Source organism: Mustela putorius, unplaced genomic scaffold (assembly GCF_011764305.1).
Source record: "Mustela putorius furo isolate JIRA1106 unplaced genomic scaffold, ASM1176430v1.1 tig00000450_pilon_pilon_pilon, whole genome shotgun sequence".
In the NCBI taxonomy this organism is placed as follows: Eukaryota; Metazoa; Chordata; class Mammalia; order Carnivora; family Mustelidae; genus Mustela; species Mustela putorius.
This window is the reverse complement of record NW_025421385.1, coordinates 17,183,998-17,328,176: the sequence shown is the minus strand read 5'-3', so window position 1 is coordinate 17,328,176 and position 144,179 is coordinate 17,183,998.

Sequence of the window (144,179 nt, the reverse complement as noted above, 5' to 3'; positions counted from 1 at the left end):
CATAAGAAAACATTGTAATGTCAAAGTAGAGCTTCTGGGAGGAATGAAAAAAGACACCATTGGGGCTTGACAGAAATGATCATTTATTTTACAAGTCTCTAGAGGACCCCCCTGGTGAGAACCCATGCCGATATCCTGTATCAGCTCACCTTGTACAAGTGGATATAAACCACACACAAAGCAGAAGCCAATTTTATTGTAAATTTTTTTCATTGCTGAGATTGACTCACAAGAGGCTCATTTTCTTGTGGGTCCCAAAGGATGGCAGTCATGCAGCGTTGTTTAAGCAAACTCATTACTGTGCCAGCAATGCCACATAAACCTTCTACCTGAAACAATAGATTCCACCGAATAAACATGCTTCTTCAAACAAGCACTTTAAACCAAAGAGAAGCTGTAGTTACAACAAGAATCAAGACATTTCTTACACAGGCTATTAACATAGGCACCAAGGCAGATTTCTTGCTAACTACATATTTTTGAGTGCTTACTATGTGCTAAGTAATTTAAATGTGTAATCTCATAATTGGTACCAGAACAGAATCAATGCACAAACCAAGTCTCCATCTCTAAATACGGGGCTTTTGATTAAAGGTACTATAATCTCTTTAGCTCTGAGAGTTTTCAGCCCAATATCAAGATTTTCTGGAGTCTTATTTTCATATTCTCTGGAAGCTAAGCCCCATTCCAAACTCTAGTTTTCTTCTTGCTTCTAGTCACTGGAAATTCAAGAAGTTTAGTAATAATTCATGTTGTCAGTTTTAGAGAGAGATTAAGCCCTGGTGGGCATCAGTGTAAGCATTGATAATACCTGGTTCATGGACATAGTTATCTGGGAACAATCAAAAGACCCTAAAAACTGTCACCTTCATCAAGCAGAAATATGCTCCGACCCTCCTAAATGTAAATCTGTATCAACCTCTATGAACTCCTGCTCAGGTCTCAATAACTGGCAAGAATCTTACCTTCATCATTCACCAGCTATGGGAGTTCCGGTAAACTTTTTAATCATCCTAAACTTCAGCTCCACATCCACGAAATGAAGAGTATGAAAGAAAAGTTACATCAATGTGTTTGTCTATTTATTTATTTATTTATTTTAAAAAGATCTAATTTATTTATTTGACAGACAGAGATCACAAGTAGGCAGAGAGGCAGGCAGAGAGAGAGGAAGGGAAGCAGGCCCCCTGCTGAGCAGAGATCCCGATGCGGGGCTCAATCCTAGGACCCTGAGATCATGAACTGAGCAGAAGGCAGCCGCTTAACCCACTGAGCCACCCAGGACCCACATCAATGTGTTTAAATAGGTGAACACTTTATTCAAGACTGTTCCAATAGGGTCGAAAATATTGCAATAGAAGAAATTGATCATAACTCCTCTGGAACAAAAGGCAGGAGGGTTGTTAAGCTCTGGAGTGAACTGGTAGAAAAGTATTGGAAGACACTGAGAGAGCTGGTTAACATATCAGGCCATCTGTTTTCGTTGTTGTTGTTGCTAGCTTTATTGAGATACAACTCTCATATAACATTGTGCAAGTTGAAGGTGAACAGTGTGATACTTTGATATACTTAAATATTGCAAAATGATTACCACCCTAGTTTTAGTAAATATCTCCCTCACCTCATATAATTACCATCTCTTTTTTTTAAAGAACATTTAAATTCTATCTCTTAGCAACTTTCAAACATATATTATTGTTAACTATAACCACCATATATACATTAGATCTCCACAACTCACTCACCTTATGACTTGAAGTTTGTATCCTTTGACTGACATTTCTCAATTTTCCCTACCCTCAGTTCCTGTCAATCACCATTCTATTTTGTTTATGTGAGTTCAGCTCTTTAAAATTCTACACATAAGTGATATCTTGCACTTATCTTTGTCTGTCTGACTTATTTCACCCCCAGGTTTCATCTATGCCCTCAAGTTTCATCTGTATTGTCATAAATTGCAGGATTAGCACCTGAATAATATTCCATAATATAATAATATATATCATATAATTACATATTTATAAAATATTTTTAGGCATTCATACATAGATAACATTTAGGTTGTTTCCATATCTTGGTCACCATGAATAATGCTACAGTGAACCTGGAAGTGCTGATACCTCTTCAAAATCCCGTTTCCATTTCTTTTGGATATTTATATTCAGGACTGAAATTGCTGAATCATCTGGTAGTCTTATTTTAATTTTTTGAGGAAACCAGATACTGTTTTCCATAATGGTTATGCCAGTTTCATTCCCACCAACACTTTTCAAGGGTTCCCTTTTCTCCACGTCCTTACCAACATTTATTAGCCCTTATCTTTCAGATGACATTCATTCTTTTTTTTTTTTTTGAAGATTTTATTTTATTTATTTGTCAGAGAGCGAGCGAGCGAGAGCGAGCACAGGCAGACAGAGTGGAAGGCAGAGTCAGAGGGAGAAGCAGGCTCCCTGCGGAGCAAGGAACCCGATGTGGGACTCGATCCCAGGACGCTGGGATTATGACCTGAGCCGAAGGCAGCTGCTTAACCAACTGAGCCACCCAGGCGTCCCTGGATGACATTCATTCTAACAGATATGATGTGATATCTTGTTGGTTTTGATTTGTGTTTCCCTGATGAGTTCACAATATCGAGCATCTTACATATTGACCATCTTGGTCCAGAGATAATAATCGTAGCTTCCACAGCAGCTATGAGGATTGACTGATAATGCTTATTAACCTATTGTTGTTGTGATTGGCATAGAGTAAGCATCTGAAATAACATAGTGGTTGTTTGTCATTGGTTATCATATTAATCTGTTTTCTCTCGGTCACTACCAGTACTACTCCCCCTTATTAGCCATCTCAGATTTTGGAACCATCCTATATCCTATCCTCAATGTCTGCAGAGGTAACTTTTCCTCTGTCCTCTGAGTCTCTGCTGAAATCATCTAAGCCAGAGATTTCCAAACTATATATATAGCAAGCATAAAAACAATTAATGCATTAAAAGACACTGCCTTTTGCTGTCACCTTCTGGTTTCAGCATTGACTGAGAACAACCTATTACCCTAAACACCATTCAGGCCCCTGGGAAATACAGCTTACGCTTTGTCTTCAATACCAAAGTCCACATGTCTAAATGCTGTGAAGGCTTGTGTCTCTGCTGCTGGCAGTGTTAGAGAAAACAGACATTGCTTTGGAGAGTGGGGGCCATTAAAAAGCAAAGAGCTTAGGTAAAGAGAAGGAGACCAAATTGAATTGTAAATTCTTTCCTTCCAGATAGCATGATGTAAGATAATCTCTTACATAACAAAAAATCATTTCCCAAAGTGCTGAGCATTCACTTCCTTGCTGAAGACCTGCTTCAATTCATTTCCAAAGATACTCGGAACTAGCATTGTATTCAGGAGTTTCCCCAAGCAGCTGAGGAAAATGAAGCCCTATTAAACAAGTCATATTACTCTTAAACTTGTGTCTAAACAGGCCTAGATGTAACATACTTGGACTGTGAGATAGATTCTTTAAATTGCAAGTAGATCAATTTTGAACATGTGAATTTCTAATGGTTTCTTCTTATAAAAATATTTAATAAGATTTTACAATTTAAAAATATTAACTAAAAAATTTAGCTACATTTAAATAATTTAGCTATATTTAAATAACATTTAGTCATTACAATTGGACTCTGTTTTCATTAAAAATTTTAAATGTTTTAGAAGAAAATTAAATTTTGAATATATATGAAGATAACTTTAAATTATCCTTACTTTCATTTTAATAAAGACATATTTAAAACTTGTTCACTTTGAGCATAATCACTTTTTAATCTTTTAGGTCATAACCACCAACTGAACACAAATTATTTGAAGTCTTTATTTTAAAAATATAATTAATGAGTTGCCGAAATAGAGATATTTTAAAAGTAGTAATAGTTTGTGAATTGTGTTTTTATTTAAATATTTTAACCAAAATTTTCTTACTCATCAATAGAAAAATAAGAGATGCATAAGAAATTCATAGGGGTGCCTGGGTGGCTTAGATGGTTAAGTGTCTGACTCGATCTCAGGCTCAGGTTTTGATCTCAGAGTTGTGAGTTCAAACCCCGTGTTGGGCTCCACACTGGGCATAGAGGCTACTTAAAAAAAAAAAAAAAAAAGAAAGAAAGAAAAGAAAAAGAAATGTACAGTAAAAATTAAATTCAAAGTTTTTTTGTTTTCCCAAGTTTTAGTTACATTAAAAGCATAGTGTTTCTATTTTTTGTTAGTTTCATCATTATGAAGGCATATTTGCCAGAGAAAGGGCAACATTTTATTTGACATATTGTTAGTTCCTTTTTAGCTTTAAATATTTGACATGTAGCATGTAAGTTTTCACATGTACTCTTACCGTGGGCCTCATAATAGAAACCTCGAAAGACCGAACTACAAAAGAAACCACTTTTAAATGAAGGCATAATTTCAGGTAAAAATTAGTGGTATGAAGAAAATTGAAGTCATTCGTGTGAAATGATCTGAAGTCATATGATGTGATATTACATGACACGGTGTGATAAAAAATGACTGTGAGGAAAGGCCACATTTTAGATAGGAAACTAGTTCCTGAAGAAAAATAAAGCTTGGGCAAAACTGAATGACAAAAAGGAGCCACTGGAAAGAAGTTTCAGTTAATGCCAGCCATGCAGCCATGATAACTGGTCTTCATTGGATTTCTATTTTAGAACTTTTCTTTCTTTTTTTTTTTTTTTTTGGAAAAAATAAATAGCACCAGATTTCAAATCATGTGACACAGTAAGAAGTCATCTTTTAGGGTGCCTGGTTGGCTCAGTGGGTTAAGCCTCTGCCTTTGGCTCAGGTCATGATCTCAGGGTCCTGGGATCGAGCCCCACATTGGGCTCTCTGCTCAGCAGGGAGCCTGCTTCCTCCTCTCTCTCTCTGCCTGCCTCTCTGCCTACTTATGATCTCTGACTATCAAGTAAATAAATAAAATCTTTTAAAAAAAGAAGGAAATCTTTTTTTTATCTGTATCTAAGCTTATGTCCTCTCACATGTGATAACAACATAAAAGTATATTATTTGTGCCTGATGTCAGTTGAAGTGAGGATTAAACATAAGAGCACAAATGCATCTCATCATAAATTAAAGTATAGAGAAAGACGTTTAAAATATTAGGAAAATCGGGAAATACCCAAAGTTTTTTTGGGCCCACTTATGATTCCTTTTGTTAAGCAAATATATGACATAGGTGAGAATCCGTACACTGAAAACTTTATATAAAATTTACCTAAATAATTGACTTAGAGAAAATGAAAAGGGGTCATCATTTTATAAAGAATTGGGCAGAAATTATCCATAAATAGTACAGACTTCATGCTGAAAAGTCTGTGGTGGTTACAGCATAAACTCTGGAATCACACAGATGAGGATTCCATCCTGGTTGGATAGATAACTGCAGATGACATTCCTTTAGTCGTAACTTCTCTGTACCCTCTTCTCACTATCTGTAGAACAGGGCTAAAAGACCCACCACCTCCGAGTTTGGTCTAAAAAAGATGGTGTTCAGAAAATTACATTTAGTGGGAATAGTAAGAAATTTGACATTTAGTGGGAATAGTAAGAAATAAGTTGTAATTTTTATTTACTATTTTAAAAGTTAACTTCTAGAAAGAAATTTAGAGAAATAAAAATCAATTTTGATAAGACTGAGTCAGATTTTCTTTCTATTTAAAAAAAAAAAGTTAAATGAGCTCTAAATTGTGTTTCCTAAAAAGCCTTAGTCATTACTGTTTTAATTTATCATCTTTATTAAAAACTTGATGGCAGTGGCTATTAAGTCAATTTTGTTAAATTAATTAAACTAAAAACCATAGCACAAATATGTACCTTAAAACACACTAGAAAATTTCCAATTTCCTGTTTATCAGTTAAAAAAGTCTTTTCCTAATTTGTTTTAGCAAACTAAATATTTCTCTCAGTGAATTAATTATATTGTGTTCATTAATGCATGCTTCAATATGATTAACATCCCATTTAATTAACAGATTCATTATTTTATCTTTTATAAACTTTATGCTTGGAGATCCCTTTGAAATAACCATGTCCCCAAAGAGAAGCTAGCACAGTCTGGATGTCGCTAAAACCAAGGTTGCAGGTGTATTTCGAAGGAACCTTTTGGGTTTTGTTTTTGTTTTGTTTTGTTTTGTTTGAGTCAGTATGATCCTCACAGCTTTTGCCTAAATCTCTAGGAAACATGTTTCTGATTTCATTCTTCACTTTATCTTTAAAAATGAATTTAATACCTTTTAGGAATAAAGTCTAGGTTTTCTTGTAGTGAGAAAAAACTAAAGAATCTATATACAAATGAGATACACCAACTGTCCATTTGCTTGGAAATTCTTCCATATTTTATGAAAATGTTTCTGTGTAAGAAGACAACAACATCCCTGTAGAAAGATAAGGTTATATAACAGATTTCAAAAACAGCCATAATTCTTTCAAATTCTATTAAGCTAATCCCATCAAGAGTTAGACTCTATTTCTCTGCCTCGTGGAGTAGGGGCAGACTTGTGACTTGCATTACCCAGTAAAATATGGTAGAAAGGATATTGCCTGTGTTCAAAACCTGGGTCTCCAGAGGCCTTGCATGCTTCTGCTCCCCTTCTGGGAACTACTATACCAATTTAAAAATACAGAAAGTATGACGAATGATCTAAAGATTAGCCATTTTCCTACCTCTTGAGTAGTAATCCTAACATTTTGTCAGATTTGCCAGTCATTTTTAAAAAACATAAGGCTTACAAATGAAGACAAAATCATCTTTAACCTTCCCACTGTCATATTCCTATTCCCTATCATTAGCCCTCCACCCGCATGGCAAATGTTAATAATTAGTTTTCCAGTAATCTATCTGTCTATCAATCTACCTATCCATTGATCCACCCTCTATGTAGCTATACAAATACACATAGTATACATATATATGTGCACAGATACATATATACATGTATACGGACACACACAAGATATACATATAGCATATGTATATAGTAAATATCATACATACACATGTGTAATCATTAACCAATATATTCTATTTGGAGATAATGGCTTATTTATTATTTACATAAATATGTTTTTTTTCTGTATATATCATTCTGTACCTCTTGATTCTCAACATTATGTTTTTGATGTAAATTCTTGGTAATATCAAGAGAGCTAATTTATAACTTTTTCAACCACATTATAGTATTACATTGTTTGACTTTGTCAACATTTTATTCACTCGTTCTTCTTACTTAGGGACACTGAGAATGCTTCATTTTTGACATTGTAATATGCAGTGATAGATATCATTGCTTATTTTATTTTTGCACCTTTAAAAAAATTTCTGTAGGTGCATATTCAGAAATGGTTTTGCTTATTCAAAGGGGGTGGTGGATCTGTATCCTCCATTATCGTTCAAATGTTTGGAACACTTAATACACATTTCAGTATTCATCCAAATTGTGAACCCTGACTCTAACACGGAATAAGGAGAAAAATCCCCAGCTTCCCTTTCTGATAGGGTGCTTCTTTGGGTATTAGATTCCACCTATCAGACACTGCCTCGAATCCAGAAGACAGCTTTTTATAAAATAGGACAAAAATAAGACATGTACTTTACTGTCATGGGGGCAGTGGTAAAGGCAGTGTGTTTCTGCAGTCAATGGAAGGAAGTCAATGGTCCAAGGAAGTACCCCAATCTGGCAAGAATATTACATCATGGCACAATCCAGTTGTGATAGTGGCTCCTTATTAGGCCAATTCTGCAGTGTTGTTTTGGGCATTGTCTCTGTAACAGCAGCTAGAGTTTATTTCTTCAGCCCTCCCAACATTTCTGTAAGTGCTCCTTAATAGATTTACTTCATTTCTAAACATGGCAGGACTTTGTGTTCAGAAAAACAAACTGGCATACAAATGCTGTGAACATTTTCAGTTTTACCAGATTTTCAGCAAAATGCTTCCCAAAGTTGGAATGTATCAGCAGTTTATGAGAATAATCTTTCCCAGGGCACCTGAGTGGATCAGTCAGTTAAGCATCTGCCTTCTGCTCAAGAGCTCAAGTCATGATCCCAAGATCCTGGGATTTAGCCCCACACTGGACTCCCTGCTCAGGGGGAAGCCGCCTCCTCTCTCTCCTTCTGCTGCTCCCCTTGCTTGTGCTCTTTCTCTCTCTGTCAAATAAATAAAATTTTCAAAAAAGAGAGAGAGAGAATAATCTTTCCCATGACTGTTTTAACATTGTTGATATTTATAATTTATAATTTAAAATTATAACTTTTCCAAAACTGATAAATATCATCTTATTTTTATTTCTATTTTAATATTTTTTAAAGATTTTATTTATTTATTTGACAGACAGAGATCACAAGTAGGCAGAGAGGCAGGCAGAGAGAGAGGAGGAAGCAGGCTCCCTGCTGAGCAGAGAGCCCGATGTGGGACTCGATCCCAGGACCCTGAGATCATGACCTAAGCCGAAGGCAGTGGCTTAACCCACTGAGCCAACCAGGTGCCCCCTATTTTAATATTTCTGACCATCAATGAGGTTGAATATAGTTTCACATGTTTACTGAGAATTCGTATTTTCTTTTCTGGAAAGTGATTGTACACTCTACCACATTTTCTTATTGAGCTGTATAAATATATAAAATCTAGTATATCCATATAAATTTATTAATGATATTTATTTTATATTTTGGATTAATAAATATGTATTACATATATTCTCTCCCTCTGTTGTTTGCATGTTAATTTTGTTAGAGTTGGCAAAAGAAGATTTGTTGCTTAATAAATGCATGTTGTCAAATTTGTTGAGCCTGCACCCATGCAATAGATTGTATTACAAGAAAGGAATCTTATCCATGAGACTGTGGAATCTCTCTCCATTTATTCAGTTCTTTAATTCAGTTCTTGTTTGATTTTATCAGAGTTTTGTAGTTTTCCTCACATAGATTTTGTACACATTTCGTTAGATTTTTTATCTAGTTTTGATGCTAATGTAAATGATACTGTTTTTATTATTTATTTTTTTCCAGTGTTCCAAAATTCATTGTTTATGCACCACACCCAGTGTTCCATGCAATATGTTCCCTCCATAATCCCCACCAGTCTCACCCAACCACCCACCCTCCTCCCCTCCAAAACCCTCAGTTTGTTTCTCAGGGTCCACAGTCTCTGATGGTTTGTCTCCACCTCCTATTTCCATGATACTGTGTTTAATCTGAAGTTCCTCTTGTTCATTATCAGTATGTAGGAAAGAGATGGACTCTCATATATTATCCTTATATCCCCACAACCTTGGCATAATTATCTATTAGTTCCAGGAGGTTTTTTTGTCAATTATTTCAGATTTTCTACACAGTTGATCATATCATCCACAAATAGAGACAGAGTTATGCCTTCCTTCCTAATCTGTACATCTTTTATTTCCTTTTCTTGCCTTATTGCTTTAGCAAGGAATGCAGGTATGATGTTGACAAGGAGTCATGAGAAGAGACATCCTTGCCTTCTGCCTAATCTTAGAGGGAAAGCTTTAAGTTTTTCACCATTAAGTATGATACCAGCTATAGATTTTCTTACCAAGTGGAGAAAGTTTCCTTCTATTCTTTGTTTTACTTGGAGTTTTTATCATGAATAAGATGTTTGATTTTCTCAGGTGCTCTTTCTGCATCTATTGATGTGATATGTGCTTTTTCTTTTTTAATCTGTTGATATAATGAGTAAGACTAATTGGTTTTTTAATCTTTTTTTTTTTTTTTAAGAAAGCCTGAAGGTGGTAAACTTTTTGAGTCTTAGTTAGTATATGTGTTTTACACTCTCAAATAAATAATAGTTTTTTCTGGATAAAGATAAGGAATTCTATAAGTAAAGATATTTTCCCTTTGCACTTGAAAAATATTATTCTCATGCTCTGGCATCCAGTGTTGCTGAAGAGAATTCTATAGACTAGCTTATTTGTATTTCTTTAACTCTAGCAAATAGCTATAATGTGAATGGCACTGCCTTAAATATGATCCTTTTAAGTTCACCACCTAAAAGACTACAAGAAAAACTGTAATATATAAGTAAAAATCAACATGGCCACCAAAGGTTCATAAAAAGGAAGTAGATTCAGATGAAGGGAGCTTTTATGTTCCTCATACTTCCCCATTTTTCCCAACTAGAAGATGTCTACATGATAAGGAAAGAACATCTATGGATGAGAAAGAGAGAGGAAACAAACCAGATCTGGGACTGTGGTATGGCTTGATGGCCCTGGACTACCTAATTTTTCCAGGTAACTCTCTTATGTTTATTTACTTACAGCCAAATTCAGTTTTTAGCCCTGTCTGCTGTACACCCAGCTGCTGTAAGTCCCCAGTTGTGCACTGGGAAAACTGAGCACTACTGAGCTCTGGCTCCAGGGACAAATGACTGGCTAAGAAGGTGTCTGTTGGCACTGAGAAGTGCCACCTAAAGGAAAGAGTGATGCAAGCAAAGTAAAATTATTCCTCTCACCCTCTTCAGTGCCTCTAATCTTATATGTTTTTGCTGCAGTGGTGTCCTGGAATATCTCTATTGGACTCCTGGACTTTAAGAAAGGTTTTTTCCTCAATGGGTGGTTGTCTTAACTGGCACTCCATGGGGGGGAACACAGTGAAAAAACTCATATTCTGCCTTTAATAAACATGTTTATGTGCCTCTTGATCATTTTTTTCTTTTTGTATATACTTTCATTTTATCCCTCTGCCCACGTTTTAAGTCTATTTAGCAGACCAATCTTCAAGATACTGATTGATTCTTTTCTCCCTCCATTCTGTTATTTAGGCTCTATAATAAATTTTAAATCAACTGAAATTTGTATTTCCCAAATCTCTACCAGTTGCTTCTACAATAAAATAATTTCATTTATTTCTCTGAAGATATAAAATTTAAATGTAAAGACTTTCTTCATTATTAGATAAATTTATATCCTCAAGTGTAAATTCTTTAATCTATTATCTCTCAAGATGTTAGCATTACACAGATTTCTGGCAATTTCAATTTCTGATATCATTTGTTTAATATATTAGTGACTATGGTGGAAATACCCTCTACTGGCATAGCCTGCTTCTTATATGAGAGAAATTAGTGCTGAGATTGTTCTATAGTTAAAATGACCAAAGTTATGTCTGGCAGCTGATCTTCTAGGCTTATATACTACATACTTTTCCATTCAATGGCAAGCCATATAGAGACCACCCTTCTGCCTTTTTATTTTAAAAACACTTACTACTTAAACTAGAACAATCTTTTCAATAATTTCTGACCAAAAGAATTAGGATGATGTCTAGAAAATCAATCTCCCTGGTTGATACTGCTTAATTACCTCAGTCAATTGCATTCTTGCTAGATGCTTCTATCACATGGAGCTTCCTCAATACTGCTTTTGTGAAAAATAAATTAAAAGGGTTTTTTGTTTTGTTTTGTTTTGTTTTTAAGAAACCTGGTCTATCTCTGATATTTCTCTCTTCAATCTGATCTTGACCACTTTCATCAGGTATTTTCCACAGTTCCTCATCTTTGAGACTCTCTTGTTAGTGATAGCTCTCACGAAGAAGAAGACAAAAATATGTCTGACCTTCGTTTTTGAAACTATATTGAACAATTATATTATTCAATGTCTCAGTTTTCTCTTCTTTAAATGAGAATAATATTAGTACTTAATACTAACATTATAAAGTAGTTATAAAATTTAAATGAGTAAATACCTGTAAAAATTGTAACATACCTTAACACATAATAAATGTTTATGATAATAGTGGTGATGGTCTTTCAGGAAACAAGGAATTGTGAATGTGAAACTACAATACAATGTAAGATATTGGTTTCCAAACTTCCACGTGAAATACTGGATTTTGGTGGTACTTCAAATTGTATCTTTCAAATTTTATGTAATGTATAAGAATTATTTTTATATTTAGGGAAAAGTAAAAAAAATAACTTTATAAAAGAAAATGTATTTAAGTTATATGTGTTTGAGTTTAAAAGACTTTTACATTCCATTTGCTATGTCAGTTTGCTCTACAGACTTTTTTATTAGAAAGAATAGTTGTGATTTTTCCTCCTTATAATATCCTATGTTTTGTGCAAAATTTCATAAGTATCATTGTTTAAATAAAGAAATTTGCATGAATACCATGGCCATGATAAAATTACAATTCATAGTCTTTTAACCATAACCCTGTTTTTATGTATTCCTCAAAACTCAGCTTAGCCACAACCTACTCTAGGTCTTCTTCATAGACCCTGGATCCTTTCTAACATTTTCTTTAACTGCTTATGACTTAATTTATTCCTGTGACTTTTACCTCCACAAGACCCTGAGTTATTAGAAGACAGGAGGCATCTTACTCACACTGACAACCCCATTTCTTGCACAAGTATGCCAAAACTTTGCTCAAAAACAAATGAAAATATTTCATTTTTTCCCTTCCCTACCCCCCAATCCCCCCACTTTGCCTCTCAAATTTCAAATTCCTGCATCCAGTGGGAGACAAACCATAAGAGACTCTTAATCTCACAAAACAAACTGAGGGCTGTGGGAGGAAAGGGGGAGGCAGAAGGTGGTTCTGTTATGGACATGGACATTGGGGAGGGTTTGTGCTATGGTGAGTGCTGTGAATTGTGTAAGCCTGATGATTCACAGACCTGTACTCCTGGGGGCTAATAATACATTATATGTTAATTTTTTTAAAAGGTTAAAAAAAAACTAAAATGTATGCTATAATGAACTGAACTTAACAAAAGTTCAGTTTTTGTAAACGTTTTTGGTGAACTTTTTAAAGATGACCATTAAATTTGAGTGAAAAAATGTATGTTTAACATAGGTAATTTACCTTCACTTGGTCTAAAAACTGATCAGAGTAATAATTGTATGACCTTCTTTCATGAGAAAGTGACCTCTCACACCTCTTTTTCTCCTATTGCAGAATTTGTAATCATTTTATGTGTTGACCACTATGAATACATGGCATAGAATTTGTTCTCATGTTTCTCTTTGCCAGAAGATAAACTTCTGTTTTCAAATAAATTGCTTGAAAAGGAAACAAACTGAAATAAAAACAATGTGAAAAATCATGATTCCTTATAAATGCATAAATTAATAGAGATAAATGTAAAAATATTTGGGGCATGAGGTAATCTCATCAATTTTATAAGCGAACATTAATTCCCCTGTGGCATCAGCTTCATCTCATAGATATTTATTAATACTTAGGTGATTAGCAATATATATATGGCTAAGCCTTAGGTCCTTCTATATAATCTGGGCTAGTCTTTCAAATGAACAACATAAAAGTACTACCAACAGATCATTTGAGAGGAATACTTTTCCAACCAATCCACAGTGAGAAAAACAGGAAAAGAGGCACCGGAACTGTAATATAATTGCCTTGTTTTGATCATTTCAACAAATCCCAGGTATACAGATTCAGGACCAGAAAGTATACTTCTGAAGGCTAATTGACAGAGAACATTTAAATGGTATCTCTAAATTCTGTTACCCATACTAATGTAATCACATTTGTATTTTCTGTTTGTTGAATTTAATGTGTTTAGCCCTGATTAAGGAGTAAAATTTCACAAGAGGAAAAGCTTGAAGACCACATCCATACAGATAGCTTGAAATCATTAAATATGGGAAGCTAGAATCCACTTTGTCTTGGCCATCAATAAATGTATCTCCTCTATAATGCCCTGGGCAGATGCTCAATCAGCCTTCAAGGGATCAAGTCTTGCTTCTCCTGAAAGCAACCTAATCATTTGTTGAGAATTTTAAATTGCTAAAATCTTCTTCCTTTTATTAAGTAAAAAACTGCCATCTTATAAATTTTATTCACTAGTGTCTGCTTCTGTAGGAACCTCTGAGTCTACTCTTACTTTTACATTAAAACTCCTATTTTTAAAAATAGCTCTTATAGCATTTTCTGTTCTCTCTGTTCAGAGCCATACATTTTTAAACTATGGCTTTTAGACAGTTAATCAATCTGAGTCAACCCATATATCTTGAACACACACACAAACTTTCACACAATTTATCAGTGGCTTAGATGAAATGTAAAACTCTTCAAACCTACAGTTTTTAAAGCATACAAGGAACAACAACAACAACAATCCTTTATTTATGTAAGGTCATGATTATTGGATTTTTTACTATAAAATATTTCATATGAAGGACTTTCCAATTTCACATCTACATCTTTAAAAAGTTGATTTCTTAATATATGGAAAGCTAAAAAGGCTAACTTCAGCTATAACCCAGGGTTTAAAATGTATCACTTTTATAAAATCTTAGAGTACAAATGGTAAATTAAATTATTTATTTCTCCTTTTCTCTCTCCCTCTTGTTCTTTTGGTAAAACTGAAGATTTTGAAGTAGAATCATATGATCTCCCTGATATGAGGAAGTGAAGTGGTGATGAATTTTAATTATTCTTAAGCTAGTTTCTTATGTGTGAAATATGTTGAAAGTAAACCTAAGGTAGTCTTTAAATCACACATGCCACTCTTCCACCTTTGCTAAAAAAAATTTCTTTCTAAAAAAAAAAAAATTCTTTCTAGCTGCTGTAAACAAATAAAGTTAGTTATTAAGAGCAATGTCTTTCAATTATCACATAATTTCACTCAAATGTGGAATTTAAGAAACAAAACAGAGAAGCATAGATAAAAGGAGGGAAAAATAAAACAAGAAATCATCATAAAGGAAGAAAAAAAATTATGAGACTCAACCATAGGAAACAAACTGAGGATTGCTGGAGGAGGGGGGTTGAGGGATGGAGTAACCAGGTGATAGGCATTAAGGAGGACATAAGAAGTAATGAGCATATTATATGCAACTAATGAAGCACTGAACTCTACCTCTGAAATTCATAATACAGTATACATTAATTAATTGAATTTAAATTTAAAAAATTAAAAATTAACCAAAAAAGCTGTAGCTTTGCAGATGTTTTCTCCTCACACCTTTGCTAAGCAGGCACCAGTGTTTGTTTGTTTGTTTTAATTTTTATTATTTTTTTAATTTCTTTTCAGTGTTCCAGAATTCATAGTTTATGTACCACACCCAGTGCTCCATGCAATACGTGCCCTCCATAATAACCACCACCAGGCTCACCCAACCTCCCAGTTTTCACAGGTTCTCTACCCTCTTTCCCCTCAATAAAACTCAGTCTTAACACAAAGCCTCACACTCTGTACTGAGATACATACTGATGATGAGGTTGAGCATGATCCTTCCGGTCACAGGTGTTTTCAACATTAAATATTGAAAAGCATTGCTTTAGACTCCTTTTCCAACAGTTAACTTGCCTTTTTGTTGTCTCTTGTCCTTTCCTTGACAATACTTCTGAGTAAAAATGTCCATGTGTCTCTTATTTAGTAGAAAAATTCTTCTATTATTCTCCACAGACCTCTGTCTAAGTAGATCATTGCTCTCCTACCTTTCTCCATCAGAGGTTTGGATTAAGTTATTCTATAAAGTGTACTCCAATAAAGCTTTAGACTTTGACCTCTTTAATTCTTCTCACCCAAATACAAAAATTAATTACAAAATTTCATGTCATTTTGGAGGCCTTGACCTTTCTTTTACTGTGGTCATTTTATTGTAGCAGACACAACTGATTGTCCAACTAGTATCCTTTTCCTTATCCCTCCTTGATAACAGAAATCTGATTCATAAAGAAGCTCAGCCCCTTTTCAAAGAAAGGTGACCCCATGTCCAAATTTGGCAGTAGATCTTAGTTAATCTAAGCTCTTGTGGTAGTTCTATTCTGTCTCTTCTGGAAGTGTTGGACATATAACCCAATTCTGGCCAAAGAGAAGTTTGTGGATTCAAAAAGCACTTTCCTCACTCATTACAAAGTGTCCCATTGCCTACAGATATTGATGTTTTGTGATTTTAAATATAAAAGTACTATAATCATGTGGAACCAAGGGAAGAGCCAGTGTCCCAAAAACGAAGTTAATGGAGTAAAGCTATAAATGGAGATGGAAAAATCTCAGCTCTTGATGCCAAATTTTCCTCCTCTGAACCATTTCGAAAGTGATTTGAGATCTTATTGGGCCTTATCACACCTTGAACTGTATTATGGTTTTCTCTGTAACTCTTCCTTTATCAGACTGTAAACTATTTGAGGACAGTCTGAATTATATCGACTTCTGCATACCTTTTGGTATACAGCACAATGCAATGTCTTACACGTAGTGGATTTTCAGCACATGCTTGTTTATTAAATAAATAAGTTTTCCTCTGCTACAGAGTGTACCATCTCAGCACACAGCAAAATTATCTGGATTTTTTTTTTTAATTTTAAGATTTAGGTATCTAAATACCAAATAACATGAGGGACTATACATTTGACTATAGCTCTACTTTGAAAAACAACTAGATAAAGCACCCAGTTTTAATACTGAAGAAAAAATAAGCTGAGGTATCACTTTTTTAATTATGAAAGATAACCAAGAAGACATGAAAGTATTATATTTCAGGGCAGGGGAAGGCTGGGGAGGGCTGCTTAAGTACACAGGGAATTTCCCATGGTGAAAAATTTCAAATTTCCAAGTAACACATTCTTGGTACATCTAAAAGATGTAACATTTCATCATGTTTCCATTTTTTCTTTTCTAGGACTAGCCCATGGTTATAGACAACACCAAACCATGAAATCACACATCTAAGAAACAACAGTGAGAAATTTTTTCCTGTTACCCTTGGCAAATTTTATTAATCTACTCAGAGTCATGTGCATATTTGAGATAACATACTTTGCAAGTCCCAATGCTTCAGAAGCATTCATTTTGGTAATTTAGATCTAATTACATAATTATTAAATTTGATGCTGTGTTTGGAAACACTGTCAGGTAACAATAGCTACATTTTCCTAAAGCATTACTTTTGTTCCTTAGGAATGAAAAGTTACTGATAAAAATCTCATCATGCACATTTTCCAGCAAACCATATGAGCATTTGGTTTGATATGAGGAGAGCTGTTTGAGTGTTTTTAAGTCTCTCAATGTTTGGGGCCACCTGTCAGCCAGTCCCAATTAGAAGCAGTGCCTGATTAAACTGCTCTCTCTAGAACCATTCGGACGACTTCATTAGTGCTTCAGTTTATGGTAGCAGAGCAAGCCATGTTGCAAAAAGTCCTGACAGCTTAGAGAGAGCCCATTTGGGCACACAGGACTTAGGACTCAAAATTGTACACAGTCGCAAAGTTTTGATTGCATGAATTATACATGAGGGTGACCAGCCATTTGTGTTCAATGTTGTTAGCCAATCAGCACAGGTGCAGAAAAGAAAGTAAATTGGGGGAGAGGACAGTCATAATACTCAGGAAAGCACTTTTTTTTTTTTTTTGGCTCTACCAACTTAATACATGACATTGTAAATCTTGGCCAAGTACATCACACCACTTCTTAAAATTTCTCAGGTAGACTAGCAATTAGAATAAACAGGTAGAGGAAAAGAAAAAAAGAAAAAAAAAGAAATTTGCAAGGTTCTGCTTGCGAATTACTGTACACATCAAGAACTTCGATATGGTGAACATAGGCAGAGAGCTCCTGAATGCTAACCATGTCACCTCGCTGCAGACAAGCCTCCCCTTTGCACTGATTATTTCTCTGTTCTGTCAGTCATTAACTTTGTTAATGCATGGGGTTCTGCTTTCTTCTTTTTACTTCCACTTTAGTCGACTGTACAGAATGTCAAATGTTTAGGGGAGAAAGAAATAACAAAATTTGTACCTGATCCAGATAGTTTACAGATTATTTTTGGTGATATAAAGAAAATTTTTGGTTAGTATCATTAATAACTCCACCACTTCTACCTCCATTTGGACTCTTAAGTATAAAATTTAATGGGGCTGAGAAATTAATTTTGATAAAATACATAGTATAAGTTGTAAAGAAAAGGAATCACAGCAACAACAAAGGAGAGTTTTTCTTCCGTTCTCCTAGCCTCTGTTTACTTAAGGAAAATGAAATGCTATTTCTCATTCTACCCTTTTATTATTTAACAGTAGCTTTGGTATCAATTCCTATTACTTCCTGGATTAAGAAGCACATTGCATGAGACCGTAAGATAATTGAGATCTACTTTAAAAGCACAAAACACTTTCTTACTAGCTGGGACAGCAGTGAGGTCATTCATAGAGAAGAATGTTTCAGGGTCACTGTCGAGCACAGACGCCAGGCTGTTGGCTTAAGGACAAGAGGAAGCAGAGGAGGCCAGCAGGAGAAAATTGTGTATTTGTCAGGATTGACAGTTTGCTTTATAGTGGACCCACCTCCTCTTTAAAGTAATTCCCATTCAGTTTATGGTAGATTGGTATACAATGAGGTCAGGCACAGCAAATCAATTCTGATATGATTGCATTTTAGCCGTAGTCATATTTCTCCTGGAAATCTTGCCAGAATCAGCTATTCATTCCATAGGAGCATTGATTTCCCTACCCTTACTCTCTTACTCTATTCCATCTTCCATTCAGCAGGGCTTCTCCTTTAAGGAAAATTTTGTATGTCCCAAATAATCTCCCCCGGGGGTGACGACAAGCGCATAGACACAGTAAATCCTTCTCATCGGGTAAAAGCACAGATTAAATTCCATTTCAAGAAATGTTATTTTAAAAATTTCTAATAACATGATTTCTGTATGCCAGTGCATTGCCCATAACAATATTTTATTCCTATGTTTGTAACTATATCAATATCATAAAAAAATATTTTCTAACTCTGCTTAACATTGTTTTCCAAGCCTTCCTCCCATGCCAACCATCACAGCACTGTCTAAATAGCTTTTGAAGGCAGACCACTTCCTGACAATGAAGAAACACATAGAGAATATGAGGCTGAAATGTCTTTTTTTTTTTTTTCAATGCAGAATACTGGCCTTAAGATGTTTTGGATTGCTGATGCCTTCCTCCAATTTCTCTCACTGGATTTGAAATTTTGCCCACTCTCACCTCTGTTACTTATCATTCTGTTAATGTATGGTTTCTGAAATTCTTCATTTAATTACTAATCTTTGTTAAATATGCCAGTCCTAATACCTGCCATGACTCTATATATCTCTTGTGCTTCTCCCATCCATATCTTCAAATGATCAGGAGATTTCAAGAATGGAGAGTCAAATGGAATATATTCCTCAGTTTATACCCTACTAACATCAATCTGTGATGAACTCTTCTTTTATATTCATTTTCCTATGTAGGTCCTATCCCAATCTTCCTGATTGCCTGCAACGTGTGTGGCATACGTTCTTGATTTTGTGTGTATCTTTGTAAAACACACACACACACACACATGAACCTTTATTTAATTGCTCTGACCACTGTATAATGTTATTTTGTGGTTACTTATCCTAAGGGATATAGTTAATTTTGTCCTTATGACATCTTGATGTTACTGCTATGATTAATACTGTGTTTCCCCTTTAATGTGAAGCAATGTGTAAGTAAACAAGAGAAAAATAGTGCCCCTAAAATCCTGCCCTGCCCAGTCTTCCTTTCTGAGGACTCCCCTCCCTTCTACTCTGAGCTGTCTGTTATTCCTTCCTTTCCTTTCCCTTAAACACCAAAATCCATCCACATTCTGGTATTTTTAGAAGATTTTACAGTCTATTTTTAGGTTGAAAAATCCATCAAGTTCACATGGACATCTGTGGGGTCTCAAGGTCAGATTACACAGCCAGATCCAGGAGTTCATGCTTGTTCATCTTCCTGGCAGGACTTGCTCTCACTGTATTTTTCTTACACTTTCCTTTGTATTCGTGGATTGGATTATTTAGCAAATATTCACTCATTCCCTTCACAAATTGGTCTCCATGGGAAGAAAATCCTCCCTGTCCTTCCGATGTTGGATTTGGTCATGTTACTTCCTTTGTGTAATGGCATGTTAAGATACATGACAAGACTTAAAATATGCATGTGCTTTTAGGCAAACATTCTTGGGCTCTGGTATTCTGCCATGGGAAGAACTTCCCCCGGATTGCTTCCCCCTCTTTCAGTCTTAGCTCCAGAATGAACATATTTGACCAGACTCTGGTACAAGAGCAGTCATCCCCATGGTCAAAAGCAAAATGCCCTAGCTGGATAACAGATGTATTAATAAGAAATAAGTGCTTATTTCTGTGCACACCGGAGATTTTATGGTTGTTTGTTATGTAAGAAAGACCAATTAACACAGAATTGGACCTAAAAGTATAGTTCCATCATAATTAAAATACATGAATGGCAGCGACTTTGGGAGCTTGCTGGATGGTAAGGAAATTATCAAATGCAGTTGAGAAAAATGATACAAAAAATGTACTGGTAAAATATTTGCTAAAAATGGCTTCCAGTAGTAATGAAGGATAAAGAAAATGTATGCACTAAAGTGACAGTGTTGGGGCACCTGGGTGGCTCAGTGGGTTAAAGCCTCTGCCTTTGGCTCTGGTAATGATCCTAGGGTCCTGGGATCCAGCCCCACATCAGGCCCTCTGCTCAGCAGGGAGCCTGCTTCCTCTCCTCTCTCTCTGCCTACCTCTCCATCTGCTTGTGATCTCTGTCTGTCAAATAAATAAATAAATAAATAAATCTTTTAAAAAAATAATAAAATGACAGTGTTGATCTAGGCAATGTTGAGGCAGTATCTTAAAAGTATAAACAGGTTATAGTGGGACTTAGGTGGTTCACTGTGCTAAGCCTCTGACTCTTGATTTTGATTCAGGTTGTGGTCTAAGGGATATGGGATTAAACCCTGGATCAGGCTCTACACTCAGCAAGGAATCTGCTTGAGATTCCCTCTTGCCTTCTCCCTCTGTCCCTCCCCACCCACCATGCTTGGGCTCTCTCTCCCTTTCTCTCAAATAAGTAAATAAATCTTAAAAAAAAAATAAAAGTGTAAACTGGTTGTAATTGAGTACATTAGTATGATGGTGAACTTTGTGTCAATTTGACTAGGCTAAGGGATGCCCAGAGAGCTGGTAAAGCACTATTTCTGGATGTGTCTGTGAAGGTGCTTCTGGAGGAGATTAGCATTTGATTAAGCAGACTGACTAAAGAGATCACCATCATCAGTGTGGATGGCATCATCCAATCAGTTCAAAGTCCTGAACAAAACAAAGAAAGTAAAAGAAGGGAGAATTCTCTCTTTTTGAGATGAGATGGCCATTTTTCTCTATTTTGGACATCAGAGCTCCTGGTTCTCACACTTTTGGACTCTGGGACTTACACCCTGGGCTCTCCTGGTCCCCAGATGGGGAGACCCAGACCAAGTTGTGCCACCAGCTTTCTTAGCTGTCCTGCTTGTAGATGGAAGACTGTGGAACTTCTTAGTTTCTTAAACCACACAAAGCAATTTCTGTAATAAATCTCATCTTCTAAAACAAACAAACAAACAAATAAATATGCTCTTCTATATATCTACATATATCCTGTTGAGTCTGTCACTTGGAAAGCTATAAGTAATCAACTGGATAAGGCACTATAAGAAAAAGTTGAGCTCAGGAAGGAGCTTACCTGTTGGCCAGAAGATTTCTGAATAAATACAGACAGCCCAGAATTCATAGCTGGAAACAAAACTGTTTCTAAGTCAAAGATGGAATCAAGAGTGTGTCTGTAATACTTCTTTAAGACCCTGAAAAACTCAAGGTGATCTCAATAGATTCCTTGAACTGGACCAAGAGGCTCTTAGAAAGCTGGGTGTCAGGGTTTAGCAAAATCAAGTGTACCCACACTACAGATAAATAAGTTCAGAAAGAAAAATAAGTCTGGAAAAGAACTATAGGTGTAGCTTTGGGCAAATAAGATTGACTAGAAAAAATTTATAGAACACATACCATATTTTTAAACGATCTATCTACATTGGCAAAAGTACAAGCAGTTCATAATGAAATAAACTGAGACTATATGAAATACAAAGAGAAAACTAGCTCCCAAATGTCTAGGTGTACAAGGAGGCTAAAGCCCTTAATTCACCAGTGAATAGCATATTTTCCAATGTTTTCTTTAGAAATGACTAAGAGCAATGATGAAAAAATGAAGGATTCCCCAGCAAGTGGGTCCAAGAACTACAGAAACGTGTAGAATACAAAAACACTTCCAGGAAGTGGACTGGAGCCTGATCAAGGAGCCTTTCTTAATACTCCAGGAAGAGGAACTGCTGATGTGAAACCAACCAAATTTTAAAAGTATTATAGATCAGTGAATGCTGCGCACTCTCCTTTTTGGATGAGATTGTTAAATGGAATTGTTTGGGGGCCTCTGGGTGGCTTAGTTGGTTAAGCAGTTAAGCCTCCTACTCTCAGTTACTGCTCAGGTGATGATCTTGGGGTTGTGAGATTGAGCCCTGTCCCAGGCTCCACACTGAGCATGGAGTCTGCTTTTCTCCATCTTCTTCTCCCTCTGCCCTTCCCCCTGCTTGCATATGAACACTCTCTCTCTCTCTGAAATAAATAAATCTTAAAAAAAAAAAAATGTAGTTGTCCCTGTTTCATTGTTTTATCCTGGGTATAAAGGGAGCAAATAACTTTTCTTTTTATTTAATTGGTTTCTGGTTAAAGACCAGTAAAATTTGGGCCCAAGGTAAATTACAAGATTCTAGTCTTTGAGTGTGATGCCATGATGGAATGAGACTTTTTAATGGGAAATTTGCCCCGTTCCTAAAAGAAAGATTGAGTAACCTTAAATGAAGAAAGGAAGTAGATACTTGTGAACAAGTGGCCACACTGAAAATTGGATTACTTTCAGCATAAATTAATTCCTACCACGCTCCTTGCCATGAGAAGAGTGCATTTATTTGTCTAATTGATGTTGGTTTAGAGATACATCATTTCTTTGGCCAATTGGATGCTAATGGATATGATGAAAGCAAGGTTTGGCATATGCATTGATGATTACATTCTAGAGATCACTATGGGAAGAGTTTCTTCTGGGTATATGTTCCTTTTTCATCTGGACTCCAGAATAAAGACACTTAGAAGAAAACTGAACCCCATTTGTAACCAAGCTAAACAGGATCCACAGTCTGAAACACTGTTGCCCTGGCTGAACTGTTATCTCCAACTATAAGCAAATCCACACATATGAATAGGAAATAGATGAATTAGGAATAAATGCTCATTGTTGTATGCTACTGAGATTTTGTGGCTACTATGCAGAGAAACCTAAGAGATTTGCCTTGTCTCTCCAGATTCCAGACTTGCCTGGCTTTTTTCTTCCAAATATTTCTTTGGTGATTCCTGTGCTAATGACACAGAGTACTAGCTTGACAATAAAATATATCTGGTTTCTGACTGTTTAATAGTTCCTACCTACTGAAGTACTTTGTTATTTTCACTGTACAAGAGGAGATTAAAAAAATCCATTTACTTGTGGAGCACTTTATATACATTTGACTTAATACAATCATCCTTCAACTTTTTAACCTACTCTGTCTAAAAATAAAAGAAAAAGAAAAACAAGCGCCTAAGATAATCATTAATTTTCTGCATAAAATGTATTTTGATCACATAATATGTGCAATATATATGAAAAAATACCTCCCAACTTCATCCATGGCACATTACATGGAAAATATTAAAAAATAAACTTTATAGAAATTATATAATTTATAAAAATTAATATGTTTGTGTTATGTAACTATAAGCAAATATAAAAGAACATAGGTCATTGTCAGTGAATGTGCACTTTAACATGTTCACAATGTTACCAGTGTCATAGTCATAATCACATACATATACAAAACTCCATGTCAGTTATTTAGAAATATGTTTTAAGAAGAACCATAATTTTGTAGATTATGAGTACATTATCTACATGAAAAAAAAAGCTTTTAGCTCTTAGTAAGAAATATGACCCTTTCATGCAAATTTTTCTGTCTCTATACACACCACAAAGAAACTTGTTCTCTCAAGTTTCTGAATGCCTGACTGAGAAATGTTTACTTTCTCAATTGCATGGATTAGATTCATGTACCTAAAGCCACAGAGATTCATCAGTTACAGGCCTTTCCTCTCAACACTGTGACTGACAGATGGTAAGTTGTGTCTGCTTGCACTTTCACTCAGCGAAGACAGAAACTCTGGGGCTGTTACATTTTAAGACAACAATATTTTTATTGAATTATCTATATGCTATAAACTGAATTGTATGTATCCCCTCCAATATTCATATGTTAAAGTCCTAACCCTCAATGTCATTGTATTTGGATATAGGGCCTTGAGGAGGTAATTATGATTAAACAAGGTCATAAGAGTAGGGTCCTAATCTGATAGGGTTAGTAACATTGTAAGACGAGAAAGTGAAAGAAAGGGGTGTGTGTGTGTGTACACAATAAGGAAAAGCCATATGAGGACACAGTGAGAAAACAACCATCTGTAAGCTAAGAGACCCCAGCCCTGCTGGCACCTTGATCTTCAACTTTCTGATCTTCAGAACTGTGAGAAAATCCATTTCTGTTGTTTTGCCACCCAGTCTATGGTTTTTTATTATGGCAGTTCAAATTGACTAATACACGATACAAGTAAATTAACATACAATACTTTAAAAATAGTTTAAAATACATTTACTTAATATAAATATTTGGTCTAAAAATATAGGAATTCCTTCTAAAAGATATCATTTAAGAAAAAGCCATGTTAAAACTCTAAGTTATTAAAAATGACAGTTCCTTGGATTATTACATAGAATCATTTGCAAACATTCAGAAATGGCAAAGCCAAAGAAAACAAGCTTGAAATATTTGCCTTATAAGAAAGTGTCATTTCTAAAGATTAGAAGTATTGTGACCCAGTATTTTATGTTCATACTACAGGAGGCAGTAGTGTCAATTTTTTTTTTAACCTACAAAATAAGTATTTGAACTAGAATATTAGATGACACATTTTCTGGCCTTTGAGTCTGGTTAAGTCAGTAAGTCAAGAAGTGCTTTGAAGTGTTTACTGTGTGCGGGTATCCCTCCAAGCGCTAGGATTCAGCAGTGACTAAGATAAGCAAGGTCTCTGCTCTCAGGTTATCTCTGCTCTAGTGGGTTGGAGATAAAAATAATCAGTGAGAGTCAGAGTAGACCAAGATGGGAATTGGAGACTCCCGACCTCCCCTTCTTTCAAATACACCAAATACCTAACCACACGTGGAGCAACTGAGAACCAGAAACTAGCTGAGTGACTCCTATGCATCAGGCAAATTAGAAAATACACACATCAAAACAAACAGAAAAATGTGAGACAAATTCTGGTCTTAAACCCCATCCCTGGCACAGTACCATACAATCTCCCAGCTTTTCCCTGAGGAATGAAGGATTCATACATACCACCCTAACTTTTAAGGTGTCCACCAGACAATAGACCTCCAAAACAGCTCTAAATGCCAAACAATTTATTTCCAAAAGACTCACAAGACAATAACAAACAAAAGCAGTTCTTATCAGTCACAGGGCACTCCAGGGTTCAGCACACAGGGAGCAGACAAAAATACCCCTCTTTCAACAGTTCACACAAAAAGGGGGATTCATCTGCATACTTTAAAAGGTTTGCCTGAGGGCCAGACATCTAACTTAGTAGGAACTGGGAAAAGGTTACAATCTTCCCCAGATAGTAGGAAAGCTGTTTTGTTTTGTTTTGTTTTGTTTTAATTTGACACAGAAAAACAAAGGAAATAAAAGCACAAACGAGTAGGACTACAGTAACCTAAAAAGCTTCTGCACAACAAAGAAAATCTTCAGTGAAATGAATATTTTAACCACTAGAGAACACCAATGTCTACACTCTGGAGCAATGATTGTCATGTGAATAATAATAATACTACTGATAATTGCTGTTCTATAGGCTCCATAGGGGACAAAAAGAGAATTCTCAAAATAATTTTGCCAATCAAAAGAAGTCATCCCAATATGAAGTTTGATAATCACTACTTTAGAGTCAAATGATATATAAAATAATGACATTTAACTCAATCCTCCAGGTACAGTTTTTCTGGTATCTCTTGTCACAGTCAACAGCACAGCAAGTTGTATAGGCCAAGAATGCAGATATTTTGCTTGTCACCTCCTCCTTATCTGGCACAGACCATATCTATCTCATCAACAGTACTTGTCAATTTTACCTCCTATAGCCTTGGCATCTGTCCACACCTCTTCAAACCCACTATGTTCCTAGCTTGAGCTCCCATGTGCCCGAACTGTGACAAACTCCTTTCAACTAGTTTCCCATTATTATTACTTTAAAGTATTTGCTTTATTTAAAAATGACATAGACTCATTGTAGACTCACTCATTATAAAGTACAGGAAAGTACAAGAACATAAAACAAGAAGTGGTATCTTAAATATTTATTTGAATACGTCAAACCTTAGCCTATTCTTTATCTTGCCATATACCTGCCTTATTTGTTAAATTTCATTGCAATTATCCCTTGGTTGGCTTCATTTTTTATCAAGTAATACATTTTTCAATAAGAATTCAAGTTTTATGAAAAGCAAAGAATTATGCTTTGAAAGAAAACTAAGCTGAACATTATATTCTTAGGTTGTCCAACATTATCTCCCAGCATCATATGAAATATGAAAAAAAAAATTAAGCATCCTGCCTATTTGTTTTTTATTATTATCATTAACTTTAAGTTCTAATTCTCACAGTGTGTTTCTTGGTATTGCCTTTTCTGAGTCAAATTTTGTAGGATCTGAATGTTATCACCTTTATTATAGAAAAGGCAACTTTATCATCCACTGAAATATCTTCTCCACATGCTACATTTTCTTCTTGGGAACACAAATTATATGTCTGTCGATTTCCTTTGTATATCTTCCAGAAATATTACATCTTCAAATACTATTTATCCTATATTATCCTATTCATTTGTTTTCTTTTTTGTGTGTTTTTTTTTTCTCAGTTCTCTAATTTATGTTGCCTTTAGTCAGGTTCATTCTACTTTTTACTACCTCTAAATTTTCCTGTAACTCTATAATTGTTTTATTTTTCTTCCATTTCTTCCTGAGCTATGTCAGTTCACCCTGGTTCTTTTAACTGGCCTGTTCTCTTCTTTAAACTGTTTTTTTTTTTCCTTTTTTTGAGCTCTGATACAACAAACACAGGCAGGAGTGCCTGGGTGGCTCAGCTGATTTATAGTCTGACCAGATTTTGGCTCAGATCATGATCTCAGGGTGGTGAGAAGGAGCCCTGCCTCACCCAGAGCCTGATTAAGATTCTTTCTCTCCCTCTCTCTCTGCCCCTCTCTTCCTGCATGTGTACTCTCTCTCAAAAAAGATAAATAAATAGATAATTAAGAAGAATAATAAAAGAAAGAAAACACAAGCATACACGTTTTCACAAGTAATACAATAGAGAACTGAATTCCAGATGTCTTCTTCTGATTCAAGAGCTAAAACTTATCAGACATTACTTTTATCTTCCTTTTTTTCTGGGTTTTTTTGTTTGTTTCTTTGTTTGTTTGTTTTGGTTTTTGTGTGTGTGTGTGACTGTCGTGTGTTTACATGCTTATTTTGTTTATTTTCATGGTGCCTCATCTCCGCACACATCTTGCCCTTGTTCCTCTCCGAACTGTGACTTGTGGTACTCACCGCTGTCTGAATGTAAATTTCAGTTCAGACGTACCTCAACGAAACACTCTCCCAAAATCCGATGTGTTCTTTTTCATTCGGTACAGTGCTATGCTCAGATTTTAGAGGTGGAGCCTTAATCTAATCCCATGCCTCTCTCCCGCTAGCCTTTCAAACATCCTTCCCCTGGCAATCTCTCTCCCTCAGAGGGAAGCTTCTTCAGTGGTAACGGGGTGCTCTCCTTTTTCCATTCCTGCCAGTCTCCCTCCAGACGTGGAACTGAGCAGTGTCAGTGACTCCCCCTACTTTTCTTTTGATCCATCCAAACCTTGGGATGTTGTTCTACTAATCAAGGGAACACTGGATTCGCCTTTCAGAGGTATAGCACTTACTTTTAAAGATGTATGTCTTCTAACTGCGGTTTAAAGTATTAGTGTCTTCTCTCAACATGCTCTCTTGTTTGGGGGCATATCTGATTATTATTTAGCAGTTGTTATTCATCATTTGTTGTCATCTCACTACTTGATAATTACACACACACACACGCACACACATACTTTTTTTTTCCCCCTTGCTGTGTGTCTCAAGAAAAATAAATAAAAATACTTTATTCTACCACTTTTAACCCTAGGTCTACACCTTTGGACTTTCTCCTCCAATCTATTATCTTCACATGCCAAAGTAATCTTTGCAAAGTGCAGCTGCAAATCCTTCTTTTTGAAATCCTCCATAGAATTACATTCCTCTTAGACAGGCACTAACATTTATGACAAAGCCTATTTTTCACTGTATGATTCTGTCCTAATTCCCCAGCCTCCCGGGGAAGGTTAGGCACCACTCCGATCCTGCAGCTCTCATCCCTTGGTCCTCTCTCCTGCTCTCATTTGCCTCAAGGACTCTCTGCGTGCTGATGTCTTTAACAGAATGTGGTCTTCACTGCTCACCCACATCTTTACCAAATTAACAGCTCTCCCAATTCAGGATTCAGCCACCGCTAAGTTGCTTTCTCAAGGTAATTATCTGACTTGCCCACACTACCCTTACTATACTCTCAAAATTTGCATCTTTTTTCAAAACACTTAGCAGTTGGACCATTATATACTTATTCATTAAATTACCGGTTGAATGAGAAAAATGAATGACAGAGTAATATCTTAGTAACTATATTTACCATCTAAAATGATTGATAGAAGCATTTTAAGTAAATCATATTAAGCAATATCCACTTGACAATTGTTCAATAATGTGATTTTGATATGATTATTCATTCACTAAGATCTACATTATATGATGTTACTGATTTTGTTTGATTTCTTATGAAAATAATCCTCATATATTCTTCGTTGCTGTACTCATACTTGTAACCCTCTCCCCATCTTCTCTATGTATAGAAAGATACTTATATATACATATATATACATGTATGTTTGTGTGTATAAATCAACTGGTAATTAACTTGATAAAACCCTCATAAGGATATTAGGAGCATAGCAAACATAACAAATTCTTATGATCCCAAACACATATGTGAGTTCACATGCCTTATGAACTTGTGCAAGCATCAGACTAACTTGTTGGTTTCTCAATATGATGGAGTATTTACTCAAACTTGACACTGCATTTTACTGTAAAGCATGTATTATTCATTTCAAGCTATGTGCACCTTGCAACTATTACTTCTATCAACCCAAAACCTAATATCAAGAATATTTTTAAAAGAGATTAAGAGTCTATATAGAAAATGGGCCAAATGCTGATCCATCTTTAGGTCTAATACATGAAAAAAAATCAGCTTTGGCTTGAATGTTAGGATTAGAATACTATGTCTATGTTTGCACTGATTTCTCCCTCATGTTGCTAAGTTGTGAACAATATACATTAAATATCAATGAATAATCAAGCAGAATATTAGTACCAGATTGCATGAGCTCCATCTACTTTCCTACTCATACATCAATAAAGCCCTTAAGAATAGCATTTCTTTTTTTTTAAAGATTTTATTTATTTGTTTGACAGACAGAGATCACAAGTAGGCAGAGAGGCAGGCAGAGAGAGGAAGGGAAGCAGGTTCCCTGCTGAGCAGAGAGCCCGAAGGACCCTTGGGATCATGACCTGAGCCGAAGGCAGAGGCTTAACCCACTGAGCCACCCAGGCACCCCAAGAATGGCATTTCTTAAGCATTAGAAGCTATTTTAGCTTTCCATAGGCCCCCATATTTGCTGCTCACCAAGCTGTTTTGCTTCCTTTGACGTTTATAAGTTTTGACTGTATCACCCTTTGTGATGCAGTTATAAATTTACAAGCTATAAGATTTACCTTTCAAAAATAAAAAGTTCATGAAATATTAGCTTTTAATGTCATTTAAACTAACTTAACTAATTAAAAACATCTGCACTTAATCATTTGTTTAATAATAAACTGCGGTCTTCTTTCCCCCCCATATGGTCTGTAGCACACTAGCCATGCTCTCTGCAGCAAGGGAGCCTGCCTTCAGGAAAAGCTAGAAAGCATCTTGTGGGTCTCTGTCAACATCGCCGCTCTCTAATGCCCACTGCCCTTTAATCCAGCACTCTTTTTCTCTCACCTATTCTACAGAAATAGCTCTCTGCTCTTGCCAGATTTCTAACAAAAATCTCACAACAAGCAATCACCCCAACTCACTGAGAGACATCTGACTTACCAGTCAATTGCTGGGAGGAGAGGTCTCACCTATACCTATTGGAAAACAAGGTGCTGAATGATGGACACAAAGTTATGACAGGATGTGTGTTACATAGGGTTCCTACCATGCATGCTCAAGCCCATTCTGCCGTTCGCTGGCTGTCTCAGCCTGTTCTCTTATCTCTTCCTTTCAAGACTCATCTTTTCCTTTTCCCATTTCTGAATCTCAGCACAATCATGAAATGACTCTGCAAACTTACTTGTCATTCTGGGTCTATTCTACTGTTTTCTTTCTTAAGATATTTCTCAGACCCTTCTGATTCTCTACTTGTTCTCTCCCTTTCTTAGACTCTGTCTCAGATTTCTCACACCCCCTCTCTTGCCTGCCAACAATCATCATCCTTAGGTATACAGTTGACCCTTGACCAACACTGTTTTGAACTGCATGGGTCCATTTATATGTACATATTTTTATAAACAAAGTACAGTACTATAAATGTATTTTCTCTTCCCTATGACTTTTTTTTTTTTTTAATTTTTTTTTTTAAGATTTTATTTATTTATTTGACAGAGAGAGATTACAAGTAGGCAGAGAGGCAGGCAGAGAGATAGAGAGGAGGAAGCAGGTTCCCTGCTGAGCAGAGAGCCCGATGCGGGACTCGATCCCAGGACCCTGAGATCATGACCTGAGCCGAAGGCAGTGGCTTAACCCACTGAGCCACCCAGGCGCCCCCTATGACTTTTTAATAGCATTTTCTTTTCTCCAGCTTCCTTCATTGTCAGAATAAAGTATATAATAAATATGGCACACAAAATCTGTGTTAATTAAGTTTTTATGTTATTGGTAAGGCTCTGGTCAGCAGTAGACTATTAGTAGTAAAGTCAGTGGAGAGTCAAAAGTTATACACAGATTTCCAGCTGCATGAGCTGTCATAGCTCCTAACCCCCATGTTGTTCAAGGGTCAATTATATAATTATTAAATCTCATCCCTCATCAAGCCATTGGGCATATACGAGAAGTATATGTCGTATTTTATTTTTATTTGTCATATAAAAAGTCTTGGGATGCACAGTAAGTTTGGTGGGAAGAAGGAGAATTGAAGTTCCCCTTAATATAGGTTATTGAGCTTTCTGTAAGAGAAATTACTTTTCTTGAAAGTCAAGGAAATATAAAAAAAAAAATTGATGATTTAGCCCAATGGGTATAAGGGTTAATTTCATTGTTCTGTTTATTGAATAGGAATATTTTATTGTTTTTCTTTCCTTTTTAAATAGACTTTATTTTCTAGAGCAGTTTTAGGTTCAGATCAAAACTGAGCAGAAAGAACAAGTTCCCATATGCCCTCTGCCCCCAGTTTCACTGCTCTGACAATCTTTTATGCTCTGCCTGTTCAGACCACCCTCTCCTTAGCAACCACTGATCTTTTTACTGTCACTATAGTTTTGCCTTTTCCAGAATGTCATATAGTTAGAATCATACAGTATGTAACCTCTTAATATTGGCTTTTTTCATTTAATATTATGAATTTAAGGTAACTTCATGTCTTTTCATAGCCTCATAGCACATTTCTTTTTAGTGATATTTGATATTCCGTTATCTGGATATATAACAGTTTATTTCTCTATTCACCCAGAAGGATATCTTGGTTGTTTCCAACTTTTGGCAATTGTGAATAAAGCTGCTATAAATATCTATGTGCAGGTTTTGGGTGGACACATTATCAGCTCCATTGGGTAAATACCAAGGATTGCTGGATCACATGATAAGAACAGTTTAGTTTTGTAAGACACCAAAAGTCTTCCAAAGTGAGTGTACCATTTTGCATTCCCACCAGCAAGCAACAAATGAGAGTTCCTGTCATTCCACATCCTCATCAGGATTTGATGTTGTCAGCATTCTGAATGTGGGCCATTCTGGTGGATGTGTAGAGGTATGTTGCTTTAATTTGCATTTCTCTGATGACATATGATATGAGTTATATTTTCATATAATTTTTTGGCATCTGTGTATTTTCTTTGGTGAGGTGTCCATTATTTAAGGTCTTTTGCCAATTTTTTAATTAGATTGTTGCTTAGTGTTATCTTATTCTTGAGTTTTAAGAGTGCTTTTCCTATTTTTGTAAGTATTATATTATGTTAGTCACCATACAGTATATCATTAGGTTTTGTTTGTTTGTTTGTTTTTTAAAGATTTTATTTATTTATTTGACAGTCAGAGGTCATAATAGGCAGAGAGGCAGGCAGAAAGAGAGAGAGAAGCAGACTCCCTGCCAAGCAGAGAGCCCAATGCGGCGCTCGATCCCAGGACCCTGAGATCATGACCCAAGCCAAAGGCAGAGGCTTAACCCACTGAGCCACCCAGGTGCCCCTACATCATTAGTTTTTGATGTGATGTTCCATGATTCATTATTTGCATATAATAACCAGAGCTCCATGCAATACGTGCCCTCCTTAATACCCAACACCAGGCTAACCCATTCCCACCTCCTCCCCTCTAAAGCCCTCAGTTTGTTTCCCAGATTCCAGAGTCTCTCATGGCTCGTCTCCCCCTCCCCTTCATTTCTCCCTTCCTTCTCCTAATGTCCTCCATGCTATTGCTTATGTTCCACAAATAAGTGAAACCATATGACAGTTGTCTTTCTCTGCTTGAGTTATTTCACTCAGCATAATCTCCCTGGTCCTATCCATGCTGATGCAAAAGTTGGGTATTCATCCTTTCTGATGGAGGTATAATCCTCCATTGTATATATGGACCACATCTTCTTTATCCATTCATCTGTTGAAGGGCATCTCAGCTCTTTCCACAGTTTGGCTATTGTGGACATTGCTGCAATGAATATTGGAGTGAATGTGGCCTTTTTCACTGCATCTGTATCTTCGGGGTAAGTACCCAGTAGTGCAATTGCTGGTTCATAGGGTATCTCTATTTTTAACTTTTTGAGGAAACTCCACACTGTTTTCCAAAGTGGCTGTACCACCTTGCATTCCCACCAACAGTATAAGAGAGTTCCCCTTTCTCCACAACCCCTCCAACATTTGTTGTTTCTTGCCTTGTCAAATTTTGCCATTCTAACTGGTGTAAAGTGGTATCTTAATGGTTTTTTTTAAAGTTAACATTTAATGTATTATTAGCCCCAGGGGTACAGATCTGTGATTAATCAGTCTTACACAATACACAGCACTCACCATATCACATACCCTCTCCAAAGTCCATCACCCAGCCGCCTCATCCTTCCCACCACCCCTCCACTCCAGCAACCCTCAGTTTGTTTAGTTTTAAGAGTTCTTTATGTATTTTGGACAACAGTCCTTTAACAGATGTGTCTTCTACAAACATTCTCTCCCAACCTAGTTGGTCTTCTCATTTTCTCGACATTGCTTCTTCCAGAGCAGAAGTTATTAATTTTAATTAAGTTGAGCTTATCAGTGATTCCTTTCATGGATTGTGCCTTGGTATTATATCCAAATTTCCTCACCATATCCAAGGCCATCTGGGTTTTCTCTTATGTTTATTTCTAGAAGTTTTATACTTTTGCATTTTATGTTTAAATATGTGAACCATTTAAAGTTAGTTTTTGAGAGACTGAAGGTCTGTGTCTAGGTTAATTTTTTGTATGTGGATGTCCAGTTTCCAGCACCATTTTTTGAAACTGACTATCTGTTCCATTGGTCAATTTGTCTATTCTTTGACCAATATCACAGCCTCCTGATTACTGTAAGTTTATTGTACATTTGAAATTGGAGTGTCAGTTCTCTTTGTTCTTCTACTTCAATATTGTTTTGAGTGTTCTGGGTCTTTTACCTTTCTGTATCCCCAAAATAACTTGCTAAGATTTTGACTGGGATTGCACTGATCAACTTCATTTTTACTCACTGGAGGGAGTGTAACTTTTACCTAAAGAAAATCTAATGATGGAAATTCAGATGTATTTAATTAGAGAATAAAAGTGGGATACTATTATTTCGAGGTAAGAGTGACTTCCTGATGCTTTCCAAATTTATCATGTAACTATACACATGATCTAGTCAGTCATAAATTTAATCTTAGGAAGGAAAACCGAAAAATAACTCTACCAAAGAAGTGACACAAAAGTACTGGAACCCTCCTCTTATCCTGGATCCCCTCAATAATTTCAAAAAGAATCTGAATAACAAGGAAGTTTGCTATATTACATAAAGATCACTAGGCAATGTACTTAAAGGACTGTGGATTTCGTCCATAATTGGACTGACAGTCAAATGTGTGTAGCCACATTAGTAATAAGCAGCATATGAATGGAGATACCCTAATGAGGACCAAGAGAAACATTATGGAAATCCAAAGACAAAGTTCCAGAATGGATGAATATTAATGTGAAATTTAAATAATAATGGCCTCATAATGGAACCAACATATAACATTAGTCATATCTGCATCCATGCTAATTTAAATATTGCAAAGGTATTATAATTTTTTTGCAATAAGATATTATACTTTAGGTTTAGCTTTTTTTTAAGTAATTAATCAGCCATCAACAGTGGCCTTGTTAAACAAAGGGTGCTACATAGAGGAAATTATTTTTATTGTTATCCTTTTGTTTCCTTATTAACATATAACTCCCTGTGGGAATAAAGATATTGTTGGGTTCTCTTTAAGATTTATCTCTAAATATCACATTTTAGTATCACAAATCACAGACCAAAGAAATCAGCATCTTTTCTTTGTTTAGTAGAGTGACTGTATTTCATAACAACTGAGCAGTGTGCAATTCACATGCAAAGAAGATAAACACAGTCATGTTTTAGAATTTAGCTTATACAAAAGTTACCTCCTTCCCATTAACTAAGAATCATTTTGAAGTAACATAGGAAAAACTGACTTTCAATTAAGCCTAAAGCATATACAAATCAAGTCTAATTAGTCCAGTCCTCTAAATATGATCTGCAATTATGAGATAAATCTACCCACAGAGATTTATTAAACCTTATCATTTTTAAACTGCAACTTCAATGAGCCTGCCTTTAGCTGCACCCTGCAGTGACTAGCAAGGTTTTCCTAATCCTTCTGGTTCCTCAGGTGCAATTTCCAAACAAAATTCTATGAAAAAATTATTTCAAGTTATTATTGCCACTGGAACTAGATTTTGTGCTAACCTTTTTGTTTTCCTGTCCTCTATTTTTGATCTCCCATTTTCCTAACCAATGACCCCTAGAAATGAACAATGGTGGCTCTATATTTATTTAACAGACAAAGGAGTTTACTGCTTCTGACATTCATTTAATGCTATCAGGAAGGTTGAGTTTGTACACAAGCACAAAATGGTCACACAGGAGACAATAGATGTAGCAAAGGTATGGGTCCGAGGCTACCCACTATGCTGCATTCATGATTACACTGGTCTTTGGATGGACTGAATTGAAAAGAAGCATTAAATTGAAATAATATGCAACCCAGAGAAATATACTTGAGAAACAGAATCTCATGCACACAGCAATAGTTGGTTAGCTCAGCTTTCCCCAAAGAAAAACCTTCTTAAAATATTGTCAAATTCTTGGTTCATAGCTGCTTTTTTCTTTAGTCAGGAAATAAATTTCCTTGATTTTTAACAATGCTACCAAGAAAAAGAATCTTTCTTTGATTAATGCTGGGTTTCTCCTATTAATAAAGTCATTGAGTTGTATCCAGCTAAATATTGCAAATGGCCCTTTTTGTTCTTTAGCAAATAAACATGATCCTACTTGTTCATTTTAACAAGATATATGCTTTTAGTTGTTTTGTTGACTGCTATGATGAGAATGTTCAGACTGTCAACATGCTCACCCTTGCATCCTGTGAAAGGTCTCTCTGCTACTAGAAGTTAAGGGTCAGTGCAAAATTCAATGATCCGTTCACAGATGATGCGGTATCCCCAATTTCATTCAAAATGTAAACTTACAAAGTGACCACACCTAAGCAAATATATCACTAGGTTAAGAACCTGTTGCCAACAAAAGCACTAACTATATAGCTAGTATAGTAAAAATCAGTTTCTAGACTTTTAGCAATGACTCACACCTTTATGTTTATATGTGCAAGCATTTCTGTTAGCACCATTGGGGTAAACGTCTCATCTCTATTATATTTTAAGTTTTATCTGAGTAAGAATCTGACATTTGATTTCTAAGCAAGTAATATAACATTAGTACATAATGCACACAGGGTAGCTAACAACACATCTAATTGATGGTAGTGATGATGTTGAAAAAATATGAAAGCCTTGCAGACTAATATTTTTATTTCTGTATGTCATTAATTGGCTAAATAGTACATCTGAAGTTCCTGCATTTTTTTCAGTACATTTAGATTGTTATAACCTAAAAGACTAGCTATGAATTCTGCTCACATTGTCATCTCCTCTGCTCCAGTGTATTAGTTTAAAAATTGGAACATGTAATAAATGTTATAGGTGCTAAAGGGTTTGATTCTGCTTTACTGGTATACAGGCTCCTCCTTTTCTCTGAAAGTAGAACATTCCTATGAAACTCTTAATAAGCCAAATGACACAAAGCAAAGAGTATCCCTACTTTCCAAAATTTGCCTTAGGCCCCTTCTTTTATAAGAGACCTACATTAGTACCTGTTTTTGTTCATCTGAAGCAATCTGTCTGTAGATTCAATACAATCTCCATCAAAATACTGAGAACAGTTCTCACATGACTGTAGCAGACCATACTAAAATTTGTAAGGAACCACAAACAATCCTGAATAGCCATAGCAATCCTGAGAAAGAAGAACAAAGATGGAGATATCAGAATCCCAGATTTCAAGATATACTACAAAGCTTTGATAATCAAAACAGCATGGTATTGGCATAGAGACATAACCAATGGAACAGAATAGAGAGCCCAAAAATAAACCCACAGTTATATGGTCAGTTAAGTCAAGACAAAGGAGGCAAGAATATGCAATAGAGAAAGGACAGTCTCTTCGATAAATGGGTGCTGGGAAAACTGGACAGCTACATGCAAAATACTGAAACTGAATCACTTTCTTATGCCACACACAAAAATAAACTCAAAATGAACTAAAGACCTGTTAGACCTGAAACCATAAAAATCCTAAAACACAAGCAATAATTTCTCTGACATTGGCCATAGCAATATTTTTCTAGATATGTGTCTTCAGGCAAGGAAGACAAAAGCAAAATGAACTGTTGGACTGCACCAAAATGAAAAGCTTTTGCAGAGCAAAGGAAACCATCAACAAAATGAGAAGTCAACCTACTGAATGAGAGAAGATGTATGCAAATGATACATCCACTAAGGGGTTACTATCCAAAATATATAAAGAACTTATACAACTCAATAGCAAAAAATAAACAATTTAAAAATGGGTAAAGGATTTGAATAGATATTTTTCCAAAAAAGACAACCAAATAGCCAACACATATATGAAAAGATGCTCAAGATCACTTACCATCAGTGAAATGCAAATCAAAACCATAACGAGATATCACTTAACACCTGTTGGAATGACTAAAATGAAAAATACAACAAATAACAAGTTTGGTGAGGATGCACTGTTGGTGGAAATGTAAACTGGTATAGCCACTGTGGAACATGGTATGGAATTTCATTAAAAAATTAAAAATAAGAATGCCATATGTTCCAATGACTCTACTACTGGATTTTTACCCCCAAGAACACTAATTTAAAAAGATATACGCACAAGATTATTGCAGCATTCCTTACAATAGCCAACATATGGAAGCAACCTCCGTGTCCACTGATAGATGAATGGTTATGGGTAAGGAAAATGTCTTCCTCAACGTGAAAGATAGAAGAGGAACCTGAGCGTCACTGCGGTTTTTAGTTAGACCCAATGACTGCAGAGCAGTTTCTCTTCAGATTTCCCAAGGATTGCTGGCAATCACCAAGAGCTACAAAGAGGCAAGGAAGGGTCCTCCCCTAGAGGCTTCAGAAAGAACATGGCCTTACTAACACCTTGATTTCAGATTTTTAGCTTCCAGAGCTGTGAGAGAATAAATCGTTGTTTTAAGCTATCTAGTTTGTAGTAATTTGTTATAGCAGCTTTAGGAAATAAATGCAATTCATATATATATATATATATATATATATATATTCATATATATATAATATATAGAATGTAATATTCTATATTGTCTATAGAATATAGTATTATATCATATATATATATAATTCATAATCATATATACAGTTGACCTTTGAATAATATGGGAGCACTAACCTCCCACACACAATCAAAAATCCACATATAAGTTCTGACTCCCCTAAAACTGAACTACTAATAGCCTCCTACTGATCAGAAGCCTTATTGACAATATAAACAGTTGATTAACACATATTTTGCATGTTATATATGTTATATCCTTACTACAAAGTAAGATAGAGAAGAGAAAATGTTACTAAGAAAATGATAAGGAAGGGCGCCTGGATGGCTCAGTTGGTTAAGCACCTGTCTTCAGCTCAGGGTCCTAGAATGAAGCCCCAGCTCAGCAGGGAGTCTGCTTCTCCCTCTATCCCTCCCTTCGCTCATGCTCTCTTCTATGCTCTCTCTCAAATAAGTAAATAAAATCTTTAAAAAAAAGAGAAAATAATAGGGAAGAGAAAATACACTTAAAGTACTGTGCTATATAGAGAAAAATTCATGTATAAGTACACACGTGTAGTTCTAACAGTATTCTTCAGGAGTCAACTATATGTATAATACATATATAATATATATAGCACATATAATATATAGATTACATAAGCTGTATAATATATAGGGTATATTATATATTACATTCATTATATACATTATATGTATATATACCACTGTATACATATATTTGTTTCACCTAATTCCAAAATTCCAAGAGGTTTGAAGGTGCTAACAGTAAAATCACATATAAAATAGAACTATTTTACACAAAGTCAATTTGGTGTTAGAATTATAATTTTGTAGTTGGATGGAAAACTGGAGATCATCACATTCAGGAAGAGAAGTTATATTCTCCATATAAATACAGTAGCTATCAATATTGGACCATAAGCTCTTTCCCTGCTTTTTCCAGTAACAAAAAAAAATTTAAAAATAAGCAACCCAAAAAAGAAAACCACTGAAGTACAAGTGAAAGAGGATATGTTTATATAATGCATGAGCAACATAGGTATGTTTCATGGTCAAGCAACAGGACACATCTACTTTGTCTGGAGAAGTCATATATTTCTTGACAAAAAAAACTTTAAAATAAATCCATTTAGCATGAGGACAAGCAACCTCTATACTTAAATGATTCTTGTAAGTGTATAGGACAGAAAAATAATTGGTGCTCATGGACATGACCCTGTGTCTTCTATAAAAGTTTCCATCCAATGTATTCTGTTTCATAAAGCAGAGACTGCCTAATACATTTATAAAGTGGATATAAGGGAGCCTGAAAGGGATGACTGACAGTTTTAGTCATGACTAGTGTCAGCAGGAGAATTGGCAACATGACAGAGGACGTTCAGCGGGGGAAGGAATGGCAATATGACAGCTGGGCGGAGAGGTGGTAAGTGGCTGTAGATTGATAGAGAAGGGACAGTTGCCAGAAGGACAGAGACTGGAAGTGACTCTGCCAGAAAAAAGAAAAATTAAAAAAAAAAAAAACTAAAACAAATAAACAAAAAAAGTTGTAAAGGAGAGAAAGACGCCAATCTCAGGCTGGAGTTGCAGAAGTCGGGGGAGAGTGGCAAGAGAAGAAAAGTTTTACTCATTGACTAGTTGCTTCCACTAGGTGTGTAAGCAGCACCATTATCGACCACTTACTGGGCTTTCTGTGTACCAGCCATGATGCTGACCTTTTTAGATACATTACCTTCTTTAATCTTCAAAACAAGCCAGTGGAGTGAGCATCATTCTGTTCATTTTATGGAGGTCAAAAACTTGTCCAAAACCACATACATAGTAATTACCGGGGACAGTACTATGTCAGGCCTCACTGTGTGCAAAGGGTATACTCTTAACCATTCCCTTCTAAATTCAGTCAATTTCAGGGAAACCTAGGAAGTCAAGCAAACAGTGGTGAAGCTGGAGAGATGACATACTTACCTGTGGATCTTGCAAGTTTATACCCATAACTAAGTCCCTAGGGAAGACTACAGAAGTGGAAGTGTAAACACAGGACCCTTAGGAAATCTGGCCTGGAAAAACACCCTGCTTACTCACCACTGAAGGAGGTGACAGATAAACTAATGAATGGGATTTTTGTGGATGGGATAATTATTACTTCCAAATGCCATTCACTGAGTTCTTTTAATATCACATCAATTTAATGTCACTTCTTATCAATTATTTCCCCCAAAATATTGCTGACCTCCTCTTTTTTTTTAAAAAAAAAAAGCAGGTTACATGTTCTTTTTTTTTTTTTTTCAGATTCTTTTTGCCAAAGTCAAATTATGATCCAAGGTCAAAGAATTTCACTCCTACTGAACGTCAGCCAGGTGCTCTGAGAAGTTGGAGACTGTATCGTTGGGCACACAAATTTTAAAATGATGTCTAAAGTGACAAGCCTCAACCGCCCTAGAAAATTGCCATGTGCCATTAAGGGCTATGTTCCAGGAGATTTGGGGATGGGTGCTCTGAAGATGGATTATGTACTTTAGAGAGTTTACTACTAAAAATGACTTAGATACGGCTTGGTAGGAATAGCTGCAGCTTTCTCTGAGAGCAATTACTCCCAGATAATGGCAAATACATAAGGCATTACCAAATAACCTGAGCAAAAATTACATTGTCTTTGAAATATTTATGAATCTATATACATTTACATCTACATCGGTTTAAAGAATAACGGTGATGTTTTGTTTAAAAGGGAAGAAATGTTAAAATAATAAAACGCAAGTGATTCTAACAAACATATTAAAGAAATAAAAAGATTTTTTTTAATAAAAAGATTTTTTAAACATGGTTCAAGTTCAAAGATGCTACGACTAAATTTTATCTGTGCCCTTCAAACAAGTGAAGTTATTTGACGTACTTCCCATGTGATGTGGAAAGTTTAACATGATAGAACTCATAAGGCTAATTTTGAGGTACCCTATATTTGTTTAGAGAACTAATGCACCCACAAATCCTTACGCTTAAAAAACATAGAATTATATGGCTTAAAATGGTTGGTTCTTGTGTTCATATCGAATGACTTATCCAGGGAATCACTAAACCCTCATCACACTTTGCCTAAGAAAGTAGAGTCAAAAAATTCTACATAAAATGATCTGCATACATTGTTTAGTGTATGGGTTCACACGGCATGAAGGACAATCATTATTGGGGGGATGGTCAAATGAGTGGTCCTCTTTGACAGAATGACCTTGTTTCATACCCTCTGTGCCATTCACTCCTCCATTCTTGATCAGCCAGTTCCATTTATCATTCTAATTAGGCAGCATCTTGCCAGCTCAATCAGCCTCAATTACTTTAGGCCTCATTAGTGACTGACATTCTGTAACAAGTGCATCTTTGAAGGAGCAAGGTCAGATGAAGAAGTTGAGTACATAGACAGCAGGCACGTTCCTACTCTATGTATGAGGCTTTTAGTCTTGGCAAGACATCCATAAGATAGTCAAACCTTTTATTTCACAGTCAGATTATAGCCCTCTGGTCAAAACATTTTGTTTATATTTAGTTTCATCTAACTTCTCTCAAAAGTTGATGTCTAAATCTCTTGCCAGAGAATTTAAAACCATGCTTAAGTTTATAGGTAACAGTTACCTCTCATAGAAATCGATTCTCCTGTGATACAGCGATTTGGCAAAACAAAGCACAAAGAAGAAAAACCCCCTTCAGAATTGGTGGTCAGTGGGTTAGATTTTTACCACTTCCATGTAGTTAAACGTAGCAAAACACAAGTAATATTATGAAATCACTGCATTCGATAATTTTAGATACTGTCAGTACCTGGGAGAATATTTGTGATGTTCTATTAGGTGAAAATTACAGACTTTTAACAACATACAGCTGTGTAGAATATGGATGTATGAGGTCAAGTTCTAGAACGTAATGTGGAAGATGTTAAACTAGTAGGATTATTACCATTTTACTTTGTTTTGGTTGTACAAGGTTGGCATCTTTTAAGACTTTTAAGGTTTTGGGGTTTTTTAGGTGCAGATGAGAAATACTATAATCAATGTAAGAATTTTGTTGTTTTTCTTTTTAGTTTCAAAATCCTATAAGCACATGCAGTTCATTTCCCAAGAATGGAGGAAAGTTACTGGAACATAACACGATTCCATTTAAGAATCTGTTAATAAACTCCTATTGTGTGCCAGGCACCAGTGATGTGAATGTGCATTCAACAAAATCTTCCTTTCTAGGGGTACATGGGTTAAAGGAAAGACAGACATAAATAATTAATTAGCACATAACACGGTATATACAACAATAGTGTGTTACCAGAACACTGAGGAAGAGAAAACTTTAGCTGTCCAAGGTCACCACCAATGAAGTGTGATTCAAAGAAACCTTCAAAAATAAGAAGGTGTTTAAAAGATGGATAGAAGGGGGTGCTTGGGTGGCTCAGTCAGTTAAGCTTCAACTTTTGGTTTTGGCTCAGGTCATGATCTTAGGGTCTAGGATGGGGCCCTGCATCTTTGGCAGACTCTGTACTCAGTGGGGAGTCTGCTTCTTCCTCCCTCCCTGCCCCTCACCCCCACTCACTTATGTGCAAGTGTATACTCTCTCTCTCTTTCTAAAATAAACAAATCTTCTTTTAAAAAAAATGGGTAGATGGAGAAAGAACACACCATGAAAAGTGACATCCCCAGCATGGGAAGGAGGTGGTGAGGAGAGAAAGAAAGATGGAATATTGGCCCAGATGAGAAGTGAGGTACATAGTGGCTTTCTGAAGCTCAGAGCAGCAGCCAGACACGAAGGACCTTGAGTGGGAGAGTACAGCCCACATGCCCTGGATGGTGTCCTCAAGAGCAGACCACCTCATTAATTAGCCTCCAGAAACTAAGGTCTGTCTCCTCAAGTTTTTGCTTGTCTTCCTGGATTTATCTGCCATCAGCTGCTAGCCCATTCCCTACAGTCTATGTTTCGGGTTCAGGCTTGAGGCAGGTATTTCTTTGTCCTATGCACTTGACTCAGGAATAAGCTCTATAGTATGACCTAGGCCCTGGTCTTGGCTACCCCAATTCTTCTCCTGAAGGTTGCCATATCTAACATAGAATCCCCGCTCCCCTCTTTTCCTATGTCAGTCAGGAAACTTTTTTCAGTTCAAAGATGTTATGCTACCTTTACAGAAAATCACATATTCACTGGGAATGTACATTCTCTAATTGGATTCAACACTAGTTAAAAAAAAAAAAAAAAAAAAAAACCCTAAAGTGTATCCTAAAAATGAGGTTAAACAATATTAAAAAATGTTATTATAAATCCATTGCAGTGTCTTCATAGATACATTATTCAAAACTGTTCTTTTTCAACAACTGCAATTGCTGTTTTTCGTTTTTTAAAGTTATCAGAAAAATTATTTTTATGCTTCTAGAACAGAACTGAAGTATATTGATAAGCTGATAAATACAGAGATTTTTTCCCTTTGAGAATAAATTTCAAATGTGAGAATTTTTATAAATTTTACACTTTCCTATCAAAGAACTAAACATACTTTCAAATTGCTCCCAACAAATGAGTCTCAATATGTAATGTGCACTCAAAAGTAGTAGAAAATTCTACTACAGTAAGAATCATTTCACATGCCCACATAAATGCCCTGTGAGAAGCTACATCTGTCTTAAAGATATCATATCCTTTTCAACTATCAAGACACTCAATGTATCAAAAAATGACTTTAAAGTTGTATTAAGTTTAGTGACCAGAATATTATTAGTTCAGTTTAATATCTAATCTATTGTACCTGGAAAAGTCATCAAGAAAACGTGTGTTAGGAATGTCACGTCTGTCAAGCAGATAAGCAGGTTATATGGTTACGTCACTACATAACCTGCAAAAAATAGAGCATTCTTCCAGGTAATGTAAACTTTGTTGTTGTTCTTCTTCTGATTATTCGTACCAATCCCTGAGTAAGATTTGGGTGCTAGTGAAAGAGAGCGGTTTCTATCTGTGGCCATCCCCTTTCCTCCCTCTTGTGCACCTCTCTTCATTTCCTTAAATTCTAAAATCTGCTCTACGGAAGTATGGATTTCATGGCACCCACTGGTTTTCTTCTTCAGCATGACCTACGAAGCTTGCCTACATTTCTCCTAAGTCCTCGCTAAACATCCTTCATAACATAACAGTCATTTCTTTGCTTCTAGCGTGAATTGATGAATGTGATACCCACTCTCCCCCTGTGCTTCTTTGAGCACTTGGTGTGTGCAGCCTAGTAAACATCAGATAAAAGCCTACCGTGCAGCTCATTTGCAACACTACGTTTGTTCCTGGCTGAGAAAATACACTGGAACAGATCCAGTGGTGTGTATAAATCAATTCTGTTCACACCCATGAAAAGCTGCCTATTCCTGCCAGCTTGAGCTGCTGGCAGATGGAAGGCTATGTGTGAAAACTTCTGCAGTTGTATGCACCATTCCTAAAAGATATAAAGAGAATTACAGCAAAGAATAGTGGGAAACATTTCTGCTTCATGCACTACTGCTCTGGCTAAAACCTTTGTTTTTAATAGGGATCTGTAACCATCATAAAACCACAGAGAGAAGTTTGGATCTACCACAGGACTTTAATGGATCTGTTTAATTTGTTTTTGTGATTAATGGGTTACAATTTGCTTCCATCTATAGAAAAATCTCATAACACTTTCTTCATATCCCAGAGATTAAAGTGCAGAGTGAGACTACAAAGAATTCTCTAAAGCATGAACTGCTATACACAAGCCTAACCACTTAACAGTTTGCATGCCACCTCAAATGTGTTACCTCTAACAATAGAGAGGAAAAGCTGACATCAAATTTTCCTTGGATTATTATGGAGCACTTGTATTCTTGGAAAATCTTTTTTGTTTTTATCTCTGCAACTATGTACTTCTTGATTAAGAACTGAAAGAAAAAAAAAAGTGTTGTAAATTCTGGGACAGCATAAGCCAGTTAACCAAAAACTAATTAGGGAGCACCAAAAGTTGATCATCTTCCCAGGTATCACTAGAGCTCTGAGAGAAACCTTGAGGTAACATCACCACTGTGGCTTATCTCTAGTCAATCCTTTTCTCAGATGTGATTTAAATAACATTTTAAAAAATATTTGTATTCTTAGAAGAACAAGTCTATCACTATTAACAAAGCTAGAATAAGTATCTACTGTGTCTTGGTCCCATAGTCCAGAAATCTGACAAAAGTGGTCGGAGTGCTGGAGGCAAATAGCCCCAAATGCAGAGTTTACAAATACATTTCATCTCCTTTGCCAGTTCTCATCAACTAACCGTGGCTCCCCGGAGCAGCCCACATAGTTGTGTTCTCAGGTGTTTTAAAAGGTTCAGTCCAAAAAAAAGTTTTACTTTGTTACTGGTCTTGCACAGTATCATAGGTGAGACCAGCGCTGAAGGTCTCCTATCTACATATTTTTAAAAGAATACATCTTCACAGACAAAAATGAACTAAAAATACAATGATGATCAGAGAGTAAGCATAGTCAACACAAATTTGAAAATGACATCACATATATTGGCCAGTTTTTAAAAATCTGTTAATGAGATTAGCAACAGGAAAATGAAAAGAAAAGCTGGACAAGCAGCCACAAAGCATAAGAAAATAGATTTTGTTATAAAATTGCAACGTAGCCTCAGAATTTGTATCATGATTAAGACCCAGGAATGAAAATCCTTTGCCCTGTTATAAATGTCTGTGTCATAATTAAACAACCAATATGAAAGTCAGCCCCAAATACTTAATAGTCATCTGCTGATTGAAAAGGGTGGGTGCTGCCCAAGAACGTTTGATTGACTTACTCTTCAGAAGAAAGCAACATTAAAAGTTACTTTTTAATCATGGCCTATTATAAAGTCAACCAGATACTGCCAGCATTATCCAGAGGTACAAGATCACATTCCTGGATTCTTAAAGCATAAAGTGACTAAGCCAAGTTTATTTTTAATTTGGTTCAAATACTATTCTAATTTTGGAACAGTAGTAAGAAGAATAATTAGCTTGGGAAAATTTAGAGTCTTGAGTCAGAAACACCAGGGAAAACCTTGGCCAATCTATTCTAGGCTACAATTCTATTCTCTGTAACCCAGAGAGCACCACTGGATTACTCAGGTTTCTCCAAATAAACAGAACCAATAGGAAATGTTTATCAATCAGTCAATAGATAGATAGAAATATACTTCTATTAGAATATATATATATTCTATATATGTATGTATGTGTTTGTGTGTGTGTGTGTGTGTGTGTGTGTGTGTATGATTGCCTTTAAGGAATTGGCTTATGTGTTTATAGAGGCTACCAAGTCCAAAATCTTCAGGGGTTAAAGAACCAGTAAAAACTGACATTGCAGTTAAATTTTAAAGGTTTTCTGCTGCAGAATTCCCTCTTGCTTGGAGGAGTTCAGCCTTTTGATCCATTTGGTCCTTCAACTGATTGGATGAGGCCCACCACATTAGAAAATTCAATAAACTTCACTCAAAGTCCAGCTTAAATGTTGATCTCATCCAAAAACACCCTCATAGAAACACCAAAATAATGTCTGACCACATAGTTGGGCATTATGGCCCAGCCAAGCTGACGTAAAATTAGCCATGACAACCCCCAACCAGAGAAACATAAGAAACAATGAAAGTACAAAGGTTAATGTATCCTGAACTCGTGAAGGCATCAGGGAAGCTTGAAACGTATTATCTCCTTTGCTTGAGAATTAAATTAAGCTTGAATAAATTAATAAATTAAGTTTGTCAACTGTTTATTGCAAATTATGACAGATTGCTTTTCATAAAAATGATCACAACAATATCTTCTATTCCTCATATTCTTTGACAACATAACCTTGATATTTTCCCATGAAGGAGAGGGATATCATTTCCTTCTCTTTCTTGATTTGAGCTGTCCTTAGTGATTCAATTGTAACCATCAGAATTCAGTTTCAGTAACACTACATGGCTTCTGAAGGTAGGTCAGAAAAAAGCCATGAACTCCCATCTTGGTCATTTGCACACGCACCTTCCAGATGCATGCTCTCATAGTTGCCATGCTTTGAGAATCAAAGGAACATGGAGAGACCAAATAGGAGCTCAGGGCTGCAGTCATAGCTAAGCCTATACTTAGTCATTTCAACTCAGAACCTGGAGACATAGGTGTGAGTTGTCTCTGATGACCCCAGCTCCTAGTCAGCCATTAGTGAGGCTCTGGACAACATGTAGCAAGAGAAGCATCCCCACTATACTCTGTCCAGATTCCTAGCCACAGAGTACATGAGCATAAAAAAAATGGTTGCTGTTTTATGCTCCTGAGTTTGAGGTGGTTTGTTAAACAAATAGATAACCAGATCAAGGGACTGCTGTGTGTGAACAATATACTAAGCACCATGAGGAATAAAAATAAAATAAAATTAAGCTATCAACATTCCATCTACAGCAGTTAAAAACATAATGACATAAAGTAAAAGTTCAGGATACAATAAAAATGTCTCTTCTTTTGTTAAGAAAAAAAAAACAGTTCTTAAACAACAAATTACTTATTACTAACAAGTGATATCCATAATATCAATATAAGAGTAATGTTTTTAAACATGATCTTTTCTTCAAAAAAATAAAAATAAACACTGCTTGTTTGATTTTTTGCAACTCAGATCATTGGCTGTGTGCCTTCTTTGTCTGTCTGCAGTCCTCTTTTGATGGTTTCCTACCTTGCATAGAAGTAACTCCAAAAACTGTCGGAAGCAACGGCTACCCACGGTCACTGTTTTGAAAGAAGTGGTAGGAGGAAAAGCAAAGAGGTTTCTTCTTCTTCCCCAATGCCAGGGGAGGAGGGGGAGCAAGAGGCAATCAAGCGGAATATTTCAATAATTCATTTTTCTATTTCATGTCCTTCATCTTCTAATAGAATGGATTTTTTTTAAAAAAATCTGTACAGAGAGCACCTTATATTATAAATCTTGTTTCACTAGGTTGTAAACTCCTAAATGACAAGGAGTCTGTCTTTTTTCTACCCATGTTTTGAATAGTGTCTTGTATCCTGACCTCTCAAATATTAAATCAGTCAAGCCTTAGAACAAAGAGTATTCAAAAAATCATTTTTTTTCATAACCTACAGAGTCTTTTTGCTTCCCGGTGAAGGTAATGAAAGGTCTTAATCATATCATAGGTGCCAACTTTTCATTTTCCTGGCGAGTGCCCTGGTACTAAATCTAGATCAAGCCCTCGGCGCAGCGAAGTTAAGTTGCTGGGATGACCAGCCTCGCAGGTCAGCTCGCCATCGTCCCTCGTATCCCACAGAGTAGAAGATTGCTCCATAAACCTTGTGCCTTCATGCTCATCCAATCCTACTGGAAGTGATGAAAGTAATGGTCTAACAGTCTTTCCTTTAAGAAGCGTTTCATGAACCTCAGTCTGGACTTTCCAAGCTTAAAGCTCAGCCCTTAAACAACTTGACCAAAATTTAAGGGGCCAGTAAATTGCAAAAGCAGGGTCAGAACTTATTAAGGCAAATGAAGCCATTTGGTCGCTCTTAGTCATGGAGCCCAACACGGAGTAGAAGGACAGCCCAGCTGCGAAGAGAGGTGACTAGGTAATCATTTGACCTTAAGGCACCTTATCTTGCAAGCCCATAGCAAGGTGTCTAATTAGGAGTCTCGTAACTACAAACGAAAAAGAGAGAGAACACACACTTCTGTTTATCATTTTAAAGAAACAAAGAAGAAATGGGTATACATATATGTAAATAATACCCAGAAGAAAAAAATAGTGGAAAAATAAGATATACCACTTAAGTTGTATCATTAGTGAAACAGAAAAGGTAAATTAGCTTAGTCAAACTAACTGTATGTATATATTTTAAAAAATCAAACTTTAAGTCCTGAACTAAGATTGAGTATATGTGATATGCTAGATCACATCTGATGCTAGATCACATCAATATTGTAGTCTTAACACTTAAATGCTAATTAACAGTTGCTTCAACATAAAACTCCTCACACTAAAAGAGTACTTGAAGAGGCAGTGTTGTCTAAATCATTTGCAGTATTCATTTTAAAATGAAAATCAGAATCTTTTGTTCAAAAAATAAGAGCTTTTTCATTTTTCCACAGCTTCTCCCTCAATTTGTTGTGATATCTTTCCTTTATTAATTCTTATTTATTCATCTTTCAATAGATTAATATGGGGTTCCTGGGTGGCTCAGTTGGTTAAACTTCTGCCTTCGACTCATGTCATGATCCCAGGGTACTCAGATCGAGTCCCACATTGGGCTCCTTGATTGACAGGGAGTCTGCTTCTCCCTCTGCTCTCTCTCTCTCTTTCTCTTTCTCTCAAACAAGAAGAGGTATATATACACAATGGAATACTATGCAGCCATCAAAAGAAATGAAATCTTGCCATTTGCGACAACATGGATGGAACTAGAGCGTATCATGATTAGCGAAATAAGTCAAGCAGAGAAAGACAACTATCATATGATCTCCCTGATATGAGGAAGTGGTGATGCAACATGGGGGCTTAAGTGGGTAGGAGAAGAATAAATGAAACAAGATGGGATTGGGAGGGAGACAAAACATAAGTGACTCTTAATCTCACAAAACAAACTGAGGGTTGGTGGGGGGAGGGGGTTTGGGAGAAGGGGGTGGGATTATGGACATTGGGGAGGGTATGTGCTTTGGTGAGTGCTGTGAAGTGTGTAAACCTGGTGATTCACACACCTGTACCCCTGGGGATAAAAATATATGTTTATAAAAAATAAAAAATTAATTTAAAAAATAGATAAATAAAATCTTTTTAAAAGATTAATATAAAATATACATACATAAGTTATAGAAATGTATTTATTTATTTATTTCTGTCAGACACACTTGGGTACAGGGACACTTGCAGGCTGAGCACAGACCCTCACAGGCACCGAGTAGCTCACACTGTGATTCCATTCTTCCCCAGACCCAGGCCATGGCCTTCACCTGGGGGTGTAAAGTGGCGAGGAATAGATCCTGATGAGATCCAGGCCCTCGACACATTCCTTTATCCCGTTCACTTATAAAACCCAAATTCAAAGCTATGATTACGAATAATGTCAAAATAGTGATCACAGAACAGCAAACTCTAAGCATCGTGTCCTTCTGAGTGTGTGGCTTTTGTGACGGCACTGATTACAGATCTAGGAAACTGTCCCTATTTACAGACAACATTTAGAAAACATATCTTTTAAACTTATGATTTTTAATGTAGTTTAACATTATGCTTCATTAGTGCTAAGGTTGTTTCCTCTTATGATTTAGAGGGTTTTTTTTTTTTTTTTTTCTGTTTTAAGATTTGGGTTTTGCTTAATTTGAATCTGAGAAGATTTTCTCTTCTACAACAAGCTTCCTTAGAATAAAAGGATATAACGGCTTTATAATGGGACAACCTCACTAGGTTGAATCCACTTCTGTAAATGCTTCTGATTAGAGTGCACTGCTGAAGAACCATCTGGAAGTCTGGACAGCAGCTGTGAAGCCACAGCCATTGTAGAGTCCACACTCTGTTTATCTGTGGCTCACGTTCTTAGTATGAGGGCAGACCAGCCTACAGCTGACTTAAAACTTCAGCATCAATCACACAAGAAAACAGCCATACAGAGACTGCTTACTCAGCCCCTACAATGATAATTTCAAATCCCTTTAACAAATCGTGTGCACAAAATATACAATCATATATACATATATTTCTGTCCACAAAAACCTCACTTGTATACAATTGTATGCAATTATATGCAAATACACACACACACACACACATATGCTTCTGTGATAGAATCCTAACACAAAGAGTTATTAACAAAACAAGATACATTCTGTGACTTACAAGCAAGATAAATACATTTCCTAAGAAATTTATGATTTGCTTATAAATGCTGGGATGATTTTAAGTAAAATTTGGAAAGTGTCCAGGTTCTTATTATTAGACAGTCTTTATTTTTCCAGTCCTTAGGACTAGATGGTTCTAGACAACCTATATTTGTTGTCCCCTGCTAGCCCCTCTCTTGCATTTCTCCTCACATGAGCTCACTGCTCACTAGCTATGCCCAGACTCTTCTCCTGCACGTACCCACGTCTCTTTGACCTAAAAACTTTATCTTCAGCCATCACAACAAATGCTTTCGCAGTAACATTCTTAATGTTTTAAACTCCAGTTTTAAACTTTTTCTAGTATGAAGATTTGTCTCGTAATACACATAATCTCCCAATCCAATAGTTTACTTCATTAATACCAAAAAATGACGAAGAAGATTATGAAGCTCTAGGATATTATGAGGAAAATGAGTTAGTCTCAGGAGAGTTGTGTGTTCCAACCGTATGAAGAGATTGATCCATAGTAAAAGGTCCTTTCTATATTTATAAATTAACTTAAATACTTAAATGAGACATTGCATCCTTTTTATATACTTATTTTCAAATCCTTCATAAATATAGATTAAGCCGCATTTTATAATATCTCCAAGGAAGGAGCTTATAAATAAGTCTCTTGTGATTCTTTTTCCAAGAAATAGGAAATTCCCAGGTGAAGAGATAACAGGCATCTAATTAATGTTAATTTTTTACATTTATTCCTTAAGTCATTTTCAGTCATTTTGTGTCGGGGACTCCTCTAAAACACTTTATTTATTTTATTTATTTATTTTTAAGATTTTATTTATTTACTTGACAGACAGAGGTCACAAGTAGGCCCAGAGGCAGGTAGAGAGAGAGAGGAGGAAGTAGGCTCCCTGAGGATCAGAAAGCCTGATGTGGGGCTTGATCCCAGGACGCTGGGATCATGACCTAAGCCGAAGGCAGAGGCTTTAACCCACTGAGCCACCCAGGCGCCCCCTCTAAGACACTTTAATCAGCTCTATGTCAGCACACAAAATGATGTTCCACTTGTGCCCTGAAAGCAGCCCCCAAAATGGATGATGGATATTAAGATGCATTTGCATTAATTGTTTTTATTTGAGTAGAGATGACACACTATGTTGCATTAGTTTCAGGTGTATAACATAGTGTTTCAGTATCTCTCTACCTTCCGCTATACTCACCATAAGTATAGCTATCATCTGTCACCAAACAACACTATTACAACATCATTGACTGTATTCCCTGTGCTGTGGCTTTTACTCCCATTGCATTTTTGTTTGTTTTTATTTCTTGCATTTCAACAAAGTTACAAGTTTACTTTCAAGTTACAAAATTTTTTTGCAAATGAGAACTTACTTTGTGATTTACAATGTCTTTCTCCAACCTGCCCAATCCCTAAGCTTTTCTTTGTATGGAGTCCAGAGTTCTCATACTCCTTGGAATAGTCCCTAGAGTTTTACAAAACACCACTTCTTTTTCTCTTAATTAATATGTATAATTTGAATATACATGTTTTTAGTGATATAAGGTCTCAATATCTATCTGTATTTAAACATAAATTCATTTTCTAGGTCCTTTTGGTCCTGTCTCAACTTTCAGTAATTTCTGCATTTGAGTTTACCATGATCAATTCGTGTTGGATTGCAAGCTTATTTGTATCCTGACATGGTTCACAAGGCACTGATGCAAAAGTAAGAAAAATATATGTGAAGAAAGGTAGGTAAAAATAAATGTCAGTGACCAAAAAATATGCAAATAATCATAGAGGTCCATAAGAGGAGGAAAGAAAAGGACAAACATTCAAATAATAAAAATACTCGTATTGCTTTAATGAAATATAAAATTTTACTTTGAGCTCCCTGTAAAAGTGCAAAGTGAAAACAATGCAGTAATTCCAACTTTACACACATTTATAGAAAGATACACACACATATACACACAAGCAGGCTATGAGTGAAATTAAATCATTTAACAAAGAAATTGCTCTTAAATTCCATATAGTATTAACTTAAGGAATTGATGCACTGAATGCATTTTCCAAAAACACAATTAATTCAGAAGCTATTTCTAGTACCTTCCTTCAAAGAAAGTTTAGAGCATAGTATCCAAACACACCTTACTGAAAAGGATACAAAAAAAAAAGGAAGGCCATAATTTCCATGCATTGTAACTGAGTATATTGGAAAATGTAATGTTTGTCTACCAAATGGCAAGCACATAAGTGTTTTCTTCATAGAATTAATGAAAAAAAACTTTCATGACCAGTACATACAAGATCAAGGAGCTTGCAACCCCAATATTTATAGGACATTTCCTATCACATTCTAAATTTAAACTTGTTGCTAACATCTACCTTCAAGCAATTCTATCAGAGAAATTAATACATGGCATGGGGGGTCTATCAGCTACCTATTAGTAAACTGAAGCTTATTAGTTACACAAAAATCAAAATGGAAGCAATTTTGTAATGATGTATCCAAAATGATTTCTGTTCTTTGGGAGTTTGCATACAAGAAAATTTTTGTTTTAGATATTTGAAGAACTATGATCATCCTGGGGTAAACTCTCTTTGCCATAATCAGATGCATTTCAAATACTTTTTTTTTTCTGATCAAGCAACTTTAAATAAACTTTTTTGTAACACTCAATTATTCTTCAAAATTATAATTATAAACGTCTATTTAAACTATCAACGGTTTCTTCAATATCTACTCTGATGCTTATGTGTGGGAGTATTTTCCATGCTACACTAAGCCACACTTTTCATTTATATGTTCTCATTGCATTTCTAGATCACTGGGCTTTTATAATTCAACACATGGACTTTATGCCCCTGCAGTGCACACTAAGCAAGACAGTGCTTGCAAAAGTCATTTTCACTCCATTAAAGTGAGTTCTATGGAAGACGCTTTCCTGATTATTTGAGTCTTGCTCATTCATTTGTTAATGATAATGCATGTTTCACACATGATATCCAGGACTGCCTGCTCTGACATTGGTAAGTCAGAAAAAGCTGTAAATAGAGTGATCTTTGGGGATTACCTAAAGGAACAGACTCATTTTCTGATGTCTTCTATAAGAAAAGCACAGATATTAACATAGGTAAAGACTTTCCTAAAAATAATTTTAGTCACTTTTAGGCTGTATTGTCAATTTCAACTCTTGCAAATTATCCATTTCTAAATCTGTTGCTTTTTTAAAAGTGTATAGTTTGATGATATGTACAGAGGAGAAAAGGTATAAAGTGCTTCCTTAAATATATAGTATGTTGATGAGGATCTAGTACATAATTTGAATTTATATTCTCAACTTTTATGTAACATGTTTAGAAAAAATATGACTACTCTTAGGTTGCAATAAAATATAATTTAGTAAATGCAGTTGACAAAAGAACAAAGCTGTTCTATAATTGCAAAGAAATTTTAAAAGAAATTGTTATTTTCTTATTTATTCAGTATTTGCTGGGTACTAAATAATCTTTTGAGTGGTACATTTTAAGCATCTAAACCATAAATAAATTTCTAGAAAAAAAGGTGACCAAAAAAAGGTAGAAAATATGGACTTTACCTCTTAAGGAGCTTAAAATCAAATAATACAGACAAGAACATTTGATGTAGCAAGTTATCTAGTAATACAGAACAACTAACAATTATGACCAAATGCTATATATAAAAACCAAGTTTTCCAGTATCAACATAATCTAAGCTGGGAAAACTCAATTTCCACAAGGTGAGAGCAAAATTAGGCTTTGTTCATTCAAAGTTCAAAATTTTAAATATATTGAAGCAAACATATCTAGCAGGGAGCTGAAGAAGGAAATTGAAAATGAAGTGATTTCTCAGGCCCAAAGATGAACATTAGTGAATCATACAGTAAGGAGCCATCATAAATGAAACCGTAAGACTTAATGCCATTTGAGGAGCATAGAGTGAGAATAAGGACTAAATCTAAGAGTGTAACCAAACTTCACCGGCACACATGAGATTATTACACATCATATATAAGAAGACCTTCCATTTTTACTATTCCTGGGATCTCATCTTCAATATAGTCTCCCACCATAACAGAAAATAGTATACTGGACCAAGAACTCAACATAAAAAGTATCATCATTTAAAATCAAATCAAATATAATATAAGCAATGACTCAAAAATCATAATCATTTTAATTACTAAAGTTTTTTAATCAGAGCATATTAGCTGGAAATTATTAAAATAACATTCTTTTCCAAATTCTTATTTGGTAAATAAAAAATCTTAACCCCCACGGGCAGGTTGTTTTCACAGATAAGTTCAACAATCTCATCCATCTCACACACCTTTTGCAATCTGGCACACCTATCAAGAAAGAGTGCATTTTCCTTCTTCTTGAATTGTGGCCTCTCTATAAATTGTTTCAACCAAGAGACTGTTGTGAAAGTCTGGCCATGTGTCTTCTGCGCCTCCTAGGCTTTAAAAAGCCTTGAGTCCTCTATTTATGCTCTCGAGACTCAGCTGCCATTATATAAAGGACACTGGTTGAGCCACGTGAAGGAAAGCGGGAGCTCTAGCTGACAACCGGTAATACCAGCCAGCATGATACTTTTCTTCATACCTAAAGGCAGGATAAGGAACTTTATTTGTGACTGAACTCACCTTTGCTCCTAACTTCAATTTTCCCCGCAAACGTGAGTGTGGAGCGGGTGGGGAAAGGAGGAAAGGGATAGATCTCTAATCTTGTTCATCAAGCGTAGCAGAGGGTGTTAAAAGACTTAAAATTGCTTATGTGGCATGAAACAACACAAGGACATGCAGACAGATGAAAGGCAGAACTCTGTTACTCACGACTCCAAAGGAATGAAGGTTATCACATAAAGCCACAGATCTGTCCTTGGGATGGGGTAACAGCAAACTGGAGCTGTTAGGGGCCGCGGATAGAGGGGAAGCATGTTGGGGTTAGCTGGGTTCAGCAGGCTTCCTGGGAATTGGCTAATTTGAATATTTCACAGACCCCAGGGCTTGGAGGCTGGCCCTAATCATCTGGTACCTGAGCCAGGGTGACTAGAGTGGGTATAGTGGTCCCTGAGTGTAGTCAAATGGTTGGCTATGGACTTACTCAGCTGTTCAAGTAGAACTGATGGTGTCCACCTAAGGCCTCACAATTGGGTCAATACAGCGTTCTAAGAAAAAATACTATAGAGTCACCACTAGTTTTCTGAACCATGTCCTGATGATATAATTCAAGCTCCATAGAAGAAATGTTGCACATTTCTCTCCTCCATTCTCCTGGACAGCACTAGGTACAAAGGAAACTTCCTTAGCTTTAGGGTCCTTGGGAAGAAGCTTCTGGTCCTCATGAGCCACAAGGTGCCTCTTGAAGATTGACTTCTCCCTGTTGGCTTCTGTCATTGCTGTGTCAGAGTTGGAGCAGCTCTTGGTTATTTTTGACACTGTCTAAATTCTCTGATGGAGTTACCTCTGACCGTCGACTATACCCTTCTCCCACCAAACCCCATTAAACCTTAGGTGTGAGAGCATCTACAATGTAGCAGTTATTGGACGGTAATGTTTAAACTCAGTTTTATATTATCATTACCTGGAGCATTTCAAAATATTATACTCTGACCCCCATCCCAGGCAATAAAATTAGAATCTCTATGCGGGTTGTGGCCTGGGGTTTAAATGTGCATTCCAGATTCAGACCAGCTCACATAGGTGGCCCTGATAGAAACTGGGCATTTATTTCTCAGTTACCCTCTTGCCCTTCCCTAGGGTTCAGAGGTGCATTTTCAGGTTTTCTCTCTACCTTGTCAGAGTCAATAAAGACAGAGAGTCAAGGTGGAAGGAGGTGGAATGTGCACCTTCCCATCATTGAAGACTTCATGCAATCAAGTAGAACTGATTTCTACTCTTCTCTGTATCGAGGAGGAAGGTGGGGGGCGGTCAGGAAGGAATTCTTGGACCTTTCATGCCCGCCTCAAAGAGGACACATTTTCCATGGCTCAGCTCACCTGTGTACTGTGAAGTGTGAATTCCAAAATCCTCAACTGGAATCTCCTCGTTCAAGCCAGAATAAGGTTCTTAATAAACGGTCTATCATTGTCTTACCTATCAAGACTGACCCCATACAAGGCCTCAAATGAAGCTTGAATGTCCTCATCTATGAAGGGGCTTCTGGTATTAATTCTCCAAGAAGCCAGAACCATTTCCTTTTGTTCTCATTACAGTCCCTCAAATCTTCTATCTTGTGTTACCCCATTTTTTTAATGCAACAAACTCAACACATGAACACTTATTAAACATCTTATTAAAGACATGGGCCTTGTTAGCTATGTAAAGGGTATTAATCTCAATCCATAAATTCAAGTATGTAAAAATACAACTTTCTTGTTTTGTAAGGAAACTATAGATTTATGTCTAGTGGGTTCCAATAAGCAATTTGCCTTTTCATCTTCTTAACAGGGTTACTACAGAGCAAAAGTTTTTAATTTTTATTAAGTCTGACTTCTTGATTTCCCTTTTTATGGTTCCTTCCTTTTGGTGTCAGGTCTAAAAATTCTTTGTCTAACCTTAGATACTGAAGATTTTCTCCCGTGTTTTTTTCCCAAAGTTTCATTGTTTTACATTTAATGTCTGATGCATTTTAAGGTGATTTTTCTATAAGCTGTGAGACTTAGTTTATGGTTTGCCTATTTATTTGTAACAGCTTATCTGACAAAGGGCTAATATGTAAAATACATACACAACTTTCAAAATTTAATAGTAAAAAATCAAGCAATCCAATTAGAAAATGAGCAAATGACATGAAGAAACATTTCACCAGAAGAGATATACAGATGGTAAATAATCCTGTAAACAGATATCCAAAATCCTAGCCACTGGAGAAAATTAAAATTAAGAGTATGATGAGATTTCACTATACATCTATAATTTTTAAGTTGACATATACAAATTTAAGTCGCTGCATATTCAATTTTTTGTATGTTGAAAATATCAGTATGTTAAAACTAAACCATTATCCAATAAAATATAATAGATAAAATGTGATACCCACCATTATTCACTTAAAATATGAGAAAGCTGTTTTTTCACACTTAAAATTCTAATGGATTTCCATTTTTCCACTTGAATTTGTATTTCTATTCTGCTCTCTTCCAAAAATCTATCCTAACACATTTTATGGTTAAGAGTCTTTTATGGTTAAAACTCTTTGATTATTTCCATCCTACCTTTAATAAAAATATGTATATTAAAAAAGGTATTTAGAGGGACGCCTGGGTGGCTCAGTTGGTTAAGCAGCTGGCTTCGGCTCAGGTCATGATCCCAGCGTCCTGGGATCGAGTCCCACATCGGGATCCTTGCTCCGCAGGGAGCCTGCTTCTCCCTCTGATTCTGCCTTCCACTCTGTCTGCCTGTGCTCGCTCTCGCTCGCTCTCTCTCTGACAAATAAATAAATAAAATCTTTAAAAAAAAAAAAAAAAGGTATTTAGAATCAACTTCTAATGGGTGTAGAATTTCTTTGGGAGGACAAAAATGTTCTAAAATTAGATTGTGGTGATGGTTACAATATAGTATGAATATACATTATAGTGTAATATAGTATGAAAAAATACATTAAATTTTTGTTATGGACTGAATGTTTGTGTCCTCCAAAATTCATATGTTAAAATCTAATCCCCAGTGTGATAGTATTTAAAGGTGAGGCCTTAGGGAGGTAATTAATTCTTGAAGCTGGAGTCCTCAGGAATGGGATTCGTGCTTTCATAAGAGGCCTAAGAGCTATCTCATTCTCTTTCTGCCATGCAAAGTACAGTGAAAAGTCAGCAATCTACAACGCAGAAGAGGGCCACCAGAACCCAACCATGCCAACATCCTCTAGAACGGTGGGAAATAAATTTCTCTTGTTTATAAGTCACCCAGTCTATGGCATTCTAATAGCAACCCAAACAGATTAAGACAATGGTACACATCAAATGGTGACTTGTGTGGAAAGTAAATGGTATCTCTTTTTAAAAAAAGCTCTTTAGAAAAATGTATAGAACAAGAAAATAAAGAAAACTGTAATCTGGTGCTTGGGAAGATGATGCTAAATTCATATGTGACAGAGGGAAAACCACGCCTCTCCTAGTTGGTGCTCCACTCGGGAGAAGGATGTTTTGTGTGAATAGAAGCCCAAAATAAGAGAAAGATAATAACTGATCCTCTGTGTATTTTAAAGGAATCCAAGACTCCAAGTCCAAGATAAATACCTTCTGGGGTTACAAAAGAACTTATAGGTTTGGTCATTATCTGCTACTTATTCTCTGAGAAATTAGGAAGAGTTGGAGGAGGTCAGTTTTAGGGAAGGATATTTATATAAAATTATCAAAAGTGCCCTGGGTAGAGTAAAAACAAAATCAGGTGGACATATTTGTGTATGTCTGTTTTGGAGTGGGTTCTTTATTGTTTCATTGATCTTTTTGTCCGTTTTTCCACCCATACTATACAGTTTTGAGAAGTAAATAAAGAATAATTCTTAAATCAGGTAAAATGATCCCTTCTACTTCATTCTTCTTTTTCAAATTGTTTTAGTGATACTGTTTCCTTGCTTTATATGACTATATGTGTGTGTGTGTGTGTGTGTGTATGGAGAGAGAATGTTTATTAAGATGTATTTGAAATAATCTTGCCTCTATCTTCAAAAAAACCTTTTTTTTAAGATTTTATTTATTTATCTGACAGATATCACAAGTAGGCAGAGAGGTAGGCTCCCTGCTTAACAGAGAGCCGGAAGCGGGCTCAATCCCTGCCAATCCCAGGCTGGGATCATGACCCAAGCCAAAGGCAGAGGCCTTAACCCACTGAGCCACTCAGGTGCCTCAATCTTCAAGAAATCTTGAAGGGATTTTGATAGGAATTGTGTTGACCCTAGTTGTCAGTTTGGGGAGAAGTAACATCTTTAATATTATTATTTTTCAGCTTCCAAAATCTTACTTTTTAATCCTATTGCCTGCAATATCAACCCAGAATTTCTCACTCCATTTAAGGTATTGTTTACCCCCAGGTAATACCTACTAATGCACATATATATTGTCTAACATGACAACTGTATGAACTAGCTAGTGTCATTGAATACATGACCATAGATTTGTTCATTACCTTATATAGAACTTGAAGGGGCACTGGAAAGTAAATGTTGTGAAGGAAATCTGCGATGAGTCTAAGGAAATAAGGGAGATATTTTGAGATTTCTAAAGGCCTAAAAAAGAATGACTGATGGGAAAAAATACCTATGGCAAGTACTTTGTAGATACAGCTTGAAAGGCACAACCATGAAAATTAGTTGATAAGCTGGAATTTATTAAATTTAAAAATTTCTGCTTTGCAAAAGATAATGGACAAGCCACACACTGGGAGAAAATATTTCCAAAATACACATGTGATAAAAGATTATTACTCAAAATATTGAAGCATTCTTAAAAATCAACAAAAAGAGAGCAAACAAACCAATTAAAAAATAGGTCAACAACATTAAACAAACACCTCACCAACAAAAGATACAGAGATGGCAGATAAGCACATGAAAACATATTCTACATCATATGTCATCAGGGAAGCATAGATTAAAACAATAATGAGTTATCACTACATGCTTCATAGAATGGCCCAAATCCAGAAGAGTAACAACTCCAATTGCCAACAAGAAAGTGGAACAACAGAAATTCTCATTCATTCCTGGTGGGAATACAAGGAACAGCCACTTTTGAAAACAGTTTGGAGGTGTCTTATAAAACTAAACCTACTCTATCATATGAGCCAGCACATCAAACTTCTAGGTATTTACCAAAAGGAGTTGAAAACTTATGTCCGCACAAAAACAGACACACAGATGTTGATAGCAGCCTTATTCAGAATTGCCAAAACTTGAGCACAACCAAGATGTCCTTGAGTATGTGAATGAATCAATAAACTGTGGCACATCCAAATGTAGAATACTACTATCCAAATAATGAAACACTACTAAAAGGATGAATTCAAACCAAAAAAGACATGGAGGAACTTTAAATACATAGTACCAGGTGAAAGACAATCTGAAAATCTGCATATTACATGATTCCAACAATACAACATTCCAGGAAAGGTGAAACTATGACAACAGTAAAAAGACCAGAGATTGTCCAAGGTTGGAGATGAGAAAGGAACAGAGAAGGACAGAGCACCCAGGATTTGTGAGCAGTGAAAAAATTCTGTATGGTATTGTAGTGATGGGTGCATGTCCTAATACATTTGTCAAAACCTGTAGAGTACCCAACTGTAAGAGTGAACCCTAATGGAAACTATGAACTTTGGGTGATAATGACGTGTCAATTTAGGCTTCTGAATTACAACAAATTTTACCGTTCTAGGGGAGGACGTTGGTGATTAGGGTGGCTGTGCATGTGTGGGGGCAGAGAGTATATGGGAAATCTCTGTACCTTCCCCTTAATTTTGTTGTGCACCTTAAATTTCTCTCAAAAGCAGTATTATCTTTTTTTAAAAGAAGAATCAAAAGAAAGAGAAGATGTGCTGAGTGAAAAAACCAACAAAAGTAGACAAATGCATCACTCAAGGGCTCTATGGCTTTGCCTGAGCCATCTGAGTGCACTTGCTCCCTGTGTGCCTCTAGATTGTATGCTACAAGGACAGGGAACTCTTGATGTATATGTCTGCGGCTGTATTTATTTCTTTACAGTTAAGAGTTTTACATCTTTATTTTTATTCCTATGTAGCACTTCAGTTATCATTTAGTGATGGTCTTCTTTTGTGTCATTCTCCATGCTAAGGATATTTTCCTTTTTAATATTTCACAATCCAAAACGAATTTGTAAAATTCCAAGACAGCCACATTACCATAGCATGTTAAAGAAAAGGTGTTTCCATGACCCAAGCCTGGGCATAACTATGTATATAACTAACAGTGAATTGAATCTATTAAATGTTTTAATCCTGACGCATTTGGCAATGCTCCAAAAACTCAGCCCAAATATCCTGGAGAGTAATGCATGCTAATGAAACCAAAGAGGAGGAGGCTAGGGGAAAATAAGAGCTATAAATACTGGATGCTTATGATTAAACATGCTGAGGTGTGCCAGGAAGATTTAAGTCCCACTAATTACCAGAAGCTCGAACCAAATGAGGTATCTGTTCAGTTATGGCTTGACTCAGGGAGTCAAGCCTTATTATTATTATTATTATTATCACTTAAAGTTCAATAGCTTTAAAAATAGATATGTTTGGCTTCTAATGATTATTCAGTATTTTGTTTAATAAACTTCCGTTTGTTTCTTGATTCAGTTAAAGAAAATAACACCTAGAATTAATTTGGTGCTCAGTAAAGTTGTACTATTCCTTTGTTTGTTTTTAAATAGTTTACCTCCATTCTAGTCTCTCTAACTTAAGGGGCACCTTATAAATTATAAGCAAAGAAGGTATGTTTAAAATGGTCCTCTATATCAAGAGGAAGGCCATGTCAGTCTAAAAACTTCTAGAAGACTTTCTTCTAGGGAAGGTGTAATTAATTTTTTAGGGATCATAGAGGGATATTCAAGGGATTTTGGAACACATGGTAAAGGATGACAAAAAGAGAGAATAAGAGTAAGAAGACTCTTACTTCCTGAGCAAATCCATTTAGTGAAAAAGTGAACTTTTCAGATACATTGCACCCTGAGTGTTGGAAGAGAAGAGTGTCCATGCTGCAACCCTGCCTCATAAGCCTTAAAAACCTAGGAACAAAGAAATCTACACCCTATCATTTTTTTCACTCTACTCAAGCACTGCTGATTCAATTGTAGCATGGTATAGTTTCATAGGAATGTACATATTTCATAATGTCATATGGCTAAATGATGATACTAGACTCTATACACTTAATCAGCAGATATATATTTACTACCTACTGTAAAGGAAATACCATGCTAAGGACAAAAAAAATTATTTTTATATTGTTGACGTAGCCCTTGCCCTCAAAGAGCTTGTAACTATAATAAGAATTATAGATGAATAATAATACATTATACATTTTTATAAGGATATGCACACACACACATACATACACACTTACAGGATTTCAGAAAGAAAATTACTCCCAATAACCTCTAAGTGAATTAATTAATTAGTGCCTCTAGATGTCAGTTTTTATTCAATCATTAAAGTGAAACAATAAACTTCTACCTTCCTCTAGGCTTTATTTTACTGCAAAATAAACAAATAAGCAAATAAACAAACAAACAAAAGCCCAGAGTCTCCAGTTCCTGGGTTGGTTATCACAATAGTCCTCAAACCAAACTACCTTCTGATAAGTGGTTTGGGATGTCAGTTGTGGAGAGAGTGACTGTGGATTTCTGGGACCAAAGCAGTTTCCATAACCAGAGCCACCTCTGAGAACTGGGTTTCTGGGCAAATCTTTGTCCTGCACAGCTTGAGATGCCATTATCCTAGTTCACTAGTGGTGAAGATAATGGCTATGCACCTCTGGGATAATGGAAGTAAACTGTAGGTTTTGTGTAAGATCACCCTTCTCATGGCCCAAGAAATGCTTCCTAAGTGAAGTGTCTTTGGAGATACATTAATTCTGCCTCAGAGTACCTGTAGTATTCTATGGCAGAATAACTGATACGTTATTTTCTTATGCCTAAATAATTTCCCGTACTTGGGTGAATACAAGTGTCATGCCTCCCTATATCCCCAATGTATCATTATAACTGATATTAGAAAAAATGTTGTAAATGGATGGTTAGCAAACTTAATGACCTTGATCAATAAGTCTATAATGAAATAGGTTGTTTCACTCTAAAATGTCACACTTGGAATAATAAATTATATGGCCATCCTAATTATAAAAGACTTATATTTCATTACCACAAAAAAAGGTCATACTGTATTTGTACTTTATGGTGTTTAATCCTATGTCAATAGCATGTTCTACTGAAATGTTTCCTAAAGAATTACCTAGGTATATTGATTATTTATTATTTTTTTAACTATGGTGGATAACAAAAATAAAAGATCCTAACTTAATAGTAACTTTCTTGGGGAGCTTCGGTGGCTCAATGGGTTAAAGCCTCTGCCTTCGGCTCAGGTCATGATCTCAGGGTCCTGGGATCCAGCCCCGTATCAGGCCCTCTGCTCAGCAGGGAGCCTGCTTCCTCCTCTCTCTCTGCCTGCCTCTCTGCCTACTTGTGATCTCTGTCTGTCAAATAAATAAATAAAATCTTAAAAAAAATAGTAACTTTCTTCTAGACATTGTTTTATTAATATACAGGTATACAGGTGTCAGTTCATTCCGTAATTATATACTATCTCCCACTGAGTTAAGATGTGTTCCATGGAACATTCAGACCTTTTAAATATGTAATTCAAAAGGTATACATTCACTAAACATTAATAAGCACCTACTGTATTCCAAGAATGGTACTAATCATTAACAATTGAAAAATAATGGCAACTACTATATGTATCGTGCTTACTATATGCTGGGCACTTTATTAAGTGCTTTGCATAAAATAGTTTACTTAATCTTCATCACAAATTTATGAAGTAGGTATCAGAACTCTCCGTTTTCTCATGGGAAAAGATTAAGACACAAAGGATCTTGCTAAGTTATTTGAAGTCGAAAAATGATAAACAATTAAGATGGAATTTAAACCCAGGAAGCCTGGATTGAGCTGGTAAGGTATGACACCGTCCCTATCCCAGACATGGCCTGTGGATTTGTTACAAAAAAGACTGAATTATTTTAAAAATTTTCTGATAATTTTCAGATTGATTGCTTCACATCATTGCTTCATTCCTGTGACTTCAAATTCCTCTGTGGCTGTCAAGTATGACAAAAGGACCAGAATGCACACACTGATTTTATTTGGCAGGATTCTTGGTGGTAAATGTAAGAGGAGTGGAGCTAGGAACTCTAAAATGCTAAGCACTTCATAGCTCTTACGTAAGGCAACTTCAGGAAAGCAGCAGGCAAACAAACTGGAGTTAGTATAGTGGCTGTCCAGGTAATGTTCCAGAAAGAAAATTTCTTTAGGGCTTCTTAAAACTTGTAAGACTTTTCTGGTGTTTCAATAGATGGTTCTATGCAGTATTATTATCATAATTTTAAAGTTTAGGTAACAGCTAGCAACTAAAAAAAGGAACTATGCCAATTAAGTAAAAGTAAAATTGTTCATGTAAATAAGGCAGTATGGCCTATTAAAAGTCTTTAAGTCATAAATCAATTAACTAAAATTGACTCTCTTGGCCCATTTTGTTTGAAAAGTTATCTCCAGTCATTAGAAGTGGGAAAAAAACTTGAAACATTAAAATATCAAAGAACATTTGATTGATTTGGATGGTGGTTTTCTACACATTGAAATTCTCCATACTATAGTTAGAACTTTTTAGTTATGCTAATTAGATTAAATATCCCCATCCATAAAGACTCAATAGTAATACAAATGCATAAATATAGTTTTAAGTTTCCAGATGCTGAGATATTACATAAAGTAGTATTTGTCAAGAAATAAACACTTATTTTCACTGGATTGCCATTGATTTTTTTTCATTTTATTTTATTTATTTTCAGTGTTCCAGAATTCATTGTTTATGTACCACATCCAGTGCTCCACGCAATATATGCCCTCCATAATACCCACGACCAGGCTCACCCAACCCCTCACGCCTCTCCCCTCCAAAACCCTCAGTTTGTTTCTCAGAGTCCACAGTCTCTCATGGTTCGTCTCCCCCTCCGATTTTCCCCCCACTCACTTCTCTCCATCTCCCAATGTTTAGGTTTTGATAACAAGATTCAAACTGTAGGCAGTACACAGAAGCGATGGAGAAATGTCTTACAGATATGATATTCTTCTCTGAAATTAAGTTGAAAAGATTAACACATCATAATTGCATGAAGTCATATTAAAAGCCAGAAAAGTCGCCTGTCTTTCAAGATTCGGTATTGCAGTGAATAAATACTTTTAACTGTTATTTTAAAAATACAATTGTTGGGGCACCTGGGTGGCTCAGTAGGTTAATCTCTGCCTTCGGCTCAGGTCGAGCCCTACATTGGGCTCTCTGCTCAGCGGGGAGCCTGCTTCCTCCTCTCTCTCTGCCTGCTTGTGATCTCTCTCTCTGTGTCAAATAAATAAATAAAATTTAAATAAATAAAATTTTTTAAAAAAATACAATTGTTTTCTTAGGATAAATCCTGTAAATGTTGAGGGCCCCTTGTTTTTTAAGCTACTTGAAGGGCTGGACAGTGCAAGTTTGGGAAAATGGGATACAGATCATATCTTCTTTATGCTGTAGGAAGAATTTGGAGTACGGAAGGCATCAAGGAGATAGAAGAGAAGGAGAAGGAGGAGGAGCAGGAGAAAAGGGGGGAGGGGCAGGGCATGGAGGAGAGAAGGCAGAGGGGGAAGCAGGAAGGGGAAGAGAAAAAGGAGCACAGGATGTCAGCCCCACCCAGAGAGAAAGATTCAAGGGAGAAAACCCCAGTAGCAGCATGACTGAAAGTCATTGGGGGGGGGGCAGGGCATCTAACAGACATTTTACAAGGTGTTTGCTAGGTGACACAAAGAAAATATCCCAGCAGGAAGCCTCCCATAGATCCCCAAGGCTCCAGTAAAATCTACCATAATCACTGATGCTCCCTGCAGGTAGAAATGCGCATATGTGTGTGAAACTATGAAGTCCAGATGATCACATCTGAACGAATGTATGCAGGAGAAGAAATAATGTGAGGAGTACAAGAGAAACAAGACTACAACGGCAGAGGCATCTTAAAGGAGGATCTTCTGGGAATGCACCGAAATCCCAAGGAAGGCTATGGAGTCTGACAAACTCCAGGAATACGAGTTTCAAAGCAGTGTTCTCTAGATCTCAAGGGGCAGGGATGCTGTAGCTGACATCTCTGTTATATTATCATGTTTAAAGAAAAAATCTTATGATTGGAAGGGTATCATTTTGAGCAGCAATAGAAATGTAGGAACAAGAAGTCACTGAGAAAAATGTAGACCGTACTCATGCAGGCACTCCGCAGGCAAGAGAGGGTCTTGCTGAGAACCAAACGCCTCAGTTCCTAACAACCTTGTTGGAGGCAGATGCATTAAATTACTGTAAACAGATGTTAAGTCAATCCTTTCATTAAATCTCTTTTTTGTTTTCCTCCATGGTTAGCAATCAATATTCTGACTCAAATTTGTCTTCTTTGCTTACTACTTTGATAACTGTGCTACTTGGTAAAAATTAATAAAGTGACTTTTTTTATTATTTTATACATTATTTCCACAGCTTAGCCAATGGGAGTCTATCAGTGGAAGTGGATATATATACTCTCAAGACTGAAAGATCTGGTTTACTGACATGCTAAATAAAGGCTTAGACACCAGACCACTGCAAATAAACCTCTTGGTGTGTAAACTGTAAAACCTCTTAGAAAAAAATGCCAAGTTAGCCTCTCCTAATGAAAACCAATTTTTCTTAACACAGAACTTTTATTTGAATATCTTTGCAACCCATTGCAGTTAGCTTAATCCATTGTAAATAGACTGTAGCTTAGATAGGCTAATAAAATAGGGGATATATAATACAACTATATATGTATATAGCATGTGTAGGGGAACATACTTCTCCTATTTCAGATAAGTTCCGTATTTTACAAAGACCTGATGAGTCAGTTGAAATGGTGCCATTATTACTTCACTGTATATATGAATAATACTGTGTAAAGAAGGATTTAGAATACATTTATTTTTTTCCTTCCTCCGTCCCTTCATTGCCTTGACTAGTCAAATTAAAAATTACTATTTGACCAGACTATTTGATTCTTTTTTTTTAAGATATTTTTTATTTATTTGACAGAGAGAAAGGTCACAAGTAGTCAGAGAGGCAGATAGAGAGAGAGGAGGAAGCAGGCTCCCTGCTGAGTGGAGAGCCCGATGTGGGGCTCGATCCCAGGACCCTGGGATCATGACCTGAGCCGAAGGCAGAGGCTTTAACCCACTGAGCCACCCAGGCACCCCAGACTATTTGATTCTTGATACACTCTATCATTTCATGCCACCCCCTCTGTGCAAATGTTGATCATTTATGAAAAAATAGCTGTTGGTGGTATCTTGACTTCCTTTAAATCAGGCAGATTTTATACACTGATGAATCTCTTCATCAGTGTTGTGTATTTTTTTCATAAGCAGTTGTGTAAATACAGAATAAAAGTGGCATTTTGGAAAGTGAATGAAACCAGCAGAGGGTTCATAAATGAGAGAAACAGGATAAATCCACATAATGACAATCTTGGAGGAGAGAATCTCCTCCAAGGGCATATATATATATATAGATAGATAGATAGATAGATATAGATAGATATAGATATATAATAATACATATATTAATATATATATATACAGATATGTATATATACAGATATATATATATAAAATAAAGGACAATTATATTAAGGAGAAAATAAGAGATATGGATAGTTATAATTAATATTTATAGTTTATGATTCCAGAGAAAGTACAAGTAAAAGTGAAGGAAATATCAAGAGTGAATTTGTCATTTCAGACAAGGCAAAGTTTGGTGAATGAGATTAGGAAGAGGGAGGGTCTCAGAGAAGGGAGGCTGGAAGGAGATCCAGTCACACTGCCCACCACCCTCCCCACCCCCCTCCCCACCCCCACCCCGCCTGCCCAGGCTGTGAGCCGTGCTGGGGAACTGCAGAAAGGGCGGGGAAATTTCAAAGAACCTTGTCTCTGAATCAAGGCTTGTTTCATTTGACCGCCACTTTTTCAACAAAGAAACTTCAGGTAATGGTGCCCATCTATTGAAGTGGGACATAATCATTTTCTTACTGAATTGTTAAAGGATTAATAAAATAAAATATGCCAAACAAATAGCACAATGCTTGGCCCAGGATAAATGGTCAATTTGTAATAGGCAGTATTATATATTATAAATCTTAACATTAACTGAAGACCTATGATGGCTGCAGTTTGGAATTTTTCCATTAAGAAAGGAAGTAAAATGCAGCATTTTATGAACAGTGTAAGATACAGCGGGATTGAAGTTCTAGAGTACCCCACTTACATAATCTAGTCAGTAGGGAAGAATTTGTGGAGTATTAGATTGAATATTACAGAAACAGATGCCTCTTGCAGTTAAATATTTTGATTTCTGGACCAAAGTAACAGGAATGAGAGACATAGTGAGATTAATAAGCAAAGGACATGGAAATACTATTTCTATTTTGAAGAACGCCGGGGCTAGAAGCCATCCAGTTAGTCTCAGAGCTTCCTCCACCTCTGTGTGACTCTCCTCTTCCAATTATCCCTTGAGTGGTTCAGGCTGGTGGATGTTCTTTTTACACTCTAGGCACCGTCATAACTTTATCCACCCGCTGTGTTCATCAGGGTCCTCTGGGAAGCAGATGCTAGCAAGATGGGATTAAACAAACAAGGAGTGTATTAAGAGAAATGCTGAATGGGGTAGGAGACTGCAGCTGGAAACAATGAGGAACCAGAAAAAGGTGGGAGAAAGGTTGTGTGGAAAGCTTCCTGGACTGACATGACATTTAAGAAAGGTTTGTCAAGTGCCAAAGGGACTCCTTCAGCTGAAGCGGGTAGACGAGGTTCTCCCAAGAGTGGGTCTGCCATTTTGGTCTCTCTGTTCAATAATGGGCACAGTGGCAGTGTGTCCTCAGCCTGGACAAGAGATTTCAAAGTTCAGTTGCTGGGTTCCTTCTGGTGGTCAGCCAAGTGCATTTCCAAGGCCTCTATACTAATATTATTAACCAAATATTATTAACTCCCCATGTCGGTCCCCAGTAGAGACCTCGGTCTTGAGCTCTGGATTAATTTTACTGCCTACTTCATGTTTCTCAGTAAGTATCCCACAGGATCCTTGAAGCCAAAGAGTCCCAAGTTAGAATCACCACCTTTCCCTGTGTCCTTTCCCAGTACTTCTACTTCAATCTGTTATTCTAGTCCTCCATGAGTAATGGCAGCAAAATCTATCCAGTCAACCCAAACCCGAGGTAAGCCCCAACTCTAAAGTCTACAAAGATTTCCTCCAGCTTTTTATTCCCATCGATGTTTCCCAGCATGATGCCTTAGCTGGACGGTCCCTCTTTACCATCATATCTCAGATTTTTGCAGGACCCTAATGTCTTTAACTATTGCAATAGGCTCTTGTGTACTGGCTTCTAGAAAGGCCCCCTTGCAAATGCATTTTCCACATTGTTTCAGTTGTGTCCCCAATAAAATTCTGATCTTATCAGAGTACTCTCCTGCCTACATCTCTCAGGTAGGTTGTTTCACCCCTTTGGAAAAGGTCAGTTCTCACATACATGATACATAGGTTGGGGCTTTGCTTTCTCTTACAGCCTCATCCTCTGTGAACTCCTACCAGCCCCCCACTGGCTGCTGGCAATATGGAAATGGCTGGACTTAATCTAACTCAAAGCACACTTTACATGCTTCTGTTTCTTATTTCGTACGATTTCTATTGCCTGGTGTGCCCTTTCCCCCATTTGCCTGACTAGTTCCTATGGTTGTCCTCAAGACCAAAATAAAATTATGCACCTCAAAGAAGGCTGAAGAATATGAGACAATTAGGTACCTGAGTTTTAGTTAATAATGGTCAGAACAGATGAACATAAGAAAAAAAGAGAATGATATTGTTTTAAGAATAGTAGAGTGGGAACACAGAGGAGTTTTTATTGTTGTTTGATTATGCCTATAGAAAGATAAAGCAGTGAATTTGGTCTAAATATTTTAAGATAGAATGGAAAATTAAGGGGACAGTTTGACATAATATATGAGATGACTGTATTATTATTATGTTTTTAAATAATTATTTTTATATTTGTGTATATTTCAGGAGCCCAACTTGGGCTCAAAACCCGAGCTGAGTTCAAGAATTGGACATTTAACTGACTGAGCTACCCAGGCATACCAATAATTATTTTCTATATTTTAAAGATACATGCAATAGTACTTATGAATGAAATCAAAAGAAGTCTAGGATTTGCATCAAGATAATCCATTGGAAGATTGTAATTAGTTAGATGTAGGGATGGGAATTCATTGAGAATAGTTTAAACTGGGAGATAGCCACATGGAAGTATATTATTATACTATTCTCTGTTTAATATGTGTTTTAAGTTTTTGCACAATAAGTAGTATTTTAAGGGCTATAGGAAATAGAATTAATAACATGAGGGAGAAATAAGAGAGGAGGTTGAAATGAAAAAAATTGATAGGGGTGCCTGGTGGCTCAATCAGTTGAGCTTTCCATTCTTGATTTAGCTTAGGTCATGATCTCAGGGTCATGCGATGGAGCCCTGCGTCAGGCTCAGCACAGTCTGCTTGGGATTCTCTCCCTCTCCCTTGCCCCTCCCCCACTCACCTACACTGTCTCTCTCTCTCTCTCTCTCTCTAATAAATAAATAAATAAAATCTTTAAAAGGAAATTGATAGGTGTCTAGTACATAGTACATAAAGATAGTGAAACATATACGTATGATTTGCAAGGATGAATGAATGAATCTTTAAAAAAAAGAAGAGAGAAGAAAAAAGAAAACCACTGAATGTGAACCATTGGCTTTGGAAACCTGCGGACCAGATTCTGACTGCAGAGAAAAAAAATGCCTTGATCCCTGGAGTTGAAGCCTGGTGGTCTGTACCCTGCCTTACGGCAGTCCCATTACCTCCCAGTTAGGGAGATGTTCCAGAGCACACCCTATAAAAAGACAATACAACCCAGAAATGATTTTCCTTCTGAAAGGAGTTGCATATGGCAATTTTCAAAATTGGTGCCTCAGATGTCCTTTAGCTTTCAAGCATCTTTAAAATTTTGGAGCATTTATACAGCGCACATAATTGAAGGTGATTATTTATTGATGGATCTTCACTGAGACTCTAGAAAGACAAACAAAGGTACCATCTCTACCCATCCCCAAGGCCCCTGCCCTAACTTGTACTGCCTTGGAGAACACAACAATATTAAAGGAGCCATTCTTTACCTCTGATTATTGATTTCATCTAATTTTCATACTGTCACTCATGATAGATACAGTTAATTTTTGCTGTTCTTTATGTATATTAGATATTGTCATTTATACCATTAATCACATACATAATTGTCATAAGAACAGAAATGCTGTTTCTTAGACATTTCATTCTAAAATATAATTATCCAGACATCCTGCTGTTAATGTCATGGAATCCTAATTACTTTAAAATGAAGCCATTATTCATAAACTTCGAGCTTGCACCACACGTGTTTACAGTAAGTAGATGGGAAAATATTATAAAATTTATTATCTACAGTAGGACTCATTTTCTAGAAGCTTATTTAACTGCTCAGCTTCCTAGTACTGCTTTTTTTGACCAATCTCATTAACATATGACAAAGCTTACCAGGTCATATTTAGTCTAAACAACGATGGTTGAAATTGTCTCACTTAAAGCTGACATTGAGAACTGCTCTGCAAACAATGTGGTTAATGGCAAACTCCCTTGTGACACAACCTGGGCCACGAGTAAAATGACATCTTCCATTACGATTATTTATCTGGATTTAACAAAAGATAAATTGTGTCAGAGAAGTGTACCAACAAATTATTCCTCAAGCAATTTGTGATCTAATGATAGGAGTCATAACCTAATAATTACATATTTCATTTCCATGGTGCTTTGTACTTTTCAGAGCATTTTCATATTCATTGTCCTATTTGATCTTAAATATTTTACTTATATGGTATTCACCTATTTGAAGTTCTGTTCACATGATTAACTCCTGCAAAACCTTCACACATTCCTTATGAACTGTTCCTGAACTTCGTATTCTGGAATGTCTGTTTCCATTTGCCTATTCTTTTCTTATTATTATTTTAAGGATTAAGAAAAAATATGGGGGCGCCTGGGTTGCTCAGTGGGTTGAGCCGCTGCCTTCGGCTCAGGTCATGATCTCAGGGTCCTGGGATCGAGTCCTGCATCGGGCTCTCTGCTCGGCGGGGAGCCTGCTTCCCTCTCTCTCTCTCTCTCTGCCTGCCTCTCTGCCTACTTGTGATCTCTCTCTGTCAAATAAATAAAAAAAAGAAAAGAAAAATATGCATGTAAACTAAAATAAAATGCATTTAAACTAAAAAAATCATCTATCCTTCAGTTTCGTTTTTCTATCTCCCTTATCTCTCGTATCTCCCGTTTCTATCTCCTGCATTATTCCAATCCTTTTCACCCAAAGATGGCATTCATTTTTTTTCATTAAGTCTCAGTCACTCATCTATTAGAATCTTGCATTAATTTTAAAGAGAACTTCTTAAGTAAATATTCCAAATAACTTCTGTAACTTTTCTTGTTCTATCTCTTGTCATATCCATCAATACCAGTTTGTGTAAAGGTATTCTGATATTTCTTTGTGAAATACTTCACTAGTCTACCATCTTATGCTTAATCTCCCTTCCATTATCTTTCATACATGATTTCACTGCATTGCATTTTTCTGTTTCCAAACATCCCTCTTGGGGGCACAGAAAAATAGACATTCTCCCAGTTTGGTAGGGGAGTGAAAATTGGTACAAACACTGTGGAATATCAGTTGTCAATATATGCTAAAATATTTTTGACTTATTCACCTCAAAGAACTCATTGGGCAGACAAAGATTTAAGCATTAAAAGACTCATCACATCATTATACTTTTTAATGTGAAACATTTTATAATCTGGAAATGGCTATACAACATAGGCTAGTACCAATGAACAATGATACAGTTGGTAGATAAGAGTGTATGCCTATATATGTGTATATATATATATATATATATATATACACACACACACACATATATATTTATTTATAAATATATATATATAAAGGAATATGCATATATATGTATATGTGTACATACATATGTACACACAATGGAATATTATTCAGTCATAAAAAAGAATGAAATATTGCCATTTGTAATGACATGGGTGGAATTAGAGAATATAATGCTAAATGAAATAAGTCAGTCAGAGAAAGACAAAAAGTATGACTTCACTCATTGATGGAATTTAAGAAACAAAACAAATGAGCAAAGGGAAAAAAGAAACAGAGAGACAAACCAAGAAATAGACTCTTAACTATAGAGAACAACCTTATGGCTACCAAAGGGGAGGTTTGAGGAAGGACGGGCGAAATAGGTGATGAGAATTAAGGAATACATTTATCCTGGTGAGCACTGAGCAATGTACACAATTGCTGAATCACTGCGTTGTACACCTGCAACTAATATAACACTGTGTGTTAACTACACTGCAGTTAAAATGAGAAACTTAAAAAAAAAAAAAAAGAGTGTATACCAATCTGACATGTGGGCACCTGGGTTCAAAGTCTCTCTCTGCTACAGGCCAACAGTGTGACAGATACGGTAATGAAACTCTAAATCTCCATTTATTGTGGTCATGATACCTCACAGAGTTGCTGAATCAAGAGAGCATCAATAAACTGACAACACATTTTCTGATATATAATAAGTATTCAGCAAATGTTCTATATTAAAATTACTTTTTTATTGTTCTTTGTTCTGTTTCATTTTCCAGTTTTTTTGAGCTATAACTGACATATCTCGCTATATAAGTTTCAGGTGTACAGGAAATGCTTTGACTTACATATATTGTGAAATGCTTACCACAATAAGTTTAATTAGCACGTATCACAATAAAAAGAGAAAACAAAAAAAGAAGGAGAAGATGTTTCCTTGTGACAAACTCTTAGGACTTACTCTTTTAACAACTTTCCTATGTATCCTACAGCAATCCTAACTAATGGACATTACATTTTTACATTCCACATATAGGTGTGTGTGTGTGTGTGTGTGTGTGTGTGTGTGTGTGTGAGTGAGCACACATGCGCCCATTCTTTATCCATTCATCCATTCATGGATACTTTGGTTATTTCCGTGTCTCAATTATTGTAAATAATGCTGCTATGAACATGGGAGTACAGATATCTTTTCAAGGTAGTGTTTTCATTTCCTTTGGATACATACCAAGTGGAATTGTTGAGTCATATGGTAGTTCTATTTTTAATTTTTTGAGGATCCTCCATACTGTCTTTCACCATGGCTGTACCATTTGACCATCCCACCACCAGTGCATAACGGTTTCCTTTTCTCCACCTCCAAGCCAGTATTCATTACCTCTTGTCTTTTTGATAATGGCCATTCCAACAAGTAAAAGGTAATAATATATCACCGTGCTTTTATTTGCCTTTCCTAATAACTAGTAACGTTGGCCATCTTTTCATATACTTACATCATTATTATTAATAGAGAAAATTTGAAAACCACCCATACATCTTATACTATTTAAAAAATTGAAAAAGTAAATTATGCTATGACCACACCATGGGGATGAAGAAACTATGTAAAGCAATTTGGCTCCATTTTTTTTTTCATCATTGCTCTTACTGTATCTCATTGTTATCCTTGTTTCCAAGGATACATCGTTATTCCTTGTATTCACTGCTACCACCAATATGTCAAGGTCTATATGCGGTCTCCTCAGTTTTCATGACTTGTATGTACAGGACAGCTGAAAGAATTGAGTCAGGTAGACTTCCAGTTTCCCACTACCATATTTAATTAGGCATCTAACCATGTCTCTCCACATTTTTGTCCTACCACATCAGAGAACTAGATAAAATATCACCAACTCAGCCTCTACTTGATAAATATTTCAAGCCAGATTCACTTGTTTGGGAATTTATTTCATATAGATAGAAGTGTCTATATTTCTATATATTTCATATAGATAGAAGTGTCTTTTTGTCTATTTTCTTATACCTGATGGTCTTAGGATATTATAAAATTCATTTTTATTATCCCTCTGCTGATAATTCACCATTGGAGGAATAGTAGGTGTTTCCAGGACTAAGACACACAGACATATGGGATTTTGTGGGGCTGAACACATCAGATTTCACAGTTTATGGGCTCTAGCCTCACACAGCCTATATGTTCAATTTCCCGGCCCAGCATGGTCTTTAATGAAGCTATTTAAAATTATGCACATAAAGAGTTTTATTTTTATTGAAGGAAATACTTGTGACGAAAAGCTAGAGTAGAAAAAAGAGGGATACAAAATTAAAATGCAGTTTGATTCTAACCATATAAGATAAGATGCTCAGATGGAAAGATGTATACGAATATAAATTTCCTCCCACAGAGGAGAATCCTGCCCTGAGTACTGAAATACTTGGGGAGCTTTTACAAGCTATCCAAGCCACCACGAGCTGCAATTTCTATTAAGGACTACATTTCTCTCAGTCCTCTTCCACTGCACGTATGCGTGCGCGCGCACACACACACACACACACACACACACAAGCATATGTTTTGAGACTCACTGGCTAACTGGAGTTATTTATGGAAGAGTCTTTAAATATGTAAACTGTTACACAAAAATATGATGAAGAATAACTGCACAGAAATCCTGGGGGTTAACACTAGTTAGTAGGATATGAGTAAGTTTTTAAACATGCCTGATTGTTCATGTTTTCTGTAATTAACATGTAATTTTAGAACTAGAAAAAAATAAATATTTATGTATTATTTATTTTTCTAAACCTACTTTAAGCAGAACACTTGTGTTTCAAACAAATTTGGCAGAATGCTATCTGTTCTCAATTCGTCCCATTTTTTTTAATTAATTAATTTTTTATTTTTTATAAACATATATTTTTATCCCCAGGGGTACAGGTCTGTGAGTCACCAGGTTTACACACTTCACAGCACTCACCAAAGCACATACCCTCCCAATGTCCATAATCCCACCCCCCTCTCCCAAACCCCCTCCCCCCAGCAACCCTCAGTTTGTTTTGTGAGATTAAGAGTCACTTATGGTTTGTCTCCCTCCCAATCCCATCTTGTTTCATTTATTCTTCTCCTTTTTAAAAATCTTACTAACATCAAAATACAAATGAACAAACCTTTGTAATATTCTACATTGATTTCCCATGAACTTCCTCTTCCTCCTGGAACTCACAAATGCTGTCGGTAAGTCAGCCAAGGCATTTCATGAGACATGAACACAGTTATCACCAGGGGGTGGATATTTGCTCTGTGAAAGATGAAGTAGTAGTAGAAGTAATACTTAGTGTTAAATGTCTACCAGGCACACTGTCCTCATATGTACGTAAGTGGGATCCTTACAACCTTATGAGGTAGATACTCCTTCTGTTTCCTAATGAGAACATACCCTGAGGCACAGAGAGATTAAATAGCCCGCTGAAGTCACCTATTGGATGAATGGTAGAGCCCAGATTGTGGCCATGTGGACCCTCTCTAGAATCCACTGTGCTCATTTCATGCTTCAATAAATAATACATAATTCAATGGGCACCAGAAACTCCATGATCTATTTTCACTTGATTTCTAACTATGTCTAAAACCCCTACCTAAGTACAGTTGTTGCACATCACAAGCTCTTATCAAAGAAATAGGGAGTATTTTTAATATTATACTATTATTATTATATCTCCTTTTGCCATTTTACTTCTTCTTAGTCTTTTTAATTTATTTTGCTTCCTGTAAAAAATTCTTAAAAAAAAGGAATTCTTAGATGTCCATCTTTCACTCTACACACCTTTTACATTTCTCATTTCAATTTTTAAAGATCGTTAATTGATTAAATTTATTAATGTTTTAATTAAATATATTATTTCTTAACTTCCTTTCTTTTTTCATTTCTAGCATTATTGTCTGCATAAATTACAGTATACTTAACAGACACCAACACTGCAGCAGTCCAAAATCTAGAAGAATATTTATGTGATCTTGTATCATTCACAAGTTCACAGTTTTGTAATGTTGGCTAGAATCTACAATCAAATTATTCAATAGATGGCGTGTGCATCATTCTGGAAAAATAATGTGAATTTCTAATTCCTAATAAGTTCCTTAATATTACTTCTTTTTGACATCGTAACTCTTTTTAGCATCCTCATATTTATTTGTCACTCATCCTGCCATGTTTTCTTATGCTTCATTCATTCATTCGATTCATACGCATTTGTTATCTAGCATATATTCAACATTGAGCTAGACTCTGGAATTCGAGAATTATAAGCACAGCTCTAACCTTCAAATATTATAGTTATTAGAGGAGATAAACCAAAAAATCAATTAGAAGAAAGAAAGTCTTTTATGGAAATAAAAAAAAAGGAATACTGTCTTTGACAGTGGGGGAGGAGTGGTTTAGAAAAATGACACTGATCAGAAAACCGGAAAAATAAAGTGAGGGTTTTGGAGGGGAAGGGGTGGGAGGTTGGGTGAGCCTGGTGGTGGGTATTAAGGAGGGCACATATTGAATGGAGCACTGGGTGTGGTGCATAAACAATGAATTCTGGAACACTGAAAAGAAATTTTCAAAAAATAAAGAAAAAGAAAAAGAAAAAAAAACAGTTCCTCAAAAAAACAAAATGGAAAATGCTGGAGTTAGCTAAAGACAAGTATGGATGTGGATGTGAGTGTATATGCGTGTATGTACGTGTGTGTGTGTGTGTGTGTGAGTTCATATTGTGGGGAGATAGTGGAAAAGAAGAAAAATTGGAGGGGTAGGAAGAATTCCCAAAAGGAGACAAAGCAGTTTGAGAGAGAGGTTATTATGCAGTATCACGGCCTGGTACCTGCAACTGCAGAAGCTCAGTATGAATACAGCAAGGGACAAAGCCAAAATGGCTTTAGAGATCAAATGTCTTCATTTTTGCTTACACATTAACCCACTCAACAAATACACAGTTGACACCTGCAATACTCCAGGCCTATTTCAGATTTAAGATATATAATAATTACCAACAAGGCAAGCTAAACTAATGTCTTAAAAAAAACCCACATTCTAGTTAAATGAATACTAAACAAAAATTATACGTAAGGGGTGGAACACCATGCATTATGCAAATACACTTTAATTTTGTCCTGAAGATAAAGGAAGACATTGAAGGTTTTTTGTTTTGTTTTGTTTTGTTTTGTTTGTTTGTTTTTTAAGATTTTATTTATTTATTTGACAGAGAGAGAGACTTCACAATAGGTAGAGAGGCAGGCAGAGAGAGAGGGGGAAGCAGGCTCCCTGCTGAGCAGAGAGCCCAATGCAGGGCTGGATCCCAGGACCCTGAGATCATGACCTGAGCTGAAGGCAGAGACTTAACCCACTGAGCCACCCAGGCACCCCATTGAAGGGTTTTAAATAAGGAGGCAAGTGAGCTGATGCTCATGTCGCAAGGCCATTCTGGCGTCATCCTGGATTGGACTGGAGACAGGGCCAATCAGTAGGTAGCTGCATCATTGGAGGTATGCTCAGCATCTGAACCAAGGCACTGAGTGGAAATGGAGAAAAATTGGTGAGGAAGCATGCCAGTTTTCTGGCAGGAAATTTTAGTGGTACCAAGATAGGAAATATGTAAAGAACTGGTTGGGAGACATGGGTGGGGATGAAGAATTTAATTTGGGGCATGCTGAGTATGATGTGCCTATGGAACTTGAAGTAGAGCTCTCCAGTTGAATGCACTTGTCTGAATGAGAGGTCGGGACTGAAAATATGAATTTATGCTTCTTCATTAGGGATAACAGATGAAGACATAGGATTATATGTAATTGTCAAAGAAGAATATGCAGAGTACAAAATAAATAAGGACTCAGGCAAATCTTAAAATCAATACCATTGGTTTTTAACAGGTGTTTGCATTAGAAATATCTGGGATAGATTTGTCAAATGCAGATTCTAGAGGTAACTTCAGGCCATTTAATGAACATCCCTAGAGTCTGCAGTTAGAATGTGGCTTAACTTTTAAAGTTACATATGATCTATATGCATAATTTCTTTTTTGAGCAATTAAGAAATAAGTATCTGAAGAGGATCCCACAAAAGATGAGAACAAGGAAGAAAATCAAGAGAAAGATTCAACTAATTGTACATGCATCTTCCTCCCTACATAGATTAGGTAATTTTTGAGGGTAATATGCTCATCTTTGGCAAGTACTCAGGGATACATGTTGAAGCAGTTAGTAAATGTGTCTGTGTATATTCATTTTCCACATTTAACTGCCCATAAACTCTTCCTTATTGGAGACCTATTAAACCTGAGCTATTTGTTACTTAACTAAAAGGTAACTACATCCTCCCAATGAGCCAGCCTTAGAGATAGAAAATGTAGGACTTCCCAAATGGATTCATCAAACTTAACAGGACTCATAATTTTTAAAAAGAATTCTTTTTATTTGATATAAAAAATGCACCTCAAATTATTTTCTTAGATCACAAATCTTGGAAATTAAACTCCCCCATGTGACTCATGCAACAAATATCCTAGTGTATTCCTGGCATTTAAACGATGTCATCTAAACTGTTTCAATTATACCTTGTTTTACAGACCCTCTTAATGTATCTTAACCCTCTTAATGTATCTTGCTATGAATGTTTTCCCACTCATGGCCTTGGAGAAAGTAATGTATGGTCACTTGTGGAACTTTCTGCATAGTTGGAATCCCTTCTCTCTCCCTCAATCCATCTTCAAAGCTGTTGTGAAAGCATCCTTATTACAGATTTTATTTATTTAAGAGAGAGAGCATGAACTAGAGGAGGGACAAGGGAAATGGGGAGAGAATATCAAGCAGTTTCCTTCTCAAACACTGAGCTGGATGCAGGGCTCAATCTCATGATCCTGAGATCATGACCTGAGCCAAAAACAAGAGTCAGTTGCTTAACTGAATGAGCCACCCGGGCAACCCGAGTAAATGTATTACAATAAGCTCCCTTTCACCTGGCTGCAATCACTTGGTGCAGGGGTGGACATCTGCTCCAAGCAGAACCAATGAGTCTCTTTTGTAAAGCTTTTGAATACAGAACCAAAAGAAAACAATCTCTTTCTATGCTGTGAAGAAGAGCCAGAAAGTTTCCGGAAATACAGCAGTCATACATTTCTTAAGAAATAAGCCAGTCTTGGGACACCTGGGTGGCTCAGTCGGTTAAGCAGCTGCCTTTGGCTCAGGTCATGATCCCAGCGTCCTGGGATCGAATTCAGCATCGGGCTCCTTGTCGGCGGGGAGCCTACTTCTCCCTCTGCCTCTGCCTATCATTCTGTCCGCCTGTGTTCGCTCTCTCCCTCTCTCTCTGACAAATAAATAAATAAAATCTTTTAAAAAGAAAGAAAGAAATAAGCCAGTCTTCAGCAAGAGAGAACATGGAAGGAAATACACGTCTCAGCATGAAGAGAAAAGTTATCAATCTCCAAGCCTTTGTTCTATTAGTTCCAAAGTCCCAGACATATCTCTTCTCTTCCCGTTTCTTGATTGGTCAACTTTCTCTCAGATTGAAATATCATTATCCTTTCAATAATTTCATCCTTTTGCCTAACCTAGTCCCAACTGAGTGTGTATGACTTACAGGCTAAACAGTCCTACTTGATCCATTTTTTTTTTTTAATTACTGTTATGTCTGATGTATAACCAAGTGAATGTGTTCTAGTAATTTCTATCCTGCACTTTTTGCATGGTTTCATTATATATTAGAGAAAATGACACTTGAGCATATTTCCCAGAGTGTGGTGTTCTCTCTTTCATAATGACCACTATATACAGTTCAGGTTAGTTCTTTGGATAGCAGGCAAAAAGCAATTTGAAGGCCTTGGAAGTGTATTCCTACTACAAAAATGTGACATTAAGGCTGTTTTAAAATATTATCATTCAGCATTCCTTTTAATGACTGCTGTTTCACATATTTATTGATACCACCAGCTGTAGCTTTAAATCTGGCTACCCGGATTCTTGGTCTCTCTACATCTCAGTCAATTTCTGTTTACAGCACCATTTAACATAACATTTTTTGGCTAAGGCTTTTAATTAAAAAAATCTTTATGACAGTAGAACATGAAATTAGGAAGATTTAACTGTGGTGTTTTATTATATAACTTATTTTCTTTTATAGTGTCCTAATTTGATGATCTAATCAACCTGAATTTCTACTTAAACAGCCGATAAGTAGAAACATGGAAGTAATTAGATATTTTTGAAGGAAAATAATTTTGACAAATAAACATCTTAAAACTCAAAAAGGATACATTTTCCAAATTACGGATATTATCTCATGAAACCAAAAAAATGGGAAAGTGTGCAGGCACCTTATTAAAGTTAAATAATAAGCTTGATTTTAGCATGCATTTATTATTAAAAACCTTGAAAAAATTGTCCCTTTTAGCCTTCCAAGCACTTCATAAATTTTAAATATTTTACAGCCTATTTATTTTTCTATTACAATTTTTGAAATTTGATTATTTAATAATATCCATGATGTTTCATCTATAATTTGAATTGTTTTATACATTCTTTTCTAAGTGAAGGGATTTAGTAAGCCAAGACTCAGCATAGAGCTGAACAAACACCACAAAGAGAAGGGAAATTGGAATCAACAATTGGACTGATGCTTGATACTTAGTGATGTCCCATTTTAAGTGCTAGTTTCTGACTTAAAAGTTCTGCAAGCAAGTCTTTGGCCAATGGAAAAATCCATTTCAACAGAAGACTTTCTTCCTACCTCACCAATGGGATTGAGGGTCCACATCATGGATCACTTTATGTTACCAGATCTAGCCCCATAAACAGAAACAGTGTTGGGTTTTTATTCCTGCTTACCTCCCTCCTATCTCAAAATGTAAAATTTCCTATTTATTATGTCACACCTGCCTCCCATCTTTGCCCTTGATTTCATTTTTTTCTTTCTTCCCAGCACTTTCCAAATACCATATTTCTCTCCTTATTCAGGCTTCTTCAGGACCTTCAACTTTCTTTCTTCCTCTTCTTCTTCTTTTTTTATTTTTTTAATTTAAATTCAAGTTAGTCAACATATAGTGTATTCTTAGTTTCAGGAACAGAATTTAGTGAATCCTCAGGTGAAAATAGAACTTCCCTACAACCTAGCAATTTCACTACTTTCTATTGGCATTTTGATAGCAGCTTTTAAACATTTCAAATCTCTCCTACTTCTCAATTATCAGCACATATTTCTTATTTTTCTAATCAATTTCATTAGGTAAGATACAGTAAAGTGCACTCATTTTAAGTGTGCATTTCAATGCATTTTGACCATCAAGATACAAAACATTGCCATCACATGAGAAAGTTTTCTCATGCCCTTTTACGATAAATAACCCCCCTAAACCTCCAAACCCAAGACAGCCACTGATTTGTTTTCTGTCACTATAAATCTGTTTTGCTTGTTCCAAAGTACCATATTACATATATGAAGTCATATGCTTTCATGGCTTCTTTTGCTGAGTGGAATATTTTTGAGATGTATTCATGTTGTGCATATGAATAGTGGATTCCCTTTTAATTAATGAGTAGTATTTCATTAGATAGATAGCTAGATCACAATTTATTTACCCATTCATCTGTCAAATGGTATTTGGGTTATTTCTAGTTTTGAGCTATTGTGACTACAGTGCTTGAATATCCAAATATAAGTCTTTGTGAGGATATAGTGTTCTTTTGTTACTAAATATTTAAGAACTGTTTTTCTTTTTTAACTAAATACTTAAGAACTGAATTGCTGAATCATCTAAGTGAACAAGTAACTTTTTAATCAACTGCCAAAATACTCTCCTACTATTTTACATTCCCATCAATAATACATAAGAGCTCCAGTTGCCCCAAATTCTCTCTGCCCTTAGTGTTCCTGGTCTTGCAAATAGGTGTATATAAGTATTTCATTATTATTTTAATTTGCATTTTTCTAATGACTAAAGGTATTGAGCATCTTTTCAGAAACTTACTGGCCATTTTTATATCTCCTTTTGTGACGTGTCCATAAATACTTCACCTACTTTTTGTTTGTTTTGTTTTTCTTAAAATTGAAGTGGAAGTTTTTTTTCTTTTTTAAGATTTTTTATCTTTTTATTTGACAGACAGAGAGATCACAAGTAGGCAGAGAGGCAGGCAAAGAAAGAGGAGGAAGCAGACTCCCCACTGAGCAGGAAGCCTGATTCAGGGCTCAGTCCTAGGACCCTGGGATCATGACCTGAGCCTAAGGCAGAGGCTTTAACCCACTGAGCCACCCAGGTGCCATGAAGTGGAAGTTTTCTTTATACATTCTTGCTAAAAGTCATTTTTCAAATATGTAGATTATTTTCTATATGTGATGTACTATGATATAATCTATAATATATAAAATATTTTCTTCTCGTTCTAGATTCATATATGTATTTTAACTGTGTATTTTTAAAAAATAGAGTAAGTTAATATTGTTGAAGTGAAATGTCTGTGTGTGTGTGTCTCTCTCTTTTTTTTGTCTTTTATGCTCCTGATATTCAGTCTAAGGAATCTTTGCCAATTTAAAGTTCATGAGGATTTTCTATGTGTTTTTTGTAGAAATATAATAGTTTTAGCTTTCATGTTTAGATCTATGATTCCTTTAAGTTAATTTTTATGGATAGTGTAAGGCAAGCTTTGAGTTCATTCTTTTTTCAAAAAAGTAACATATGATCACAGCCTTTGTTGAACAGACTTTCCCTTCTTCACTATTATCCTTGTCAAAAATATATACATGGATATTTTTGTAGATTCTCAAATCTGTTTTATTTTACTCTGGGCAGTCAAGTACCATTTAGATTACTGCAGTTATATAGTAAGTCTCTAAATCACACAATGTAAGTAATATGTGTTATCTAACTATTCTTTCTTTTCTAAAACTGTTTGGTTTATTCTTATTTCTTCAAATTTCAGTATATTCAAATAAAAGTAGATCTTCAAAACATTAAAAAAATGTGGAATATGCATGAAATTTTCACCTGAAACACTACTGAACGTTTTAATGGAACTTCATGAAATCTATAGATTAATTTGGAGGGAAATGACCTCCTAGTAGTACTGAATTTTCCATTTCAATAACATGATATATCGCCCCAGAAATTAGTTACATTTATTTACACTAACAACAAGAAGGAAGAAAGAGAAATTAAGGAGTCAGTCCCATTTATAATTGCACCCAAAACTATAAGATACCTAGGAATAAACCTAACCAAAGAGGCGAAGAATATATACTCAGAAAACTATAAAGTACTCATGAAAGAAATTGAGGAAGACACAAAGAAATGGAAAAATGTTCCATGCTTATGGATTAAAAGAACAAATACTGTGAAAATGTCTATTCTACCTAAAGCAATCTACACATTTAATGCAATCCCTATCAAAATACCATCCATTTTTTTCAAAGAAATAGAACAAACAATCCTAAAATTTATATGGAACCAGAAAAGACCTTGAATAGCCAAAGGAATATTGAAAAAGAAAGCCAAAGTTGGTGGCATCACAATTCTGGCTTCAAGCTCTATTAGAAAGCTGTCATCATCAAGACAGTATGGTACTGGCACAAAAACAGACACATAGATCAATGGAACAGAATAGACAGCCCAGAATTATACCCTCAACTCTATGGTCAACTAATCTTCAACAAAGCAGGAAGGAATGTCCAATGTATAAAAGGCAGCCTCTTCAACAAATGGTGTTGGGAAAATTGGACAGCCACATGCAGAAGAATGAAATTGGACTAATTCCTTACACCACACATGAAAATAGACTCAAAATGGATGAAGGACCTCAACGTGAGAAAGGAATGCATCAAAATCCTTGAGGAGAACAAAGGCAGCAACCTCTTTGACTTCAACTGCAGCAACTTCTTCCTAGGAAACATCGCAAAAGACAACAGAAGCAAGGGCAAAAATGAACTATTGGAATTTCATCAACCTCAAAAGCTTTTGCACAGCAAAGGAAACAGTTAACAAAACCAAAAGACAACTGACAGAATGGGATAAGATATTTGCAAACAACATATCAGATAAAGGGCTAGTATCCAAAATCTATAAAGAACTTACCAAACTCAACACCCAAAGAATAAATAATCCAATCAAGAAATGGGCAGAAGACATGAACAGACATTTCTGCAAAGAAGACATCCAGATGGTCAACAGACACATGAAAAAATGCTCCACATCACTTGGCATCAGGGAAATACAAATCAAAATCACGGTGAGGTACCACCTCACACCAGTCAGAATGGCAAAAATTAACAAGTCAGGAAATGACAGATGCTGGCAAGGATGTGGAGAGAGGGGAACCCTCCTACACTGTTGGTGGGAATGCAATCTGGTGCAACCACTCTGGAAAACCGTGTGGAGATTCCTCAAAAAAACTGAAAATAGAGCTACCCTTTGACCCAGCGATTGCACTACTGGGTATATATCCTAAAGATACAAACATGGTGCTCCAAAGGGGCATGTGCACCCGAATGTTTATAGCAGCAATGTCCACAATAGCCAAACTGTAGAAAGAACCTAGATGTCCACAACAGATGAATGGATAAAGAAGATGTGGTATATATATACACAATTGAATACTATGAAGCCATCTAAAGAAATGAAATCTTGCCATTTGCGATGATGTGGATGGAACTAGAGGGTATTATGCTTAGCGAAATAGGTCAATCATTGAAAGACAACTATCATATGATCTCCCTGATATGAAGAAGTGGAGATGCAATGTGGGGGTTTGGGGGGGTAGGAAAAGAAAAAATGAAAGAAGGTGGGATTGGGAGGGAGACAAACCATAAAAGACTCAATCTCAAAAAACAAACTGAGGGTTGCTGGGGGGAGAGGGGATGGGAAAGGGTGGTGGGGATATGGACATTGGGGAGGGTATGTGCTATAATGAGTGCTGTGAAATGTGTAAACCTGGTGATTCATTGACCTGTACCCCTGGGGATAAAAATACATTATATGTTTATTTGAAAAAATAATTTAAAAAAATAACATGATATATCTCTATGTCTTTCAATCTTCTTTAAATTCTTTTTTTTTTTTTAAGTGAAGAGTGTTTCTTTTTTTTCTTTTTTTGAGATTTTATTTACTTATTGGACAGACAGAGATCACAAGTAGGCAGAGAGAGAGGAGGAAGCAGGCTTCCCACTGAGCAGAGAGCCCAATGTGGGGCTCGATCCCAGGACCCTGGGATCATGACCTGAGCCGAAAGCAGAGGCTTTAACCCACTGAGCCACCCAGGTGCCCCATGTTCTTTAAATTCTTTTAATAGTGTTTTATATTTTTAGTTTACAAGCATTGCACATACCTCATTTAAGCTTATCTCTAAATATTTAGTAAATTTTGATGCTCTTTAAAAGGAACTATTTTTATTTCAACTTCTAATTTTTCTGTTTAAAAAAAGGCAATAGACTTTTGTATAATGATCTTGTATCCTGCCATATTACTAAACTGATTTATTAGTTCTAGTAAAAGGTTTTTTTTGCATATTTCTTTTAAGTCAATCTATATATTCATATCATCTGTAAATAGAGACAGTTTCATTTCTTCATTTCCAATCTGTATAATGTTTCTTACTCTTGTTGCACTGGTACAGACTTCCAGTACACTGTGAAATAGAAGTATTAGGAGTGAACGTCCCTGCTTTAAACTTGATTTTAGAAGAGAAATGTTCCAATCTTTCAAAACTAAGTTCGATGATAGCTGTATTTTTTTCATAGATATCTTTTATAAGTATGAAGAAATTCTTTCTCTCTTCCTAGTTTGCTGAGAATTTTCATCATCAATTGCTATTAAATCTTGATAAATACTATTCATTCATTGAGGGATTCCTTTCTTTTGTGTTATTACGGTGAATCACATTCATTATTTTTGAAACTGAAACCAACTTCACTTTTCTGGTTGAACACTACATGTTCATCATGAATTATCTTTTCTATACCTGCCTGAATTCCACTGTTAATACTTTGGGTTTAGCTTCCATGCTTTTCCTATTACTGTCATGGTTTACTTTTCTTCTTTCTCAGGATCTTTCTTGTCATTCTCCCTCCCTCACTCTATGCTTTTCCTGTATAATCTCATCTACATTCATGATTTCAATCATCACCTCCATAGCAATGGTTCTTAGATTATTTCTCCAGGCCCTTCTCGTCCACAAACTGTAAATCCATGTCCTACCTCCTGCTGTGCTCTTTAACCTCATCATCCTATGTGTATCACAGTCAGAACCTAATGTTTCTTTTATTTTCCTTCTTGCCAAAGCATATTCCCCATATGATTTTCTAATCTTACTTAATACCACTACTACAATTCAATGTCACAAAAGAAAATTTACAGTTTAGTCTCCCCTGTTCCCTTTATTTTACCTTCAACATTTAATCAATAAATTGTCTTATTTTATCTCACATGGGTCTGAATCATTCCACTCTTTTTGTTCTTGAATATCTTTCTATTTAATACTATGGTAAACTCTTAACTCTTTTCTGAATTTTGTTTTATACCAATATTATTTATCAGAATATCAGGTGCCACTTGCTTAATTATAACTTTCAATAGCTCCCCACTGATCACTCATTAAAATCTTATTTTTTACTGCAATGTACAAGTCTCTTTGTCATCCTGCTTTTTCTTGCCAAATTCATTTTAATATTCTCCATATCATATATTAAATAACAAAAGCAATATAGAGTTACTTAAAATTTCCTGAACATGATCAGTTTTTAATATCTCCACCTCCAGCTCCTTGCTTCTTGTTCCATAAGACAATCAGAATGCGTAACATCCAGGAAACCTTCTTGTCCTCTGACCCTCAACTCAAGTTTGGGTGAGTTGTCTCTACTCGGAGCCCTTAAAGCACCTTGGAGACCTGCATTACTGTACTTATCATCTTGTACTGAAAGTACCTACTATATATGCCTATAGACCAAATGAATACTTTCCCAAGGGTAAGAATCTTCTCATTCTTCTTTCTATTTTTAATTCACCCTTCTATCTCTGTGCCTGGCCTAAAATATGTGTTAAATTGAACTGAAGCTTAGACTCCAATCTCAGTTAAATTTCTTTCCTAGAAGAGTTGTAATGTAATGGGAGGAGAAAAAAAAATGCTGTTCTCTGATTCACAATACCTTACATTCAGATCTAAACATTAATTTGAGGAGAAATAAGTGGGAAGGTGATATTTTTCACATTATGGGAAAGAAACAAGACTATTTCCAATACAATGAAAAAGATTTATTACTTACTCTGAACTATGAAAAATAACACAAGCAAAAACTAACACAAAATTAAAAACAAGGAAGCAAAACCTCTGCATTGACTGCAATGACATAAAAATACTGTGGTTCACTGAAGCTTAGCTGGGTCCTAAAGAAGAGCTCGGTAGGACTGTAATAGATCAGTAACTTCTGTCTTATCCCTACTTACATAAAGGTTTTCACCAATTTTATAAATGATAACCTTGGTACATGTTTTGTGCCAGGTTTTGTAAATAATCTGTTTAACTAAATAACAGTAGGTATACAAGTCTCATTCTAGAGTGTGCATACAGCCATCCTGAATCAAACCTGTTCTTCCTTTAAAAGCAGATGGAACCATCATCCCAAACAAAGCTGTTATAAAGCTATTTCTTCCCACGTGGTGACTATGTCTGGCCCCCCAGCTTGGCCCTTATTCTTTGGTGTCTTCAAGTCCAGGGTATCAGGTCTGATATAAGAATACTAAAATTAATCTAATATTCTATTTTCTCTCCTTTTTAGCTTTGTAAAGGAAAACTGTAAAAAAAAAAAAAAACTTTCTATAAAGGATTTTGACACTGGAAGGTCATAAAATTTCAGAGTTAGAATGAAAGAGAAAGAAAGAGGTTTTAAAGAGTGACTACACACCGTTGGCTAGCCCATGGGCTGAGTCTAGCAGCAGACAACATGGTTGGTTTGGGTAGGGTTGGGTTTGCTTGTTTGTTCGGGGCCACAAGTGTTTAATGTTTTTATACTAGATATACAATTTTCAATTTGTCTGCTGTTCTCAGGACTTGCTACTGTTTTACACAAGGTTATTTCTGTTATTTTGGTCATGGAAACTATTTGTATTACTTACAAAGCTATTTGCATTTAACATTTCAAGTATAAATTCATTCATTATTTCTTTTCAAGGAAACCAAGGTTGCAAAAATAGTTCAAGTTGACCAGATTTACACACCTGGTCCACAGCAGATTCAGCCTGGTATTACAGAGTTGTTTCAGACCTCAGCAGACCTGAGGCAGTTCTAATATGATTTGCTGCCTCTGGGGTTATAGCTTCTCGGTTCTATGATGTGGGCTGTGGTTGAGAGTGGGAAAGGGAGCACTGAGAACTGTTGAAACAATTTACATGTGCCTGGATGTGTGGGTGTGGCTGAAGTGAATTTGTATATGAGAGCAGGCATGTGTAATTTCTAAAAACTGCTTCCAAAGCTGTGCCTATAAACAATATGAATTTAAGGAGTCTAATGAAGGACTATACTCTGTGAAGGTGATTTAGGCTGTGGGTCAAGTAATGAAATTTGGATCATGTAGGAAAATCCATGAACACTCACCATTTATCATCCAAGGCACATAATAAGAGTAACAGTGGAAGTAAAGAGAATGAAAACAGGAAGAAACAAAGGAAGATCATCAATTTAACTGCCGTGTTTGAAGGTGAGAAATATACGGCTTTTTCTGGGCTTCAAAAAATAACGGCCTTTGGCCAAGTCTCAGCTACAGTGTAATCTTCAGCTGAGTTTCTTTGATTATGGATTTGTTTGGAAACTTGCTACAGTGGCACTTTGCTATAATTTACTCTGCCTTCAACAAAAGAATTCCATTCAGCTCTCTTCTAGCTACCTTTTCATGCAGATTTGTGATGCATTGTTTTTTTGCCTCTGGAGGATTCAGTGACATTAAAACACCATGGCCCTGTTCAGAAAGTGCTTCAGAAGAGAGGCAAAACTAAGCCAAGAATCTGCATCTCACGTTAGTTTACCACATTTGCTGTGGAGTCCTATTTTCAGCTTACCCTTGAAATAGCTTTCCCAGCGAGTCAGTGCCATGGGTAGAAACACGAGGGTTGATGGGTACCAGTGTGACTGCCGTCATCTACAAAGGTCACAAAGCTGGATGTGGACACTAATGTCAGATTTAGCAAGCACAGATTGCCAAGTTTTAATGATGCTCATGGACTATCCTCGATGCACAGGAAACAAAGTTGATGTGATTCTTGGGGTCACAATAAAGAGAGAATTGAAATTCCTTTACCATGTTTTCCATTCTATAGCCCTTTCTCTCCATCCTAGTTACTGGGGATATGGCTGTGCACATGAAAGCCAACAATTCTAGAATCATTAAGATAAGATTTTTCAGTCAAAACAATCATTGGCAGTTCAGTTTTGTGAATCTGTTGTCAAAATAAAAAACAGTTTCGGAACACTGTCTGACTAATCTGGCCAAAATTATGTGTAGTGGGCTTTGAAGTTATCCAGACTCTAATTAGAATCTTCAATCTGTCTCCTACCTTCTTTGTATTATGTATGTATATGTGCACTTCTGTGTGTATGGGGGGGATCTATAATATGAGTATTTTTATTTCAATATTATTTCAATACTCTGATTATTAGTTTTATCATCTGTAAAGATGTAGTACTTTTTATTTATTTATCTGATGCTTCAGTAAGATAATTCATGAAAAATGCCACGTTTGGTTTACAGAAAGCACCCAAAAAGAGGTGACTAACATTAAATGCAATCCTAATAAAACCTTTGGCCTCAACACAATGAGACAATTTTTGATCCATATTTCAGGCTGATTATCACAGTTACCAGTGGAACGAATTTTTTATATGAAAAATATTAGGCCTTTACTCTTATAATTAAAGTTAGAAGGTTGGGGTATGGCCTAGGAATCTGAGTTTTAACATAATTCCTGGTTTTCCTAAGGATCATTCAGATAAATTTTGGGACACTAATATGGCACAAAAGGATTTGTAAGGAAAATGATGGAAAAAATAGATATATGGTTATCTTTTTTAAGGTTTCTCAGATCCTAAGTCCTCTGTTGATGGAACCATTAGTTTATTTTTCAAGTAACTAGCACATCTAGCTAATTTGGTAGTGAGGAGGGAAACTTGAGACCTGGCAGGCAGGAGGAGCTGTGTCAAGGGTCTGTGTTCCTCTTGATGGATTCTGCAACTGAGTCCTCCATTGCTGATGGAAGGGGACGAGGGATTAAAAAAACACGGGATTTCTCTCACCAAACACCAAATCACTAGTTTCACAATTAAGTATTTATTATTAATTTTGTTTCTAACCCCTTGTATATGCTTTGAGCTACCATGTTTAGTCTTCAAGTTACAATGTGGCATAATGTAAAGAGTAAAAATTTTAGAAACAGGGACTGTTATTTAAAAGTCAGTCTCGGGGAGCCTGGGTGTCTCAGTGGGTTAAGCCTCTGCCTTCGGCTTGGGTCATGATCTCAGGGTCCTGGGATCGAGCCCCACATCAGTCTTTCTGCTCAGCAAGGAGCCTGCTTCCCCCTCTATCTCTGCCTGCTGCTCTGCCTACTTGTGATCTCTCTCTCTCTGCTTCAAATAAATAAATAAAATCTTTAAAAAATTAAAATTAAAAAAAAAAAAAAAAGTCAGTCTCCCCCACCTCCTGTGTGACTTTTGGCAACTTACTGGAGATCTTTTCTAAGGAGCTGTCACACTCCTTGATCCTGCCTCAATCAGAATCCTGTCCAGTAATTGGTACTGGACAGCTCAGTGTCCACTGCTTGTGCACTGTTAGCCCCATGCACACACGGGAAGTATAACTGAAAGGAAAAAAAAAGTCAACAGATATATATTTGATAAGACAGAACATTCACACTCTAGGATTGGGCCTGGTCTTCAAATTTTCCATTAAACTAACCCCAGGATTTTATGGACAACCCACATAATGGAGCTTTATACAGCTATTCTAAGTTATGCTAAAAACTGTGAAGATACTATAATAACAAAAGAGAATCAACCTAAAGATAGCATATTTTTAGACTTTTACTACATAAGGGCCTTAAAACGTAGTCAAAATTCTTGAGTGGGGGTGTGATGTTAATTTTATATTCTTAATGTTCTCTTGTCTTTTTAAAATATTCAATAATGATAATATGCTGCCTTGTGTTCCAAAAAATAAAAAATAATAAAGTAATACTACTTTCGGTTCTCATTAACTAGGGCACTTTAACTCATTCAGGAATGTTCTTGCTTCTTTGTCAAGCTTCAATGATTGATACATCATCGTGCTGGAATCCTGGTAGAAATGCCCTGAATTCACAGAGATTAAAGAATTGCAAGTTGCATATCTTTCTTTGTGGTGACCTAGGAGAGAAACCACAAATTTTAAGTGATCCTGATCAATTCCTATCTCTTCTTTATAGTAATGTGGAAGAAGAGGGGCTGAAGTTATAACATAGAGCATCAAGTCAGAACTTAAAATTCAAGAGGCAGCATCTACTGAAACAGACTCCTGAAAGGAATCTGCCATGGAGGGTAAGCAATGGAAAGAAGAAAAAAATCACTGATTTTGCAAGGGTTGCAAAGGGTTTAGAAAATAGGTTTATAGTATAACAAAAGAATATGGCATTTCCCCCATCCACCCCTGGGGGGGGGGCGGGGAGTCAATAAGAAACAAAACTAAAACCTAGCTGAAATTATTTTGCCATAAGTAACTTTAAATGCTGAGGGGTAGGGGGGGGGGGGTCTTGAAAATCTTCACATCATTACAACTGGATGTCCATGTGGCTTATGCCTAAAGGTAAGTTATTTGCAAAAAGAAAAGAATAACACACACACACACACACACACACACACACACACTTAATTTAATTTAAAAAAAAAGAAAGAAAAGGATAAGAAAATATTTGAACAAAATTATATTGAAAATCAATTGGGCTGAACTGGAAATAATCTGTACATCCTTTTTGAATGTTCAGTCCTGTGTATACTCTATCTGGCTAAAAAGCTTTTTACCAGTTGCTGCAGAGAAGTTTCTGTGTGAATGACCTAACAAGAACATACAGGAGAAAATGCAGAATATTTCTTTGTGTGTTAAGTGTGTCCTATTTCTTTGCTCAAAAAGCTGTCCACTAATAACCTGGCTTGTTATTTAACTGGAATGATGGAATATATATATTCTTATGATATGATGGAGTTTTGTGAGAAAAAAAAAGACTATAAATAATATACAGAACCTCATTGGACCCCAGAGGTTCTCCAGTGCCATGGGATTGGTGACCATTATGGAATGCTGTCCTGTCCTCCTGGGGCCACCACTCTTAGGTAGTCTAAATGACATCTATGGAAACTACAAATTCACCAACTGGTCATGTGGTGTGATCCTTATTATAGCAGGCGTCTATTGCTTCATTGGCATGAGCATCAATTACTGACTTGTGGTGAAAGAGCAGAAAGCAGAGGAGCAGCAAAAAAATGAAAGCAAAGAGGAGGAGACAAGTGTTGATGCTGCTGAGAAGCCAAAAGAATATGCAGCAGAATCTGCAGAGCAGAAGGACACAGAAGAAAGTCCCAAAGAGGAGGAGAGTCCAGTCTAAACCTGTGTGGCCCAAGGGTCAATGAAGTAGCTGTGACCCAAGACACCTGAAAATATCTACTGGCTTGTATTCCAGCAGTGGTGCACAATGACTATAGTGGCCATGTGTGTGCAAATCATAGCAGGTGTTTATGGATGGAATTTTTGTTTCACTCCTTACCAGTAGCCTGAATTAAAAATGCCATACCTTTGGGGAGGGAGTGGTTGGCACGTTGGTCTAGTGGTATGATTCTCGCTTTGGGAGTGGTTGGCAAAGAATGAGAAAAAAAAAAAAAAAGAAACAAAGCCAGTTATTTTTAAATTAAAAATGGAATAATGTTTTATTTTATATTTCATTACTTCTATCTTTTTATAAAATTTTAAGTACCTAAACTCATAATTTTATGGCATCATATTATTTACATTTTCTCCCGAGTTAGGAAAACAGCACACATAAATATGTACAATACTCTTTAGAAATGACAAGCCTTCCCTTCTTTACTCTAGATTGCTAAATTATACCTCTCACGTGGAAGTCTTTGTTTTTATCTCTCTTTTGCATACCTTCTGTGATGCTAGATGATGAGCTGTCTGGAGCTAGGTGTGACTCAGGATTGCCAGATTCTCTTAAACGCTAGTGTGAGAAATGGGGAGCACCCCGAAGTAGAGAAAATCTCCCATGAGGGTGCTATTTGAAGTTTAGTAAGAGGGTATATGTCACTAAAAACATTTTCCCCTCTCTGATTAAACAACACATTCACATGATTCATGTGTGTAAAGAAATTAGCCCATTGAAATATACATGTTTGGGGCACCTGGATGGCTCAGTTGGTTAAGTGACTGGCTTCGGCTCAAGTCATGATCCCAGGTCCTGGGATTGAGTCCCACAGTGGGCTTCTTGCTCAGCAGGGAGCCCTCTTCTCCCTCTCCTTCTACCTGCTACTCCGCCAGCTTGTGCTCGCTCTCTGTCAAATAAATAAATTAAAAATATATAAACGTACACATTTATCAAGAAGAAAATATGTTAATATCCACTCATTTACTTAGCAACACTGTGATTTTGTCCCCACATAAAGAAAAGATGTAACAGAAGACATAACAGTTAAAGTGGAAGACTGCAAAATGTTGATTTTGTCAATTTTTCGAGAAGAGCCATGTTTTCAAAAGCAAGGAGGTGAAGAAGAGTTTGGAAGATCAGAGAACAGTGACTAGACCTGTTGGGACCAATAAAGGATAGGTGTAAAGGGATGCAAGGTAATGCAGAATGGAGAACAAGAGGGGATCAGAAAAAGTAAGTAGGGCTTGATTATTAAATGGATCCGTTAATACGGACTAAGTCACCAGATTTTCTAGCTGCCAGTCTCTCAAATCCAAGCCTTAATCAACTGACTCAATTAAAAATGGAGAAATGCCAATTTGAGTGACATGCATGCTGTATTGAACAAAGGGCTAATTCTCTACCAGGGCATCTGTGGAGTTATGATGGAGAGGTGTGTCAACCTTTTGGATATCAATCTCAGAGTTTAAAGATGTCTACAAACATTCCGTTTTCTCTAAAAATTGGTGGTAAAAAAAGTTTATGGCAACATGAAATAATTAAACCTATTTTGGAGCTATTGATCTAGTCTTCTCTAACCTTCTTATAGAAAATCAAGTCCCATGGCTTTATTACCTAAATCACAAAATAATACTTCATTTTGTTTATTCTAAGTTAATAATCAGGTATCAAAACTCATCTCCCTAGTTCTAGGATTCTGAGAATCAAGCTTTAATTAAGTTCATTATTTTATACACATTGATTGTAACTCCATTCTGAATTCATGTAACTATGAAAATGGCAAGGAATAACCTCCAATAAGAATCCACTGTGCATAATGAGGCTTAACTTGCATCTGGGTATTTGGATAAGCTCTATGCTTATCTCTGGGAATGGCCAAGATAAAGATGAGATGGGCTAGGTCTACTGTGCTACTCAAAGTTCAAATCTTCTTTGGAAGTATACTATACTAGCTTGTTTGCAGTGTTGAGGGTATATAGCTTGATGTTTTGTACTGCTGTCTTTGGTTACTTGGCCTAATTCTAGCTGTGTCACCAACAGAGTACCAAAAAACTCTCAATCAGTAAACTAGTACCTGAGATCTCTTTAAAATCAAGTATCTCCTACATCTCTTAGAAGGCTCATAATCCAAAGACAAAGCCTATCCAGCTTGCTTGACGATGGGATCTCTGGAGAGCTGCCCCTGGAAGTCTTGGACCTTCAGTAACTAACTGCCTGTGATTGGACTCCTGCTGTATCACGTACCTTATCTTTATTCATGCTTTCTGTGAGAGTGCCTTACATAGTCATGGGAGACTCCACTGCATTCATCCATACTTTTCCAGCCTAACCGGGGTATCAGACTCTCTCATCCTTTTCCACCCAAAATAATTTTTACACAACAGAGAACCTCAGAAATTGTAAGATAGATCTCAAATGTTTCTTGATATCTTATGTTTATTTATAAAAAATATTAATGACACTATTCTCCCCATGATACCATAATGAGATTGGTATTCTGAGAAATGTGCAACCCTATGGGCTCCTTAAATCCTCGGGAACCCTCCCCAGGCCTATAATGCCTCTTTCAGATAAGACTAGGGTTATCAAGCATCCTTGTTTGTTCAGGACTAAAGAGTTCAATGCTAGAACCAGGAAAGTCTTGGGCAAACTATTACCAGTTGGTCACCCTAAATCTCAGACCTTTATAACTAGACCTTAAATGATGACTTTTATTTTCCCAAAAGTTAAATTTATTACAACAAGAGTTCATCTTTTCTGGGAAAGCATTGTTAACTTTAAATTGTCAGGGGATAATAATTAAGCAAAAACATTTATTTGAGATCAAAAAATATCTATTTGAAGTACACAGATTTGGGCAGCAACCCAAACAATGTTCCACCAGGGAGCAAAAGTCAGGGGTTTTTAAAGCAAAAGAAGGAATCCTTATATAGGTTGTTTACACAGGATTTTGATTAGTGCTGGTGACAGAAAGCTAAGCTTAGCTAAATATAATTGGTTGCTAAGGCTATCACTAAGCAAAAGTCCCTTACTATAATAAATTGCAGGTGTCCCTGCAGAGTCCTTGGAAAAGTTGTAGGTTGGCCCAGTTTGGAAGTTCATCATTCTAACCAGTGAGCACATGCATAAGGCCCATCTCCTTAATGGTCTCCAAGCTCCATTTTAAAATCCCTGGACAAATGGAAAAAGATAATCTCTTCAACAAATGGTGTTGGGAAAATTGGACAGCAACATGCAGAAAAATGAAACCGGACCATTTCCATATACCACACACGAAAATAGACTCAAAATGGATGAAGGACCTCAATGTGAGACAGGAATCCATCAAAATCCTTGAGAACACAGGCAGCAACCTCTTCGACCTCAGCCGCAACAACTTCTCCCTAGCAACATCGCCAAATGCAAGGGAAGCAAGGGCAAAAATGAACTATTGGGACTTCACCAAGATCAAAAGCTTCTGCACAGCCAAGGAAACAGTCATCAAAACCAAAAGACCACTGAAATAATGGGATAAGATATTTGCAAAAGACATATCAGATAAAGGGCTAGTGTCCAAAATCTATAAAGAGCTTAGCAAACTCAACACACAAAGAACAAATAATCCAATCAAGAAATGAGCAGAGGACATGAACAGACATTTCTGCAAAGACATCCAGATGGCCAACAGACACATGAAGAAGTCCCCACATCACTCGGCATCATGGAGTGATTGGACTCCTGCTGTACCACAGGAGATACCACCTCACACCAGTCAGAATGGCAAAAATTAACAATTAACATTCTTGCCAGACGCTGGGAACCCTCCTACACTGTTGGTGCGAATGCAAGCTGGTGCAGCCACTCTGGAAAACAGTATGGAGGTTCCTCAGAAAGTTGAAAATAGAGGCACCCTACAACCCAGCAGTTGCACTACTGGGTATTTACCCTAAAGATACAAACGTAGTGATCCAAAGGGGCACGTGTACCCGAATGTTTGTAGCAGCAATGTCCACAATAGCTAAACTATGGAAAGAACCTAGATGTCTACCAACAGATGAATGGATAAAGAAGAAGTGGTATATATACAGAATGGAATACTATGCAGCCATCAAAAGAAATGAAATCTTGCCGTTTGCAATAACTTGGATGGAACTAGAGGGTATTATGCTGAACAAAATAAGTCAATCAGAGAAAGACAATTACCATATGATCTCCCTGATATGAGGAAGTTGAAAGGCAACATGGGAGATCTGTGAAGTAGGAAAAGAATAAATGAAACAAGATGGAATTGGGAAGGAGACAAACTATGAGAGACTCTAAATCTTACAAAACAAACTGAGGGTTACTGCAGGGAGAAGGGTAAGGAGATGGGGGTTGGGTTATGGACATTGGGGAAGGGATGTGCTATGGTGAGTGCTTTTAAGTGTGTAAGCCTGACAATTCGCAGACCTGTACCTCTGAGGCTAATAATACATTATATGTTAATTAAAAATATTTTAAAATAAAAATTAAAAAATAAAATAAGATCCCTGGACACAAGTGACCTCCTTTCATTTCACCTTTCACAGCATTCACCCCACTGAAAAGAAAATTGCTTGATTTGACTATGGTCAGTTTGCTAAGAGTTTACTTGTAAAAATTTTACGAAGTGTCAGAGTCAGGAAAGAGTAACAGATCAGAAGTGAGAAGACCACAAAGGCTTAGATTGGATTCTTAGAACTACCGTACAAATCACAATTTCACTGTTTTAATTTGATAAAACCATTTCCCTCCCGGGGTTAACTTATTTATTCAACAAATGTTTATTATCTCCCACTTTATTCCAGCACTGTGCCAGCTGCTGGGGGAGAAGGAAAAAATAAGTTAAAGCGCCATAGCCCTTTCCCTCAATGGCTTATGTTCCAGTGGACCAAGATCTTTAATACCCCACTCAGCTCTAAAGTTCAATGGCTATACTCACCTTATTCCATTATTTAGCATCCTGGCCTTGACCTTTCTTAATTATCTTTCTCTTTTTATAGCTTCAAACTCACATAAATATGGAACCATGGTCTCAAGTAAAAGCCTTTCTGCTTTCTAAAATAACTGGTTAGAGGAAAGATGCTTCTTCAGCTTTCTCTTTTCCAAAATAAATATTTCATCCATAAGCTTAGAAATATTTTATTTCTCTTTTCTTGACATTTGGATTGAGATTATCATCTTGGAAGGAGTACTAGATGAAAATGTTTAGAGTAATTGCTAAAAACACTATCTTTAATAAAATTAAGAAAATCCGTATACCGCTACAGTTTCTCTACAAGGAAGTTGGGGTTTAGGTTTCAATACTCTCTAGCATAAGGCCAAATATTCGAACCTAATTCTCTGTCTTCTAAATCAGAGGTTCTTTTATTCTTTGTAAACCAAAACCCCAGAAAACCACAGCAGGCTTTATATTCTCATTGATAACCCTATTTAAGCAACACATTTGTAGGAAATAATGCTGAGTTGGGGAGCTAACCCTTAAAGCACTATGATCCACAGGAAACTGAGCAACTAGCTGAATTCAGTGAAAGCTGATAAAAGCTCTGTCTCAATTTTCTAAGATGGGCTCGAATGTGATATGACAGCAGCGTAACACCAAGCCGAGCAATGATACACCTGTGCTCAAGTTTTCTGAATTATTGTATCTAGAACTACAACTTTTCAGTTATTTATGTACTTCTGTGTCTCTAAATAACATCTATTATGTAGCAAGAACAGAAATTTGGTCTGGCTTTGTGTATTCAGGAAACAAATCTTGTCTTCCCTATGGTAATATGCTGCAGAATGGGGGGGGCAGATATGCTGATTAAACTGCTTTTTTCATGCAATTGTGAATTTGTGTATTTTTCTCTATCAGCATAACCTTTCCCTTTTGTGCTATATTTCTCTGCACCTCGGATTATAATTTGTGCGTTCCTTCTTGGGGTAAAGGAACATGCGGGCAACCAAATACCAACTCAGAGTATGCTAATTAGGAGAACCACAGTTATTCATGTGAAAACATCATTCCGAAGTGTCAAACTTGGGTCTCCTGGGCGGTAAATAACCAAGTAGTAGCTGTATGGCTTTGTATTCATCTTTTTATATAAGAACGTCATCCTTACAAAGCATTAGCAGTTTTTCTGTGCACACACACATTTAATGCTGCCTTGCAGTGACTTGACACACTAACTCCCAGGTTGTCCAAACCCAAGACTGGAAGGTACTGAACGATCTTGTGAAGGAGGGCAAATTTAAATGAATCGGAGAGCCCAGGAGCAAAATGATAAAATGTATCTTCCATTTTCCTAATTTAAAGGAAAGCTAAAACTCTAGCTTATGAATGTGTTGGAACCAGTTTCACAAACTCGGGCAATTTTTCACTTAACCTGCATTAATTGTTTCAAATACTTTGCAGAATAACAATGCTCTGTGTTTTGGGCACAAATCCAGCTTTTCACTAAAAACTGAAGGGGGAGAAAAGGCGCAAGGATGCATCCACACTAACATGAATATGGAGTCAGGATATTAAAATTCATGAAGTCCTGTCAACTGAACTGATGCAAACTCTATTTGCCCGAAATACATGATGACATTGCAAGCCAGCACAGATGAAAACAGCTCACGAAAGCTTTTTCTAATGCTATTTCATTTCTCTGAATATCAAGTAAGCTGCCTTTCTCCAGGTAGGAGCCACATGCAGATTCGTAATTCTGTAAAGTTAGGCCCGAGTTGGTTTTCCCAACAAGAGTCGTCCAGCTCTCCATCCTCCTTCCGGCCACCTTCTCGGCATGCTCGCTGCATATGGAGAAGAAGAATTCTCTGAACCATGATCGCATTTTCTCAGACAAGCAGTGTCCTCTCTCGTCACTTGACTTGAATTGAAACCAAACAAACCCCATGGATACATTTGTATGCAGACCCAGGAAAGCACTCCTTGAAAATAGTGTCTTCGGGACTATTCCAAAGAGCTGGGACTGGTTGCTGTAAGAAGGGAAGGCCGCCTTAATGCAATCCCTGAATGAGCTGGAAGATGCACTACCCTGCTAGAAGAATTCTGACAAGCCCTTAGGTAAAGATCTAATAAAACATGGCCGCAATTGTTAGTACTTTAAACTGGAGAGTTTCTGAAGTTCTGCAAATTAAATTGGACAAGTCAGTTTCTTCTAATTTGTAAATTAAACAGGACAAGTAAATGCTTTGAAATCTTGGGCTGTGTCACTCACATTTTCTCGGAGTCATCAATCATCATGAATCTTTTCATTAAAGCTCTTACAAAATGTGATCTATTCTTAAATACACTTTGAAAAGAGTCTTGGAAAAATTCCTCACGATCAAAGACCGTGTCTTCTGTGGGCTCTCTGAAAGGTTTAGCATTTGGCTGGCACAATTCAGGTTTAATTATAATCGCAAGGATAATTGTGTGTCGATCCAGGAGGGACCTTGGGAGGTCAAAAAGTCCAAAGACCCACCTTCGGGCTATGTGGCTGCTAAGCCTTCTCTGGCGCTGAGAATTCATATTTAAGAGAGCTCTAAAAAAAATTAAAAAAAAAAAAGAGAGAGAGAGAGTGAGAGAGCTCTAAAACAGAAAAATCTTAGGGCTATCCATTTACACCCTAAATTATATAACCTGTCTTGGTTAAAAATTTTCTCTTTTCAATACCTACTCTTATTTTGGCTTAAACATTCATTCTCTAGAATAGAGCGCTGTCAAATATAACTTTCTGCAAAGATGACATGTTCTATCTCTGTGTGTCTAATATAATTGTCACTAGCTATGCGTGGTTATTAAATGCTTGAAATGTAGCTAATGTAACTGAGGTGTTGAATTTAGAATTTTGTTTAAGTCTAATTAATCTTAAATGGAATTTAAATAGCCACATATCACTCACTGGTGGCTGGTTTATTGGACAGTGTTATTCTAGAGCTTATGTTTGTCACGCCTTTTAGTTGAAAACACGATCTTCAATTTTTATTTGTCCAATAGATATATAGAGAGAGTGCCCTTAGTGTGTTCTTTGCCAGTCACGTTCTAGCTAGAAGGAATATTGTTGTGAATAACAGAAAAAGCACCATTTCACAGAAAATTTACATTCTAGTGAGAGGAAGCACAAGTAAATTACAAGATAACTAGAAACAGCAACATATATAATAAAAGAAAACAGCAGGGAAATGTGACGAACAGTAACTATCCAGTTGTTAGAATTACTATTTCATAGAGCGATCCCGCGGTCTCTTCTGGGGAGGTAAGATTCTGAACTGAGCGCTAAGTGATGAGAAAAAGCCATTGCTGGCCAGAGCCAGGGAGAAGCATCCCAGGAAGAAAGGAAGAACAAGGAAGGGCAAAGGTCTGCGGCAGGACCTACCTAGGTGTGTTGGAGAAACAGAGGAAGGGTCAGTGTGAATTGAACTCAGCAAGTGGTGGAAAGAGAGAATAAGATAAGATCAAAGAGGTAAATGAAGTAAGATTGAAAGGACTTTAGAGACCATGGGAAGGAGTTTGTTTTTATTCTAAGTGAATAGAAAATATTTTAAGAACCCAAAGCATTCTGATTTACATGCTGTAATGATAACTTCTAATGGGATAACACAGTAACACAGACACAGAAATGGCTGTGTTAAATTTCGTTGTATTCTAGAGACAGATTATTTAGAAAAATATTAGAAAGTGTTAATACTAGCACTTTTTGTTTAATTTCATTTTACAAAAGGTTTGGTAAAAATACATTCTTTGTCCCTAAAACTGCTGTCTCTATCTTAATCAAATATATAACTAGAATAGTGAAATTATGGAGAAACAAGAAGGAAAGCTGTTTGCCTATTTATGATCTCATTCTACAGGTAACTTTCCAAAGGCTAAAAAATGAAAATCACCTTTTTCTGTAGTCTTCTTAAGATGTTTTTCTTCTAACTCTGTACCAACAGATTATTTACAGCATCTTGATCCCTAAACAACCAAGGAAAGGAGTTTACTTAGCTCTATCTATCAAAAAGCCAAATAAAACTGGAAAAATCTTATAAAGAGATCATCATATGGGGGCACCAGAAGTGGAAAGAGATAGCTGTAACTTCTGTTCTTCCATTAGTCAACAAGACTAATGCAGCTGCCCTGTCCTTGAATCTCTGCCTAGGTTCCTCCCAAAGCCATGGATCTGCACAATATACCTAGACCTCCCCACCTCAGGATGACCAGTCTTTACTCAAGAGTACACAATTAGATGTCCTCTGTGAAAACCTTTATAGACAATAGCCAACATTTTCAAATGAGACCCTTTCATAAGCACCTCCATCTTCTCAAAAGTAAAACTCAGATACTAAGAGATCTCAATGGCAACTCCCGGGTTTTACATAAAAGCCACTGACCCATGAGATCTGAGGTTGTGGCCAACAGAGTAGTTTCTGTGACATACATCCAGAGCATCCATCCTTCTTAGCAACTGAACCAGCTACTTCAAATAGCTCTAAAGATGCTATTTCTATGCATTTTTGAGACTGCAGGATCTCCCCATCTGCATTAAAACATCTGATCAATAGCCCAAAGCTAAATAGGGCCCCAAGAGAGAATCTCTTTTTGCCAGAAATGTTTGAATCTTTTCCTAAGCGGTGGACCCCAATCACTGCCAAAGTATTTACTCTAATTAACTCATCAAATATAGTTCCCTCAGGATGAATTTGAAGTATATTCTACCCAATCTTCTAAAAGGGAAATCCCCTAATTTTCCCCAAATTACTGTCCCATTAGTCAGTTGGCCAATCCTTTTAAACTCTACTAGGCTTCTTTCCAACAAATTTTAAAATTGAGGTGTTAAATCTAATATCCTCCCTAATAAGTAAGCAGATGTTTTAGGCACAACTATTTCTCTACAGATCATTGACCTGCTTTGGTCCATCTAGCTGTAAAAACAATTAAGAAAACATGAGACTTTTCAGTACTTCAAAATGTGTTAACTCTAGAGAAATGGTTATGGTATATATGTATAATCTTGATTTGCCTATAACTAAAATCAATGGCTAAGTGTTAAAAAATATTGCTGTTGGTAAAAGTGTGGGGAATTCTTCAAAGAGTGACATTTTCGTTGGTGATAAAGATTTTCAGAGAAAGAGATATTTGGGGTAAGGGGCATTCCTACCAAACCCAAGGTACAAAATTAAGAAACTGGAAAAAACTGTGCTTGTTGAATTGGAAGTGGTTGAGTATTTTTCTAGCATACTCTATGATTAGTTAAAAGAAACAGAATACAAAACTGAAAAAGGGCTTTGAACCCAGACTATGAAAAACCTTGAGGTAAATAATTACTATGGATTATATTCTGCAAGCAACCCAAAACATTGAAGATTTATGAAAATGAAAGTTGCTTATTCCTATATCCAGTCTCACTCAATTCTGGAGATACACAACAGCTGTATGCTTGAGATAGAGAAAGAATAACATGATTCCCATGAGCAGGCAGGTAAGTGTGGCACAGAGTATAAAATCACAGACTCTGGGCATGACTACTACTTTAAATTCTGATTCTATCACCTGTTAGTTGCTTGGCTTTAGACAAGTTAACATCTCTGTGTTTCATTTTCCTCATGTATGAAAAAGGAACCATCATGGTACATTATGTAAAATAGCATCTTTAACACTATTTATTAGTGGTACTTAGAACAGCACCCGATACATAGTAATCACTCAATAAATGATGATGATGATGATTACTATTATTTTGTAAACACTGTTCTGTATGTTCTATATACATTATCTGATCACATCTACACAGTCAACCACACAATAAACTGACACAATAGTCTAATATTAATTCTTCAATAAATAGATCTGTACAATAATCTTCATTTTACAGGAGAGGGAATCAAGACTCAAAGATGTTATGTAATTTTACAAGATCGCATATCTTTTAGATTAGAGAGCCAAGATTCCAATGTAGTCTTCCCCAGAATCTGCACCCTTAATCACCACCATTTCTGCTTTAAGCAACTGTACTAATTAGATTAGATTGATGTAACAAGAGACAAGTATATTTCACCAATCTTCTTCTCAAGATGAAGAATTATGTGGCATTAGCAGGGTCTGTGGTGATATCATTTTAGATGTTCCATTAACCAAACATTTTAACTCCATCCACACATTCACAAACCTACCCCAAATTCTCAAGAATAAGTATATTTGGTTTAAGTATGCTTTACATATCCAAAGATTACATTTCAGAAAAATCTACATCTGATCATACATCAACTCTCCACCTCCCTTTACCTTCCTACTCTCCTTCCTTCTTTCTAATCAATAGAAGAGGCATGATTAGGACTGCACTTTAGACAGATTGCTCTGGATCAGCAGGCTGGCTGGATTGAAGCAGGAAGAGACTAGAAAAAGGAACCCAGAGCCAAAGTTATTGCAGTAGTTTTGGAGAATAAAAAGCGCCTGAATTTAGGAAGTATAGAAATAGGATTTTTTAAAGGAAAAGAAATAGGAAGAAGATGTGCTTGTTGTTTGTTGAAGTGGAAGTAGTTGAGATTTTTCCAGTGGATTCCATGATTACTTAAAAGAAAAGGAAGATAAAGCTGAAAAGGTAGACTGAGGCCAGATTATGAAAAAACTTGAGGTAAATATTTACTATGGATTTCATTCTGCAAGCAGTGGAAAACATTAAAGATTAATGAAAATGAGAGTTGTCTATTCCCACATCCAGTCTAATTCAATTCTAGAGATGAACAAGTGTATGCCTGAGATAGAGAAAATATAATGTGGTTAGAGGTGCTAAAACTAAGGAATTTAACTGTTGGTTCTTTGGAGACAGTGAGAGGAAAGAGGATGCTTTGATCTAGAATGACCAGGAGAGTATAAATGCTATGACAGGTGGTTGTGGTGACTTAAAGATGTTGTAGGGTATGAGAGGGCACATACAATGCCTGAAAAACCCAAACCCAAGTGAAAAAGAGAACTAATCACATTTCCTTGAGTCCTGTGCCTTATTATCTTGACTAAATGCTGTAAAAATTTCAGCTTTGAACCAAAACTCTTCTTTAGGTTCTTCTTTACTAATCTCTTTACTAAGCATCTTCTTTACTAATCTCTCGAGTCTAGTAACCTTCAAGGTAGTAACCGTGACTGCCTCCTCACATTCCTGTCTCTAAGAATATGGATCAATATTTCAAACTTTTTAGCGATTGCCTATTCCTGTCTGTTGCTCTGAGTACAACATGCAAAATGAAAAGAAGATAAATGTTAAAAGAATGGGGAGATATAAATTTAATTTTGAGTATGTCTAATTGAACTATTAAGGGTACCATCCAAATATGGGTCTAAGTTTTAGTAGGAAAAAGAATAACATTTAGTAGGAATATTTGGAAGTATGGAGACTTGCTAAGCTACAAAAGATAAAGATACTAAGAAACAAGTATTTAGGAGAAAAGAGAACAGGCCCAAGAATAGAATGTAAGAGATTGCCTAAATTTAGAGTAAAGCAAGCCAAGGAAAATTACCCAGAAAGAATATTGGAGTAGTAGCAGAAGAACCAGGAGAATTCTGTTCTCACATAAGCCAAGGAATTGGAGCTTGCCTGCAACATTTCGGATTCAGAAGATTATAGGGGATATTATGATTTTGACTTGTCCATATCCCTGTGTTCAGATAATAGCACTTTCTTCCCCTCCTTTCAGTTACAGAGAATTTACAAGTCGTGTTGAGGAAAATAGTTCCCAACACCAGTTGTGGTTCCAACTGGGGCTATCAGTCTTCATATCCTGCCCATCCTTTCCTGAGAGACAGATGTGCCATGATACCCAAGCTAGGCCAGACACAGCACTTCAGGCACTGGCCACAATTATTAAGACTCAAACATGGAAACACAGTCCAATCAATTAGAATCCTTCCTCTATAGCCAGGAGGAAAAGATGAAGAAGAGTTACCCTTCAGGTTGACAAAGCTATAAAAACGTGAGCCTGGAACTCTGGAGTAGTGGCTTCATCCCCACAGTTTGGAGGATCTAGTTCACAGACATTGAGAGGGAAAGGAAAGATGGAGGAAAGGGTCTTGACCTAATTCAAATCTCAGAGGACCCTATTGCCAACCTCATTCCTAATCTTCCAACACTGACTTTTTAACCACTTTTTAAAATTTGCTCATTTCCCTACAATGACTCTAATAAATGCCCCTCTTCCTAAATTTAGTCTCTCCACTGGAAGGTTTCTGTTACGAACAACTAAGAATCCCTTCTAAAGGAGAGGTCAAGAAACATTAAGCCTGAGAGAACACTGTTAGACTTTTTGACTTAATTAGATTTACAACTACCTTATAGTTCTTGATAACCTGAAGGAAACTGGAATCAGTAAACTGCTGGCAACAGAAAACAGATATCAATGTGTTCAAGACCAAAGGATGGTGAAGAATGAAGTCAGTGAAGATGAGCTAGCCTCTGACAAGTGTAGGAGGAAAGAAATGGATAATAACCTTAAAGAGGAATAAGTTTATGGAGGTCCCTGAGTGGCACAGTCGGTTAAGGATGCAATTTTTGTTTTTGGCTCAAGTCTGATCTCAGAGATTTGGGCTCTGCACTCAATGGGGAGTCTGCTTTCTCTCCCTCTGAGTCTCTTTCTTTCCCTCTGTCCAACCCCCCTCTCAAATAAAAATAAATAGATCCTTTAACAAAAAGTAATGGGTTTATGAGTATAAGCGAATGTGACCCCTCTTATTTCCGTAATTCTTACTTTATAAATAAAGCGATATTTTATAATAAAGTGTTGTTACATTGCTATTCAATTTTGAAGAAAAAGAAAAAACTCTAGTTTTATTGGCATATGTCAATGGTTTCATTTCTGTGTGGCAAACTTATGTTTTAAAGTTGCTTTTGAGCCAGTCTTTTTCAGCTACGCTAAAGAAACCAACAAAAGGACATCAGTTGATTTGGGAACTCTCCATTCAAAAGGGGAACATAGAGGTTCTCATGGGTGACCATGTAGTAACCAGTAACTATGATTTTCTGTTATCTTCCCTCTTGGAAATTCTCCTCTCAAAGCTGTTCTTCCTCAAACCTGGAAGCTGGGTTGGGAACAAGTAGGAGGGAGAGGTTGTCTCAACATAGAAAATCAGTCTTCTGAAGGTGAACTTGAGTAGAGAAGCAGCTTTGGCAGTTGGTTCTGGGAAAAGAGGAGGAGAGCTGTAGAAGCAGGAAGGTTTCCACTGCAGCTTACAAACATGACATGATGATATTTATGCAGACCTATACTATCCATATTTTGTATTTACCACAGTCCTATAAGAAAGCCAGACAAAATGGTCTCATCTCCTTTTAAGGGATAAAGTAAAGGAAGTTCAGAGAGTTTTATATGATTTTCCAGAGATCATAGAGCTGTTATGCAGGAGAGCAGATAACCCAGCCCAGATGTACTGATGCAAACTCCAGAGGACATGGTTCTTCCCTGCCTCTGTTATATTTCTCTCTCAACTGCTTCCTTTCACTATAAAAGACCATATTTTCAGTGAAATATTTTTTTAAAGATTTTATTTATTTACCTGACAGAGAGAGAGAGAGAGATCACAAGTAGGCAGAAAGAGGTGGAGAGGAAGCAGGCCTCCTGCTGAGCAGAAAGCCCAATGTGGAGCTCAATCCCAGGACCCTGAGATCATGACCTGAACTGAAGGCAAAGGCTTAACCCACTGAGCCACCCAGGTACCCCTCAGTGAAATATTTTAAAAAGAGTATAAAATAAAAAATTAAAACAGAAAAAAAAAAAGAGTATTTTACCCTAGATTTCTTATAAACCTTAATAATAACTTTGGGTGGTGGATCTCCCTCATTTAAAAGTCCTACATGTCTAACTTCAGTTATGTGAATTATAGTCACTCCTGTGCATACAATGCATTGTTGATGGGGTTTTCTAGCTTAATGAAATCATAATGTCTACCAGAAATAAAGAATAACATCTACAGCCTAGCAGGTATTTTGTAAACATGATCTTCCATAATCACTCCCATAATCACTCAAGTAGTCTTGAGACATGGCGCATTCACTTTTTGGAGGAAGCCACTGAATGTAGGACAAGGATACAAGTCCATGTCTGGATTAGCCCATCACAATACAAGGAAAAATGACCTATCTGCAAAAATACTAGTTTGTAGTTAGAACCTCAGCATCTTCTCATGAAGAGTTTTCTTTACTTGCTATGACTATCTCTAGATGGAAATAATGCAGAATTTTGTATTCAAAATATTATAGATCTTTAAATGGAGAACGTAGAGCTGGAAGAGAAAGCTCAATCATGTTAGCCAGATCGATTAACAGTGTTGAAGCCTCCTCTGGAGCCAGTTTCCAAAAACCACGTGTGTGAAAAATGAGGTAAATTACAGCATGCACCCTGCTGATGGAGGCTGAAGTTTCTGCCTCAAAGGTTTCAATCCTAGCTTTATGCTTTCAAAATATCATAAACTATGATTGTAGTACTCTGGCAAACAGGAAATAATTGGGGGCTGTAGCTTAAAAAGTTCAAAGTGCTTTCTTCCCTCTGTGAAGAATGCTTGCCTTTCTTCTGGTAGTCATTTCTCATAAAATCAAGTGATCGGACATCTTGAAATCATGCTCTTTTGCAGACAGGTGCACCTTTGTCTTGTCACAAAGCTGAAATGACTACTGTACTCTTTAATGGGATTTTCAGGCAGTGAAAAGATTATCTGAAAGCCCAAACTAATAAACGCCTGTCTCCTGCTTGTGACCTAGAAAGGACTTCCCTCTGGTAAGCAGGGAGAGTCTGTTGCTACCATGTCACCCAGATAGCTTTGGACGGATGTCTTGATTATCACTTTGTGTGTGGAGGTGTGAACTGACCTCAGTTGTCTTTTGGTGAAATCAATAAAGAATTTTGAAATTCTGGAACAATATCTGCTGCTCGCTGTTAAAATAAGATTAGCCTGTGTTTTACCAAAGACAAAAAACAAAAACTAGAAAACAAAAAAGAAGAAGAAAAAATAAAGTGTCATTTTCATGAAGAGAAATAATTTATCCTGTTACTTGAAAGGAACAAACACTTGACTTCTCTATCTTATTGCTGCTGTTCTTAACTGTCAACTCTTGGGTCCCCAGTTCTGATGGTGTAAAAAACAGAGCAAAGGAGAAACACACACACACACAGAACAGAAATCTCTTTAACAGAAAGCCCCTTCTATCTAGCACACAGTTCTTGGAAGAAACAACTGTAGGTGCTGGTATTATAAGAATATGTAAAAATTTGCAAAAAATGGAGCACAGGAGCACCGCCAGTGGTACTGGTGGTGACTGCCGAATTTGTACAACCTGATTTGCCTATCAAGTGCTCATGGCTTAGAAACTGGGACACCTCCTGAGAAGCAATTAATGATCCTTTACTCAGAAATCAACACTGAATTCACAGATATTTAGTTATGTAAATTTTGCTCTAGGATTATCATAAATAACAGACTTTCTATAAGGATGGAGAACTAACTTTCAGTAACAAATGCCCTATTCCTAAAATTGATATTTCTTTAAATTATTAATAATTTTTCATCACTGTAAGGTATATCAATCTTTCCTATATATGCCTTGAATTGCTATGACATCTTTTTTTTGTTTAAAAAAAGTTTAGTCAATGGGGTACCTGGATGGTTCAGTTGGTTAAGCATTAGACTCTTGATTTCAGCTCAGGTCATGATCTCAGGGTCATGTACCAAGCCCTGCCTTTTGGACTCTGTACTCAGCAGGAGTCTGCTGGGGATTCTCCCTCCCTACTCCCCACCCCCATTCCCCTCCACTTCTCTTTCTTTCTCTCTCTCATAAATAAATAAATCTTTTTAAAAAACATTTAGTCACCTAGAACAGCTGTAATATTACCCCTAAAGTCAAGCCTCCCTACATTAGCCAATTTAGTCATTTATACTGATATATATTAGATTAAGCCAGTAACAGAAATTAAACTGGTAAAAAAAGAAAGAAAGAAAATGTTTATCAGTAAAAGACTGTATGTGTCAAAATCAAGTGAGATGTAAACCAGTCTATGATGTGGTCATTTTTTAAAATAAAATATTTTACTGAGGGGTAACATTTATAGATGAAAATGCACAAATTATAATGCATAGCTCAATGAACTATCACAAAATGTGACATCTATGTTACCACATCCCCCAAAATAAATGAAACATTAAAATTCCATAGGAGATCCTTAACTGCCAATACCATCTTGAATACTGTGGATTAATACTGTCTGTTTTTGGACTTTATATAAACAGAGTCACACAAAAGTATCTGGTTTCTTTTGCTTGATATTATATTTTTGAGATTATCCCATGGGATATTTTTGTTGCAGTGATTCATTAATTTTCTTGTTTTCTTGCTGTTAATGTTACATTGTAAGATTATAGTACAATCTATGTATCTATGCCATTCTTGGTGAACATGTAAGTTATTTGTAGTGTTTGATTAACAAAACTGACTTTACCATGGTTATTTTTCTCTCCTCTAATCTATTAATATGGTAATTTATATTGATTGATTTCTAAATGTTCAACTAAACTTCACTACTAAAATAGACATGTTTCTGCTGTATTTTCCTTTTTATATATTGCTCTATTTGGTTTAGAATTTCTGTAAAATATTCATTAAAGATTTCAGCTTTTAAGTTTTTTTTTTAATAAATGTACTTGTCAGCTTTTTTTTTTTTTTTTGGTTATATATAATGCTCCTTCATAAATTGAGTTTGAAAGTAATCTTTCTGTTTATTTCTGTGATGTCTGTAGGATCTATAATAATGCCACTTTTTTAATTACCCATATTAGTTGTGTCTTCTCTCATTTTTTCATGACCTGTATCATGAGTTTATCAATTACTTTAATATCAATTTTATTTATCTTTCTGAAGAACCAACTTTTGTCTTTAATGATCTCTTCCAATTTTTTTTCTACTTAAAATTTCCATTATACTTGTTCAGTTGCATAATTATTTTAGTTCTGTCATTTCATGTTTTCATACTATCTTTTATTAAGTGCATATAACTTTTGAGTGATATCTCCCTGGCAAATTAAACATTTTATCATTGTGCAATGTGTGCCTCTATTTGTATGTGGTTTTTTTAAGGTTTTATTTAGGGGCTCCTGGTGGCTCAGATGTTAAGCTGTCTGACTTCAATTCAGGTCATGATCCCAGGGCCCGCATCATGCTCCCTGCTCAGCGGGAAGCCAGCTTCTCCCTCTCCTACTCTCTCGACTTGTGTTCCCTCTCCAGCTGTGTCTCTGTCAAATAAATAAATAAAATCTTTTAAAAAAATTTATTTCTTTGACAGATCGAGAGAGAGAGAGAAAGAAAAAGAAAGAGGGAATGTGTGCACAAGCAGGGGGAGGGGGAGAGGGAGAGGCTGTCTCCCCACTGAGCTAGGAGCCTGACACAAGACTTGATCCCAGAACCACGGGAGCGTGACATTCAAGCAGACACTTAACTGACTGAGCCACCCAGGAACCCTAACTCTATTTACATTTTTAAACTTAATATCTATTTTATTTGATTTTAGTTTAGTTATAGCAACTTTCTCCATCATTTTACTTTGAAACTTTCTGTATCCTTCTATTACAATACCTTTTATAAGCACCTTTTAGGTAGAAGTTATTTGGCACTTATATTCAGTGTGACAGTCTGTTTTTTAATTGGAATGTACAGTTTATTTATGCTTAATCAAACTGCCAACAAATTTTGCTTTAAATTTACCATATTTTTTTTTCTTGCAAGCTGGTTTTTAAAGCAATGATTCTTGACTTAATTGGCCACATAAAATATCTGTACTCAAGACTCCAGGTAGTTTGCTTTTATTTCCAGTTTTGAATTGTATTTTGACCCATTTATTCCAAGTGAAAGGTAAGAAAGAATGTGATCTCTGGTGCCCAGTCTCAGCTAGGTGGCTTTCAATTTAAGAGACAAGTCTTTTATGTAGAAAAAAGGTCTATCTGAGATGTTTTACAAATAAATATAGATTATGTTTACATTGGTGAAATAATTCTCCCTCTCCCCCACTACCGTTTTGTCCAAAAAAGAATTAACTTTTGTTGTAGGCAGACAGCTAGCTAAATTCAGAGCAGATCACCTTAGTCTGATTAAGGATTGAGATGATTCTGAGGTGGACTTGAGTTTTCATTAAGGCTGTTCTATTTCAGGTTCATTTATTCTTATTTACCAATGAAAATCTTGGCATTTAACAAGCATCTCTATTTTTGGTAAGTTCTCCACATCCATTTTCATCTTCCCACCCTGTAGAATCTCTGTTTAGCCTCTGAATTTCTCAACTAAAAGTTGGAATTAGTAATTGTCTTGAGAGGAAAACTAGCACCAAATGTCAATTCACCTCTCTTGGCTTCCTTACTTTCTAGGGTCATTTGCCCATAAATATCCACTACCTTGGTAGAATTCTGCTGCCTTTAAAACATATATCTTTAAATACTATGTCCAGTTTTCCTGATTGTACTTAGAAGCAGCTTTGTTCCAAACAACTTAGTCCTTCACTTTCTGAAGTTGAATTGTGACTTTTGTAGAAGGGAAGACTCAAGAGTAGAAAGAGCAATGAGAAACTCCTTTTTCTAACTTTCTTACTGGTCCAGAAATATTTTCAATGTCAATGTTATGCTGATAAATGTTTAACAACTAGCTCTTTAAAGAAAAAAATCCCTGATTTGCAGTGTTTGCATATTTTTAGTGGTCAATATTTCCACCATAACCAATTTCAGACTACTTTCTTGACATCCCTGAATTTGGAGTTTGGAAGAGATTCACACAATTGGCTCTTAGGAGTCAGTATGAGCTAGCTCTAATGCACAATTTATTCGCACCTCAGGAATATGATGCAAAATGGTCATAACAACTGTGAAAGCACCCTTGTGCCAGCATATTATTTTATTTTATTATTATTTTATTATCAAAGAACTTGTTTTAAACATATCATTCATGTTACTCACTTACTAACTGAATATATATTGAACCCGCACTAAGTGCCAGACCCTACGTGAATGTTGATATTAAAGTGGTGACCAAAGGAGACAGACTATCTGATTTCTTGGGGCTTACATTCAGGTGGACCAACAAATGTTAAACAAATCATCATCCAAACAAATATTCCATTGCTAACCTATTCATTGATAACCCTTATGAAGTAAAAGATAGTGTGCTATAAGAGATTATAATGGAGAATCTAATTTAAATAAAGGAACCCAGGAGAAGGTTTTTTTTAAATGACATTGAAACTGAAAGATGAGGAACTGGTCTGGCTGAGTGTAATGGATTGGTCCTACCTCATAACACCATCCAACTGTCCACTCTCTCTCCAATTGTCCACTTCTTGGAGAAAAACAATGCAAGTAGACTCACTCTTCCACAAGTAAATCTCAAATTATTGACAGAAATTGTTATATTCTAAATATAAATCTATTTTTATCTAAGTAGCCATCTCCCAAATAGCACCTGGGTGGTTCAGTTGATGAAGCGTCTGACTCTAGGTTTTCAGCTCAGGTCATGATCTCAGGGTGGTGAGATTAAGTCCCGCATCAGGCTCAGTGCTCAGTGAGGAGTCTGCTTGAGTATCTCTCTCCCTCTCTCACTGCCCTGTCCTTTCTGTGCTTGTGCTCTCGCTCTCTCTTTAATAAATAATTAAGGCTTAAACATAAACAAGTAAATAAATGGCCATCTCCTGGCTCACATTCACCTCCTATCTGAACATCTTAGACAAGGGTTCAAGAACTTTCTTTAACTTGGTATTCTTCTCCTGCCAACTCTCTATATTTGCCAAAAGTGTACTAAAAATTCAATTTTTCCAGGCCCCTGCACAATAGTCTTTATCTTTACTAATCACTGCATAAGACAGTGAAACAATTACCTTTTGGGGACACAATTTTGGGGCACAATTCATATCTACATCATGGTGATCATAATTCTCCTTCTGCCTGCTGCTCCCCTGCTTGTGCTCTTGCTCTCTCTGTCAAATATATAAAATATTAATTTTTAAAAAAGGATAATGAGGGGCCCCTGGGTGGCTCAGTGGGTTAAAGCCTCTGCTTTTGGCTCAGTCATGATCCCAGGGTTCTGGGATGAAGCCCCACATCGGGCTCTCTGCTCTGCAGGGAGACTGCTTCCTCTGCCTGCCTCTCCACCTACTTGTGATCTCTGTCTGTCAAATAAGTAAATAAATAAATCTTTTAAAAAAAGGATAATATGATTTAATATGTAGAAAGTGCTAGGTTTGAGAAAACTTGAATTAATTAGATGGATTTACAGACCAATATTTATACCTGGATGATGTAACTACTTGGTTAAATTTTTAAGTAATAAACTATGGCTAATATTACATTCTCATTAATATTATCTCACATTTTCATATGCTGCCATATGAATAAAGATGGACTTTCTGTTATCATTCACAACACAAACAACATACAGCTTATTCACATAAACAGAAATTCATCATAAATATTCTAAAAGTTTTAGGAGCAAATCATGACAATGTAAAGTTAATGTCATACCTTTGTCCAGTGATTTATTTAATTATATGTGTTCAATATATATTTGGGTTTTTTCCTCCCTTTCCATTACACAGATTGTACACCTGGGGGGAGGAATTTGATAGTCCATCCAATTTGCACTCCTACCTCATTAGAAGTTTCATTACAGTCTATTTTAAACCTACATTATTTCCTGATTACAAGAGTAGGAAATGCTGCAACTATGGAGATTCTTGGCAACAATTTATACCCAACCAAATGGCATTGTAGAAAGTAGAGATGCAGGTAGGAGATAATAGACACTTGGAAGATTTGCATTCTGACCCTAAGCACCTCAAAGGATTTCAAGCATTGACTCCGAAGACAAGAAGATCTGCCTAAATTTCCTCTGCAAGTCCAACAACATTCAAATATTCTACTTTCCATACTTTCAAGCATTTTTGCTTTGCTGGGAGAAAGGCGGTCTGAGTTTTTCAGTCTGTGACTCTGAACTCTGAAGAGATCCCTGAAATTACACAGTTTTCCTGAGGACAGTGTTGGTGGCCTGGAAAGGTGTGTGGCTCAGTGCTGTGATGACCGTTCATACTTACTGTCCAACTCCTTCATGTATTCACTTAACTTTGTCCCACCCATCTGCCAGCTACACACAAAGTGATAACACTGGGGCATCAGTGGAATGAATGATACAGAACTGACTTACTGATATGTTGAAAGGCTCTGAAACAGAATTGATTCCTGAGATGCTAATGCTTTTAAGTCTCAAGATCAGTTTTAGGATGACCGAACCAACAGTGAAATTACTCAGACTATAGTACCAACTCAAATTTGTGCCTCATCATTTCTTTCCTGCAGATGAAGGAATAATTCATTTAATAAAAATAAAAAGGTGGGGTGCTTGGGTGGCTCAGTGGGTTAAAGCCTCTGCCTTTGGCTCAGGTCATGATCCCAGAGTCCTGGGAGCCCCACATTGGGCTCTCTGCTCAGCAGGGAGCCTGCTTCCCTTCCTCTCTCTCTGCCTGCCTCTCTTCCTACTTGTGATCTCCATCTGTCAAATAAATAAATAAAATCTTTTAAAATAAAATAAAATAAAAAGTCATAATTTTGCCAAACTATAATTATGGATGCTTGAAAATATGACTGTGTTGAATGGCTATGTTCTCAAGTGACAAATGGAAGGTCTCTGGGACCAGTTAAATGTTCGTTCCATGATAGAAGGAACACTGCTCTGTACGGAGCCATACCTTGTCAATCAGAACCCAGCATACAACAGTTTCTCAGTCACTGCTGAACAGGGCATGAACATCGCCATTCCAGTGGATACAGCTCTATCTTTTATGTAACACATGTTTACTCTAGTTGCTAAAACAACATTGTTTGTTGGTCGCTTTTCCACTGTAACTTCTCCCAATATCAATTCACACATTCAATTGATAGCAAATAAATATCAGAGACTTATGACAAGATGACAGGCTATCCACTCAAAACAAACTTTATCATTCTAAATTCTTCTCTGCTAAAAACAAATGGGACTTCAGCTGTGCCCGTTATCAGCTCATAAGCCTAAGCGCAGTTAGAGAGGAAAAAAAGATTTTTGAAACGTCTCCCATTGTCACTATACCTTTTATGACTGAAGACACATTCTTATTCTGCAAGTTGATGAGCTGAATTTTATTAAGAGAGATTTGTGGCAGGACTAAAAAAGATTTGTGTAATATTCTCTCCTGTACTAAGAAAAGATCTTCCCATTCATCATCAATGGTTGATAAGAAGTGCTGTTTTAACAACATTTCTGATGATGAATGAGCATATCTTTCTTTCATATTAAAATAAATATTAAAAAACAATCTTCCTGAATCATGGAAAAAATCTTTCAATACAGTTTAATCATAAGAGTAGAAGTGAGATTAGCAGAGGGAGGATATATATGGAGAGTGCAACCCATCACGCTGTCTACACTCCACCCTCTACAATTACAGGAGAGGAAAAGATAGCCAAGTCCCCATTCTGCAGTCCAACTAAGACATTACTATTGTTAATTGTAAATGTATATTTATGTCATACACTAGAAAACAGGAGGGAGCCATTAAGCCCTAGTTAATTATCTTCATATGAAAGAATATCCCCAGGAAACATCACAGGCTCATTCCACTTTACCATTCTTAAGTTCACAGGTATAAAAATTGGTGTTAAGTCCTTCTAAGGGTATGTGCAGCCATCTGACTTATTGAAGCTTCAGGGAAGTCCGCTAAAAAGGCAATTTTTTTTTTTTTGAAAGTACAACTTGATAGTGATTAGGTCTTTTGTCAGATGATTGAGGAACGAGAAATGGGTGGCCATAGGATGCTATTTAATGACTCCAAACATTTTACACAGTCTGCATAAATGTCATTTTGAAATAGCTGTGACAATAGTGCTTCACTCAGGAGCTTAGGCCTTTAAAACATTTCCATTAAACATCTCATTTGGAAAGAAAAAGTCAAGTTATTTTAAATCTTACTAGGTACAATTAAGATGATGATTTCATCTCAGTGCAAAACACTGGCTGGAGTTTAGGGATTAATTAAAATGTAGGCATAAGCTCCTAAATACTTTATCTTCCCTTTCTAAAATCTGGTTTTCATTTAAAGAAAAGTTTGTCAAGGTATATAAATGTAAAATGCAGTCATTAGGCTAACAAATGTCGATGTTTTAGAGTTAGGATGATCCCTTCAGATCCATCCATGTGATGATAATGGAAAATTCTGCTAATGCTGGCTCAGCGTAGGGTGGCATACTTTGTATGGAAAGAGGGGACTAGTAAATATTTTAAGCTTTGCAGTGCATATGGGCTCTGTGACTCTGTTCATCTATTGTAATGAAAGGAGCCATAGACAATATGTAAAGGAGCGTGATAACTGTGTTCCAATAAAACTTTAAAAAACAGGAGTGCACTGGATTTGGCCTACAGGTTGTAATTTGCCAACCCATGACTTAATCCATAAGAATATTTCCTGTTTATTTAAAATGAAATCTGAAGATTGTGGTTCAGGAGTTCATTCAACAGCTTTCTGAGTCTGCCCACTGGATCTTACTGCCTTTTCTACTTAAGATTGACTCCACCTAATCCCAAGATGGCGGCTATGGCTTCTAAACTTCTAAACACACAAAGCATGAACACTGCCAAAGCACTGAGTGGGCCTTCATCGTATGCATCCTCTCTTTGATAAAGAAGAAAAGAAACTTCCCAGAAGAATATTTCCCTTTTCTCCTCCTAGTCAGACTGAGTCATATGCCTCTCGCTAGGCCAGTCATTGCCAAAAGGAGATAGAAGAGGCATGATTAACGGAAAGCATTGTATTCCTTGGTGTTGGTCTTATTGCCACTGAAAAATATGGAGGTTCTGTCACATGGATGAAGACAGAACAGTTATTTTATAGGCAATCAATACTATATCACACAACAGTAGTGAGGTTTGTCCTGTTTTGCTTTGTTTCAGCAGTTAAGACATAAGATTTTAGATGGTGTTCAGATTCTATTTTGACTCATGGATGGAAGAAATAAAAATGACTCCTCTGGGTCTTTTATTCTCTCCATTAAATTTCTATGCCTGCTCTTGGGTTGCATGCCTTTTAGGCAGATAATTTCATTTTGCTGGTCATTTGTCTATCTGAAAATAAGTTTTATGGATCTTGATAAATGGAAGAAAAAGCCTTTTTTTGGAGCCATACTCCTGCAAGTTTTCTATGTTCGCACAATTGCAATTAGAACACCTAAGCACAAAGACCCAGTGCTGGGTCCAAGAAGAGCCAGAAAGGAAGATGGGCATCAACCCATTTGTACTGGATATTGTGTTTCTGCCCAAGTGCGACTGTGTCTGGCAGTCCGCAGAGGATAGCAGACAGACTCCAGAGAAGAGAACACTTCCTAAAGAAAGAGAAGTTAGCTACACAGAGGTCGCCCAAGTAAACCCTCTGTTGTTAGAAAGATTGTCTGTTCTAACCAAGACATGATATCTCACTTGAGTTTATATCCTCAGTTTAACCTCATCTGGGCTCAAGAAGAGGCTCCATAACTAAAATTTGAGAGGATGATTGCATCTAAAACTGTGAAATTTTGGAGCACAAAGTAGAACAGCCAAGAGATAGGTGATCTACTCGTCTCAGCTGAGAATGCAATCCCACGCCAGGGTCGGAGGTCTCTGAAGAGCATGGTAACACCGCAGAACTCCCAAAGCCCCAACTCATGAGTGAGGATGTGAGCAGTGCCTGTCAAAGGTACTGTGCCTAGAGGAGGCAGCAGCCAGGCATGGAGGTGACTCAGGTACCCAATTAAACAGTTCAATGCACAACAGAAGAAATAGTCCCAGTGACATGCAGGCCACTAGGACAAATAGTGGAGCAGAGTTTCATAGCTGTCTTAGGCCTTAGTAGCAGGGGAAAAGCTGGAGCAGAAGAAATGGAAAATGTATACACCACAGAGGGTTAATCTGTGAGGTCATCCCCCCAAAAAAATCTTGAAGGATTCTGTCAAAGGCAAAGTCCTGCAATTAAAAATGATTCCAAAAATACTGCTTGTTAAAGCAGATAGGATCTTTGTTGTAAGATTATACTGATGTGGTCAGAGAGAAACACAAGAAGCCAGCATAAAATGGAGCTAAAAAAGAGAAATCAACTCATTAATCCCTTTTTTTTTTTTTTCTTCTAATAATCTGTATATGTAACTACAACACAACTGGTTAAAAACAACAACTGGTTAAAAATTCAAATTATTAATCTCTTTTAATATAATGCATACAACCTAGAATATATAAAGTTCTAACTAATAAACCATATTCATATGTAGATTTGAAGGGGATTGAAATCTCAAAAAGGAGAAGTTTTGGGCCCTGGCCTTCCCTGTACCTGAAATTCTCAAGTCTACCCACAGACACTGACTGGTGCATCCTCTCAGGTGAGTCCCTGTGTCTGGTGGTTCTAGTGTTGAAGTCCTGTGCTAAAATACAAAATTATATGGAAGAGACACATGTGAAACAATCATATTCTGTTAAGGCCTTACCTCATCAGATTAGTCTCAGTCACTCAGAAGCATCCTTCAAGGAACCAAACATGGGTAAATAAATGCATTTTGATGAAGCAGGATGAGCAAGCCCTTCATTTCTAAGGTAGGATGTCTGCATAATTAGCAGAACACGTGCTTCTTTGTCATTAGTCTTTCATCTTTTACCCTATCCTGATCTATAGCTATCTAGAAATTCAAGTAACTCTTTTTTCTCTAATTTTCTAATGTATACATGGACACATATATACTCACACTCAGGCCAGGGTCTATAATTAGACATTTTGTTTTAAAAAATCTTGAGCAATGCAGAAGCTGGAGGTCCATCCAGCTTACACTTTTTCTTCTAGTTTTTTCATGGACAGCTATTGTGCTAGTTTTATCATTCACAGCTATTATTTATTGAATGCTTAGAGTTTGATGGTCTTTGAGATAAATGCTTTAAGCAGCAGAACCAGGATTTGCACATTGATCTATCTGATTTTAAGTATGAAAATAAAAATAAATAAATAAATAAAGAAGATCTACTTTTTTTTTTTTTTTTAGATTTTATTTATTTGACAGAGATCACAAGTGGGCAGCGAGGCAGGTGGGGGGGGGGGAGCAGCTCCCTGAGGAACAGAGAGTCCGATGCAGGGCTTGATCCCAGGACCCTGGGATCATGACCTGAGCCAAAGGCCGAGGCTTTAACCCACTGAGCTACCCAGGCACCCCTAAGATCTACTTCTTAACTGCACGTTTAAAAAAAAAAAAAAAAAAAAAAAAAAAGGGGTCAGAAGCACAAAGCCTGAAGGTCTTTGCATCCTACGTTTCTACTGGAGCCAAGTAACAAGGGCTTCATTTTTTTAAAATACGGTGTCCTGTTTGTCACATCTAGCTGATTGCCTTCATTTATATTACCTGCCTTAACCAGACCCGTAAAATATCAGTTTGCAGAATTTCACCCCTCTTATGCTGCCTAAGACTCATTTATGATTTGAGATGAACAGGATTCCCTGTTATTTTAAAACACCACAGCTCAAAAATCAATCACACTAAATACTATTCAAAAGTATCATCAGAGGATGAATAAAGTGACCTAAGTCCACCGTTATTATACTTCTTGTGAAGTAAGACCTATATTGTTAGTGAAATTATTTTCAAATATTAATTCTAACCAAAAGAAGAAATGTAAAAAGATCAATGAAAAGTAATATTGAGAAAAGTCATGTCATCTATAGTGTGATTTCATAGATATGAGTAGCTTGTTGCATCAAGTTTTATAAACCCATCAGAAACCTAGAGAATTAATTTTTCATACCTCTTCACTGTCTACTTATAAATTCTTCTGGTATTCAAAATTATCAAAACTCAGTGGCACCTGGGTGGCTCAGTCGATTAAGCATCGACCTTCAACTCAGGTCATGATCCCGGGGTCCTGGGATGAAACCCCACATCAGGCTCCCTGCTCAGTGGGAAGCCTGCTTCTCCCTCTGCCTGCCACTTCCCTGGCTTGTGCTCACATACTCTCTCATTCTGTCAAATATATAACTAAATTTAAAAAAAAATTATCAAAGATCATTATAAAACATATATATGTGTTAAAATTTAGAAACAAGATATCTAGGTTCAGTATGTGTTTCAACTGAAAAAATTTTAGTGTACACCAAGAAGAGCAAAATCATGAAGTCACATCATATAAAAAACTTAAAAATTCTAATCAAAAGTACATAGAGTAACAGGGCAGCCTAACTCTAACTCTCAGGGGAGATTATTTGCTTACTGTAAATGATAATTTTGTGTGTCAATAAACACAGAGATAGCTACGCTGTATGAAAACAAGATGTTAATTAAGTCAATTCAGTGAGGGGTAAAAATCAAACCAACTGGCTATCTGGCATCAGTTATTCAAATTAATCTGTTGATTGAATGTTCTTACTGTTTCTACCAGTTACTTTGTCTTACTGTAATCAGACTATGATTTCCTCAGCGGGGGAGGAAAGCCTCTCTCCACCATGAGCATGGGTCCAGAAACCAACATAAAATCTATCAGAGGAAAAATGCCCAGAGAAGTTTCTAACAGGTTTTCCAAACATTAACTAATATTGAGTTAAAAAGCAATGAATTTACATGGACTTGCTTAAGCAAAAACTGTCATTTACTCATTCATTCGCTCATTTGTTTATATTAAGAAATATTGAGCATCTCCTATGCTCCAAGCTTGCAGTCTCTTCCCTCTTAAAACTTACAGTTTAATGGAGGGAATAAAATTAATACAAATTATTAATCAAACTCTGATAAAATATCAAGAAATGAAATGACACTGAGAATGTACATAGGAGACCCCATCTAGTCTGGGAATTCTGAAAAGTCTTTTCTGAGGAAGTGACTGTGGAGATCAAATCTGATGGAGGGGCACAGGGTGACTCTGCCAGTTAGTTAATCAACCCTTGATTTCAGCTCAGGTCGTGATCTCAGGGTTGTGAGATCGGGCTCTGCACTGGATGTGGAGAATGCTTAAGATTCTTTCTCTCCCTCTCCTTCTGCCATTCCCCTGCCACGCCCTTGCTTAAAAATATATATATATAAATAAATAAAAATTCTAATGGATAAGTAGGCCTTAAGACTTTCTCCACTGGGTAACACTAATAACTCAAATTCCACCTGAAGTAGCTCTCATTAACATAATGGACATTCTCTAGTCTGCTCTACTGTAAGGTGTCACTGAGTTATTCTAGAACCGTCGGGAGTATTTCAACTGAGTTTTTTTCTAGTCTCCTGCTTTTATGCTCTGAAAAACTTCACAGATATCCTTGTTTGAGTGGAAAGTAGCAGCATTTTTCTGAGAGAACATGAGGTCCTATGGATTCTGTGCTGTAATGGTTGAGAAATGCACTATAGTCCTTACAGCATTTTTGCATCTGCCTGATGACCCAAGATCCTCTAATATGGTCTGTGTGTGTGTGTGTGTGTGTGTGTGTGTCTGTCTGTCTGTCTGTCTCTCTAACCTGACACAAGTCCAGAGTACTGGCCAAGGGCTGGGTGACCATTCTGAAAAATTCACAGGGCTGTCTTCCACATTTTCCATTTTCTCTCTGCCCTTTTGTCACTATCCGTTACCCAAGCAAATCTCCCCTCTCTCCCTCAGTCTAAAGTCTATGGCTCCTCCTAGACCTCCTTTCCAGTTCAACAGACAAGTCACAGTGGAGGTTCACCAAAATTATGTAAAAGGCTCAGATATCATCACAGAGACAGCATACTTTACTTGTAATACATGAGTTAATCACATGTGAAGGTATATTTAACTATCTCCTTAATTAGCTCCCTTCTCTAACCAAACAGCTTATTTCTGTAGGTGATGCCATATTCTCTCCTGCTGGAATAGAGTCGTTTCATTTTCTGGCCTGGACCTGTGTTTTCATGCCACCTGTGACGCCGTTGAAGGACAGCCCAAGGTTCACCATGCAATGGTTCCTAGGTTGTTGACTGATCATTAACCACAAATGGCAGCAAGAACTATATTTATAAAGAAATGAGCAACGTTACTATGTCAAGCAGAGCAAACTGATGATGATTTTCTTAACTCTCAAGTGAATCACTCAGATAGCAGCTTAAATATGCTTGTTTGTTTGTTTGTTTCAGTATGTAAAGTTTCAGAATTGAAGTATTGTATTTGGTGAAATTTTCTGCATTAGTCAAGGTAAAACTTTTAAATCAGTATTTTAAAATACTCATCTATTGTTTCCACTATCCTTTTAAAGATTTGCTGATTTATTTGATCCCTAAGGGAGTCCGAGATATTCCAGGTGGATCTTTTTAAGATATTGCTTAATTACACTCTCTAAGAAAAAACATATTCCAGAATCTCCCAAAAAAGACACAAAGACAAACAAAGGTGCACATTTCAAATCATTAAGACATTACTGCATGGCTGGTTGCAACTTAATATTATGAAGCAATGACAGATTAATCACACCAATACTGCATGGGGCCATGAAGTTGCCAGAAATATCAAGTAAAAATACAAATTATATTTGAATAATTGAACATTATATTCCAAATGAAATATTTAAAAGACAAAATAATAGTAGTTAGGGTATATATCCATAAGTCAAAAGAACATTAAGTTATGAATGATGTCATTCAGTCAAGAAACAAAACAAAACCATCAATTTATCAACTTCACTTTCCTATCTTACGTTCAGAAAAAATAAATCTAAGTCACAATTTTCCAAATAAGTAAATATTTCCATTAATAACTCTATAGAGCCTAATGTCTGTGGTGGAAAAAAAGAACTATGTGCACTTCTCTGCTAATTAGCTGAGAACACATAACATTTCTTGAATTAATACTATGAATTTAAATTTTTTATTTAATAACTATTTGATTACTCTCCTTTCCAAACACAAGAGTAGCATTAAAGAATATTATAAAATTTAAGTCAGTAACAAGAAAATATTCACTATGTGATTCAAGAATAAGAAAAGACAGATAATATATTAAAAGATATCCAAAGCAAAAAAAAAAAAAAAAAAAAAACTTTCAATTTTATTTGATATAAATGATTTTTGATTTTATAATGTCTAGGCACCAAACAATCATTAACCACCTGAGGTTTGTTATTTTTTCCAAAATAAGAAACTCAAGGTCAAGCAAATTGTTTTCCAATTGATTTTTGCATAAGCAAACCCTATACAAACCATTTCTCAATCTCCAGAGAGCTGAAGACCTAGAGAAACTAAATAGCCCAAAATCGAAGGAGTGGTAGATGCCCAAAGGAACAACAGAAGGTGGACACTGGCTCACCTTTGGCAGAGCTCAGAAGTTAAAGACACAAGGAACCATAGAAGTAAATAAATAACAACTCCTCTAAGAAGGTTAACAAATTTATAGAAGCCAAATAGTGTGCAAGTAGAGAGGCAATGGGGTCTGCAGATATAAGAGGAGTTTGCACTAGCTCTAGTCCACAGACCTCTAAGGAGCATTCTGAAGAGATTAGAGATGGAGCAGGAGTCTAGATAAAGTCTCCCTTCATTGTACAGCCTTGAAGGAGAGAAGCAGCCAGAGCTACAAGGAAAGGAACAAAGTCCTGTCCAGAGGGTTCTCCCCTACAAAACAAAAACCTTGTCAATTAAGGGACAGGATACAAATGAAGACCCTTTGCAGTGGGAAAAAGGTAAAAATTTTTAATATATTCCTGGAAGAGAAGCAGGAAAAAAGCCTGGACCAAAGATTCTATATCAAATGTTACTGAGACCCTCCTACTTCAGATAAGGGGGACAGGAAACTCCCACATAAGAATAGCTCAAGATACAGGTGGCTCGAATATTGATATAGCCCCATCCCTGAAACACAATATACAGAGCCTGCCTACCACTGGGATTACAGCAGAAAACAGAGACCCTCCTTCCCCCGTCTTCCAGTAGAGACAAGCAATCAAAGAGTAAAAAGCAAAGCAATGTATCTCTGGGAAGAAGTAAGAGAATGCATAAACATCCAGACACAGAAGAAAGGCCACAGTCTGAGGAAGGCAGAGAAATGCTCACTCTAAGCACATGGTTAACAGGGGAAGAATCCAAAGTTAATAGTTCAGTGAAGACAACCATAACCACAGCAAAGTCCAAACTCAGAACATCTACTGAAGAGAATAATTTAACTACCTACATTAAGAATAGAGTAGAAAAGCCAAGCCATTTATAGGCTTTAACACTAGTCACCTAATTCTGTACTATTCCAGCCATGACTTCTAGAATTTAGTAGCAAATTAGAGATACACACACACACACACACACACACACACACACACACACAAAATTAGAGATACACAAAATGTCAAGGAAAATAATTGTTAAGAGACTAAGAGCCAAACGAACTAGACTCAGAGTTGATACAGTTATTGAAACTATTGAGCAGAGAATTTCAAATGATTATGATCAATACATATTAAAAAAAACTATTATGGGTAAGGTAGATAACATGAATGATAAGGTAGATATTTTTCGGCCAAAAAATAAGATGTAAACTACAAGAAAGAATCCGATGAAAATGTTAAAAATAAAAAGTACTGTAACAGAGATAAATAATACCTTCACTGGTCTCATCAGCAGACTGAATGTAGCTTTTAAAGATCAGTAAATTTGAGTACAAGTCAATAGAAATAGCACAAACTTAAATACAAATAGAAAAGATTACCTGAGTTGTGAAACAACAATGGGATAACGTTATCGCAATTAGAGTTTCAAAAGGAAGAGAGAGAATGAGATAGAAGAAATGTTTTAGAAAGATCATGGTAAGGGTGCCTGGTTGGCTCAGTCCATTAAGCACCTGCCTCAGGTCATGTCCCAGGGTCCTGGGATGGAGTCCCACATCAGGCTCCCTGCTCAGCAGGGAGTCTGCTCCTTTTCCCTCTGCCCCTCCCCTGGCTTGTGCTCTTTCTTGCTCACTCTCTCTCTCAAATAAATAAATAAAATCTTAAAAAAAAAAAAAAGATCATGGTGAGAAATTTCTAAAAACAAAATAATACGTTAAACCACAAGCCTAATAAACTAAGGAATCCTACGTAGAAAAAAAAAAAAATGCCCTTCCCAGAAACTTAGGGAAAAAAATTTCAAATGCTGAAGACCAATGATAAAGAGAAAATCCCACTACATAAGAGAGAAATTTACTTTCTGCGTGGTCCACTGATTCAGAAGGAGGTAACCTTGCCCTCCAAGGCCTGTATGCTCTGAGCTTGTTTTGAGAGTGGATTTCTGGTGATTTCTGAAATGCTCTCAGGTCATTCTTCCCTTCTCTTGAAGAATAACATCCATTTGTATTTGCACCTGACTAGTTCTATTGAATAAAAGAATAATAATAGTTATTTTAAAATCCAAGAAGCTCAACAGGTTTCCTTCCCTCTGTCCCACCCCAGATCCTTTTAGTCCAAACCTGCATTGTTACTACTGGTATAATCCTATAATTGCTTCCTCAAGTGATAGTCCAGTCATATCATTGGTGTTGTCTCCAGAACATGCTTTCTCAATTTTTGCAAAATGGGTAGGCTGAGAATTTTCCAAGTGTTCACATTTTGGTTCCTTTTTGCTTAACAGCTCCTTCGATTTCTCTCTCCTCTTCATTTTGCCATAAGCAGCAAGGGGAAACCAGGCTATGTCCTCAGCACTTTGCCTAGAAATCTCCTCAGATAAATACCCATGCCTGTCACTTGCAATTTTGACTTCCACAAAACACTAGAACACAGTTCAGTGAAGTTCGCCACTTTATAACAAGGATCACCGTCCTCCAGTTGTCAATGTTCCTCATTTCCACCTGAGTTCTCACCAGAATCACCTTTAATGATGTCCTTATTCCTGCCAACAGTGGCATTCTAGAATTTTTCTAACAGAAACCAGCTTCAAAACGTTTCTAGTTTTTATCCGCTTTCCAATTCCAGAGCCTTTTCTACAGTTTTAGGGATTTGTTGTAGCAATACACCATGTCTTTGTATCAAAACCTGTCTTAGCTCAGTCTGCCATAACAAAATACTACAGATTGGGTAGCTTCAACAACAGAAACTCAATTTTTTATGGTTTTGGAGGCTGGAAGTCTAGGATCAAGGTGCCAACAGGTTTGGCTCTTCCTGAGGCTTCTCTCCTTGGCTTTTAGATGGCCACCTTCTCACTGTGTCCTCACATGAGCATTTTTTCCATGTCTAACCATCTCTGATACTTCTTCCTCTTCTTATATGGACACCAGTCTTGCTGGGTTAGAGCCCCATCCTTAGGACCTCATTACCCTTTATGACCTTCTTAAAGACCCTATCTCCAAGTGCAGGCACACTGGAGGCAAGGACTTCAATCTACAGATTCTATGGGGACACTCAGTTAATAACTAACTGATTTCAAAACTGAATAGAATCTATGATAATTAAGACAATATGGTAAAAGCAAAAAGATAGATATGTAGATCGCTGAAATAAAATAAAGACATCAGAAAAGACCCAACAGTGTTAATTAAATGATTTTAGATAAAAGTATATAGACAATTCTGTGGTGAATGGTTATCTTTTTAACAAATGGTACTGAAATAATTAGCTATCCATACGTAAGAAAATGAGCTTTGCATTATACATCAAAATTAATTCAAAATGTATCATAGGCTTAAATTCAAAACCTAAAGAATAAAATTTTAGAAAAGACACAGGAGAAAATTTTTGTCACCGTGGGTTAGGCAAAATACATAAATATGACACAAAAAGCACTATCACAGAAAAGCAAAAATTGACAAATTGAACTTCATTTAAATAAAAATGTTCTGCTTTTCAAAACTAATAATAAAATTAAAATACAAACCTGTTGGTTTCTTACCTGATCCCACTTATGGAAGACAAGAAGAAATCAAAGAGGTAGACCACTCCAGGTTGGTAGGTGACAAGCAAGGGAACTTATGTACAAGTCTTGTCTTTAGGGATTACAAAAGAGTAGATTTCACATGTGCCCACCAGAATCTCAAAAGTTTATATAGAGGCTTTAACTGAGTTTAGTAACATATGCTATCCAGAGGATCTAAATAACACATCACCCTCTCAAGGCTGAGTGGAAGCTTCCTCCAAGCCTGGAAGGCAAGTGGGACACGTTCTAAAAACAGGAGGGCCTGAGGAGCCTCCAAGGGCCAGGATCCATCTCATGGGTTAGCCAGCAGTCCTGTCCTCTCAGTGACCTCTTCCAACAAAGCCACAGATTTGATAAGCACATATCTGATATGTGATATATAAAGACTAAACAAGAAGACAATTTAATTTTTTAGAGGGCACCTGGCTGGCTCAATAGGTAGAACATGTAGACACTTGATCTCATGGGTCATGAGTTCAAGGGTCAACAGGGCCTATGCTGATCTAAGCATAGACATTATTTTTAAAAAGAAGACAATCTAATTTTTTCAATGGACAAAAACTCAAACAGACACTTTAACCAAAGGTGATAACAAAATGGCAAATAAACACACGAAAATGTGCTCAAGATCAGTAATCCTTAGGAATATCCAAACTGAAACCAAAATAAAATATCATTATGTCCCTATGATGCATAAAACCACAAGAAAATCCTGATAATATTAATGTGACGATGAGGAGATAAAACAACCAGAACACTCGTGTATTGCCAAGTGAAATGCAATATAGTACAATCATTTTGGGAAGAAGCTGAGCAGTTTCTTTTAAAATTAAATATACACTTACCATGCAACTAAGCATTTCCACTCTTAGGTTTTTTAAACAATTTATTTTTTAGAACAGTTTTACATCCACAACAAAATTGAGAGGACACTACAGAGGTTGTACATATACCTCACAACTAGAAAAAAATGATTCCTTGTAACAACATGAACATCTCAAAAGCATTAAACTAAATGAAACAGGCAGACTCAAAACTTGGTAAAATTCCAGAATATGATATTTGGGTGTAAGACAAAGCATAAGAAAAGAAATCAGTGGTTGTGAGGGGCTTTGTACAGTAGAAGTCAGGAGGAATGATTACCATGGAACATTTAGAGTCTTGGAGGCATGACTGAAGTGTTCTCTAGCTTGACTGTTGTTACATGTCCAAGAAAAAGACTCATAGAACTATACACTAAAAACAGTGATTTTTATATACTGTTTCTTTTTCGATAAACCTCACTGAGAAGGAGGATTTCAGAATGAATTCTTTCATCCAGGTAATAACCACAGTTAATAGTCTAGCTACTTCCTTTCATTTCTGTGTGTATGTGTGTGTGTCTGCATGTGGGCGTGTGTGCACATGTGCCTGTGCACGCAATTGTCTATATATAATTTTGTATTCAGCACCTGACACTATACTGAGAACATTTTCTCATCTTTAAATCATCTTCCAAAATGTTATTTTTTAAAAAATTAAGTAGCATCGAATTTCACGTTATTAAGGGGAAAAGTGTACAAAATTTGCTGTTAATTATTATTAAGTAATATACAAAAAATTTAAGAATCCAATTGTTATACAAATTTTAGTTGTTCATGTGTTCATTTATTTTCTTTCATTCACTCAAACATTCAGCAAACACATATTGAGAATCACTGATAGAACAGAAAATGAAATTAAATGGAAATTCATGCTCTCAAAGATATAACTGTGTAGTGAGGACACAACCAATTCAACAACTAATTACAATCCTAGAGACATATGTTATAACAGAGGTATAAAAAATGCAATTATTTATAATATTATTCATAAGTTACTATGAGACTTTCATGGTGAAACATTTTATACATTTAATCACCATTATATTTAATTGTTTTTAAATTTGCATTTATATGCCTACATTAATGAGATTTTCTTTGGTCATGGGTTACTCTGGTCACTCTTGCTTTGAAAATATTCCATATAAATCTATCATGTGCAAATTTAACTCTAACTTGTCATTCATTAATTTTGTTTTTCACTTGTCAGTTTTGGGCCACAATTCTCAAATAAAAATTCTTCTTCCTGAGCAGGTTTCCTCGGGTTTGGAGTCAAGGTGACCATGAACTAGAAGGACCCAACCCCTGGTAGGATCTTTCCATTTCCATCAAAGATCAAGTCTTTTGCAAATAGTCACTGTTTAACACTTAATTATCAATATAGAAACAATATCTCATTTTATGCTTTACCATGAAGTTTTTTTTAAATTATTTTATTTATTTATTTGACAGAGAAAGAAAGATCACAAGTAGGCAGAGAATTAGGCAGAGAGAGAGGGGTAAGCAGGCTCCCTGCTGAGCAGAAAGCCCAATGTGGGGCTTGATCCCAGGACCTTGAGATCATGACCTGAGCCAAAGGCAGAGGCTCAACCCACTGAGCCACCCAAGTGCCCCTACCATGAAGTTTAAGTACTATCTACAGCAATATATTTTATCTTAAGTCCAAATACACACACACACACACACACACACACACACAGAGTTCATCCATTCTTCTGAATAGTCTAAATCTCATCTCCATGTGAAGCTGTTCCAGAGAAGGTACTGTGTTTGGACTACATTGTTTGGGGGTCCTCAGAATTTCATTGGGTTGTCCTCACCTAACTTGCTCTGCTCCCTCAGCTGCTGTGCAGAATACTTTAAGAACCACATGGGTGATGAAGTATAGAGTATCATAAAGTATTTTAAGGCACCTGCTTCTATCAGTACTCCCAAAACAGAAAGCCACAGACTGAGTGGCTTCAACAACAGAAACTTATTTTCTCATGGTTCTGGAGGCTACAAGATTAAAGTATCTATGGATTTGATTTCTTCTGAGGCCTCTCTCCTAGGTTTGTTGGCTAGCCATCTCCTTACTATGACCTCATGTGATCTTTCCTCTGTGCATGGGCATGTCTGAGTCCTAATCTCCTGTTCTTCTAAGTACACCAGTTGTATCAGATTGAAGCTTACTAATTTGACCTTTAATTTTAATTACTTCTTTGAAGGCCCTGTCTCCAAACGAATTTACATTCGGAATTATTGGACTTCAACCTGTGAATTTTGAGGGGACACAATTAAGTCCATCACGGCAGCTATGACATTTACCACAGAAAAACTACTGAAAAAAGAATTTGCTATACACTCACAAAGAAAATGTATTACTGACTTCAAACATAGTGATGTGCTATTCCTCTGAGAGAGTGGTAGGTTTTCTTAGAAACTGTGAGTCATGTAACTAATCATGTTTTGCATTTTGCTTTGACCAACAGGAATTCTAGGCTCAATTTCAGTAAATGTGTTTTCCTTATTCTAAAGTCTCTACTTGAATTTCAACTTTCCTCAGATTTTGCTCAATTCATTTTACCTGCATTGTCAGAATCTTGATGCTTATCACTTTTTTTCCATTTTAATATAGTTAGTATAAAATACGATATCCTAGGTAGCCAGATTAAATTAATAAATGGGTGGGACATTTATCAGCAGACCTTAAAAATGCCTAACATCTAAGTGACCACAGGTGACTATATCCGATTTTCCTTAGCCATGGCAACTCCCCTGCACTACTCCATAGCATGTCTAATGAAAGCAGCATTTTTTAAAAAGATTTTATTTAGTTAGCTGACAGAAAGAGAGAAAGAGAAAGCATAAGCAGGGGGGCGGCAGAGGGAGAGAGAATAAAGCTCTCCACTGAGCAGGGAGTCTGATGCAGGGCTTGTTCCTAGGATGCTGGAATCCTGACCTGAGTCAAAGGCAGATGCTTAACTAACTGAGCCACCCAGGAGCCCCAATGGCAGCATTTCTGTGGTTGTGTTGTCTCCTCTACTCTAGTAGATATTTATTGTGTTTAGGTCACAGATTCCTCTGAAAATATGAAAAGTTATAAAACCTATTCTCCATCAAGAGATAGCACAGCGTATGTGCTGCTTAATAATGTAGAGCCTAGAGTCAGACTTCTGGGTTCAAATGCTGGCTTGACCTCACGGTAGTCATGATGGCCTAAACAAGTTACATAAAATCTTTGTATGTCATTTTTCTCATCTGTAATAGGAAGATGATGGGAACATTATCGTAGGGCTGTCATGAGGACAACGGGAGTAAAAACTTGTGAAACGATTAGAACAAACATATAGGAACCATTCAATCACTGTTAAGTCTCCTCATCCCAGAAAAATATGCTCCAAAATTTGTATATCATTTCATTTCTCACAGACACCCTGAAGTTCCCTCTCTACCATGCTATCCTGGGGACCTATGGATCCTTGCTCCATATGTTTTATCATGAGCATTATGTATCTAATATTGTTTCTATTGATCATGATAAAACATTGTATTGTACCTAACTCAAAAAACATTGTATTCTATCTAACTCATAACATATTATATTGTATCTAACCCATAGACACAGTGTTTCTAGTTTTGTTTCAATATTTGGTTTTGGAGGTTTTTTGTAATTTATTTTTATTTTTTCAGTGTTGCAAGATTCATTGTTTATGCACCACACCCAGTGCTCCAGGCTCCATTCAATACGTGCCCTCCTTAATACCCACCACCAGGCTCAGCTCACCTTCCACCCCTTTTCCCTTCCAAACTCTCAGTTTGTTTCTCAGAGTCCACAGTCTCTCATGCTTCATCTCTGCCTCCTATTTCCCCCAATTCACTTTTCCTTTCCTTCTCCCAATGTTCTCCATGTTATTCCTTATGCTCCACAAGTAAGTGAAACCATATGATAATTGACTTTCTCTGCTTAACTTGTTTCACTAAGTATAGTCTCCTCCAGTCCCATCCATGTTGATACAAAGGTTGGGTATTCATCAATATAAAAAGCTTCTGCTCAGCAAAGGAAACAGTCAATAAAACAAAGAGGGAGCCCATGGAATGGGAGAAGATATTCACAAATGACAGTACAAATGGCTGATATCCAAGATCTATAAAGAACTTCTCAAACTCAACACACACAAAACAGATAATCATGTCAAAAAATGGGCAGAAGATATCAACAGACCTTCTCCAAAGAAGACATACAAATGGCTAACTGACACATGAAAAAATTCATCATCACTAGCCATCAGGGAGATTCAAATCAAAACCACATTGAGATACCACCTTACACTGGTTAGAATGGCCAAAATCAACAAGACAAGAAGCAACAAGTGTTGGAGAGGATGTGGAGAAAGGGGAACCCTCTTACACTATTGGTGGGAATGTAAGTTGGTGCAGTTACTTTGGAAAACAGTGTGGAGATTCCTTAAGAAATTAAGGAATTCTTTAAGAAATTATGACCCTACAATTGCACTACTGGGTATTTACCCCAAAGACTCACATGAAGTAAAAAGTAGGGCCATAGGTATCCCAATATTTGTGGGGTTTTTAAAGTTTATTTATTTATTTATTTATTAGAGAGAAAGAGAAAGAAAGAGAACACAAGCAGGGTGAGTGGGAGAGGGAGAAGCAGGCTCCCATTGAGCAGGGAGCCCAGTGTGGGACTCCATTCCAGGACCCTGGGATCATGACCGGAGCCAAAGGCAGACACTTAACGACTGAGCCACCCAGGAGGCACCCTGCTTCAGTATTTGTTGAGCATACACAGAATATTTAACAGAGAAGAGGCAAAGGATAACATGCTGTTTGGGTGTTTATTTTACTTTCTTAAAAAAGAAGTCAAAAGAATAAATCATTAGTCCAAATGACATTGGACTGTAGAGTACCATTTTGCTGTGTTACTGTTGTTTTTTTTTCTGGGAAATGACATCATGTAACACAGTCTTCTTTCATCCTGTTCTTTCACAAGCATTTAGTGAGCATCTCCTTTGTAAAGGCAGTGAGCTAAAGAGAGAAGGAGAAATAAACTGTTGGGTTTTTCCAAGTTGAGACTCAATGTGATTTCTGGCTGGATCAATGAGACCCCAGAAATCTATATTGATTTTGAAGACAATCAAAAGGATGGACTAATTGTTCTTTGTGCTGGTTTCCCTGACATGTATAGATAACCTCAGGCATCAGATTTCCAACTATAATTTATAGCAGCATAAACTCTCTATCCTTTCATTCATCCAAAGATTGTTAAAGATACCACTTGCATATGTTTTTGTGCATGTCATTACACAAAATCAATGGAAAGACAAGAAATGTTAAAGTAAATTCAGGCTGTTCTTGTTAAAATAGAATTGTTTTTTTAACATCATTTTTTTCACCATACTCCCTCATGACCAACTCATCCACCACAGCCTAAAAAATTGGGGGCTAAATAAAAAATGAATTGGGTGTACTTGATATGAACAGTAAAGAGGGGAAAATCCTTTAAACAGAAGCTTATATTTTGTAATATGAAAGCTCTGAATTCCTCTATTATTGTGTGTTAAAAGGACTCTCTAGTTTTCAAATAATTTTGCATTAGCTTTGGTTCAGCAGTGATGTTCTTTTCTTTGAAGCAGCTTGCCCACAGCTCTTTAAGCCTTCATGTGTAAATTAAAGAGACTCAAACATAGCTAGCATGCAGCATCTTCGAGACCTTGACACTCCATCATTATTGCCACAAATGTCCTCATTAAATGTAATTCATTGATGTTCCTGGTCTAAACTATTTTTTCTCCCGAGAATAAAGTATATGGAATACTTTTTTCTAAACCCAATTTATTAATATCTGATCAGTAAAAGAAATCTTTAAATTGAGTTAAGTAACGAGGGTTTATAGAAATTTCAACAATTCTAGAAGAATTTTCTACATACACACAGCCTTAGTCATTCTGCCTCAACTCAGCTCTAGTAAATATAGCATAGTTAGAGTAATCTCAAGTTAAAAAATTTATTTGTAAGAAAATAAACTCAGCAATGAAATTAAATGATTATTCAAAGGATGCTAGCTAGTACTTCAGTAAATTACCTAAAAATCTTATAGTTTTTAGTTATAAAAACTAGAAGCTAGGAACTTATAGTTATTATTTGGGTGAAAATGGTAAAATATCAATGAATTAAGAGAAAAAATCTACACTGATATTCTCACTGCAGTGAATTCTGGGAGAAATTTAACTGTTACACTGAAATTATGTCTTCTGAACATATGCTAAGATGGTCAATAGCAGAGAGAGAAAGTAAAACTGGGGAATAAAGAGAGGCATTCAAAAAGCTAATTCTAGGGGTGCCTGGGTGGCTCAGTGGGTTAAAGCCTCTGCCTTCGGCTCAGGTCATGATCCCAGGGTCCTGGGATCGAGACCCGCATCGGGCTCTCTGCTCAGCAGGAAGCCTGCTTCCTCCTCTCCCTCTGCCTGCTTCTCTGCCTACTTGTGATCTCTGTCAAATAAATAAATAAAATCTTTAAAAAAAAAAAAAGCTAATTCTAAATAGACTAAGGGTAAAGGAAAGTAAGGATGAAGGAAAGAGATGAGACTATCAGGACACCAGCTAGATCTAAGATTATGAAGCTTGACAAAATCAGAGGGGAGTGAAAACAAGCCAGTGTCTATCGACAGATGACCGGATAAACAAAATGTGGTGTATATACACACAATGAAATATTGCTCACACATGAGAAGAATGAAGTTCTGATACATGCCTCCATATAAATAAGTCTTAAAGACATTATACCAGGGACGTCTGGGTGGCTCAGTTGGTTAAGCAGCTTCCTTCGGCTCAGGTCATGATCCCAGCGTCCTGGGATCGAGTCCCACATCGGGCTCCTTGCTCCGCAGGGAGCCTGCTTCTCCCTCTGACTCTGCCTTCCACTCTGTCTGCCTATGCTCGCTCTCGCTCGCTCTCTCTCTGACAAATAAATAAATAAAATCTTAAAAAAAAAAAAAGACATTATACCAAGTGAAAAAACCAGATAGAGGACAAATGTTCGATGGTTCCACTTATATGAAATATCTAAAACAGGCAAAATGCATGGAGAAGGAAAGCACATTATAAGTTCCCAGGGTCTTGGAGAGGGGAGAATGGGGAGTAATTACTTAATCAGTTTCTGTTTGGGTTTGTGCAAATCTGGGGCAGATAGTAGTGATGGTTGTACAGCATTGTGAACATAATTCCACTGAAATGTATACTTAAAATATTCAAAATGATACATTTTGTATCTATTTTACCACACTTTTAAAAAATAGATCTATCTCCCCATTCCCCCCCACACACACTGCTAGTCAAAGATATCAAGGAGATGATACATATTAAGAACTTAGCATGGAGATAATGCATGTACCTGGTATATGGTATATATTCGATAAACACCAATTGCTTTTCAAGAAGGAATAAAAGATCTTTGTCTTTAAAAGGATGAAGACAGTAGGACTGAAAGTTTAATTCATATACATTTGCTTCCTTTGCATGCCTTTCACAGGATGGAGCACACAGCTTGGCACCAAGAGGCATTTGGTTTATGTTTGCTAAGTGACTAGTTAGAGAGCTTGGGCTTAGACACTTTGAAGGAGTCAGTGTCACCTCTACTTTCATAAGGAGGAAATGACCTCATAGTGTAAGTAATAAAGACTGATGAAGTCTTTGGTAAAATATTAATAATTATTATTATTAATAACTGAAAAGGTAGTAGAGAGAGAATTAGAATTCTAGATTGATGGAATTACAGAACGTTCTGCTAGAAACTTGAACTCTGTTGTAAATTCAGTCTTTCACAGATGAGGAAGTTGAAGGTCAGGAACATAAGATGAAAAGGAACCAGGGTTGCCTGGGTGGCTCAGTGGGTTAAGCCTCTGCCTTTTGCTCTGGTCATGATCCTGGGGTCCTGGGATCCAGCCCCGCATCAGGCTCCCTGCTCAGTGGGGAGCCTGCTTTCTCCTCTCTCTCTGCCTACTTGTGATCTGTCTGTCAAATAAATAAATAAAATCTTTCAAAAAAAAAAAAAAAAAGGAAATCAAATAAAAATGAGTTTGCCAAGGCCAAGGAGATCCATGCAAACATCTCCAGCTTTATTAGTATCATGGAGCCAGCATTGCCTCATACTTGTCCTGGGCCTAGTATAGTGCCTCATCTTATTGCGTGAGGTCATCAGCAATATCTATCAATCGGTCAATTCTGATGTCTCACTATGTATGAGCTAAAGGGATTACGTAACCACACTGCAAATAGCAGAAGCTGAAGAGGAAAATTTCCAATCTTTTTGCTTAGCATATTCAGTTCCTATCAGACAACATTAAAAACGGGAATCTCTATATAGTCATCTGAACAGGTGGGTTTATCCTTCTAGTTTATAGATCTACCTTTTTAAAAGCAAAATCACTGAGGGAAGAGCTACACTTTAAGAAAAAAATATATTGGGGAAACCATCCTTTTTTAATGGCAACTGTATTCTCTGTTGGAATATAGTGGTTATTTTCTTTCCAAAAGTATGCTAAGCAAACAAATCAAATACTACTCATCACAGACCTCGCTAGAGCTACTAAATAAACCATGAAGACATAGCATATGAAATAAACAAACCCAATTAGAAGGGAGGACAAAAAAATATAAACGCTGGATTAAAGTTAGAGATACACTATAGAATCAGGCAATACAGAGACTACATTTCCTTCTGTCAATGACTCAGAATCAAAAGAATACAGCCTTTGTCTATAGTACTTTTAATAGAATATTTGAGCTTTATGACAATTATTACACATGCCTTAGAAAATAAGTAATTTTATCCTTAAATTTTTTATTTGTAACGAATTCCTTTTTTTAATTTATTTATTTGACAGAGAGAAATCACAAGTAGGTAGAGAGGCAGGCAGAGAAAGAGGGGGAAGCAGGCTCCCTGCTGAGCAGAGAGCCCAATGTGGGGCTCGAGCCCAGGACCCTGAGATCATGACCCGAGCTGAAGGCAGAGGCTTAACCCACTGAGCCACCCAGGCACCCCAAAGAATTCTCCTTTTTTACACCTATGAATGTTTTACCATTGAGAGACTTAATTTTTTAACACGAGAATAAATTTTAAATTTTAATTTGCAATTACTCTAAAAAAATGTCATTTGACAAAAAGAAATTTGTTTTTACACTCAGATTTTTTGGAGGAGATAATTTCTTTTAAAATTCATTATATTTGATCGCAGCTTATAATTATCATTTATAAAAATTACACAGTAAAAAAAGCATACTCTATATTTTAACTTTCCTGAAAAGTGATAGAATGAGCAAAATGATTTTCTCAATACCTTTTTAACCCTATGATTAAGACGATACTGTATATTGTTCAGATATTACCTATTATATACCTCATCCTTTCCACGCTTATTCCATTAATGTAATTATTTCATATACATATAGATTAAGTTGGTGGTACTATAGAAACTATTATAAATTGCATTCATTTATTTATTTCATTTACATTTATCATCTATTTTGTCCATGCATCAAAACCAACATTTAATTGCAATAAGCCTGCTAATTACTACAAATACAATATAAAACTTTATTTTAAGTAATACAGGTTATCAACATACTATTGGGAAAACTTTATTTTTAACTGTCTCATAAACAACACACATATTTATTTTTATATAAAAATATATACTTTTCTCATTATACCATCATGGTAAACCAAACAAACAAACAAACAAAAAAATGTTTTTCTCAGAATTCCAAGTATGATCTACCTCGATGGCTCTGATTTGTCAAGATCAAATTCACAACATTAATCTGAATTGATAATTTGGTGTTTCTTTTAACAACAGATGTTTGGGGGAGCATCTACCAAATGTGAGGCACGGAGGTAGGTGCCAGGGGTACAAAAATGCTGCCGACGGTCTATGGTCCCACATGCATTACAAAGAAATTCACAGAATGGTGAAGAGGATTTTCAGCTTTCCCTTCCTCAACTTCAACCTTCATAATATGCCTGTTGTTACATCAACTTCAAATCTAAAGTTTTGTCTGGTACTTCCCGGTCACCCCAGTCTAGCACCTCTCCTGTGATGATGTTTTAGTCCTTGATACCTACGGCTGCTTCCCTGATACTGACCATGTATCAGCCTGCCGACATTACAGCATAGGGCCTGATTAAGATTCTAGATGCTTCTCTCTCTCTGCCTTACAAAACATCCTTTACCATCAATAAACTCAGCTGGACATCCTTGATATCCACTGCTTATCCCACACTTCCCCCAAGTAACTGCCACTTACATTCTAAAATACCAAGCTCCATCAGACTGACCACACCAGCACGCATTTCCTGAACTCTAACCCTTTCTCCTTTGTAACATCCGCTATCAGTCAACCTTTCTCACAGCAGCCTGGGTGGGAGAAAGAAATACTGCTCATCTAGTTCATTGCCTCCACAGAAGGAAATTCTACCCTGAATAAAAATTCCAACCTGGGTCTGAATAAGAAGTTTTAAGAAGCTCACCACTTTTTTTTTCTTTTGTCTTTTATAATTATTCTAAACAAAAGTTAACACCTATTTCTTTAAAATATTACCTTGAACCTTTCAAAACCCCACTTTCTATAGATGTGGTAAATAAAACTCAAAGAGGCCAAATGACTTTTCCAAGATTGTAAGTAATGCCAGAGGTAGGATATTTTTTCTTACTTCTAAGACTGATATTCCACGATATAAATCAGACCTGAGAGAAAAAGCCAGTTAGTGTATTTACCAAAGTTTCTGAGTTCTAAAACTCGGTTGGGCTTAACTTTGATCTTTAACATAGAAACGTTATAAAAAATTATTCTCAGTATAGTGAACCAAAGATACTATAGCTGATTATGTATCTTGGAGGTTTCTGATTTTTCTTAGGTTGTGTGCAGAATAATACGCTTAACACAGACGTTTGCTGTATAAGAAAAAGGAGAACAAAAGAACTTAGTACAGAAAATGGTGTTCAAAACAAAACCTGCGTATATCAATATATATGTATATTCTTTGATCATCATTTTCTATATAAGCATGATATATATAATATATATGATATTAATACACACACACAGCGAGAGTATATAAATGAATAGTAAGTAAAAAGTCTTGGATCCTAAGATGTCGAGATAATCAGCATTCCCTTGTCAAGCCATCGTCGTGGATTTGCCATCAAATGAAATTATTTATATTAGCCTTCTCCACAAATGTGTCAACTGTAGAGCTCACTGAAGATGGTTTAATAGCAAATCTTAAAGAATCAATACAACCCAGTGGGGAAAAAAATGCTTTTTAAAGTACAAAGTTTGAATTCTGAACATGTAACACCAGCAGTCCTGTCTGACATCCATATGAAAGAGGCTTCGCCCAAAATATGCAGGTCATGCTGTGACGGTGACAGTGATGTGCACTGTGTAATGTCAATTCAGGAGGAGGGCCACAGCAGAGTGAAAAAGACCCCTTTCAACATGCATTTCATGGCACTATGAAATCACTTAAGAACCTTGACTGGAAAGTGACTGAACAATAGGCCAGATGTGACACGTGCTTTTTGGCCATTTAATGAAAAGAATCTAATAGGATGTCTATCCATTTGGCTAAAGAGGCATTGTCATTCATTTTACCATTCTGTATACCCAAATATTGGTCACACTTTCTGTGTAAAATAACATATTTGTCCAGAAACATAGGTCACCATGTTGAAAAATACCACTTTCTCTGGGAAACAAACTGAGGGTTTTGGAAGGGAGGAGGTAGGGGTTGGGTGATCCTGGTGGTGGGTATTAAGGAGGGCACATATTGCATGGAGCACTGGGTATGGTGCATAAACAATGAATCTTGGAAAACTTAAAAAAAAGTAATTTAATTTAAAAAAAAAAGAAAAGGAAAAATACCACTTTAACCACACCAGTTCCTCTCTGAAAGGGTGCCACTGTGTGAAACAAGCTGGTCAGACATGAAACCAAATAATTAATAAATAGTATATCCATTTTAGCTAACAACAAGTACTTAATTATAAAATACCTTTCTTTTTTTTTGCACAATTGCTAACTGGTGATTATCTATTAGTTAATGGTTATTCCAATTGTATAACCTAACTTACAGTACTAGAGTCCCTTCCTTGTGACCTACAAGCCCTCATATGGTACTAACTGCCACCATACGTTAAAATCCCAGGAGATAATTCAGTCCCAGTTTGTGAGACTGAGGCTTCAGGTGCAAAACTGTAACTACCACTACTGCTGGAGTAAAGCCTTATTTACCTGGTATCTCAGGGGAAGCATCCTTCATGCTCAGCTCATGGAGTAAGCTAGAAAGATAAGCGACCTTACTTTTTAGGGGGAAATTCTTTATCTTATTTTGTGCAATATCTATTGTATGACTAAAATACAACCACTGGTAAAACCCAACAGCCGTGTTTTCACAATACTTTGGACTTAAGAAAATAGCTTTCAAAAATGTTTTGTCATTATGAGTTATAAAAAATGCTTTTGCATGTCTAGCCATGTCTGTGTACTTCCTCTTACTGAAATCACTATCTTCTTCGAGGACACTGTCTTGACCTTAATTGTACTACCTTGAGCATAAAGGGGGGAGTCACCTCACACAAGTCCACCATCCTCATGGTTTTCATGATGAGAGAGTTTATTATCTATCACCTTGCTATTTTTGACATCTTTAATTACTGCCATTAATGATATTTTTCACAGGTACGAGATGTGACCATGTTTGATAGAGTGGTCATTTTATGAACATCTGATCTTTGTTTTTCCACTTCTCAACAGATGCATATTAGAAGAAAATGTCAATACCATGTCATGTCTAGTTCAGATTTGTAGGCAATAAAGCTCTATGCGTGGGAATTTTACAATCTGGCAGGTAAAATCAGCTTCCATACCAATAAATCCAGAAGGCTTACCTGGTAGAGCTCCCCAGTCCCTGTGGCTTAACGAGATTTTCAGAGAAGAGCAAATGCCTCCCAGCAGCCCCATCATTAGCTTGCATTCTCATTGTGGTTTTCTCTTTCCACTTTCCTGCAGTGATCACAAAATAACTGGAAATGCAGAGACAGCTTCTCGTGAGAAATGGTGTAGGGCCTTCTGTTGTAGAAGCAATCAGTGACAAATCTTGACGATTTGCTTCTCCATAAGTGAGAAAATTAACAGATATATTTTGGAATTGAAGACAAGAAACCAAACTCTTGGCTGAAATCATTGCTCTACTAATTTACCTAAATCATAGAGTTTTAGCTAAAACAAACAAACTCGCCTTTTCACTCTTGGCCAGGAAAAAGAACAAACACTCATTCAAATCACATCTTTTCTCAGAAGTTTGCAATTGAATTAATTTAATTAAGATAAATTAGTTCTAAAGTTGGAGTTCGACGGTTGAAGAAGACCACCTTCTTAGGCATTTGCATCTCCTTGGTATTGCCTTCTGCTGTGTGCTACACACCCACGACGGGACATTGATAAGGGGGAATACTTTAAAATATAAGATTAGTCCTGAAAATGATTTTAAAAAGTATTCTAAAATGTGTTCACACAAATAACTTTTTAAAAATATATAAGTCAGTGAAATTTGAGGACTATCACTTTGCTGAAAGTTCCTATTGTTTAGAATGATGTAGTGGGAGAGAATCCCACAACCCTTCCTGCCTCCTTTCCACCCAGAATGAAACAAAAGTCTTTGATTTGTGGTTACAATTGTCCTTTGCCTGTTCTAGTGTCTTACAAATTATACCTTTGGATTCTGGTTGACCTCTGCTTCCTGTGGCTTCCA